This window comes from Amblyomma mixtum, chromosome 6, assembly GCF_055824585.1.
Source record: "Amblyomma mixtum isolate Tamu chromosome 6, ASM5582458v1, whole genome shotgun sequence".
Taxonomy (NCBI): Eukaryota; Metazoa; Arthropoda; class Arachnida; order Ixodida; family Ixodidae; genus Amblyomma; species Amblyomma mixtum.
The window spans coordinates 128,384,663-128,496,670 of NC_143017.1; the positions used below are offsets into that span (position 1 = coordinate 128,384,663).

The 112,008-nt window shown below is 47.3% G+C and overlaps 2 protein-coding genes and 1 non-coding gene across 3 annotated transcripts; all 3 read right to left on the minus strand.

Annotated features, from left to right (window-relative positions):
• Nucleotides 1–10,348: 10,348 nt before the first annotated feature.
• LOC149340362 (amine oxidase [flavin-containing] B-like) lies at nt 10,349–64,493 on the minus strand. The gene is made up of 14 exons (XM_089549137.1): nt 64,295–64,493; nt 37,349–37,443; nt 36,204–36,347; nt 35,353–35,460; nt 33,628–33,719; nt 32,138–32,279; nt 31,182–31,242; nt 29,219–29,307; nt 27,474–27,633; nt 25,099–25,198; nt 22,449–22,560; nt 14,771–14,868; nt 10,939–11,116; nt 10,349–10,565 (listed from the first exon to the last, which is right to left on the minus strand). The coding sequence occupies exons 1-14, from the start codon at nt 64,344–64,346 to the stop codon at nt 10,410–10,412; spliced, it is 1,587 nt and encodes a 528-aa protein (XP_089405263.1). The 5' UTR covers nt 64,347–64,493; the 3' UTR covers nt 10,349–10,409.
• A 16,171-nt stretch (nt 64,494–80,664) lies between these two features.
• On the minus strand, nt 80,665–80,737 carry TRNAR-CCG (transfer RNA arginine (anticodon CCG)). The gene has a single exon. It is a non-coding gene; the product is annotated as a tRNA-Arg (tRNA).
• A 4,676-nt stretch (nt 80,738–85,413) lies between these two features.
• On the minus strand, nt 85,414–107,356 carry LOC149340364 (putative phosphatidate phosphatase). Its single transcript, XM_089549138.1, has 6 exons — nt 107,057–107,356; nt 105,150–105,301; nt 103,310–103,411; nt 88,654–88,935; nt 87,911–88,093; nt 85,414–86,861 (listed from the first exon to the last, which is right to left on the minus strand). The coding sequence occupies exons 1-6, from the start codon at nt 107,115–107,117 to the stop codon at nt 86,736–86,738; spliced, it is 906 nt and encodes a 301-aa protein (XP_089405264.1). The 5' UTR covers nt 107,118–107,356; the 3' UTR covers nt 85,414–86,735.
• Between the last annotated feature and the right edge of the window lie 4,652 nt (nt 107,357–112,008).

Here is a 112,008-nt window from a genome sequence, read left to right on the forward strand (position 1 = left end):
CAACTAAGTCTCATCAGCTAAGCCAGTGCCTTCTCGAGTACAGTGCCTGCAGTGTCTGTGGTCTGACTCTGACCCTCTCCTGTTCTCTTTGCGAAATGGGGCAATAGTGTAGTGCTGCCTAATGTCCACTACGCCAAACTACCTCTAACAGATGATTCCGCCAGCTTTGCAGAGACCTTGTGAGCATTTCCTATTGATGCAAGTATTAAATTACCAGCATTATTAATATTTATAAATATTAATGCTAAAAAAAAATGGTGCATGAGGTGGGGTAACGCCATCACATGGTCCCTTACTGAAACACACTGATAATCGTAATACTGTGAGAACGAGCGCGACTCGGCAGGCATTGTATTAAAGGAGGCACTGTGGAACGTAAATGCACTCGCTAAGTCCTCATATCCTCAACAGATATGGTGTTGTGCCCCTAGCAGTGGCAATACAAGAAGTATCACAATGTCCTGAAGCACTGATTAGCACCAAGAAGTGTAAGTCCAGCCAAATCAACGGGAGCACATCTTGGTCGACAATTTGACAGTCTTTTCCCACACCGCCCTTCTGCCTCCACCGTCCTCATTTCTGCATCTGCAGACAGTTGCCTTGAATGTGATTGTGTCTTAGCAGGCATGTCTGTCTAATGCCTCTTGCTCAAATCAGAAGTCGACAGGACCACTGGAAACAGCACCTTTCTAAGTCAACACTCACTGGCTGTTTTGCCATAACACATAACACAGGTGCACACTGATGGCTCTTTTCCGTCAGCTTCACCGTTGGCATCCTTCCGTTTGGTGATGTTTCGTGGATGCGTCGCGAAAAAAGCTTTCTTCTTTGCTTTCCAGATTTCTTGCTGCGCCGCACTTGCACAGGGATACATCCCAAGCCTCCGAAGGGCTCTGCGTATAGTGAGCCTATACACACCGAACAACTCGCCAGCCTTCGACATCGAAAGGCTTGGGTTGGCTTCAAAAGCACCGGCAACAGCATACGCAAACTCGCCTGCACGGTTCAGCTTGTTGCCGACTCTTGCGACTCGTTTTTTGCGTTTGACTGAACCTTCTTCTAAGAATCGCTTCACCCAGCGAGCCATTGTGTTCCTGGGTGGTGGCCTTGCACGGAATTCTTTTCTATATTGGGTTGAGACGGCTGAAAAGCGCCGAGGATGGCTTTCCAAATACATGGTTACAACCCAGGTGCGCTGCTGCACGGTATAACTACGGCCCATCGTCTCGTTTCGGGGGAAGAATCGCTTTAGAATGGCAGTATAGGTATAGTACCTATTCCATTTTCACGCTTGATTCAGCTCTCCGACCACCATAGAGCTCCGACGACGCTGGGTGGCACTAGGAGCAGTCGAACAAGCTCACGTCGAGAGGTAGAAGGTGCTCCAGCCGCAGCAGCAGTCCAGAACTGTTCCAGACAACTGCAGTGCACACCAGCAGCAAGCAGCAAAATACAGGCAGCACAAGTTAAAAGCGCACCGCCGCAAACTTGAGATGGAAACGATGGAAACGCGAGCATAGACCTTTCTCTATGACGCGAGTTCTAACTTCTACATGCAGGTGAATGGATAAAGTTTATTGACTTTTCCTTGAATCGAGGTAACGGCGAGCGCCACTTTGCCTAAATTTTATTCAGTTTTTTTTACAATTACTTTTATATATCTTTCTAAATTTGCTCCAAGCACAATAGTATAATAGTGCCTATAATATACTGGCCTGTATATTCTAGGCATTATAACAATAGGGTGACTCTGAAGCTTGACGTATTCGGGCGGCAACTGGTGGCGACTCTCGTTTCGTTTTCGGTACGGAGATCAGGAAAGTAGGCGCACATTTTGTTCGCAAAATGCTTGTTTTACTACGTATGAAACAAGCTTTCATTCTACACATGTACTTTGTGCGTGATATGGGTGCGTGAATAGACTAGTGCTTTGCATGGAAGGATTTTAAAATGTTCTAGACAAAGATTGAAATCCATGTATGAACGGAAGCTGGACACGCACAGGAAAAAGAAATAAAATCACAATAAAATAAAAAGTTTAACTATAGTAGGATACAACTTAAAAAAACAGCAGTTGCTAACACTGGGCCACGGTCCGCGGCGTCTGGTATTGCTCCGCTGGGCTATCGCAACTGTAAACAAAATCAGCTTTTTAATTTTTTTTACTATTCCAAACAATCCACGCATCAAAACTCAGGAAGTCATAATGTTTTTCTTGTGATAAGCTTCTTGTTTACGTAACAAGAAACGTTTAAGCAGCGGACTACTTTTTTGTCGTGGAGGAATTCTGTGCGCGGAGGTTGAATGTGGGAGGAGCTTCACTGCAGACTTAAGTTGTATCCGACTATAGTTTAAAATTTCATATTCGCGCAATCTGCAGTATGTAAAACAGCTGAAATATCTATCTTACTACTCCTATGCCCCAATATATCGACCATCAATTTGTCCAGAAACTAAAAAAATGCCCATGTGATCATACGATATATATATATATATATATATATATATATATATATATATATATATATATATATATGCGGCAAATCTGTTTTTACATTGATCGCTTTCCCATTGAGTCTTTAAATTGATTTCATCGTCGCTTTTTTCGCTCAGCTGCTGCGTGAGCTTCCACCAGAAGCTTCTGGAAGGTGTATGGAGACTATGATGGGGTTCACACTGTGCGCAGCCGGCGAGGAAGACAAGCTTCCGCGCCAGTAACACACAGGCGTCACTTGCACGTAACCCGTGTCCCCCAACCCGTTGAGCAACTAGTTGCAGCCACGGAGGGTTCGGGCGAAATAGGCAGAGGCAGAGCTCGTTAGAAATTATTCATTAGAGTCAGCACAAAATAAAAGGCACTACGCGCCGGAAGAATGTTCAATCCGGGAACAAGGCAAAGACAGGAGGTCCCACAAGACTTGTAAGTGGGAGATGTGTTTTTACCGATGGGTATACCCAATGGAGGGTGCTCCGGAAGAAGCACCTTTCGGGGCCGGATACCTAAACTGCACACTGCCAGCCAGCTTACCTACGGTGCTGCTGAGGGCAGAGCTCTTTGATATTACCAGTTGCGAAACTTCCCGTAGCGTCATGATTGCATAGGAAGGACGGAATAAACATTTATTGAGGGAGAAGAAGGTGGTTGAAGTCCAGTTCAAGATCCCTGCAGTGGCTCTTGCCGACTCCGTGGAGATGGGGATAAGCGCCACCATGCAGGTCTTCCAGGGTGGCGCTGCTCAGCCGCACTCCAAAAGCGACTCAGGCTATGAGGGACGCCAAAGTGTCAAAAAACGGCGGCGAGGTGGCGAAAATTCGGGTGTTCACAGAATGCCGTGCCACTCGCGGTCAATAGCATAAGCCATGTTCAAGTTGAAAATTTCGAGATGGATGATAAACGCACGCCCACCTGGCAACAAAATCAGTGAAACAGATGAGCTCACACTTAGCAGCAATCAATTAGTATAACAGTGGGCGTTACACTCAGCTGAATTAAGCGGCGAAAAAAAAAGGTGGCGTATGGCAACAGCGTTTATTTGCCGCTTTTAGATGGCGCCACTATCCGTAAATAATTGTGAGCGGACTACTGGAACTAGTCTCTTTTTGAAGCTGAGTTTCTACCTGAAGTTATCCGCGACAAATACATACGAAGAAATGACTACGTACGTTAAACTGGAAGCCGGATTTTGCCAATCTAAAATCATTCACCCCCACCTGAGGGAGAACAGCCAACCTGCCAACCCGTATGCATCGTCTGCAACGGGGGCCACAACACAGGCAGCCGGAACTGCAAATTCCGGCTGATCAACAAGAACAAACAAGGAACGCCCCATGGCAACCAGACACCCAAGCAAGGGGGCATACTCTCTGACAGAGTATTGATGTCTGCCCTGAGTTTAGTAGGACGCAAAGTGGGTCAACACCGGGCAAAATCTTGGTGATCACTTCATCCTTAGCATCACCTTCCCCACAACAAAACTCAAAAACAAAGCAAAAGAAATACGAACCACGGATTGGGACAAGTTCAGGCAACTTCGCAACAAAACAGCTCCAAAGGAGATCTCTAACCTTAGCGACTGGGTTATCTCCCTGAATGAGGATGTCAGCTCCACTTGCGTTGTGGTGCCAGTTCAGAAGGAGGAGCAGATTGCAGACTCAAAACTCTTACACCTATGGCAGGCACAAAAAGGCCTCCAAAAACGCTGGAAGAAGCAAAAACACAACAAGCGACTACGCAAAAAGATCGCTGAAATCGAGAGGCGAATCGAGGAACATACACTTACTCTCCAAACAAAACAATGGAACCAAATATGTGAAAGCGTCAACGGACGGCTCGGAAATAAGAAGACATGGCATCTTCTAAGACACGTACCTGCTCGACCCAGAACAAACACGTCCTGTGCAACAAAGTCAACTGTACAGACTCATACATAAATATGAGGGTACAACTGACGACCTAATCAAAGAGCTAGCAGAACGTTATCTAAACACGGATGATGGTACCACACAACCAGACTACCGGGGGACTCCTAATCCAAATTTAGACGCAGATATCACAGACGCAGAGGTCTGGTACGCAATTGGAAAACTGCGGACAACATCCGAGGCAGGACCAGACAAAGTAACAAATAAGACTCTCAGGAACTTAGACGCAACGTCGATCGCGGCTGTTACAGATCTTATGAACAAATGCTGGCATGCAGGCAACATACCACAAGAGTGGAAACACGCGAAAATCACGTTTATTCCTAAAGGGGGTAAGAACCTCAGCACTGAGAATCTACGCCCAATTTCATTAACATCATGCCTAGGCAAACTCATGGAGCATGTCATCCTCAACAGGCTCCAAAACTATGCGGAGGACATGAACCTCCTACCTGAAACAATGTTAGGATTCAGGGCCCAACTATCTACCCAGGACATACTCTTGCAGCTTAACAAGGACATAATTGAAGCTGACGAGGGAACAGGAACGAAAGCAATATTGGGTTTAGACCTTATTAAAGCTTTCGACAACGTCACCCACAAAGCCATTTTGACAAACTTGTCAGAAATCAACCCCGGAGAAAGGACGCACAACTACATCCGATCCTTCCTCAGTAACAGAACAGCAGTGATAACGGTCGGAACAATAGAGTCTGCCCCAATCACACTAGGAAGTAAAGGAACGCCACAGGGCTCCGTCCTGTCCCCTTTCCTTTTTAACCTCTCCCTCATCGAAATTCCCCCCAAACTGGCACAAATACCAGACCTACATCACACGTTCTATGCAGATGACATCACACTTTGGGTAACCAAAGGATGCGAAGGCTACATAGAAGACACACTCCAAGAAGCAGTGGACATCATTGAGGCATGCGCATGGGAATCCGGCCTCACTTGTTCTGAGCAAAAATCTGAACTCTTCGTGATCTGTCGTAAACAAAGAGGTAGGCGTACCACGACTTCCCCCCCACCCGCAAATAAACGTTTATGTTAATGGACAATTTGTCAAAGAGGTACAAACCATGAGAATACTGGGGTTGTATTTACAAACAAATGGAAAGAATACTGACACACTCACTAAGCCAAAACGCACGGTAGAAGCGACGGCGCGATTAATCCGCCGCATAGCTAATCGCAGACAAGGGGTGAGGGAAAGAGATTTACGCCGACTAGTGCAGGCCTTTGCGCTAAGCAGGATACTCTATACCACCCCTTATCTCAAATTTGCGAAAGCAGAAATGGACAAATTGGATAGCATGATACGGCAGGCCTATAAGGCTGCGTTAGGACTCTCACTAAATGCCTCAACCGAAAGGCTTATGAGGTTAGGAATACATAACACCTACAATGAACTGAAAGAAGCCCATTTAATGGCTCAAACAGCGAGGTTAGCCAATTCCAGAACTGGCAGGAGTATTCTTGCCAGGCTCGGAATTAACTTTCAACCTACGAATAAAGATGCTAAAGTAGACTTACCCAGCGACTATAGGACGTCCCTACTAATCAAACCACTCCCCAAAAACATGCACCCCTTACACCATGAGGGTAGAAGACAAGCACGAGCCAAAGCCCTACATAATAAATACGGACAGCGCGCTGGAACACTTTATGTAGATGCGGCAGAATACAAACATACCAATGCCTTTGCAATTGTGGCTGTGAACGAGAATGGTGACCACATCGTCTCGGCAACAATCAAAACGAAATCCTCTGAAACTGCAGAAGAGGCGGATATAGCCCTCGCCATAGCGCATACCCAAGAGAGCATCATCCTCAGCGATTCCAAAATGGGTATCAATAATTTCGCAAAAGGGCGAATTACAAACCCCTCCCTTAGAATCCTTAACGCAACCAAATTCTCACCAAATTATTCTGAATTGATATCGGTCCCAGCCTATTCGGGGAATCTGGGGAACGAGGCAGCCCACAATAAAGCCCGAGGTTTCGTCGACCGGGAAGTGGATGAGTCAGGCTCCCTGAATTTCACGACGGACTCCATGATCACATATCATGATCTCACCAATCATTTTAAACTAGAGAGGAGAATTTTGCCCCCTCCGCACAAAAGCCCGACTAAAGAACAAGAGGTTACGTGGCGTCGTCTACAGACGAGATCGATACGCACCCCATCACTACTCGCGCACATTTATCCAGATCTTTACAACCCAAATTGTAAACACTGTGGCCAACGAGCCACCTATGATCACATCCTGTAGGACTGCAAAATAGAGCCACCTCCGGGTGATCTAGTTACTGCTCCTTCTCTCGAGCGGTGGGAGACCGTGCTGGCTAGCTCTAACCCCAGAACGCAAGTTTTGGCGGTGGAGTGGGCTGACAAAGTCGTCGAGGGCTGCGTACTCTCGACCATTTAACGCGACCTCTTACCAAGCTCTTTCCGGCGAATAAAATGTTTTACAATCAATTAAACTAGAAAGGAAAAAACGACAAAACACTGAACAGGGCACAGACAGCAGCCTGGAGGGGCTTACAGGCCGCCACCTACCCCCACTTAGCACGATACCATGCAGTTCAGCCAGAAAAATACGATAGCTTATGCCCGCAATGCGGAGAGGTGCCGAATATCTACCACGCAGTCTGGGCATGAACAGCAAACTCTACTGCTCAGAGGAGCAGCAGGTGGTGGAGCCAAAGTCGGCCGCAGATGGCGCGGCGCACAGCATGACGTCACAGCGCGCAGCTGAATTTCTGCTATTGCTACGGTTGATTCAAAATTTCGCATTAGAAGAAAGAAACTCAGGCCCGCCATCGTGATGTACAGCGTCGACGAAGAGTTCCTCCGAACACAAAGCTGATCGAAATGTGGAGTGCCACTCGTGGAAATGTGGAGTGCCACTCGTCCCAAGGAGGTGCGCTCTCTGGCTGAGCAGTTCACCAAGGGCTACAGAGGGATCAGGGTGTCCACGCTAAATTTAGCCACGGGTTAAAAAATAAAATATTCGAGGTACGCCAGGGAAACCACTTACATACATCTACCAACCGGCTTGCGCATCATAGGCAATTTTTTGTTTTGCAGTTAATTAATTAGTAATTAAGGTAATTTTTCTAGACGCGCAAATATTGACTTTAGACAGAAAATGGGAATAGCAAAGTTGGAGAGCACCTTCAGAAACCGCCATTCAATTTGTTTGCGATAAAGAAAACCTCACGTGTATCTTTTTTCCGAGCTCCAAAGAAAGCCCGCGAAATACAAAAAAGATCACGTGACTAGCGCATTCGCGCGCCACGATTGCGCTGCTCTCAACCGTGGCTTGAGTGAACGAAATCAGCGCCTGGCAAGGCACGACAACCTCAATGCGCCGGCAGGCCGATATGTCAACGGTGGTTGCAGCGAACGCGCGAGCCAGTCTGCAAGCGTGGCGGTGCAAGTTGCAGCGAACGCGCCGGGCATGGTGAGCTAGGAAATGGTCAAAGGTGACAAACACAAATTCGACGAGTTTTATTCGCCACTGAGAGGCAAAAGAAGATAAGCAAAGTACTTGCCTGTCTTCTTGTGCCTCTCAGTGGCGAATAAATCTCGCCACATTTGTTTTTGTCACCTTTGGCCATTGGGCGCATTTGTTTTTCAGTCCCGGACTGTCCGGGACTACTTGCGGACTCGAGTCCGGTATTTGTTTTTCTCGGGCAGCCCGAAAGCTCCGCCCACCTGCCTGCATCGCCATAGCAACGCGTTCGTTTTTAGCCTATGGCAGTCCGCGGGCTGCTTGGAGCTGCTGAGAAGGCAGCAGACGATAGCTGCGCGCCGCGCTGGCAGCAATATTGAGTTAGACTCCGTGTGCATTTCGAGTACTTTTCGTGTTCCTGGAGGTCGATATCATGCGTTAAACCTTCACATGAGCTCCGTAGCTGCTCTCTGAGACATCGCAAGACTTTTTGTTCTTGCATCTTCGTTTATTTTCTTGAAATCCACCGCACACGGACGTGCGTTCGGAGCTGCGAGCGCGTATTGTTTGCTCGTGTCGTCAAGCGGTTCTTGTTCGCTTGTTTTGCCACATGCTGTCTGTACGCTTACCTGAAAGCATCGCAGGTGAACCACTCGTATACTGGAGCAGCTATAGAGCTTGTTGTCAACATTTTTGCGAAGGCTTTCGTCTATCTGCCTATCCGCAACGAGTTGGGCTACTTTGTGCGAACTTCGCCGCAAGCAGTAGCGGCGAGCATACCTCCGAAGCTGAGTTCTGTAATGCACCTACGCTAAGCTGACAGTACAGTCTTGAAATCGACTCAGTATCATGATCGAGCGCACGGCGTTGCTTCGGCGTCGTGGTGGCCGTGGCTTGCGTCGTCTGCTAGCAGATGACAGCGTCCTTGTACGGTAACCGAGGGGGAGCCCGGCTCTGGCGCCGAGTTCGAAAGCAGCCTATGGCAAGTAGGTCATGTGACCATGACGTTGTTTCCTGTCAGAGCGGAAGCCGAGACCTGTCAGCAAGTAGTCCGGGACTGGAAAAACAAATGCAGCCAATAATGCCCGGCGCGTTCGCTGCAACTTGCCCCGTCACGCTTGCAGACTGGCTCGCGCGGGCGCCGCAACCACCATTGACACATCGGCCTGCCGGCGCATTGAGGTCGTCACGCCTTGCCAGCCGCTGATTTCGTTCACTCAAGCAACGGTAGAGAGCAGCACAATCGTGGTGCGCGAATGCGCTAGTCACGTGATTTTTTTTTGTATTTCGTGGGCTTTCTTTGGAGCTCGGAAAAAAGATACACGTGAGGTTTTCCTTATCGCAAATAAATGGAATGGCGGTTTTTGAAGGTGCTCTCCAACTTTGCTATTCACATCTTCTGTCTAAAGTCAATATTTGCGCGTTTACAAAAATTACCTTAATTGCTAATGAATTAACTGCGAAAAAATTGCTTATGATGCGCAAGCCGGTTGGTAGATGTATGTAAGTGGTTTCCCTGGCGTACCTCAAATATTGTATTTTTTAACCCTTGGCTAAAGTTAGCGTGGACACCCTGTATATCGCGACTATGCAGCTGTGTGCCAGCCACCACATCCTGCAGATAATCGATGTCTGCCAGAAGGCTGAGAAGGAATGCAAGCTCATGAAGTTGCACCAGGAAATTCTCAGCGAGCAGGAAAACAAGGCAGTAGTGTTTGCGGAAACCGGTTAGGCTTGGCACCGAGGATGGAAAAGGAGTTTTCCGGCTATTCTGTGGTCAGTAATGCTGTGTCTCGATATGCTTCTGCTGTTTGGTTGAAAAGGCAATTACCGCTAGAAGTCTAAAGTGTTATCGTCATGTACGCTTGAAAATGGGGGATGTGCTGGGGACCTCTCCACCACGGCCTCTCGACCTGCCTCCATACGTGCAGCATCGCGACAGATATATAGAAGGCGATCCGAGCTTCTTTCCTCGCTCGTGGCGAGCAGACTTTTGGTTGGTTTGATCTCGTCTCTCAAGCGAGCTCAGCGGACAACATGACGACGTCCGGGGAGCCCTTATTGGAAAGGTCTTCCAATGCAGGGAACCAGCCGGTGTGGCGTTCTATCACTTAGCACGTCGGAAATGTGGACAGCAGCAACTTGGTGATGGGAAGTTTCTTCGCGTTCTTTGCTTCACGCACGTGAGAAATGCTGCTGTCGGCGCAAGTTGAAACTTGCTCGAGGTTCTGCCTCCGTGAGCAATCAGCCACCTGTGCAAACTTTCAGATTAATGAATGTTAGAGAATGTAGTTTTGAACATGAATTCTCGGGAAGTGTCTCGATCTGTATCCACTGAAACTGAACCGTAAACTTATACTTTGAAATGTGGCAATGCTCCCCCCACCATTGGCTCTACGGGATTGTCACACCCTTGGCACTCCTTTGTAAGGATACGTGGTTGCGGCACAAAACACAGGACAAAGTTGAAAACGGAAAGCAGACTCCGTATATATATATATATATTTGGCACACAGCGACGGACGGTCAGTGTCTCAAGGAAGGCAAGCGATGCCCAAGAAAGGCCCAGCCTGCGGCAGCGCAGGCGGGCACTGCGAGGAATGCGACAAGCGACAGGAAGACGCCGACGGACGGTTGGTGCTTCTCCATGAACGTGTCCGTGAACGGGATCTCGGGGATGACCTGCGTGCGGGACGACATAGGTCACTTTGGGACAGTGCAATGGACAAAACGAAAACTTTATAGATTTCACTCAATTTTCGAAGGAAGTCGAAAGTGCGAACTGCTATGTCGCGGCAAAAGTGATAGCGTCTTATTAAATCCTGCAAGCGTGCGTGTTTCCGTCGTGTATACACGGAACAGTGGTTATACTACGCTCACTGCAGGGCAAAGGCCTCTCCCATGCCTCTCCAATTAACCCTGTAACGACCAGCTCATGCATACACCTCCAAGTAGCTCTCTTTTGAGAGCAATAAAAGTTTTTCACCATCACCACTACACCGCACCAGTTTGCGCTTTTATGAGCGTTGCCCATGAAGTTGGCAGGTGCACTCACGTCGTCGCAAGGCGGTTCGGGCTCCCATATGCGCTCCTTGGGGACGAGTCCCTGCGCGTTGAGAACCTCCTTAGCGGCCCGCTCACCCGCCTGGACGGCACCGTTGATGTAGCCGGACCACTGGCTCGCCGTCTCTGTGCCGGCGAAGAACAGCCTCCCCACGGGCTCCCTGATGCCGCTGCGTACAGGGAAGAGGGGGACGCCTGTGAGGGGGACGCCTGCAAGATTCGAATCTTGCAGGTTCATGCGGAAGGAACAGGTGAACATGTCCGGTCAGCAATCCACTAGACGCCGTGACACGAAGCTTCATGTATTCCCTACTTCAAAGCACAGGATTGTGGGCTGGCCACGGCGGCCGCACCTCGATGCGTGCACAATGCCTAAAATCCCGGGCAGTGAATTTTAGTTGGTCGAAACAGGCGAAACAGACTTGGTCAAAACAGTGGATGAAGTGCAAAAGCATCGACACTTTACAGCGGAGAGTAATACGATAATCGAGACTCCGACGAATCACTGATTACTGTCATGAGTGCGAACGCGTCTCCAAGTGCGGCTGCTGAACCGCTCTCTTCAACTCTCCCGCTCATTCGCGATGCACAGCAGTTTTGGAAAGATAGGTAGACGCCAGCGAAACTCAGTACTTCCATCGCATAAGAGTGTGAGGGTTTCTCGCTGTGGCTGCGTCCATTACCAGGAACTTATACGCTTTTCCTTTCTTCAAAACCAAGAAAGGGTTTAGACCGCGAATAAGGTCAGACAGGGAACTACGATAGGCTTACTTGCTTCGTGCATGCAAGCGGGCCCATCCAGAGAACGCAGTGAATGAGGTACTGGATACCTCGAGCGCCCTTAGCGCCTACAACGCCAGTGGCAAAAAGAGAAGTGTACAATTGTACGTCCACACATGTACCACTCACTTCAGGGCTTATTGGGAGATGTCAGAAAAAGAAGAGGTCACCGTTATTGGTCTTTCCGGGCCGCTTTGCGCGCACGTGTTCAATAATGCAAGCTCGACAAGCGAGGGAAAGGGTAGGAAACGTTGGTTAGCTCAGTGACCTGAAACCGCAAGGGAATAAAGTTCATAAAGGGACGATGCAAGTATACGGAAGAAAATTCTAGCCACGCCCGTCCGAACTGGGTTATGGTACACAGCACACGTAATTTTGCTAATGGAAGAGTGCTCTTTTTTGATGCGACATCCGTGTTCAACGCAACGTGGACGGGCGATTCGGTTAGTCCTAGTTTCCAACCAGACCATTATACAATAATAAACAACAAAGCCCGTAAATAAAAGAAGCTCGAATATGATCCTTATAACCAAACCAGGGATGTCGATTTCCGTGCACTTGCAACTATATCTCGCTGACTAGTTACGAGCAGGTGGCGTGGTGTGTATTTTCAGATGCAGCAATATGCAGTTCGAAATCCGCCTAGAGTAAAAGGGTGTTGAAAGCTGTGGTCAAAAGACATTAAAAATTTTGAACAAGATGGGTATTCATTTCGGGTGTGTCGCGTATTCGTCCGAACTTGAGACCCTCATTTACCTGCGAAAGTAGCGCGAAAAAACGGGAGGTATAATAAACGCGCAACAAACGAATTTCTGTACGTTCGACTGTTGCACTTAGTTTGTTGGCATGAAAAACCAACTGTAGCCCAAATTCATGCGCGCTGACGACCTTCATGCCCCTGTGATTTGCACCATATTCTGTAATTGATTAGGCCGACGAAGGCTGCTACGCTCGGCCGGCAGACGTGTTGCTAAGCGCAAAAGGCGTTCTTTTTTGCCCAATTATAGCAAAACATCGTTGTAGAGGTCACTGCCCACAATATAGTCACCGAAACAAAACGCTGATTGATATTCGAATGCTCACTGACTGCCACTACGGTGGTATATATATATATATATATATATATATATATATATATATATATATATATATATATATATATATATATATATATATATATATATATATATATATATATATATATATATATATATATATATATATATATATATATATATATATATATATATATATATATATATATATATATATATATATATATATATATATATATATATATATATATATATATATATATATATATATATATATGATTGGTTTATGGGGTTTAACGTCCCAAAGCAACTAAGGCTATGAGAGACGCCGTAGTGAAGGGCTCCGGAAATTTCGACCACGGGCCTCTAGAATTTCTCCTCCAAAGATATTCTGCCGCCGCGGCCGGGATCGAACCCGCGTCTTTTGGGTCAGCAGCCGAACACCATAACCACTGAGCCACCGCGGCGGCCTATATATATATATATATGCACACACACACAGCCAATAGCCACAGAAACCAAGGGACACAGGGGATTTTAATTAATTTATTTATTTCGCGGTGTTGATCAATTTAGAATATACTGAATATATATCGCGTGTCGATTGGTGTCTTCGTAGGGACCGACTTTGAAACTAAAATCGGGAAAATAGACGTCACTCGTTGGAGCCACGGCAGCCACGACGTCACGGGTACGCTTCCGGTAGCCGTGAAAATCGTCTGCTCGAGCCGCCATGCGACCACCTCGGGCAAGCGCGAGCCAGGGCATTGCCTTCACGCATATGTTTTCAATTTACCTCTGCCGCCTCTTTCTGTCGGGAGTTCGGGAACCACTCGCAGTGCTTTTGTCGCAGTGACAAGCAAAGAAATCCGACGTGCGCCGCGATCTAGCAAAGCCGATCTAGGAAGGCGGAGAGAGACCGGAGAGACGCTGCTGCGGGGGTGCTGGGTGCGACAACCGGAAGTCGCAAACCGACCGTCAGCGAATGACCTAATCATGGGCGGGGCCCTGTCCCAGAGCTGTTTTCTTTATTCTTTTCTTGGTGCTCCGCGCGTACGAGTTGAGGGGGGAGAGGAGGAACGTGATTTGTAATCGTCTATAACATCGCTGTTATTGATACTAGCTCAAAAATCCTTGCGCTGGGGTGACGAGTGATGGAATGCCTATATCTCGTTTGCTTTACGTAATCGCAATTAATTTATTGCATAGTCCCTTTAAAATTGGCGGTGCAAGATAGGCAGAACGAAGGAGCCTAATCTAGTACATTTTGTTCGGTTTTCTTGCAAAACGTAAATTGCGGTAGATCACTTTATCCAAGTTATATTTTGCCCTAAAGTGACCACCTGCGTACTTACTCCGACTGTACTGTCAATAGAACGTGAGCACACCTTTCCTAATCGCTCGAGCTGACGATATGCGACGTCAACACGTTAACGTGCATCAGGCTTGGACCTCTTTAATCATAAGGAGCAGGCATAGAAATGCGGAACAACTACGCGCTCGAACAAAACATAAATGAAAAATAATAAAATGAAGAAAAAAAGAGATTGGTTGGTTTGGTTGGTTTATGGGGTTTAACGTCCCAAAGCAACTGAGGCTATGAGAGACGCCGTAGTGGAGGGCTCCGGAAATTTCGACCACCTGGGGTTCTTTAACGTGCACTGACATCGCACAGTACACGGGCCTCGAATTTCTCCTCCAAAGAAATTCAACCGCCGCGGCCGGGATCGAACCCGCAGAAAAAAAGAGAATAACATCGTTGCACGGCGGCTGCCAGGACAGGTATGTACCCGGCCCACGTACTCTGGTTAAGTGCGCAGCAAAATGGAGTACCAGCTGCGTCATCCCGACGGGTGCGCGCGCGTGCATGTGCGAGCGTGCGCACATGCGTGTGCAACTATTCACAGGAACTGTTTGCGTCTCGTTCCGATCCGACAGTACCTGTACTGCATGCAGGATTGAAAAAGAGCAAATCAAAAGGCAGCTCACTTCCTGAACGTGGTGAGAAATCCCGGTGGCATCATGCACGTGTAGCAGCCTCCTGCGTACTGTTCGCCTGCCCAGTTGTACTCCTCGTAATGGATGGGCTGCATGGAACGAGTTGAATTTCCTTGTCACAAAATTCCAAACCTGACAAGTCAGTTTCTGCGCATTCTCTCCGAATGTGTACGCGCATAGACCTCCTTATACTACTTCATAAATACATGCACACTCTCGCCAAAGGAATCGCTCAATTATGGCTGTTTTTGCCGTCCGAAGGTGCAGTTTTTTTAGTTTGGTTCTGGTTTATTGGGGTTTAACGTCCCAAAGCAACTCAGGCTATGAGCGACGCCGTAGTGAAGGGCTCCGGAAATTTCGACCACCTGGCGTTCACTGAATCGCACAGTACACGGTTCTCCAGAGCTTAGCCTCCATAGAAGTTCGACCGCCGCGGCCGGGATCGAGCCCGCGTCTCTCGGGTTAGCAGTAGAGCGCCATAACCACTGAGCCACCATGGCAGTTTTTTTTCTAAATAATTCACTCTTGATGATGCACAGTTAAGGAGGCGCCTACTCTTTCAACGCATGCTGCAGATTTTCACCAGACTGCAAAAACAATTCGTGCCTTAGCCATCAAAAGAGGAGAAAAGTACAAGAAAGTCCACCACCGAGTTTCTAATTATTTACAAGGTCAGTTGTTGGGCGAGTTGGCTCCGATATTTCATGACTACAGCGCAACGAAGGGGACAAGAAGAAGGACACAGGCAGGGACGCAACACAGTGCTGTGTTGTGTCCCTGCCTGTGTCCTTCTTCTTGTCCCCTTCGTTGCGCTGTAGTCATGAAGTTATTTACTTTGAGGTTTCAGCGAGCGCCTTCAGGTTGTGATCAGACGCTAAATCGAAGTTGAAGCATGGAGTGCCTCTCCTACAGGCAGCCACTCGCTCTGCCATTCTTCTGCGGCAGGTGTAGCTATATTCCTTGAACTATTCACCTCGCACTGTACTGGATTGTAGGTTTAGAGTACAGGATAAGTGTAGTGTCATTTGTTGTCACACGGGCACAGGTATTCGGCCTACCATCAGGAGCCGTAAGGAGCTGCTCTAAAATCGTTTCGCGGCGTGACAAAAAAAAAAAAAAATCCCACCAGAAGGGAGATCGCTGAAATGCTTCGCATAAGTTATTGGGTTATTTTCTCAACTATTGCGTAGTTTATAGGGCGATTTTAGGTAGCCGCAATACGAAAACTCTGCAGGAAGATTTAAACGGCATTGCCGCATGATGCCAGTCTTGGGAGCTACAGCTGAATGCTAAGAAATGTTAGGTCACATTTTCGAGGAAAAAGGTTGTTAGCTTTCGTCCGTACGAATATGGGAAGAAATTCACAGAAAAAAAAAAACGCCTGAAAGAAAGTATACTTGGGTGTTACTTGCAAAAAAGGTCTTACATCCGATCAACACATTTATAGGATGACAATTAAACAAGCGGAATTCTTAACTTAGTAAACCGGACACTTCGTAACGCTCCCCACAAGTCCACAAGTTAAAACTTGCAGCTTATCAGACGCTGGTAAGGCCGCACTTAGAATGCGCTAGTATGACCCTCACCAACACTATATAACAGATAAATTAGAACATGTACAACACCGGGAGCCTCGTTCACATCCAAAGAATATTCCATAGAAGCTGTCGTCACTCATAAGAACAATACTATCGGACTAGAACTATTGGTGGAGAGGCGAAAAAAAAAATTGTGCTGAAGCTGATGCATGCAATATATTATAATTTGACAAATATTGAGAGACCTAAACATGTTCAACACCGCCACTACATGTCGGCCAGAAGGAACCACGTAAACAAGATTCGCGAAATTAAGTGCAAAACTAATTATACGAAATTCTCTTTTTTTTTCCCGAAAACAATCACTGAATGAAATGCGCTTCCAGCGCAAGTGGCAGGTGCCAGCAGCAGCACTTTTGATTCTTTCCTGAGCGAGATTTAATTGCACCGCTTTGGTTCTGTTTTTCTTTCTGCCCATAAAACCTGTTGGCACTTTTATTACTTTTATTTATTGCAAGTGTTTAACCCGATGTTATCCATTGCACTGTGAAGACCGCTCCCCTGCTGTAATGCCTTGACGCTGCAGGGTACAGTGCAAATAAAAAAAAAAGTAAATGTGCTCATAGAAAAAAATCTATCAGGTTCAGAAGCTGCAGCGGTCTCGAATGCTGCTCTAATTGCCATATGGCGCTGAAACAACCACGGATTTCCTGTCTGGATTTCTCTCAGATCGCCATGTTTCAAGCTATTGACTATCGCGATGGAAAGAAACGCGAACGCGGCGCTTACGCGTTGTCCGAGGGTTCACGAACCGGAGGGTGGGTTTGCCGGTCGAACCCTTCAGCACGCCAGAATCTTACGGGGAGGCAATGAAGGCGTTGTTGGGAGCGCGCAAGAAGTACTCGGCTCCGGCGGATATCCTCGACAGAGAGCAGGCCACCACGCTCAGACGACTACAAACAGACACCTACCCAAGCAGAGCCATGTATCACAAAATGTGGCCGAACAGATAAGCGAAAGAGTGCGTGTGGTGTGGGGGCTACGCCACAACGTACCACGCCACCTGGGGCTGCGAAAAAAGCCCTTTACTACCAAAGGTAAATAGCCCTAGTCTAGAGCAGTGGGAGGCCCTCCTGGCTGACTCCGACCCGAGCACACAGCTTATGCTGGTGACGAGGGCCAAGGCAGCGGCGGAGGCCAACGGGATCCTGGACTAGGGATGGTGGTGAAAACTTTTATATTGTAAAAAAGAGTTTGGGAGCCACAGAGTGGCCCCGCTACATGGTCGGCGTCCCTAGTCCGGGACACCGCACGACGAGGCCCCGTCTCTCGCCCGTTTCACCAGAGCCCTTTGGGACTCAAGCGAGGAGCAGTTGAGGAGGGCAGTCTCCCATGCCTCTCTGGAAGGGGTAGGGGAAGGGGGGAGGTGGGGATTTTGAGTACATGCCCACACCATGTGGAAGATATCACAGGTCTCCCCACAGTGTGGGCATCGCCCATCCGTGTTAGGATCGTAATGTTTTATTATTGCAGGACAGAGTAGAGTACCTGTCTGCAGGCGCCTTAAAGTTCGCTCCTCCGTCTTACTCAGCCCTTTTGCAGGGGCCGGGAAAAGGCGGTGGTTGTCGCTATAATGTGTTAATATTTCCCTGAATCGCAGCAGCGGCTGGTTAGTCTCCGAGCCAGAAGAGCTGGGATGAGGAGCCCGGTGAGTAAGCGCTCGGGCAGCCGCGTCAGCGGCCTCATTACCTCGTAAGCCCTGGTGGCCAGGAGCCCAAATGATTCGTTTGGGTGTTGGATCAGTGGCAGTCCGTCGTAGAATACAAGCAGCTAAGGGGGAGATCTCCCCTGCCAAGTAATGTTCACATGCTTTTCGGGAGTCCGTGATGATTATTCTCGAATTGGCGTGGGCGGCAGCAAGCGCTATCGCTACTTCCTCGGCCCGCATTGAATTCGGGGCTCGAAAGGAGAGTCCATCAACGTGCATTTCCTGGTGAACGACAGCGGCCGAGTAAAATCCCGTGGGCGATGGCCCTGCTACGTCTACATAATATACACCGGGTCGGGAGCCGTGTTGTCTCTCAAGAGCCCGAGCCCGCGCTTGTCGTCTGTTTTCATGCATGTCGGTGTCCATGTTACGGGGGAGCGGGGAGACCCAGAGCATATGGCGCCATAGTACTGGGATACGCTCCGCCTCCTCTGGAGTGCAGTCGTGTTGGATGTGTAAGCGGTTTAGCAGGCGGCGCCCAGGAGCCGTCTGCGTGAGCCGCGTGTATTGGTTCACGAGGTGGGCCTCCCGCAGCTCCTGGTAGGAGTTTAGCACCCCCAATGCCTTGAGTTTGGCATTAGAGGTAGCCACCGGGAGATCCAGGGCTCGCTTAGTTGCCTTGCGGATGATGGCGTCTATTCGCGCCTCGTCTTGCTTAGTATATAGTGCGGAGATATGGCACGGCGTAGAGGATCCGGCTAGTCACGAAGGCATAGACGAGCCGAAGCGCGTCCCTGCCCCGCAGACCACCCCGCTTGTAGGGAAGACCGACCACTGAAGCTCCACATCTATCTATCCCCATCCCCCTACTCCCTAACTCTTCCTTTTGAAAAAAAAAAAAATAAATGTTTTCACTACTACTACTACGCGCTCCACTGTTCGAATTTTAAGGCGAAAGCCTTTAATGCCTCATCGTTGTGGACAGAAGGCTGTCAGCAGAAGCTTGTCAGCAGAGGCGTCACGCTTTTGACGGGTGTCCACGGAGATAAGTGAGACAGTTACTGCGTAATTTCCTTTCCTCAAATGCAATTTTTATTTTCTTCATTACGGGCCCTCTTTCTTCTTTCACTCCCACTTCCTCCCTTCCTGCACGGTGCGGTTCAGGTGTCCACCGAGATGACAGTGCGCCATTTCCTTTCCTCAAAAAGCGTTGCGTTCAAAGGGCAAGGCAACGTTAATTCCATGAACGTTGGGGCAAGGCATCGCGCCGAATGGCTGGTGGCGTTCCGTGGACTCCATTGCAGCGCAAAACACGCTGTCGCGTTCCCCTCCTAAAGGCGAAGCTTAAGCGCCATTAATTAACAGTAAATTAGTATTATCTAATGATCAGTAATTAATTAGATGTGACGTCATCCACTAGTGACGTCACCAGTGCCACAGAGGCAAAGTGGTGCGGAAAACGCTTTCACCTCTACGCATTTTAGAAAGTCAAAGTGCCCCCTGAATTTTTCTTTTCATCGCGCTTTTTCCTGAGTGGTAAGAAAAAAAAATGGCTGAGGCTTAACTTGGTTAAGCCTGGAGAATGCGAAGCATACACCTACCCCAAAATACCTCAACCGAAAAACTCTTTCAACTAGGCCTGCACAATACGATAGGGGAGCTTATTGAGGCCCACCGACAGACACAATACATACGTCTCGCGAGAACCACCACCGGGAGACACATCCTACACACCCTCGGTATACGCCTACCAGTTACCGATCCCACACAGCTCCAGGTACCCCGCCTCATTCACCGCGATTTATTTATTAAACCTCCCCCCAAAAACATGCATCCCACCTACCACGAACCCCGCCGCAGAGCTCGCGCACGGGCACTCCACAAATACTATGGCACGGAACCGTATGCCGTTTGGGTGGATGCCGCATGCACGGGCGAGGACGCGGTTGTCGCCATCACGAACCCCTCCCTCCAACCCATTGCCACACTTCATATAACCCCTACTGCCACTTCGGAGGAGGCCGAAGAGGCCGCCATTGCCCTGGCCATCACCCGCACGGAGGCGCGATATATACTGTCAGATTCCAAAACTGCCATACTAAATTTTGCTCGCGGGAGAGTTCACGTCCCTGCATTTCGCATACTGGACTCCCTCGCCGCGCACCCGCCCCGCCATGTGGAGCTGATATGGGTGCCTGCCCACTCCGGGAATCCCGGAAACGAGGCCGCCAACGCTTTAGCCCGAGCTTCTCTCAACCGGGCACCGGCGGCCACCGACCTGGGGTTCTCGCGGGAGCGCATGCACTCATTCAGTGAAATGACGCAGGCCTACAAAGCCGAGCGTCGGCTCTACCCCCCACCTCATCCTTCCCTCGACAATTACCATCAGACACTTTGGAGGCGGCTCCAAACACGCACTTTGCCCTCCCCTTATATACGCTCGCGATATCACCCAGTCCACACGAACCCTTCCTGTACCCTCTGCCACCACCCCAAAGCCACCCTCGACCATATTCTTTTCCTCTGCCCGGCGGATCCTCCCCCGCGGGGCCTGGAGCACCTTACCTCATGGGAGGCTTGGGAGACCCTACTGCGCTCCGAGGACCCGGCCAAGCAAGCCATCGCCACCGGCCGGGCTGCCAGCGTCATGAGCCTCCGGGACATGAACGTTTGAGTGCAGTGGGGCCGTGCGGGGGCCCAAGGACCGACGTGTCCAAAACTCCCTTGTTATAAATAAAGTTTTCATCATCATCATCATCGTGTCGCGTAATTTGGAGGCGCACAACCACAGCGACGGCGCGAGTTGGGCCCCCGTTTCTCCACTGTCGTGACGTCATCGTGTCACGTGGTGTGACGTCATGTATCACGTGATTTGGAGGCGCACTACCACAGCGACGGCGCGAGGTGGGCCCCCGTTTCTGCACTGCCGTGACGTCATCGTGTCACGTGGTTTGACGTCATGTATCACGTGATTTGATTTGGAGGCGCACAACCACAGCGACGGCGCGAGGTGGGCCCCCGTTTCTCCACTGTCGTGACGTCATCGTGTCACGTGGTGTGACGTCATGTATCACGTGATTTGGAGGCGCACAACCACAGCGACGGCGCGAGGTGGGCCCCCGTTTCTCCACTGCCGTGACGTCATCGTGTCACGTGGTGTGACGCCATGTATCACGTGATTTGGAGGCGCACAACCACAGCGACGGCGCGAGGTGGGCCCCCGTTTCTCTACTGTCGTGACGTCATCGTGTCACGTGGTGTGACGTCATGTATCACGTGATTTGGAGGCGCATAACCACGGTGAAGGGCTGAAGTGGTAGCTAAAGTAGTATGCTTCGCATAAAAGACGTTAGAGTCATTGTAGAGGGCATTACGGACGACTCTAGGGTCTTTTTGCTACCACCTAAATAAAATGGTGATGAAAGAAATACGAACAGCGGAGCGCTTAGGCTCCGCACTGTAAGCATTTCCTTCTATCGTTCCTGTACATAAACGGCGGCAGATGGCAGTGCACATGATGTTCGGATATTCACGCAGTACACATCTCTTACTTTGAATTAAAAAGCTTTAGGTGCAATCAGTGACGCATAGTATAACTAGCGCACAATATAAAACATGCCTGCAGATAAGGCAATGGTATACTCCCATAAAGATGACACAAATGGTCAGAGCAGTTACCCACAAAGAAGAACGTTGGGGAGCAGCCAGAATGAACACAAGAACAACACACACAGCTGCCCCAGTTCGGGTCTCTACCGGTTCTATAACACGATTCTTTTTGGAGCATCCAGCAACTACACCGACAACATATACAACCGAAGACAAAAGCCTCCAGTACGCGCGAAAAGCAATCTAAGCGTATAGTTGCCATATAAATTCTCACGATCACGTAATTTCTCTATCAGGAAGTTCAACACGCGGCTCCGACTTGCACCTCCACAAATGTGGTCTCGGGCCCTCGGCTGAAAACAAAGCTACGGGTATCAGATACCATTCATGCGTCCTAGAGATTTTTATCTCTGATAGAACACTTCACTTATGCAGGAACCTGAAAGCGCCTTTAATGCTTCTTTAAACCTCAAATGTGAATATTTAGTAACTATAGCAACTAATAGTTACTACTGTGGCATTTTTTTGTCAGGTCGATTAATAATGTAGAGCAGCTTCTTACGGCTCCTGACGGTAGGCCGCGTACCTGTGCCCGTGTGAGAACAAATGGCACTACACGAATCCTGTAACTAAACTTATAACGAAGTGGAGTGAGAGGTAAACAGATTAAGCAGCTAATTACCTAGTGCGGTATCACCTGCTACAGTAGCTTCAGAGGCAGGCGGCCACGCAGTGGAATGGCACAGCAAGTTGTTTCGCACCGAAGCAACGATTTTCCCCGCTGATTGACGCAAAGCCAGGGCGAGATACTCACATGAAGCGCCTCGTCCGTCTTCAATGCAACCGCGTACGCTCTGATAATCATCTGTTTCCGCTCTTCGGGCGACAGGTTGACGAGACTCCGTGCTTTGTTGGCTGGCAGAAACCTGGAGGGGAAGGAAACGCGGATGCACGACAGCGCTGAGGAAGGCTGCTAATCGAGTGCGTTTCTTCCTGTTTTGATGCGAAAGCACTATACTTTCCGAGGTCAAACCGGATCACCGGTTTGTGTGAAGCTTGACCTTGAGGGTGACCTTGGGCAAACCTTAAATAAATAAAAAAATAAACACTGCCGTGACTGGGATTCGAACCCGCGGCGGCGCAAACAGATGTGCTTCGCTGGCGAGACCATGTAGGCTATCGCCACGCGTCGAGTTGGTTAGTTGGCGGGCCTCAAATAAAATGGCACATACCCACTACGGGGGAGTGGCCAAGACGCAGGCGGTGAACTGCTGGAAAGAGGGGCGTTTATAGAGGAGGAAAAGGAGTAGCAATAAATTGTAACGCTCTCTCGCGCTGAGCATTGGACATCGTCTTCTTCCTCAACTAATACTACTATTAAACTAATATCTGCGCTTTGAGTTATGTGCTGGTAGGGCTAGAGAAATGTGCGCTGCATGCGTTGGCATGGACAACGTTGTGGCAGAAACACGGCACTAGAGCAATACGCGTTGCCGCTGACAACATTGCTGCAGAAAGCGGCACTGGAGCATAGGCCGCCGGCGTACGTTGTTGGCATTGGCGGCGAAAAAGTTGAAGACGCGCATAACTGGCTCCCTGGGTTTCGATATCCAACCTTTGTGAGTCTTGTGGCGAAATTGAGTCTATAGAACATTTTTTCATCTCCTGCCGGCGGCTCGCTGCTCTCCGTAGAATTTACTTGGAGATCCCCCTCGCTCGGCTTGGGCTTCCTCTATCTATTACGATTCTCTTATCCATCGGGGCAAGCGCCAAGGGATATGCCCTGAAACCAGTGTGCGATTCTATTCACGATTATATAATTTCATCTGGTAGATTCCTCTGCTAGAATGTGAATTCACAACTTTTCCTTCTCCGTATTTTTTATTTTGTACAAATTCTAGCTCTGTGTCCCAAATTTTAAATATACTCCATTCCCTGTACATGAGTCCGTTTGTATCCGCTAAGCACCCTGGCCAATCCCCCGCCGTGGGTATGTGCCATACAGCCTGAGGACATCATCATCATCATCATCATCATCATCATCATCATCATCATCCCTGGGTCGGTGGGCACCTCAATCATGCTTTCAGGCACGTGGCAGTGGTGTTCACCTACAAAAAAATGTGTTTTCGCACAATATTTCGTGCTTAGCAATACGAAGTTGCCAGCCCATTAATATACCATGCTGAAAAGCTTATTTAATGATTATAAATTTGGGGACATAAAGAACGCCGACACAATATATGAAACAACAGAGCTGTTGGTATAAAGGACATTTATCAGTAAAGAAGCACAAGTGAACAAATTAGTGATGATGATGACGACGAAAAACCCGAATATCATTGTTACTATTGTACTTATTTTTGCTGCGAAACAGGGAAAATGAAGAGGAAAGGAAGGAGTCGAGTAAATAAGGGCCGTCCTGAATCGGGGGCATTGAAGGCGATAATGAAAGTATGCAGGAAAGGTGACACTGTGAAAAAGCACAAAAAGAAGAAAAGAGGACATTTATAAAAATAGCTACAAGAACATATATGTATAAGTTTTTAGGATTTTGGGGGTTTAACGTCCCAAAGCGACTCAGGCTATGAGGGACGCCGTAGTGAAGAGCTCCGGAAATTTGGACCATCCGGAGATCTTTAACGTGCACTGACATCGCACAGTACACGGGCCTCTAGAATTTCGCTCCCATCGAAATTGGAGCGCCGCAACCGTGAATTCCGATGGAGGCGAAATTCTAGAGGCCCGTGTACAAGTACATAAGCAGGATGTACTGAACGCACAACAAAGCATTAACAAAGCAAAGCATAATGCAAAGCGATAAGTCATTTTTGGAGCTGTCACAGTTTCACGTTGATTGCTACAGACGAGTGTCACCGCTGCAGGATCCCGATCACAAATTTGTCAGGCAAAAAAAAATATGTCTGAGAGAATAGTGTAGAAAGAGACAAAATGTGTGACATGTTTTCGACATCATAGCAAAACAGATTTGTAGTCGGAAATTCCTGTTCGGTATGACATGGTTTCCCGCGGCGCGGAACGGCCGGGTAATTACAGACTCAATTTTCCGAGCGAGAAAAATGGAAGAGCGCGTCCATCTCTCTCCATCTGTTAGTCTGGCACAGGCCGGAAGTGAAAACAGTAACGCATGGTACTAGAATAAAAAAAAAAAGCAAGTAAGCATGTTAACGAGAAGAGCATTCCGATGTACGGCCATGTGATAATCAATTGTTCACAACAGCGATCACAACGTGACCAATTGTTCTCAACAGTGAAGCAACATTTGTACTGCAAAAAATAACCCGGTCCTGTGCATAATGTGTGTCTGGCTCCTTCCTTACCCTCAACGTATTGTCTTTTCCTCTAAATTTTTATCTGTCTCTACGGTCTTACAAAATGCAATGGACGTCGTCGTACCGGACGTACCATAACTCACTTAAGACGCTTCAAGGAACCGCACTTACCCAATAATGGCCGGGTACTGTCCGTCTGGTTTGGTGTCGTCGATGGTGTAAACGACAGGACAGTCTTCTGACAGCGTGAACAGCATAGAACCGGAGTAACCTGCATGCAAAAAAAAAAAAAAAAAACATTATGAACGCAGTCTCGTACTCGTCGCACAAAAACTTTCCCGAAACATGCGTATGAAAATAATGATTACCACCTAAAACTATGCCCGCCTTGGTGGCTCAGCGGTTAGGGTGCTCGGCTGCTGAACACTAGGACGCAGGTTGAACCCGGAATTGTGACCGCGTTCCCGAGGAGGCGAAACGCATAAGGCGCCCGTCTGCTTGCACTGTAAGTGAACGTTGAAGATCACCAGTGGCCGAAATTATTCCGGAGCCCTTCGCTGAAGTCCCTCTTTTTCTCTTTCTCCTTTCAATCCCTCCCCCATCCTTTCACAGCCGGCGCAGTTCAGGTGTCCACCCAAAAGTGAGACAGTTACTGCGCTCTTTATTTTCCTCAGAACTGATTTTCAATTTTCTACGGCTATCTACACCGCAACTACGAGGCACGCCGTGGTGGTGGTGGTGAAAACATTTATTAATCATAGAGAGAGGTGTTGGGGGTCGTGACCTGAAAGGTCATGCCCTTACAACCACTAGGTGGGATGCCTAGTCAGGCACACCATTGGCGTTTGCCGCAGCCCGGGCGCGCTGCGTTAAGGCCCTTTGGGCCTCGAGGGTGCAGCAACCGGACAGGGTCGCCTCCCAGTCCTCTCGGGTGGGGTTCGGGATAGGGGGTAGGGATGGGTTTTGCTGGCAGGCCCACACTATGTGGTAGGTGTCAGACACCTCCCCACTGTGTGAGCACCGCCCGTCCAATTTAGGATCGAAATGCTGTAGAATTGCCGGGCACAACATCGTGTTGGTGAGCAGGCGCAGGAGTACCCGCTCGTTGACCTTCCCCAGCCCTTTGCATGGGGTGGGAAGAGTTTGGTGCGTGGATTTGTAATAATCGCATATTTCCTTAAAAGTGTAAATCGGATTGAAATGGAAGTCCTTGTCGGCGTTGGGTCCCGTGGGAAATGCCCGGAGAGAGAGCGCGCGGGCGGCGGCGTCGGCTGCCTCATTTCCGTGGACGCCTTGGTGACCTGGAGCCCAAACGATAGATAGGCACGCCGTAGCGGTAGCAATCCAGATTATTCTCTACCAAACACTTCCACCCAAATCTAAGTACACACAGGTGATTCGGCGCTTCGCCTATAGTGGTGAGAGTGAAAGTGGCCTAAGTTATTTTAGTGCCCTCTTGCAAACAAAAACCCTTCGAAAATCGTGCTCACGATGTACGACGTGCGTCATAACATAAAATGATAACTAAGATTGCAGCAAGTACCGAAATAGAATAATTACTGCCTGCAGGGCAGGCCTAGCAAGCCTGTCTTGGCATGTCAGATAAACCTTCAAGTGGAATTTGTGTGGGACCAACTTGATGTGCGACAACTAACTATACTAAATGGATTGTTTCCGTGTTAAACATCACGTTCGTCAAGACCCGACTCCTAAAATGAGGTGGGAAGACGTGAAGCTAAGTGGAACCATTTTTCCTTAACGTGCGCTCCGTTAATTGCCACGCACAGTAGTCCGTAGGCTACAACCTATGAATCGTAGCCTGAAGGAGGCATTGTTTTTCGATCTTAAGCACTCAAGGGATACTGCATTAGTTGAGACTAGTGAGTTATCGGGTTTTCACACTCCAAAGCAACACTTCGGGTTATCAGGTGCTCCACAGTGGAGGGCTTCAGATGGTTGTGGAGGGCCGGTTATCAAGCTGCAGGAGGGCTAATGGCGTCCTTTAATGAGCATCGAAATCTCAGCTACACGGGGGCTTATTCTCTCTTTCTCTCTCAAACACTCAAACACACCCTCTAAGCCGCGCATGCACATGTAAGTTTTGTGCGTATATTAAACCACGTTGGAAGAAAAAGGCTATCTGTGTGCTGCAACTCCAGACGACCAGAAATGAACGTAACAAGCATAAGTGAATTTGCGGATAAAAATAAATAGCATACTGTATGCGATTTTTGTCATTTCTTGCAATCTGCCTCTTGCCAGCAATTCAAATACGAACAAATCAGTCCCGTGCCACACGGACAAATTTAATGCCAAGTGAATACCGCCTTAAGTTTTATTATCATTCGAACGGTGTCACACACTAAAATTTAATGGCTGAAGCTCCAAATTTATCTCTCCTCCACCTCCTATGCCCTAACTGTTCTCTTCCGAAATAAATCTTTTTACTACTACTGCTTGAGCAACAGAAGGCTCGGGAAATATTTTGTCAAGGCTTCCGCGTTGTGATTGGCAGGTAATCTGAAAGAAGATGAAGTCGGGCTCACCAATCTTCCTCCAGAATGCTTCTTTGTAGTAGACGAGGCACTTCCAGACGGAGCCCATGGGCATTCGTTGCAAGAGCTGGTTCCGCTGCGGAGGCAGCGGGGGCGAGTAGTGCACCCTCATTTGCATAGGAGGGGCCATGGCCATGATGACGTGGCTCCCCTGTTGAAGAAACGACCGAAAAAAAAAATCCGGGTAAAGCCATGGCACGGAACCGACCGTGCATGGTAATATTAGTCTATAAGATGCGTCGGGTCTAGACGAGTAATACTCGAATGGCTGAGAGGTGGAAGAAAAAAGCGCCGCACTTCTTTCTAAAAGAAGATATTTTTATGAGGAATGCGAACGCATGTAGGCTACATTTATATGTTCATCTCGCGCATTAAGTAAACACTGACTGGAAAAGTTCTCAGCAGAAAATCAGCGCTTGCCTATGTCAGTCTTCCGTCGTTGGATTGCACGCTGCTCTATCTTGGGATCACAAAATAGTACAAGCCTGCGCTCAGTAAGTTTGTCAGATAGAAGAAACCGATTACCTTATGAACAAAGAAGATAAAGGGCACAGACGCTAGCGATTTATATAAAACCGCTACGCTCAGAACAAAGACGAGCATTAGTTATAAATGAATCTACGAGACGGCCCCCCGACAGCCCAGAGTTGGTTTCATCCCCCACAGAGGACCTCATTGCTAATAGCCGGGCAGTCCAAACATAAGTCCCCAAACATAAGTCGCTAACACTGGTGCAATGTACATTTTAAACACTAATTACACTAGAGGAGCAAAAATGGAGTAAACGGTCGTATAAAGCCCTTTCTAATAGGAACGGGGTACGCTGCCGCAGCCCCGAGGTAGATTTCCATGACTAAAAATACCTAATACTTACGGTTGACAATGAAAACAGGTGGCCTCTTCAAAACACGCGAAGTTCTTGTAGTTACCCGTTTAAAAGCAGTTTAAAAACAGTTTAGAAGCCTCCTTTCATAGCTAACTGCGTCAAGGTGAAACGTGGGGCTGGCTGGTGAATCTTGCGGCGAAAAAGGGCGCTTACACGGGATAGAGGAGAGTAAGGACGCGGGGACGTCGCATGATCATGCGTCAAGTTACTATGCTTTGCACTGAGAACAAGCCTTCGTTGCCAACAAAAGAATTCCGTTATTCGGTGATCGAAATTTGTCCCGGTTCTCGGGCAGCACAGCCTTCCCTTAAAAGAGAGTGCACTAGAGGACTTACCGGTACTCACCTATGGGGCAGAAACGTGGAGGCTAACAAAAAGGGTTCAACGTAAATTGAGGACAACGGGAAGAGCTATGAAAAGCAAAATGATAGGAGTAACGTTAAAAGACAGGAAGAGGGCAGAGGGGGTTAGGGCACAAACACGGGTTAATGACATCCCAGTTGAAATCAAGAGGGAGAAGTGGGCTTGGGCAGGGCATGTAATGCGAAGGCAAGATAACCGCTGGTCCTTAAGGGTAAAAGACTGGATTCCAAGGGGAGGAAAGCGTGGCAGAGGGCGGCAGTAAGTTATGTGGGCGGATGAGATCAAGAGGTTTGCGGGGATAGGGCGATCGCAGCTGGCACAAGGCAGGGTTATTTGGAGAGATACAGGGGAGGCCTTTGCCCTGCAGCGGGCACAGTCAGGCTGATTATGATGATGATAGAGGACTTATTACTCCATTTTTACTCGCATGTAGGGTAATTCGTGTTTAGAGGGCAGAAATAGGCATGCATGTCTGTAGCATGCAGACCTGATATTCCTGGCCGTCCAACGTCCTGACGACCACGCCCGAGCGACTCTGCGTGATACTTGTCACTGGTGAATTGAGTTTCACCCTGTCTGAAAAGGAAGGCGGAACAAAAACGAGTTATACTACAATTCAGGAGGTAGATACATGCAGTACAACAGCGGAAATTTCGCGTTCTGCGGCTGTGCGGTAATGTCACGCATGCCAAAGAGGAAAAGTACTGGTGTATTTGGCGACCGGGGTGAGAACGATTGTTATGCACGTCTAGTGTTCCGGGGCATTATATAGCTAATTATTTGCATCTGCACAGTTACTTCAAAGCATGCCCTGTCGTCAGTTTTACATTGTAAAGCACAACGCGACGGGGTTGAATTCGTACCACAGGTTGCCTCCATGCATGCAGCTCCGTCGGTGTCTCTGTTTTATATTTACGTAATCTGGTTTTACGGTTAGTTACGCTCGCGATGGATGAGACATTTCTAGTGCATTTATGATCTTTGTGTTAAATAAAAACGTTTCAACTCTTCTCTCTTCCTATGCCTTCATGTAATAGGAAGCGAAATGCTGAGCCGATACCTCAGGAAGACGTATTCTGCGGCGATAGCCTTTATTGGCGAGGGAACCCAGCAAACCTCATGTGTTCTCGTGACAACATCAGGCACTTGGGAAGGGTAGAGGCATGGAGAGGGATGGTAACAAATTGTCTGTGACCTTTGAGGTAAGGAAAGGCGTAGACATCTCACACTCTGTGGACGTACGCAACCCACCAACAACAACGTGAGAGAAGGGGCGGGGGAGGAAGTAAAAGAAGAGAGAAAAAAGAAATAGGCGCCATAGTGTCGGGATTCCTATTAATTGCGTCTACCGTAGGCTTTTTAACGAGCATTGACATCGCACAGCAAAATAGGCATCTTTTGCAATTCGCCTTCATCGAAGTGCGGCCGAGGTGGCAGAAATTTCACCCCGCGTCTTCGGGCTAACCTAAAGCCTTAGAAGGCGCTACCGCGGCGGTAGCGAGCTCCCACCGCACACGCAGAACACTGACACAGAACCAACCACCAACGATCTCACATTTTTGCACTTGGTGTTTAAAAAGTACTGTCATAATGCCGACTGTAAATTTAGCGCCGCGCTTCAACTGCATGTAATGGGCCTATCACGTGTGTGTTATGCCCGTAAGGCTGTGTGTAGTCTGTGTGCAGCACAGCCTACAGTATAGGTTGTAGGGTCCCGGCTGTTGTCGCTGTTGCTTGGCAGGAACCAGTAAGCAACCGATAATTTTTTGCTTTAAGCAGTCAGGTAGGGCAGCAAGAGCCAGAATGTACAAAAACCACCGTTCGCATTCATTGGCTACACAATACAGAAGGGAAAACCGTGGCTCAGCGCGAGTAATTTCTCAGCTTTATCCGAGCGCTGCTGCGGCAGGGACCGATCCTTTCACCTCTGCTTAAAGTTCTCTATCGATTAGACCTCGAAGTGTTTCGTGCCACTTTTGAGTCAGTCAGCGCACAAATGGGTAAGATGGCTTGAATATCTCAAAGGCATCAGGACAAGTGCGAATACAAAAGGTAAAAAGGAGAGGAAATAATAAAGGCGGAAAGTACAGAAAAGAGGGAGGAAGAAAGAAGGAAAATTGGGAGGAAGGGAGGCAGGGAGAGGCTTGAACTAGCTGCATTTTATTAATGGGAACACAACTTGCTTTTTTCATCTTCCGTGCAAACCTCATCCAATGCAGCAGAGAATGTGTTAACGAATGGGACTTTTTCCGAGACTTAAGGCCTCGTGCTGGATGTCGCCATGCACAATGAGAGAAGTTGCCAGCTTGAAAATGTGGCAGTCTGAAACGGTTATCTTGGCTTCAAATACCGAGTCGACCGATACATCCGAATTTCCCTGCATTTTCATGCAGCGCGGCTGTCCAACTAAGACGCGATGCACTTGTAGGGGCAAAAAAATATCAACCCACCTCCTAAGGACTCTGCCATCTTGAGGCTAATCTGCATCATTCCTCCCTTCATTTTTTTTTCCTGTAACAAAGAAACAATACATATACATATATTGAGGTGCAACTTGTCTGGTATGTTCCTGATTCCAAGGCTAATTTAAAAGCGATGCTAACAATGAAGGGATATTAGCGCAGCAGGAAATGCAAGAAAACAGCAAGGGAACTTAATTTGGGGCACATTTTTTTTTTGTGTAGATGCTACACCACAATTTATTTTTTTAGATTGTTCAGAAAGTACCCCTTAAGTAAATCAGTCGCAAAATTCTGGTTAAAAATCAGGAGATGTCATGTAAGAAGTTTGCGGTAGCTAACATGCGGAGGCGCCGCCAGTGGGCTTAAGTGTCAGTTATCGGCCGCACCATGCACTTTTGAGCAGCCTTTACTGAGCAGACTTTACTGACTCATTAGAAAACCAGCGCCGAACGGACGACGGAGCAAGTGGACAGGACCGGCGTCTACTTACTTCGTACTTCGTCCGTGCGCTGTTTTTGCTATAGAATAACGTACCAATTACCTCAAATTTCCGCTTTACTTTACTGCTATAGGTGACGCTACAATCTGCAGGTTTTAAAATTCAAGACGAACGAGCGTCGGATTGTGAAGTGTAGGGTACTAATACAATTCTCGTAAGAAGTATTACTGCAGAGCGGTTGTTCAAACCAAGTAAAGGTATCATCGCAACTGCGCTTCTAAACCGTTCCGCCCTCGAACCAACGTTCTTTACCGTTCCGGAGTGATGCTAAAGCGGAATCATACTACATTACGCGAGAGCAGGAAAAATATTGTACGTCTGTTTCAGGCATAATGTTTACTAGCACATTTTTGCTTGTCTTTCTACACTGAGCCACGCTGCTAACACGACTATATTGTTATCGACAACAGTAAAACAAGCAATCGAGAGATCATGGCTTCATCACCTGTCCGCCGTTCTTGATTGAAATGATCCGCTTGACGCCACCGCACTGCTTCACGTACCATAACAACCAAAGTAACGAGCCCTCGTAAGACTCTGACGTCACGTTGATGGCGATGAAGAACCTCGCCATTTCTTGGGCCACTCTGTAATGCACAGTGAAGAACTTTTATGAGACCTTGCATAGGGGCTGACGGAGTTACAAGTCACAAGGTACAAGTTATAAGAGCTACGAAGGAAGGAAAGGTAAGTCTACGAAGGATTAACTTGTAAGTAAAAAAAAAAAAATACACTGACTGCTTCTACAGTGAGGCTCACTAAGACGTGCAACATATGAGCTGTATTTAGAAGCCACTTAAATGGACACTGCGGAGAACTCCATCCAAATTTTGCTCTTAAAATAAATTCTGTGGTTTTTCCTGGGTACTTGCATGTTTGTCTTGAGCGCGGCTGCACAACAGTGACCTGTACTGCCAAGCTTAATTGAAACTCGCATAGGCATATGTTGTATTTTTCTACCGTGCAGCGAGACATTCCACTGTGACAGGTTTAAGAATGCGTACTTCGTTGGCTCTATTACACAAAAACATGAACCACAGTAGTCGTATACTATAGCTGAAAGGAGAAAGGCAAAATATTGTGTTTGGTTCATCGGTGATTTTCGCCCTTCATTACGGCCTGATAGTACAAACAAGACAACCATAAGCGGGAGCTGCGTGCGTTTCTTCCGACAGCACATAACATTTTAATATTCTTCGAAAACATGGACAGCGATATTCGGTGGTGCTAAAGCCTCGGCTTTCTTCGTTCGAGACTACTGCAAACAAAATTGACAAATATATAGTTAGGCATTACCTTTCTATACGATTTAAGGTGAACAGAACTACAAAAACCAGTGGCAACAAGACATGAATCAAAATGATTTTGGCCAGAAAAAGTAACTACGGTCATTCACCATAACCGCCGTAATTTATGTATGCTGTTGCTTTTTGTGATACAGTAAAAGCGTGAACAAAACAGGAGATGTCTGTTCTTGCGAAGCTATCAGAAATTTCAGTTTCTCTTTGGGTTTCGTCAATGAATTCGTGTCCGCGTTCAATCCATTGGCCTTAATCACTTAATACTGCTGTTTGAAGGTATAGGTTTAAGGTAATGAGACAATGGAGACACTCCGTTGTCTTTAGTACAACGGAGTGGATTCAAAGGGAAGGCAACCACAGCAGGGAGTGTCAGAATCAGTTGGGCGGATGAGCTTAGGAAGCTTTGCGGAGATGTGGCCGCAGCTAGCACAGCACAAGGTTAATTGCAGGAATATGGGAGAGGTCCGGCAGGGGACGTCGTGAAAAGCTGATCATAAAGATGATGAAAGGCCTAGCGATTACTAACATGAATTGGACTTCGTACGGGCAGAAATTCAACAATATTTAGGAACGCAGAAGCAATTACCCGACATGTTAATTGCATGCTATTAACAATGACTTTCACATCTCCCACCTTGTCCAGCAAGTGCGGTCGATGAAGTCCTGGAATGACATCCTGTCCCATTCCTCGGCGTGTGGTGCATCCCAAGGTGCGTCAGTGGGAATCTAAAAGGGTTGGAGAGCCCACGCACGAAGTGAGAAAACCCAGCACTGAATGAGACCAATTTTAAGACGGCATGCTCTAGAAGAAAACATTTTCGTTAATATTTGTGCCAGGTGGTTCACAGATCTTTTGAAAGTTTTTTTTTAAATAATCATTTTCGCTTATCTTGCTTTCTTCAATTTGGGCTTCAATTTCTGCAAGTCAAGCATTCGAAATATAGGGATGTTTTTGTGCACCTATGGGTAGCCAGTGTATATATCTGACAGCACTGAAAAACATCACATTTTTTCTCATTGTAATTGCTTTTACGCAGTGAGAAAAAAACGTGACACGTAAAGACCTTCAGAATATTAAAATAATTATTAATCTTTAGAATGTCTCTTTTTGATCCACAATCACAAATTGAATGCAGCTATAAAAATAAAGCTGCATTCTGCATATAGTAAAGCATATTCATACCAAATTTCATTGAGATGCGACAAGCGCAAGTGCAAGAATGCCGTCCACAAGCACTGAGGCTGCATGAGAATTATAAACGAAGAAAAATGCATACTAATTTATCCAAACAGACAGTAATGATGCAGGTTCTGGGTACGTGAAAACGGCAGTTTTGGATTTATTTTTCCAGCTGCAAATCTGCCGGAGTACGCGTCTGAAAGAAGAATGTTTGCTCTACCTACCTGAAGCGCCGAAGAGGTGGGAAAGGCCGCCATTCAAATTTGTTACCCTAGAGAAAGTAGGTAAATATTGCGCATTTTTTGGTCACTTACCGTGTTTTCATTGCAGTTTTAGTAATTTTGCGTATATATTCGACGCTGGTCTTGTTGGACATGAAAGAGGACGCCTAACATATAATAAATTAAGCAGAAACCAAAAATAACATTTTTAGACAAAACTCGCCGTTTTTTTTCACGCGCATATCCTCTTAAGGAGCTGAACACCAATCATCAATTTTCTGTTCCTTGACGGTGGTTTTTTGATTGTGGGAAGCTGTGCACCTTATGTGCTTCTAGACACGCTTGCGCTCTTTCGTGTCAAAGATGTTGTGAAAAGCATAGCTTTCGCTATGCCTAGTAAGCGATATATGACGTTGTTATCAGGTGCACTTTAGCTCACGGCTTGCCCAGAAACACACATCTCCAGAAGATCGATAAACTCCCATACTGGCTCTCAAAAGGAAGGTGTAAAAGTATTTAGGCAGAACGCAGCCGATGTAAAATTCGAATATCTGCGTTAGTTTGAAAAGTCGATTTAAAAGGTACTTTCGATGAGTTACAAAGAAGAAGGGCACACATCATTTCAATGACCTTTTTATCATGAATGTTGACGTGAACTGCTGAAATGAATAAGGTTAAAAAAATACGATGTATCAGACGTTAGAGTATGCGTGTTATGTTGTTTCTGGTGCGAGATTGAGCCCTTCTGAATCCATAACGCTTATTTTGGGGCAGCAATAATAAAAATTAAGGCTGAGTAAACAAAAAAATAGAATAGTGGACTCCTTGGGTGGCGGGACTTAAACAAGCCACGAAGAAAGCCTACTTCTCCATGGTCTCATCGGAAAGGGTGAATACATAACTGATTTAATATCGAGCTGCCTATACTGGACCCGCCAAGTAAACACCTGCGCCTCACCTCTTCTCCCATCTTGTCCAAGCTGCGGAAGAAGTTGTTGACGTCCATGTTGACTATCGGGTTCCAGAAGGTAGGGAAATCGCCGCCGGTGGTCACGTACCGCCGGCCCTGGTCACGTGGGCGGTAAAAAAAAAAGACATTCGCAAGTCAACAGCAAGACGGAACGAGAACACAAGACTGTGCCGTGCTCCTTGTCTTTAGTCCTCGTTCCTTTCGCGCTCTTGCGTTATAGGTAGTCAGTAAAGTTTGTGGAAAACTAGGTTTATCGACACTGCGCGCACCAGCGGCATATAGCGACCATGGCTACTACATCAAGCGTACACACCGTCAGTACCCGAGCTAACTGGCCACCAACCAGAACTTCAGTGACACTACATCATTCCTTCCGTAGCTCCCAAGCTGAGGTGTTCTTAAAAATAGTTTATAACTCCCGCCATTACGGACGACGTCTAAAAGCTCAATGGCAACCCTTCCGGTTGCCGTCGGGTTCTTCATACCACGCCACGGTCAGATCCACGTCATTCTGCACTCTCGACGTCAACTCAGCTGCATTGTGTCGCCTATAAAATTGCAAATTGTTGCCAGCAGTGAGGTGCCACCAAAGATAATTCAGTTCCTTCGAAATTTGATATGGTCGTGCTGCGCATAAATTATAGGCTACAGCTAAACAAAATTCAATGTCGCTTCTGTCCGAATAGCAGCCAACACCTGCGCCTCTGTAGTAACCAACGCGAACCACACCTGCCTTCGCCAACTTTTGGGATGTTTCAGACAAGCACCGCCGGATGGCGCTTTATTCCTGAAGCCATAACCGCCCCTCACAAAGAAGAGCGGGTGTGTCCGCGCCTTACCAGAATGGTGAAGACGGACCGGTCCTCGTAGTAGACGTAGTAGAGCTGCTTCTCGAGGCCCAGCTCCTTGAGCGTGCGCAGAAGGTGGCGTTGGGTGGCGCCGATGTACGCGCCCCCGATGTCCAGGTAGCCATAGTGCTCCCCCTGAGTGCAAGAGGACCCGCGCACTAAGCATGCGGGCTGGTCTGCGGGGCAGCAGTTGTGACTCAAGGGGTCAACTGACGAGCCTTGGGATCGGCAGATCTTACGAGGCGACTGGAGTTCCAGCCGGTACTATCTTACTTCTTTTCTTCGTAGCCTTTACATTATTGGAAGCTATACTTTCTTCTTTAATTTCAAAGATCGCACCGGTTTGTCAAAAAGTTACAGCCCTTGGTATTTACTCTACTCTTCCGCTCTATTCTTCCGCTCAATTCTTCGGTATCTTCTGTACTCCGTTACTATCACTCGTTTCCCGTGAAAGAAATGCGGTTTGCGGGATAGTTTATCGGGAATGGTAAATAAGTATAACACAGATACCTTCAGGGAATGCTTGCGTGTTAGGGGTGTCACTGGCAGTGAAAAGTGCAAGCATGCACACTTCATTTACAAGCAAAATAAGAAACAAAGCAGAAATGGTTATCTGGCAGAGTAATTTGTGAAAAGTAGCCTTTAAAGTTAAATAGTGTGGCGCTTGATCCCCACTGCCGGAGGTACCAGACAACCTTACTAAACACCGCGGGGCAACGCCAGGGACTGCGCTACCTTCGGTCTTGCGTAAAATATCTTCGTGGGCAATGCAGTGAACTATGAAATTATATGCTTTAGTGCCTATTTTCGATAAATCACTCTGAGTAGTAGTTAGCGCTTAAAGACAGCACTATAAGCAAAGAACGCACAAAAGTCCGCACCACGTCCGCTTGTAGCTAATACTTTTTCAACCAAAGTGTCATTTTCGCTGAATGGGCAAATTCACTGCGAATCAGGAGTTAAGATATGGGACCTTTTATTGAAGTCTTTCTCAGTTAGGTCACAGATAAGGACTCTGGAATAATTTCGACCACCCAAGGTTTTGTATTGCTCACCGATATATCAGCACTTGGGATGACTTTGCGTTTTAAGTACGTGAGTAAATTCCTGAGCGTAACAATATATCCTCTCCTTACCTGAACGGTGTACGTTCGTCCCCCGACGCGGTCCCTGGCTTCGAGCACCACCACCTCTGTGCCTTCCTTGCGCAGTTGCCGAGCAGCCGACAAGCCTGGGTGACGCATACAACAAAGAATTTCAGCCTACGTACGTAAGCCTGCAGTTCTGGAACTTCGGATAATATGTGCGACATCCTTAATAGACCTACTGTAGCATTGCACGTATTCATACACATGTCAACCGAGAGCAGATTTAATTTGCTGGCAATCTTACGTTGCGGTACCATCCACTCTTTTACACTGATTTGGAGGCTGGGCCGCAAAAGCTAAAGCTAGCTAAGCAACAGAAAGGGAAACGTGAAGGGCGATAGCATCTCGCTGAAGCAAAGTTCCAAGCTTTCCTTGTCGTCATTTAGTCGAACGTGACTGCCACTTCAGACATTGGTAGTTTAGTGTGTATTTAAAAGCGACTATGTTGAAGACCTTGGAAGCGAAGAGATGAAGAGATGAACTTGTGTGCGGTAATTGTACGCCGGAAACAACGATGGGGAACATAAAGAAGCCTTAAAATCGAGCCCGAACATCTGCGTGAAAACTACGTATTCTCATCGTTGCACCATGACGGAGATGTGCTGGCTGACTCTTGATATCGTGCCAGTAGCTTGCTACCGAACGCTTCCATCTGGCTTAAGTCCAATAAAATTCAAGGATGAAATTTAACGTGTGTGGTAGGCCTGTTTGCCGAAAAAGTTTAACTGAAACGTGGTAAAAAAAACTGAACGATGCCACCGCTCACTGATGATCATAGGAGTAAAGGTGACATTCGAATTCCATGGCTTCTTGCAATACTGCAAGATCGGAAAGGGAGGTGGTGTGTGCTTGGCCTCGCACAGCACAATGAAATGGGCAAATCCAGTGCAGTCTACGTCAAATTTGTCAGGACGAGCGATGGAGTTAGAGTTATTTTGGATATGGGGAAAGCTAGATGGGGGGTCCAGGGAGGTTGAAGGCAGTGGAAAAACTACGTTTTGAGGGTCATCTGCCTGTCTTTCCCACTTCCTGTGCTGAGTCCCACAACACAGGGTGGATGCGTTTCATGCAGCTGAAAAAGCGGCTATGCCTCGATGGTCGGTCGGAATAGCGTCATTTCGCAGCGAACTACTCCAAGTGGTGTTCACATCCGCAACAATTCCAATTTTTATGTGTTCAGAGATAACAAGCCTATCAGAGCAGTAGTGTGAAACAGTTAATTTCCATTAAATTCCCGAAAAACTCGTCTGCATGCACGGTATGAAGAGCCATTGGCAATGTGCTACGGCTTCTCCTGGTCAAGCGTGTCAAAGATGTGGTGTGCCGGCGTAAAGCATATTGGCCCCACTCTTGAAAAAAAAAAACAAAAAAAAAACAGGGGAGATGTTTACAACCAAGATTCTTGTTCAATCTAACTTTTGCCCAGCAAGGGGCGCTGACATGGAGCTAATTCCCACTGCATGCCAGGTTAGCGCATTCGGAGCAAAACGAATCGGACCCAAGAGCACGTTGATGCTTTCAGGAGTAGATGAGCGTTCCAGATGGAGCGATAAGGATGTGCACAAGTGTTTCGAAAAACGAGAGGTAGGCGTTGAACAGGTCTTCTATATACACACTTGTCGCTCGTGTCAGTGCTGTCCTCGCTCCGATCACGTCGCAGTATAACGCTAAGCAAACACGAGCTACGACTGATCAGTATCGGAAAGAACACTCTTGGACTCGTTATCGCCTCCTCCGAAGCATAGCTGTTTCTCCCTGTAGGGAAGCGAAAGCTACAGGAGCAATGCCTTCTCGAAGGCCCTCGATACCTTGACAACAAACAATACTTGACCCCGGCCGGACGCAAACATACATCAGCGAGCTTGGAAAAACACGGAATCATATGTGTATGCAGGAAACAATGGACCCGAAACCAGCAAGGTCATCGGCAGTGCGAACGATATGCACGCTTCAATAAGGCTGCAAATTGGCCCCTCCATGCAATTAAGCTATCGTAAGTGAAATGCGGATCATTTGCGTCACCAAGCGCCATCATGCGGTTGGTTTCCGAAACAAGCACTTGATGGCTTTGGTTCGCAAGAGACATGTGGCGCAAACGAGCCAAAGCTTTAGGACATTCATCCTACCGCACCCGAAGTACAAGCTTGTTTTTACGCTGATAACTTGCTGCCACTTGCTATTGATTGATCGAATTGTGTCAATTTCGGGAAGCGAAGCTTGCGGGCAATTTTACGTGCCACTTACTCAATAATGCAGAACTCATGAATATTGCAGCGTACTTTGGATAGCAAAATTAAGTTTGCTCATCGCTCTAAATAATGAATTCAGCTGCCTATGAATTCAGCTCCTTAATGAATTCACCTGCCTATGACGTAGTTTTTATTGCACACAAGCGGTTTCACGTACGTCTTAGTAAACGCATTTTAAAGTGAATGAGGGTTTCCAGGATGGCCTGATGCTTATATAGAGCGGCGCATTGTATATAGGTGTTCCGAGTTATGCAAATTGTGACAGGACGTGGAAATCCAAAACGCCGAATTCAATCAATCGGAATACAGTTGCTATGTAATGTGTGGTATTTTGTTAATATTCTCTTGCACACGTGTCACGATAGCTTGTTCTGGCTCCAAATCAATCGTTTTGCCATGCATGTTTTTTTTAATGTTTTCCTACTTTGTTTATTGTGCACTGCTGCTGTACAGAACATACGCAAACACGTGCTGCTAGTTGGGCACATAGCCAATGGCTTCTATTGTAGTAGTCTTTCAAGTAATATGTTTGTTCTGTATTTTTTCTGTACTATCCCCACTTCTGCAGGGTCCCGAGACCGGGATGCAGTATATGTAAATAAATAAAAACCGCGCATCACCGCAAAATCATGGAAATTAGCTCTGCGGTATAGTTTATCACAAAAATGTGTCCCAAGCAAGCACTTTTATGGGGTAGCATGGGAGCGCACGCAGCCTAAACGGCACAGTGGGAGCTTTCGACAACTTCACAAAAATTTCCGTGCCTGAAAACCAAATCAATTTTCTCAATCATTTATGAGAATGTGTTTGCTGAGTCTAAATATTGAGCCATGTAAGTGGAAAAGGTGGCACAATGGGGGAAAACAGATAAAGGAATGAGCAAATAATTAGAGAAAAGTGAACTGCAGCAATCTCGGTGCCAGTCTCGGACAGCAAGTTTTTCTCTGAGAAGTACGCGGGCTCTAACGTGCTTTATCTGAGGCCACTACATTATCACCTTGACGGCGGACGGAAAGGTACTCACGAGGTGATAATCGCGAGGGCAAGTACAAAAAAAAGAACAGTGGAGAAGGACCGTCAGTCTCTCAACGGAGTTCGCTGTTCCTCGATTCAGGAGATATATCTCCATGCCTGAGCGTGACCAGTTTATTAATTTTCAGTTAAATATACGCCGTTTCATGCGCGTCCTTGAAAGTGACATAGTAGCTTAGAACATGAGTTCATAGGGCCCTTCGATCTCGGGTTTTGTTATTTTCAAAATTCGAAGGATAAGATCGGCTTCTGTTTTTTGAATTCATATTCGGTTGAAATCTGGGCATGAAAAAATAAATGTACCATAATTAGGGATTTTTTGACTGGCTCAATCTTTCTCGAGACATTACGTGCCCCATTTTTTGCATATTACTTTCATACACAATCTAGAAATGACAGGTAACCCTAAGAAACTGTTTACGGAATCAGATGTTTCTTTTATTTGCATTTATTGCAGTTTGGTGTTTTGTCGTGTACTATAGACAGCAAAAGTTTACGGGACAATCGTTCTCAAAGAAAAAAAATATATTATAGCCCTGCCTCGCGGATAGGGCATACACGCCTACTCTTACCTTGAGACATTTCAAGCGGCTTGATTACGTGACTGCGCTGAAATAATTTTTTTTCCCCACACATCGTGTCCTGTAAACTTTTGCTGCCCGTAATACCTGGCATATCCCCACGTGCAGCACTTCCGCGTTTTTCTAGACCTGCCTACCTTTGTACAACGCGAAAGCTTTAATTTAACATCAAAGCAGCCATTTTAATCGCAAAATAGCCTTGCGGCAGAATGTTGTTGGTGTGGGTATTGTTATATAAAAAGACGCCAACAAGACGTCTGGTGAGTACCTTTGTTCTGACATCTCTCTTGTGAAAGTACTTTTCAAATTTATCTTCTAGTTACGTCACGCCATCATTAGGAAGCGTATAAGAGGTTTAAAATCAAAATTTAAATGCAAACTCCGCTCGAGAAAAAGTACATCAGCTATAGTGTCCGTGCTGTGCCTTCAGCATTGTGCACTACAAATGCCGTTTCTTGGGACACATTTTCGGGTAGAAATTCGATTTATAAGGCATCTTTTCGGGGTTGCACGAATGAGGTAAAGCCGCGTTTTAACCCAAAACTGAGGGCCCTGTGGTGTATATGAAGGAGTTAACATGCGGACATGTATAAATGGGCAGTATGGCTGGGCCATTAGGAAACATTCAAAAAATCTGGGTAGACCTTCATTTTTGGCTCGTTGTAGCATGCGTAGTATGAAGGCGCAGGAGCGCTCTTGCATTACACTGCTTTGGTCAAACCGTGCCAACAGCTTGATTCCAGTGTGCTTCATCAAAGATGGTGCTGAAGAACACAGTAACAAGACAATGCGCTTGAAAGTTTGTGAATCCTACTTAACAGAAACTTGATAAAATCGCGACTTAATTGTCGTCAAGTACGGCTAGATAAGGCTTCCTCCACTGAGTGCATGTTCTGATTCGTCGCTTCTATAATGCCGAGTAGGACCTACAGGTGTCACCACTGAGGTCAAACGAGCTCGCGCGAATGGCGCCATCAGTAAGAAACCGAGCAGCTCCAATTTTAACTAACGTCATACCGCACCTGTAGTCATGAAAAAATACCGGCACGCCACATTTTTCTAGATTTATTGCGGCAATTTTCATCACCACAATATTAACGTTAGGCTGCTAGCCATTGCTCAGCCGAATACGGATCATATTTCAGAGTGAAACGTATGAATTATTGCTTCCGGTCTAACTGACTTAGCGAATGAAGTTTACAAGTTGGCTGACTATAATACAATTGCCTTCATCCGTATACCGAGCTTATTGTACTCGTTGCGCATCATGCCGTCTGTAGTAGCGCATACAGGGTAGGAACCGCTGTTTTTGTTTTATCGCTGCGTTATTGCATGACTGAGTCACTGGTTCCTTGCTTGCACAGGGAACAGCAGTGCGGTGCAGGTCAGCTCCCCCTAGGGGCCCTAGGACAAGCACGTACGCAGACACAGCGCTGCAGAACCTCCCTCCAGAGCAAACACGGCACCTAGCGTCTGTAGCCTCGGGGGATCGACGCTTTCGCTTTCCGCGCCAACGAGCTTCCAAGACGGCGGCAGTTAATTTGGCGCCCCGCCGGTCCATTGTTTGTCCGCAGCAACGTCGCGACCCGGCCTTTTGTAACGAGCGCCGCTGCCATGCCTGTGCTTGTCACTCCACGTGGTGACCTTTCCTCTGGAGTTCCGATGCCCACAACGTCAGAGCGTTTGCGCTCGGCGCACAACCGCTGGGAGGTATTTTTTCCGTTTTTATTGGTAATAAAAAACGCACAACCTTTGCCCTCCCCGCAAAGAAAAAATAAAGGTGCAAATCTGTTTAGGTAGGTATTGTGAAGGACACTGATTTTCCTTTTTACTTGATCGATACAAAGCTATGTACAAAAAAGAGAGAGACATAAAGCCCGATTCGGAAAGGGCATAGATCGATGGCTTGGCGCGAAATTAAAGGAGCAAGCAATTTACAGGGAAACCTAATACCATTGTGTGTTGGCACTGCGATAGCATTAGCAGCTGTTGAGCCTCCACCGGAAGTGACGTCACCTAGGGTCTGGTGGCGCCACTTCCCTGCAGCTAATGGGTATGGTCCCGCCTGGTCACGTCACTTCTCTGCATCCAATGGGCGAATTTTATGACCAACGACGCATTTGGGCCCCATAAGGCTTTCAATACTCTTGCATTAAATATCAGCTGCAAACATTTAGTTGGGGCCATAGCCTGCAAAACGGCACATACTGCAAGCCACTCGCGAGGAATATACAACACAGCTATTTATTGACAGAAATTGGCTCTCCAATGTACCCAGGTATATAACTGTAACCGCGAATGTGTTTCCTCCCACTAGGCGACTAGGCGATAGGCTAGGTGGCCCACTTTCGTGGAGGTTGCCTTCTTTTTGTCTAACCTTGCACGAGGCTTCCTAGGTACAGGAGCATCCTAGTAAAACAGCGCGAACTACGACGGATAAGAACAAGAAAGACACGGGACGTGCGTGCCCTTGTTCTCGTCCGTCGTAGTTCGTAGTTTACCAGAATGCATCTGTACCAACTCGCCCAACTGAACGTTCTGCTTAGCGATACCTCTTATAGGTATGGTCTCTGTCAAAAATATACAGGCCAAGGCGTTTGCTTCCAAGCCGTGTAGCAGGGCTCTGAACCATATTTGACAGTCCTAAGATTGGGAGGGTTGAAGACTTAAACTCCTCCCGCCTTCGTGAGGTTAGGGTCCCTGAGTATGCAAGAGGAGCCGCACTGCGGGGCGTTCCTTCTTGTCCTCGTCCCATATGCGCCTTTTTTGTTTCAAGCACGGCTATGAACCAACTAGCCCAAACCAAGGTACTCCTAGAAAGATAAAAGCCGCAACATGATCCGAGTCCATTGAGAGGCATCCTTCCAAAGACTTCCAAAGAGGTATTAGCTGTCAGTAGCAGAGCGAACTCCTCTGTGGTTGTAGCTCAGCTGAGTGGCGCCAAACGAGAGTAAATTTTGTACTGACAGAGACACAGCCTCAAATTTTGGACAGCAATTTGTACCAGAAGTTCGCGGAGGGATGCAAATTGGCCACAGAAACGCAGGGAATTAATCAACGTTCCAGGTTCATTGCAACAAGAACATATGACTGATGCAGAGTACGCGAATCAATGATGGTAGAAGTTTAGGGGAGGAAATTTCATGCATGGAAAACTTGTCCGAGTCACCTCGCATTGACGAGAAATGCACTGATCCGCATTCCACGTGTATTTAAAATCTCTGAAATGATGAAACAAAAGTAATGACGACTTGGCGTCAGCGATAACTACTTCCTGAAGCGGGCCCACCGACAAGGGAAAACAAGAAAGATAAACGCATAACTGGCTCATTCAAGGAAGACCATAAGTGAAAGGTCACCGTTTTCTTCAGAGGAATCCCACTGTAGCCAGAGGCCCTCACAAGCCCGAATCGACGAACATGGAAGGGCTCTGGTGCTGACGCTGAAGAAGAGGTGGTAGTTATGAAGAAAGGACAGGCGTCCTTGCAGCTTTTATTAAAGGCAGCATAAAATGCAATCGGCTTTTCTCTTCATGTACCGGCGGTTAAAGCTTTCCTCTGTAGAAATTTGGGAGACAGTTACGGCTGGCTATGTCATTTATGCCGACAAGCCTGTTTTTATTCAAGTGCATGACAGATCGCAAGCGTAACAGGGGGCGGCGGAATGTTAGATGGGCAGATGAGATCAAGAAGTTTGCTGGGATACGGTGTCCGTAGCTGGCAAAAGACAAGGTTAATTAGAAAGACATGGGAAAGGCCTTTGCCCTGCAATGGTCGTAGTCAGGCCGATGATGATGATGACAGATGGTGTTAGCCTGCAGAGGAGGTGCTGGCTATTTCTCCCTTGCCATGCTTAATAGCGTAATGAACGGCAGCGGTTAGATCACCTTGACTGGTTGATCGAGTAAGTAAAGAACGAATAAGCAATCCATCAAACAATTGCCTAAGTAGGTGGCCTATGTATGTTAGTGCCTGGCTATACCTGTGAACCACGCCGGCCTTGAAGGCCACACTTTCAAGCTCAGGACGGCGCGAGCTCGTCGTCGCACGACAGACGGCCCGGCCACTTTGTCTCAGACCACAATTGATTTATCGACCGGCGCAGCAACCCGTCCCGGGCATCCCGGTGTGCAGACAACGGAACTGAAGGGGGTCTGACGTGCCTGGGATACCAGGTGCGCGCGGCGCTTCGTCCGCATCGGTATCCGCCCCCTACCTACCCCCCCCCCCCCCCCTCTCGGCCTCTCCCTCCACGCTTTGTTTATACTACAACGCATGAAGCCCCACGCCCGACGACGACATCGGGTCTGGCGCATCGCATTATACCTGCCGCGCGAAGCGCCTGGGGCTCGCCAGGAACGAGGTGTACGCTGTCGTCTATGAGAAAAACGAACCAGAAGAAGGACGCACACAAACAGGGGCAGGTGTTCATGCAGTGGTGGTGTCGCAAGATGAAATGAGCGGTTCGCTGTCGTCATTTTTTGACGTTGCCGCAAGAACAATGGCTCTCATGACGGAGATGTTTCAGTAAGGAACATCGTTCCGACTTTTCTCTCTTGTTTGTTCGTTTGTTCGATGAGAAAGAAAAGCAAAAATCAGATCAGAAAAAAAAAGTAATTTCAGTCTTATTTCTTCTTGGATATGAGTGTTTTCACGCATTTAGACCGCCCTGGAACATTCAGTGCTCACAGCGCCTACATACTGCATTGTGGCGGTCCTGTAGCGTTGGCTTCCTTGGATGTTTTTTTTTCTCTCTCTCTTTTTACAGCAACAGCTTCCGCCCGAAAGATGCGGTGCAGGCGGCGGGAGGTGGCATATGTAATGGAAGCTGGGAAGTTGACGGACTTAATGCTCTTAATCTAGAGGGATTTCCCTTTCTCTGAGGAACCGAAGCGGGCACTAATAATTAGCCACTTTTGCTAGTGATCCGAGACGAGGAGATAACTGCACCAACTCTTTTACCTCGTTCATACAGATTTCACTAAACGAATCGGAAACCGACGTTGCGTAATCGCGAAGCGGCTACCACCACATGATATCGTCATAACGAGCCGGTAACGGTCACCAACCCTGCATTCTGTGGGTTAACAGTTTAAAGGCGGTTACACCGCATCTGTGGCCTAGTGGTTTGGGCCTCTGCCTCGCAAGCGGGAGGTGCGAGGTTCGATCCCCTCTGCCACCGGGTACCCACCGGTGACGCAATGGGTACAGGCTTACCCGTGGCCTGATGCTCGGCTTATTTGGGGCGAAATGTTTGGGAAATTGGTCCGGGACCTCACCATGAGTAGGCGAAAGCACCTTTTGCCATGCGCTCTTTGGCCACAGATGCTCTTCCGCCATAAAAATTTAAATAATCACCCACGGAAAGAGGGTATACATGTCTTTTGCTGCGCATTATTGCGCTATATAAGGTAGCGGAATACACACTAATGCTATTACGTGTTTATGAAGGTTGGCTACAAACCTTAAGAAAGGAATTACGGGCACCATTTACTATTCCCCTTTCTGCCCTCTCTATTTCATTTTCTACCTTTCTTCTTTCGTTGGTTCATTTTCCCCTGTATTCTTTCTTTCTCTTCCTTATTTCTATCCATTTCTATTATTTCTATTATTATTATTATTCTTATTTCTATTTCATTTTCTACCTTTCTTCTTTCGTTGGTTCATTTTCCCCTGTATTCTTTCTTTCTCTTCCTTATTCCTATCCATTAATTTTCTTTCTTTCCTTTTCGTTCTTTTCATTCATTCATTCATTCATTCATTCATTCATTCATTCATTCATTCATTCATTCATTCATTTTCGTTCTTTTCATTCATTCATTCGTTCCTTTTTGTTCATTTCATTCATTCGTTCCTTTTCATTCATTCATTCGTTCCTTTTTGTTCATTTCATTCATTCGTTCCTTTTCATTCATTAATTCCTTCATTCGTTCCTTCTCGTTCTTTTCAATCATTCATTCACTCGTTCCTTTTCGTTCTTTTCATTCCTTCATTCCTTTTCATTCTTTTCACATTCATTCATTCATTCATTCATTCATTCATTCATTCATTCATTCATTCATTCATTCATTTTCGTTCTTTTCACATTCATTCATTCGTTCCTTTCGTTCTTTCTCATTCATTCATTCATTCATTCATTCATTCATTCATTCATTCATTCATTCATTCATTCATTCATTCGTGCCCTTTCGTTCGTTTCATTCATTCACTCCTTTCTTTCCTTTTCGTTCCTTTCATTCATTCGTTATGAAAAATGAAGTAAGCCGAAGTAACGGCTGCATACAAGCAGCATGAAGAGCCCTTAGTCTTTGCGAACAATTGCGAAAGATCACGCACGTGCAAGAATGTTCGACGCGTTCACATGGGAACAGGTCACAGCCAATCTTTTTAAAGTGCGCACACTTGCAAATTACAATGCAAGCTGTGACCTTTGTGCGGGATGTACGATTGCATAATGTACAACGAAACGTACGACAGTATGCACATTCGCGATTGTATGATCCTCAGCCACCGCTGTGCGCAGCAACAACTACATTTGCCATGCTGCCCATATCTTCGTGCGCATAGTAGGGCTTCAAATTCGTATCACCGCGATATCGACGTATCGCAGAGGAGTACCTCGTAGATTTCCCGCTGGAGAAGCCAAGGGTTTCCACTGAATGCGATTCTTCGCTCTCGTTTTCGGTCACCTTGCATCCAGTGCTTCCCTGATATTCTTTGCGATTTCAACGGGGCATGTCAAGGGCTGCACTCCGAGTGCGGCGTTTCTGCTGGCAGTGTCAAGAACCCAGTGTGACCAGCTTTGACCTGTTTTCTTCGTTGACCGCCAGCCAAATCTCTCTGGCTCTTCACGCTTTTTTGAGAATAGTGCTCTCATCCACCCCTTCCTTTTCGTGGAATCCCTCTACGTGGCCCTCAGCGGCACTGAGAGCAAATAGAAAGTGGGAACTATGCAAACAATCCGCTAGACTTCGAGGCAAACATCCCGCGACGAAGATACAGCGCGTGGAGTGTGACAATCCCCAGACTCAACGAGCCGCCGAGGACGTCTGGCCGTGGCGTGGATACGCGCTCAGCCCCGCGAGCGATAAAAAAAGACTCGTAGAGTGCCGAGAAACGTTGGCTCGGTTCCAAGGGCTCTCGCATTCAGCGTACCAGCAGCTCGCGGCGGCGTCCCTGCTGGCAGATAGAGGTGCTCCTTCTCGGATGGAGAGGCAGCAGCGTATGCAGCGTCGGCCATCTGTGCCATTCGCTGCCTGCCTGCTGACTGTTCATGACAGTCGTGCTCGAGTTATGCCACGCTTAGCTAATCTCATTATTCATGTGCTCCCCTGGAAGTTGTAACCGTGTTTCCTCGGTACGTTTTTATGGTTGCACGGCACTCGGTTACTGGACGACTTTACGCTTTACGCAATTCAGCTGGTGTATTTCTCTATTACAAATGTAGACGTGTGTAACTGGTCTCGAAGAGAACCAGTTAAGCGTGCGTCTGCATACCCAAGATCGAACGGCTAAAGCTATCCGTTGGCAATGGCCTAATGCGCTCTTCTCACACGGGATGTGTATCGTGAACCTGATCGGCAGAATCAGAAGCAGAGCTTGCAAGTGAGAACTTTCTGACACACCAGAAGAATCATTCTTGCTGCTTTGTGCTCTTTATAACTACTGGACGAGATACGTGATACATCGAGATAAGTGAAACGTCAGAAACCTCTTTCGTTCTCTGTTCACTCCTATCTAGGGTGAAGCCGCCTAGTTCTGTACCAGGAATTGAGATAAGAGAGTTGAGTGCTTGGTGCCATAACATGACGACCTTTATGAGTTCTTCGCGTACGAAGTTTAGGTGAAATTTATTTTAAGACTAACGCTTTATCGTTTTACTGCGTATATTTATTATTGCAGAGCTAATTTGCAACGTCACATGTCGTTGCTCCTAATGCACGTCCTTATAGCAAACCAAATTTGGACGTCGTTCCCTTTGTCCTTGTAAAAGCTAATTTTTCTGCATTATTTCTATCTTATCCCATGCATTTTTTATTGCACAGTTTCTCTCTCGCCACTGTTTTTCCTTCTTTTTGTTCTGGAAAGTGTTGCCAACCGTCCTTTTTTTGTACTGCTGCCCCAACAATAATCAACGGATCTCGGATTCGCACCGTCGATCGATTCCCTCATTACTGTACCCAGACACACAAAACAGTCTCGGCATCCGCTGTCAGCTGCTGATGTAGACCCGAAAAGCACAGATGTCCCGGCTGCAGACAGGCTGACAGGTCGAACGAGAGAGGGAAGGCAGACGCTGTCAAGATAAATTGGCCATACGGAACCGCGTGGCTGAGTGGGCAAATAGACTGAGAGTAGCGGGATCAGAAGAGAATGAGATAAAAGAGCTTTGGCAGGTCGAACAGCGCGCCTCTAGTTATCTCGGCGATAAGCGAAAGACAGCACGAAAACGTTATCTCAGCATTACAGGCATCAAGAAGAGTATTGGTGCCACTGCGATGCCGGATGACCTGAATACTTACAAGCTGGAATGCTCTGATAGTTTGAGTCGCCGCAAATCATACCGAAATACGGTCTAGGGCTCGCGGTACACATTCACCGTGTTGTGGTCGCAATGTTATACTAACGCATTTTCGAACCATTGCCCGTATTGGTTTGGGGCTGCAGACAGTTGGCCAAAAGCAAACAAGAAATAAAAGGCGGTCTGCAAGAGTATGACTACTGATACCAGTTCACTTGCTTTTAACTGTGGAGAAAAGATCGAATAGTGAGATCAGCGTTTGATTCGAGCTATGCTCAATTTGTCTGAGGATATACTACGCCTCACTCGGATATATTAAAATATATGATGTCACAGGCGATGAGGGTATACTAGGCCTTTAGATATCTCCCGCTGGCGACATCTTCGGTTAACCTCTCTGCCTTTCCTCTTATTCCTCCTCCTCCTCCTCCTGGCGACATCAGGCCCTTATTTCAAGGAGCGCAGGGTATCGTATATTCATAAAGTCTCATATCGACTACTCAGTGGTCCAACCTGAAGCTCGCTGATAGTTTCCAACGCCCGTTTGTAAAGTTGCTAAATCTTATATGGTGAACTACATAACATATAAAGAAAGAAAAATGAAACAAAAAGAAGCAGCCTCATCGTGCATCATGCATCAGTTTTTACGGCCACTTTTTTGAGAGAATTCACCTAACAATAATGCTACCGTAATAATTTTTCATTGCTGCTCGAAAGATCTGCCGGTTTTACGAAGCGCAGCAACTGATGTCAGCGGAGAAAAGTGGCAGCGATTTTGGGCTCCCGTTTTCTTCTTGTTCAATCCGCATAGCACAATGGAAGCCATTAGGGCTGCACACGAACGAAAATAAAAAAAACACCTGTATTTCAACCTTTCGCCTTATCGACCAGAGCTGCATCTGGCTTGACGCTGCAGCCAAAAACAGTACCTAACCACTTTCACACTGACTGTAGCTGGGCCCTTAAAAGGCAACTGCATATGTTTTAGAAATCGACGAGCTTAAAATGGTCGAATGAGTGAAACTTGCAGATAAAGCATGCGAAGTCCTTTTGGGTTAGCATTTGAAATGGTGACGTAATAGTCGATTAAAATCGCGACGGCCTTCAAGCTTCTCCGCAGCGCACAACGCAAAATGGGGGGCACCTGATGACGTCATCGAAGGTATCGGTATATTTCCAAAGCTTAAACGCCTACTTTGAAAAAAAAAAAAACCAACGCGACCGAAGGCAAAGCCCGCCGAACGTTGTTTGGCAGCATCCAACGAGGCACGGCAGGGTGTGGCTGACGGCAGCGCTAATTTAAAATTATACCTTCCGTGACGTCACACATAACTTCTCCGCACTCCTCGGGTGCTTTGAGGAGAAACGCAAAAATCAATTATCGGTTACGCCACTATTTTAATTGCTAGTGCAAAAACACTGGGCGTGCTTCATCTACAGCCTACATAGATTGGAATCCTTGAATATTGTGAAATTTTCAAAAAGTGATGCAGTTGCCCTTCAAGCAACATTCGGTCATTGCATTTGAAAAGAGTGCGCACACGTTATGCATTACAATAGCTCCGCATGCCCGGCTACTTCGCCTGCATGAACTGCCGTTTCTGTTAGGTGTGTTAGTATACCGGGGCTTTGCTGCTATCCACACAGTTATAGTGGGATACAACTTAAGAAGGCAGCGGCGTTTCCCCGTCAAGGGGCCCCTTCCAGCAAATAGCTTCGGACGATTCTCGTGACCCTGCTAGCGTGACAATGGCGGCGCCACAATGATGAGAGGGGTGTATCCCCGACCATAGAGGGAAGGGATTATCCCCTTTCGTCTACCCCTCCCTGCTTTGTCACACTAGCAGGGTCATGAGAACAGGCCGACGCCATTGGCTCGAAGGGGTACCTTTGACGGAGAAAAGCCGCTGCGTGCTTAAGTTCGCGACCCGAGTTTATTCATCTGCGAGCGCTCGTGTAGCTTTTGAAACGCAAAAGAGGCGCCGAGCGTCTTAGCTCTCCACAGGGATGGCTGCTGCGCGACCACCGCAACATGGCCGCTACCTTTAACATTCTAGCAACTGCAGTTGCAGTAATCAAGCGTCAAGCCTAGGCTGTTCTAAAACACATCCTTTGCTCCTCAAGCCTACTTAGGCGTCGGGCGTTTGCGAATAAACAACATTAGTGTAAGATGCGGTTATATATAGTGAGGCGGCTGGCAAGCTCCCAACGTTTTTGTGTACGGTTAGAAGTATCAAGGGCGAGACAACTCCTGGCTTTAGCGTTGGTTTGTAACGAACGCTTCCTGGGAAAGAGATTAGTGTAGTTATGCATAAAATTTCAGTTTGTGGAAACATAACTTTCATGAGACGAGGGTCTCTTCGCTCGTTTTATATGACGTGGTTATTGCCACCAGGTCCACAAAAAGGCTCTATTAGCAAAGTCCTTGCGACAAACGATATCTCATAAGCTTAGGCGACAAGTTCTTATTTATGACTTGTTCGACCCTGAGCTTCTACAACCTGGTCGTAATTGGTAAATACCGTACCAATGTTCTTTAAAGCCAAGGTACCCAATATAAAGTCAGCTAATTTAGATCAGTGACAGCTGCCTCTGGCTGCTGTGCTGTTCCGTTCGTGTCGTGAACACGTCATTGAAAAATGGTGTAACAACAGCAAGATGTAAAAATTCCAAGCTTCAGGGTGACTATGCTGCCTCGATCGCTCATACCGCAATCCTGTCGCTAAAAATGCTGCAATAATAACAGGCTACCAAACTTACATGCTTCAGGATGCTTTGAAATGACAGAGAGAAAAACAATAAAACTTTGTGCCATTGACTATCTACAAAAAAATGTAATTGCTGCTTGTAGCAGAATATTGACTCTGTATGCAGCTGGTCTGCGATGAACTACCGGCAAAGAAAGAGAGCAGAAAATTGAATGAGATAAGGATGCTTAAACGTAAAAGCTGCGCACTGCAAGGGTTCGACCTTGAGCTTGATTGTTGGGGAGGTTGCTGTGCCTCTCAGGTTATGACCGAGCCCGACTCTGAGCAAGATTGGCAGCTGTTTAATCTACGTAATTGCCTCGTGCCATTTCGATGCAGTAACGAGAACCGAGCGAAGTTAGGAGATTTATAAATTCATAAAGGGAGTAAACAAACAAAGAAAGCTATAGCCATCGCTATGCTTCACTTATACATTGCCGAAGCGAATTCGTCCGCCAAATGGCGTTCCCAATTTGCACAAAAGAGCAAAAAGTCACTTCAGGGCGAAAATTGAAAACTTTGATATCCCATTACTTTCATGCGTCCGGTGCAAAAAATTTTTGCCTCGTTATTCATTAATTTCATGTGCGCTATGGCGAGCGGATCACGGATGGTCATCGCGCTAGCAAACGTCGCAAACATGTGAAACGGAAGCACCTGTACAAGATCTCCGGATCATCCCGCACTGGTGCCAAAGCTGATAACAGGCTTTGCCCCAAGAAGATCAGCTAAAAACGTTGTTTGTTGGCGGCGTTTAATTTCCCATATGTATGTCATTCTAGACGCCCTGTGAAAAAAACGAGGGCTGAGCGCTACATTTATAAGGATAAACGCTTGTTTGAAATCCGATCTCTAAGCAATGAAACGTTCTTAAACTCCTCGCAACGCTTCTGAGAGCATAAAAATGCAATTAAGCGAAGGGTAGTACAAGCGCCTCCAATCGTTCAAGGATTTGTATCAAGCGCTTGTAGATAGATAGATACAGAGAGGGGGAAGAGGCACGTATGTTAACCAGAAAGGTTTTCGGTTGGCTACCCTGCACTGGGGAAGGGAATGAGGGGATTAAAGAGGGAAGCGCTTGTAAGTTTCTCAAGATTGTGACTATATCGGGGCTAACTGGTATAGATTCATCAAACATCCTCCTCCCACGGTCTTAGATGATCATGGCCTCCAATTTTGCTGTTTCAGTGAATACAAGTGAACCAGGAAAGGCCTTTGAAACAAGTTTGTGTTTCACTTGACTGTCCGTCCACTTATACATGACTTTGCTTCGGGTACTTCCAAATTACAACAGTACTTAATCTTCATTATGGGGATTGGTTCAATTTGATAAAACGCCCTGCTTTTAGAACTTCGCTGCAATCGCCTAAGGTCAGATTTAACGAGAAGGGACGCATCTAGGGCGCATCGCTCGAGATTCAATGGCACACTATGTAATTCGCAGACTGGGTGATGAAATGAAGTTTTTTTCGTTGTTACTGGGTTTCATCACCTAATAACTGCGGGTGCACGCCATTTGGGAAATGAGGACGCAGCAAGCGCTTGCTTTATTGATCTGCATTGCTTGGTGGCAGCTTTCAATGCAACCATATTGGAGGGACGAGACCACCTTCATCTCATACGCGACGCGTACGAACCCGAGCCGCTGCCGACAACCAGCGCATGTAGCTCAAACGGATCTTTGGTTCGAACCATCTCGGGGTCAGTCAAGAACACCCGTAAGAAAATATTGGAACGAAACCGAATCGTCGCTTGAAATTCATTTGTTAAAGCCATTACATCTTTGTGAGGCAGAGAAAGAAAGGCTCCTTGACAATAAGAACAGCAGCCTACAACGCAAATACCAGCCTTGCAAGACGAGAACAAGCAAGTAACTCGTCTATCTATCTGTTGCAAGGCCACTGACGCAACGGCGCCGACGCAGTCAGAAAAGTGAGCAGGCGCCAACCCCAGCTCCCCCCCCCCCCCTTCCAAAAAAAAAAAAAAGAAAACACCAGTAAAAGGAATGCGAATGCACGGAACGTTTGCTTCCTGATGGGCCATCTTGCACGTTCAACATCACGAAGTAGATAAGGGCTGCAGCACACAAATCATTGACTGATTTTCTGAAGGCATTCTAATTAGTGCTATTCCTTGAGGAAATTTGCGACAGAAAAGGAAAATAGCGCTGCAAAAAGACGTACACAAGAGAGACTGACACAGGACTTGCGCTAATCAGTCTCTCTTGTGTACGTCTTTTTGCAGCGCTATTTTCCTTTTCTGTCTCAAATAATGCACCATCTAGCCCAAATTGATGTTCTTCTAATCCTTGAGGAAACCATGAAAAAAAACGTAAGGAGTAGGTCGGATTGAAAAGTTCATAACTCTGCTGTTACAGAGACAAAGAGACAAATAGAAATATTTGTTCGACTTGATTTGAAGGGTTTAACGTCACAAAGCCACTCAGCCTTTGAGGGACGACGTAGTAGAGGACTACAAATAATTTCGACCACCTGGAGTTCTTTAACGTGCACTGACATCGCACAGTACACGGGTCTCTAGAATTTCGCCCACATCGAGATTTGATCGCCGCGGCCGGGATCGAACCCGCTTCTTTCGGGCCAGCAGCCGAACGCCATAACCACTGAGCCACCGCGGCGCTTCACAAATGTGCCTTAGCCTTGTTTTTATTGCTCATCCTGTCTCGAGCTGTACGCTGATATAAACATCGGGGAACAGTGGAAGTGCAAAAAAAAAATCAAGAAACAAAAAGCAAACCCGGGAGACTGAAGACCAGACACGTTGGACTTCCTTCCGAGCACGGCTTACACTTGCTGCTCATGTTCTCCTATATCCACTCATAAGACATCAGACACGTGTAGCCTATCCATCCGCTTTCGCACTCTTTTTGTCGGTAATGTGTTTGTCGGCTTGCCTGCTTGCTTGCGTGTTGAACCCGCTCGTTATACTTTTCTTTTGTGCCCACCCCATCCAACGGTCGTGTTCTTTTCATGTTTCAGCTTGTTATTCGCAAGCCCGGACTCTCTGGTTGCTAACGGGGCTTCCTGCTAACGAGGAAAAACTAGCTCATGGCCGTTGCGATGGAAGGGCTTTTGTAGATCCTGTATGTTCAGATAGGCCCCATCAGATCGTTTTCTTAGTGCTTACTTTGCTGCAGCTTGTGTGCCTTTTCTTTTTTTCTTTTTTATATGGACGCCACTGTAGCCTGACGGTTCGGCCAAGTATACAAATCCGGAACCGGGTGAGTCTCTATTCACGCGGTAAGACTTCCTTTCGACACTGCGATCTTTGCTGAAAGAATGGTTTCACTACGCCAGTGCGGTGCAAACACAGCGATGAACTTCTTGTGAAAGCACGCAGCATTCCTTTTAAGCCTCTCGTCAAAGGACGGAAATGGGAGAACGAGAAAAGCACGAAAGATTTATTTGCTGAGGAAAAAAAAATAAGCGAACGTACTCATTAACGCTTCTATGCGTGTTAAACACAACCCCTGGTAAGTAGATCAGTAGATCACGGGCTATCGCTGAGTACGGCAAACAGTACATTTGTAGGTGCGCCTTCGTTCCACCTTATCTTTGTTTTGCAAGCACGTAACTTATCTCCGGTTTTTTTATTGTTCTCCGTCGGCTACGGCCGTTCTGCGCTTCCCTTGACCTAATAGGGAAGTATGGTTTGCATAAACAACCACAGAAGAGTGCTATCCTTTCAATAACACTCTGACATGGTTGCTAAATCTGTACTGGCATTCGAACTTCAAGTAGCAGGTTTCTGTTTCATCTACGCTGGCAGTGGAGAATTATGTGTAACGATGCATTTTTCATTAAATTTACCCTGGCTACTTTTTATCGAGCATTAAGCAATGCGCACACCTCCGCTTGGTTAGCCTGATTGTAGGATGCCCTTTGACAACAGCAGACGCACGTATATGTACACTTTAATTCAGTAGCACAACTTAGTACGCGGACACCAGCATTTTAACAAAGAAAAGTATTAAGGTTCACAAACGCAACATTCTGTTGGAATGTGCTGCCTCGCTAGCGCTTCAGTGCTTTGACCCTTGGTCTACCTAGGGATGGATTATCGGCGGACTTGTGTATCCGCGCAGGGTTCCGTATGCAGCCACGGGTATCGAAAAACTTAAGTGGACGATGTGGATCGTGGAGTGCTCTAGATGTTTGTGCGGAGCCACTGCTTCGAAAGATGTGGCGTCGTCGGTCAGTGAAATCAGTTTTCATCTGTGCACCTTATTTCCAGAGAAAATAGCATTTGTTGGAACAGGAGACGCTGCATACCAAACAGCACAGAGTGGAGTCATCATTACTTGACTACGGAAGACGGTGACTCTTTGCTTAGGGAAAGCGAACCACGCGCCCCCTAGCGCAGTTGACTATGTTCTCAAAGCTCTTGCTTAAAAAAACAACAAAAGGAAATATCTTTCCCGAACTACTTATATTCGTGCAATTCAATGTAATGCTTTCACTGCTGATTAAAAGTTTACCAAGTCACAGTAGTCTTGCAGTGTTCGTTGCAGAAACGCACAGCCAACAGTATACCGCAAGCGTCAGGAACGGAGCTGTTGTGGCGGTGTGACAAGTTCGCGGCCGCCTCTATTTGGTTCTCGCAAAGCATGTGACATGATTGACGAGAACGTCGGTTTTGCTATTATAATAAGACTAACACGGACCTCACTCTGTCTATCACTCTTTCTTTAAGTATGGTTTCTTTCTTTCGTTTTTTTTTTTTATTTCCGGAACGATTGCAGAACTAGCCTTTAGCTAGTATAGCCTGTTGCAAGAATAGAGGCACAATGAAACTTGGTAACATTGTGGAGCGAAAGAGTTTTCTCTTCGTGCTTGTACCCTGTTTTGTTGTGTCAAGAGCCACCAACTATGCCAGCTGTGGGCTTTTAGTAAATGTAGTATTTTCTTGCTTTTTCACTGGCCCTGTTATTACCACAGCATTATTACATTCAGTTCCTGTCCTCCATTTTGCTCCACAGGGGGCCGTTGAGGCCACCTGTTGCTCAGCCCTCGACTCTAATGGGAATTTTTCTGTTTTCCTTCCTGAAATAAATAAAATGTAGTGCACTAAATATGACCTAGATTGAGTGCAAATATAGTGTAACAGTGTAGGGTAACATTCGGTGTGCTTTACGCAATTTTCCAACTTCACAAGACTGATATAATCAGTTCAGGAAGTTTTGTTTTTATGTCTGTAGTCGGAGGTATTATACATTACTGTGAATTTCTGTGCAGTTTGAAAAGCGCTTCCACTCAAGCTCTTGTAATCCCGGGTCCGTACACACCCATTTGTGCCTTTTAAAAGCCCACTATAGAACGGTAGTACAAGATATTACACAGCAACCTCGCGGTGTAATGAGGTGGATACCGGACGCAGCGTTGTTCAGAGCCCGCCAGAACTCAGTGAAGCGAGGACGTACGGGTATCGGGCTCCCTGCGACCGTTCTATTAACGTTTTGCTACTCGGTTGATTGCTGATAGCGGAACGAGAAGCCAGTAGTGCAGTGATCGCTTCGTGTGGGCTCTGAACACCGAATGCTCTTGATGTAGAGAGAACATCACGAATCCCCGTCGTTAACCTTGAATCTTAAAGCTACAAAGACAAAAACATAAAACCCATGGGCTTGCCTGCGCTCGCACATCTCGTTTTGTGGCAGACAAACATATACTGTGCCCTTGTTTATAAAGGGCGCCATCTGTGAAATTAGACCTATACCTGCACTCCAGATCCAGCGCAGGGAATGCTGCTGCACCAGGAAGCGTGTTCGAAATGCCCTTCTCTCTTGACCTGTTTTCCCTCTCTCTCGTCACCAGGCTTCAAATGAATATGTCGCATTTCTCGTCTTTTCTGTCGCTGTTGTACCGATCGCATTCTGAGCCATAGAGGGCCAAAACCATAAGCAGCTACGGGGCAGCGCCTCCCCTGTAAGAAATTTATGTCTTCTAAATTCGTACAGGTCCCTTCAATATGAAGGGGAATACAATTTTAGCATTCAATCAATGATTACTCCATAATCATGTGTAACAAGCGCAGTCTTTCCTGTTTTCTAACTAGTTGTCCTGTTTTCGTATAATATGAAAAAAGTAATTTCAACTGGGAAATAACCTAAAAATTCGTATTTTTGCTCAAACTGGTAGTTCGATTTCATATCGCAGGGAACTGTATGTAGAGTCGGGGTTAAAAGTCTGTGGGCCACGTGTTCCTCAAAGAAGCCGATTGCTCTCCTATTAGCCGGCGGCTATAGGCCACAGTTGTGGAGATGAAAGCTAAAATTCTGTTCTTTCATCCCACAAGTGTGGTCTCAAGCCGCCGCATAATAAAACAGCTTTCGGCTTCCTTTGAGGAACACGGGGCTCACAGACTTTTGTCTCTGGCTGTACGCCTATACCCCTCATCTGCCTAACGTGGGCGAACATTCACAAGAAAGCTCGAGTTGTGACGACGGGCTGCCATGATTCCTTGATATGAAGCATCGAAAGCGAGCAGCATGCATCGCGCTACGCGGCGAGTGGTCTATAGCTCTGCGTTGGCTCTTACGACTCTTCACCGATTCCCATAGCGACGTTTGGAAAATGAGGCATTACTCATGCGCCGACAGGAGCGAGGCAAATGCAAACTGCGCTCTGCGCACTTGGGTTTTCTCCAATTTCCGCGATATGCTAACGTTTATTTGTACGCTATGCCTCACATTTTCGCTTTGTGACCGTTCTGGGCGCCGCACGTAGTTGTTGGGAGTGGAATTTACAAAGAAGTTATTCCAACCACAAAAAGACTATTTGGTGGATGCAATACGAGCGCTACCCAGTAGCTATAGACAGCTCGGTAATGCCCGTATCACGATGCCCAACGGAAGCGGAGAAGGGGGGGGGGGGGGGGGGGGGGGCGTAAGAGAAATAATCATTTCTGAGGGCGCCCTAGTCTGGAGGATACTGGCTGATCAGAAACCGCATCATGCACGCGAAAACATTGGTCAGTCTTGTTATAACAAGAAAGGCCGCCGCGGTGGCTCAGTGGTTATGGTGCTCGGCTGCTGACCCGAAAGACGCGGGTTCGATCCCGGCCGTGGCGGTTGAATTTCTTTGGAGGAGAAATTCTAGATGCCCGTGTACTGTGCGATGTCAGTGAACGTTAAAGAACCCGAGGTGGTCAAAATTTCCGGAGCCCTCCACTACGGCGTCCCTCATAGCCTTAGTCGCTTTGGGACGTTAAACCCCATAAACCAAACCAAACCTATAAAAAGAAAGAAAAACTTGCTCGCTCATTGTCAACTTGTTTGAAAGAAAAGGTCAACACAAGCCAAGACACGCCACGCGGAAGTATTGCACAACCAAGGCGCGTTGTGTATGAAAAGTTTTGTTTTGTTTTGTTTGCGGAGAAGACGCATGATGTGAACTATGCACACTGCAAAGTTTCTCGCCTAACTCGATTCACCAGGACGGGTGCAGCTGACATGAATACTTCACCACGAGTAGGGAACCTTGTGCACACTCCTGCTATGTCTTGCGTATGAGACAGCAGTATTTGTGAATAAAATGAAGAACTTCCCGGTGCGTCGCTTGCAGGAAACTCGATTTGCAATCGTATCGTTCGATCGAAAACGTGCACACGATGAGCATACCGAACCTCGCTCTTTCCTCTCTTTCTTTGAGTTCAAAACTTCGTTTCTTCGTCTGAATCGACCTTCTCGCGCGCTCACTTTTACTTTTCCTCCCGTTTCGCTAACTTCGTCAGCGAGAAACAATGCTGCCGCATCACATCAAAGCACGGCGCTCTTATAGAGAAGGTAATCAGAACATGCTCGCCACTCGACTAGCCGTAGGAATACGGGCAATAATCTGGTCGTTGACCTGATAAAGAGGAGCGGAGACCCACGCTATAAAACAACCACTCTCCGTGTGCACGAGTGCTTCGCTATCGTACAACGGCGCTGATGAAGTGCTCAGCGCTGGCAGACACGTTCTAGTAGCGCTGAAGTACTCTCTGGCTGCACGTAGACCATCCTACAACCTTGCGGAGACGTGCTATCGTATTAACAGTGAACAGAATGAGAATTATAACTTTCGCATGAGTAGGTGCACTGCACGCTGCGAGTGGAGCTGCCTTAGTACTGCAGGCACATATCCTTGCTTGTGACGCTTTCCCGACACTGCGTTTTTGCACTCTGTAGTTAATTAGGGAGAAGGTATGGAGCTTAGAGCAGATGAACGGTGGAGACGCGGGCGCACGAAAGACGTGATACAAGGACGTAGATGTATCCACACAATGAAACGGTGGAAATGATGATGACGATAATCCTTTATTGAAAGGTCGACTCCTTGGCCTATAGGTGCATGTTGGGGTAAAAAGGTGCTAGAAGGTACGAGGCCAGCCACCATGGAGTGCTCCCGCACCCATTCGGAGAGTAAGACGACCACTCTGCCTCACAGGCGTTCGCTATGCCTCAACGGTAAATTTCCTTGAATCACTCGCTTGCATTTCACGTCATGCGGAGGATACCCAATTTCGCGTCAATAAATTCCCACCCACAGATAACCATGGAAATGACGTGCAAGACACAGGAGGGGGTCCAAACTCTGATTATATGCATTTTACCATATGAAAAATGTCAAAACTTTCTTTCGTTCTATTTAACCGTTTTCTTTCTTTCTTTCTTTTTTTCGAATAACATCTGACATCTCATTGATCACTAGATGACGCCGGTTTTCGGTTTCAACATGCCACGCAGATGCCTTTCACCGCGAAGAAAACCCCCAATTCTTTAGTTGCTCATCTCGGTTACCGGCATACTCCAGGAAATGGGTCAGGGTAAGGAGAAGCTGTTTGTGCTTAGCGGGATGACCAGTATATGAACTTAAAAAATCTATCGCTACGCTCAAGAGCCAGGCCCGGATGGGCAGCCCTGCTACGTCCGTACCAGTGGCGAGATTACCGGGAGCAAATCTGTTCTGGCAAACGACCCGAAAGATGTTCTGGTAAACGTACCAGAGACAGCATACGTCACGTTTTCGATGTCGGCAGAATGTCACGAAAGGGACTTGGCCACTGGCACTGATAGAGACGAGGCCTTTCGGTAGGACCGTAGCTCTTTTAAGGCAGTCGCGGAAGGGGGACTCGTTATAGGAGCTCACGGCTGATACAAAAATTAGAGGGACACTTGAGCTCCGCCTTGAGGGTATGACGCGACGGCGTTAATGGTTATTTGCTTCTTTCTTAATTAGTACCCACTAATTACAGAAACTCATTCGCACCTGGCCGGCTGCGGCGGTTGAATTTCTTTGGAGGCGAAATTCTAGAGGCCCGTGTACTGTGCGATGTCAGTGCACGTTAAAGAACCCCAGGTGGTCGAAATTTCCGGAGACCTTCGCTACGGCGTCCCTCATAGCCTGAGTCACTTTGGGACGTTAAACCTCAATAAACCAAACCAAACCATTCGCACCTGGCGTATTAGACCACACGATGCACCGCAAGACACACAAGGCCTCCCTTTAAGCAAGCCGAACGAAAATGTCCACGTAGTGTGCCTGACTTACAACTAAGTAAGTATCACAATTTTCTTTTCAACGTAATTAATTTACGTTCTTACACGTGATAATGACATTGCAGTCATGCTGCGACCTCATAATCAGATTTTCAATTCAAATTTTAATCATTTTCATTCCACAACTCAACGTGTGACGTGACGACCTTTTCGACTAATTAGGATTTTCCCGACATCCAAACGCCAACGCCCACAAGTACGGCGGTTCCTCCGCCGAACGGGAGCTTACCGCTGTCGCGCAGAACCGCGATTGTGCAAGTGAATAACGTGGTTACAGAGGCTATACTGTTTGATTTATTGACGCCAGATCGCTCTAGTGGAAATAGAGCAGGCACGCAAACCAAACAGAGGACGGGCGCTAATCCTGCGCACATCCCGTCTTCCCCACGTCCCTGCCCTTGGTTCGTGCTGCTACATGTTTACCTGACTTACCAACCAACAGGCTCAGAAGCTGGTACAAGTAAGCAAGTGTAGTAGAATAGCGCAGAAATATGCAGTGCAAAGGCAGCACACGCCGGCTCCATGGGAGGAAGCCACGTTGGAACCAAGGCAATGGCAGACCGCGCTATTTAGGGAAAATATGTCGCCGGGATTAGCGTGCCGATAGGCGTGGATGTGCTACATGGAACAAAGCAACAACAAAACATTGCTAGCGCTACACGTGAATCTGCCCATAATCGTTAGTATCGCAGCGCAGCTTTCTTTCCATTCACAAGTAAATTTACGACATCGCAAATGGAAGCGAGGGACACGGTCTCACCGCGATAAAAGCGACTTATAAAAACAGAAGCGTTCCCACAATGAAAAATATTACGACTTTACGACTTCACGGCCGCTTATTGGGGGGATAAGCTGTTCTGAGACGGGATAGTGTAATAGCCATGATAATATTTTGCGTACTTACATATGAAAAGATAATCTTCCCTACAGAGACGGAACTACATAGGGCAAGTGAAATATTGTGTTGCAAATCCCCGCAAGCCCTTTGAAAGACTAACTCAACGAATATGTCGATCTTGCGCTAATGTAATTCAATACCTCGTCCATCTCTGTACCCCGTGCATTTGGCGTATCAGGTAGAGGAAGTCTCTTGCACTTCGTTTACAACAAGCGTAGTGGTTGCAACATTTTCAAGCAGTCCTTTCTGACAAGGGATGTACAAGCTGTATTATTTTGCTGCTGTGAAGAGCTGTTGCATACAAGCAGCTGTTGTTATTGTTTTGAATGGTTCCCAGGCACAGCTGACGCGAACGCAACGGCTATAGTTGCCTTCGATCAGAAGTCCGCTTGCATCTGGTCTGTTGCATTTTGTAATGAGAATTATCAGCTGTACAGCTGCGCGACAGATTCACTTAGTGAGGTATTTTGCTATTTTGAGATGTAACATGCCCGCGCGCGCGCACATACACAAACACACACGCACGCACACAATAAATGCTTTCCAATTTTCAAAAAAAAAAAACCTGAAAAAAAAGTAGAGGGTACAGTAGATGGCAAAACATTACAACGTGTCGGACAAGCAGCCGCGGGTAGCTGCTTCGCCAGTACAACAGCTCAGGATACAACAAATCGAAAAGAGCCTCATTGCTTTATCTGCTCCGATAACACTATACAACTATTGGTAACTAGTAAATCCGTATGCGGCATACTTTCACTTTACCGTCGTACAAAATATTCGCATTTTCTTTCTTGCGACCTGCATGCTCTCACGCCAACCATGTGCTTCCTGCACTCATCTCCTCTGAAGGCACTACGAGCGGCGCCAGCGTGAGGAAGAGCGCATACTTCTCCGCGCTGACTTCTTCCGCAGGTATCTGAATCGCGCATATTCTTCGGCTTCGAGAAGTGCGCACTATCAGCACTGGAATTTGCCCGACGTGACAGAGCTCGACAATATTTGCAGCAGTTGACACACCTCCGCCTCATTCCTTGCATTTCTGCTGACTTTTTCCAACTAGTAACGAAGAAACACCTTATTTGCCCGAACGTAGCGCGACCACGAGTGAGAAGAGAATGTCGCTTGGGCGAGCATGGCATAGAAAAAAAAAAAAAAAGACATTTTTCAATAATTCAACGACACTTATCGTGTTATAACGTTAAGGACATGTTTTGTTTCTGTTACGAATTTAAAAGCTCGCGTTAAATTCGAGTAAATACGGGTGTACTTCCTCGATGCCCGTAAACACGCACCGATGAGTTCCCACAGCGTGCAGGCATCCGTGCCAAAGAAAAAGAACAGAACTCACCGCTTATTCCGGCACCTATGACGATTACAGGCTGGTTCCCGCTATCTGCCATGGCTCGTCGCTGCCGAGTGAGCGTCTGCTCGTCCGCAACGCTGCGAAAGCCACACGCGCACCGCACGACGCCGAGAGCGGCAGTGGTTCGCGGGAGCTACCGCCCGGCGTCGGGTACTCGCGGCCGCCGACCCTCCCCCGCGAACCCTCGCCTCGCCCTAGCGGAGTTCGGGAATCCGCGCCGGCTCCTCAAGCGGCGCCTGCCGGAGCTGGCACGAGTGATGGACTCGCATTGTGTCTCCCTCCGCATCCGCCTTTCATCGCTCAGCAACAACGACGACAACGTCGACCATAAACGGCAGCAGGGCACGTTTTTTTTTTTTTTTTTTTGCGTTTGGGAGCGTGGTTCGAAGGTGAGCTCTGTAGCGGAAGCGTACGAATCCGACTTGTCGTCGGGGGATTAACGAGCGCGCGCGGAAAAGAGCTGCTTCTAAAAAGAATAAGAATAAAAGAAAACTACACTTCGCACGCTTCATAGGTACCAAATAGAGAAACCGCCGCGAAGAGGCCGCGAAAGAAACAGATGTCTTTTCGCCATTCGAAATTAAAATAGAAACCAATTTGCCCCCGCTTAACCGTGACGTCTGTGATCGTTTTCTCGCAAATAATCATGCCTACTACGGCAAAAAAAAAAAAAAAAAACAGAAAAGGAGGCGTTCACAAGAGGGAGTAGTAGACTGGATGAAGCTGGAAATGCAACTGAATTTTACTCGGCGAAAATTGTCACAACAGAGCCGGGTGCACATGCGCGTAAGCAACGACGCCGACAATATAAACATTAAAAAAAAATGATAATGCAGGTCTGCTGTCTTGCATGTGACCAACTATGCCCATTCATGAAATGGCATTCTTCTGGAGTAAATCGGCCGAGCTGTCGCGTAATCATCCACCAACTGGCCCTTCGAGCTATGCTTCTTCAAATCATGCAGAAAAATGAGACGAAAAAGAAAGCAAAAATAGAGAAGGTATTCAAGACAACTACAAACGAGCAAGAACCAAGGCGACCGACGTCGCATAATAGTGTTTCTCGTAAGTGTTAGTGCGGATCGCCTTCCACTGGCTATATAAAATAGGGAACAAGTAGCTAACCGCACTCATTTAATCAGTTATAATACTACACGACGATTTTTTTAGATCTGGCTTATTGACAAACCGTCACAAACATTAATTGAGCGCATCGAGCCCGTTTCGTTCTTTCATTCGTTCCTCCGTAGCACGATACCTAGTAACATAGCGTTGAAGTACGCGAGAGGGAATGCACTTCGCAAACCTATGCGGTGCGCTCAGATGCCGCTATTCATGAGGGCAGCTGTGTATCCTATCTATGATATTAAGCTATTCCAAATGTTTTTGTTGCAAGCCATGTAAAGGCACGTTAACGAGGGTTCGTTAACCTTAACTATAGCGTGCTCGAACGGTGCGTCGCGCAGGAAACAGAGCAACACCTGGCCGTTTCACAGGCAATTTCTCGCAACTTGCCCGCCCCCCATACACTAGCAACTTACTACGAAAAGAGCAGATGGTGTCTAACTACCACATACCATGAACGAACGCTCTACACAAGGTCTACCAGCGCCGTACTCGTCGTGGTGTTCTTTGAGATCATATACGTTTGCGTGACGGACGTCACGTGAGTCTAATCTGTGCGGCATATCATGCAAAAACAACTAATACGTGCAGTGCCACATCGTTAACTTGACTTCTTCGTACTGCCGCGCACCAGTAGTTGTTCATGTGCGACCTACTGTAGGCTCAACGCCCTGCGCGTGTCTCCACAATCCTCATTCATTTAGTCTTTGATCCCTGGCGTACCACTGCTTTTTTTTCTTATTGGCTTTTACTTTTAAATTGCCCTTTGGGTAGTTCGCCCCACTCATTTATTCTTATAACTTAAGCTGTGCGTGCCTATGCTGGAGCAGGTATTTCCTGGCCTTTCTTTTGGCGCCCGACTCTCGCGGTCGCAAACATGTCTAGCCACCTCAATGTTCAGGACAAATGCAAACGCTGAAAGTGGATAATGTCAGCGGTGTCGGTCTCACCGAAGAGAAGGGCGAAAACTGACAGGCAGCTGACGGAATGGCAGCTTTCCCGACTACGGAGAACACATCGGATGTTCGGCGTTCATCCTTTGCTGCGAACGTCTGCGTTTGTAACTTATTGTTAAGCGAGGATTCCAGGTGGTAGCGGACCGCAAAGCTCAGTGACGGAATCGTGCCCCTGATGCCGATCGACGTCGAGGATTGGAAAAGGCCTTGTGTGTTCGGCGGGGGCGGTCACAGCGTGCTGCGTCCGCGTTTATTTTCCCGCAGGAGAGCTGGAATCAGCGTTTTTGTTCAAGGATGCAGTCTCAACATGTCTGCTACTGGTATTCGCAGTCATTCTTTGCGAATCGCTGTAAGCAAGGCTTATCAACTGAACCATATTGCAGGTAGTGCATGAACGTCCTGAGGACCCACGGCAGATTTTCTTCCGGCCCATTTGCACTTAGCTGAACTAAGATCTCGATTAGACAAATAGTGTAGAAATATTCAACTGGCTTCCTGCTCACGCAGTAAAAAAAAAAAAAAGAAGGAACACAAAGATTTCATGGAGGGAGTTGATTCTTTGATTTTGTCGGTTAAAATTAAATTTTGCACAACCACTGAACCTGATGGTTTCGCCCTATTTGCTAAAAAAAATTGATAAGACAGCAGTGGCAAGAAAGCTCAACGCTATACTAAAACACACAAGCAAGCAAGTACCAAACAGTGTCAAAGAAAGAAAGAAAGAAAAGTCGATGAGTTAGTTTAGTTTAGTTTATAGGGTTTAACGTCCCAAAGCAACTCAGGCTATGAGAGACGCCGTAGTGAAGGGCTCCGGAAATTTCGACCACCTGGGGTTCTCTAACGTGCACTGACATCGCACAGTACACGGGCCTCTAGAATTTCGCCTCCATCAAAATTCGACCGCCGCGGCCGATGAAGATCCCATAGTGGCGTTACGAGAAAAATGATAGCGGGTCTCAGCAACGCAGGTGAAGACAAATATACACAATATGTGGCCCACAAACCATTAAAGTTCTCAAGCCAGTCATAAAACAACAAAGCAAAATTTTATCTGACCTCTGCTAACTTGGGAGTAGCCGAATGTGTAAATGCAAAGAGTATCAATCATTGCAGCAGGGTAAGCTGTATATGTCAAGATATTACAAAAAATCGATGAACCAGTAAAATAGATATGAAAACTAAATTATGAAGTATTTACGCATGCTTTCAGTGGCGTCTCGCTCACACAGAAGTCGCTGGCACGGCATCTGATTGTCTTGCGCAAGAAATACGGTCACTCGTAATATCAGTGAGAGTTCCAAACGACGAGAATTCTGCAAGACGGCTGGTAGCCTACCGCTTCGCTTCGAGCACCTCCGCACCTTTCTACGGATACAAGGGGTCTATCCCGAGAGAAGGACACTCATATCTACCGTCGCACATCGACTCTGCTTGCACGCTGGTGCCGCATACACAAATCCTCTTAATTGAGCTGCGTCACTTATGTGCTTGAGCTGTGGGAGCTGTCTTTGTGGGTGCTCAAAAGTAATGCTAAAAACGAACTGCGCAGAAGAACAGTTTGGCAGGTATCATTCTGTCCCTACGGTAACCTCTGATAAACCAGTTAATCAGAAAATTGCGAACGTTTAGCGAATAATTGCGCCTATGTGCCGGTAATGTGTGGCGCCTGAGACCAATTTAAGAGAAAAGGGATCAATCAGAAAGAGATAGCAGCATAACTTTTTTTCTATTTGAGATAGCTTGCTATATAAAGAGCAGGTCATTCATTCCATCTAGGACGATATTTTTGGGCAATTTTTGGAAAATGTCCGTTATATCTTTGGCAGGAGACGTAATACACACATGCAAAAGCAGCCATTATTTGTGGAAACATTTAAATCGCTATGTTTGAGCCCGGAAGTGTGAAAAACAGTGTATCTTTAAAGATCTTCCAGCGTAGAAATTTTATATTCACTTCGAAAACTCAAACGTAAAGCAATTTGGACACTATAAAGACAAAGGGATATCTGTGGGTTTATCACTTAACTACCGAATCTCCCTGAGAGTAGAAAAGTAACAGCGCTTGAAAAATAGGTCGACACTCAAATAGCATACTAGCGCACGGGTCCGTTTTTTTTTTAACTTCATTTTCAATTTTTCGGTTTATCGGTCCAGGAGGGGCATTGCCTTGTCATTTTACTGTTCCGCCACTCACTAATTGTGGTCATTGATGAAGAAAAATTAAGGTATTTTCTCCTCGGTCATTACGTAAAAAATTAAGCATTATCCCACATTAAGCATTAAGATTTATCCCACAGCTAATGAAAGCTGTGGGATAAATCTTCTGTATCCAGCCTTTCGTCGCTGCGTGGCTTTACAAGGAGGAAATAGAAAAAAAAAGCTGTACATTTACCAACAAAGTTATTGTTTCTGTGTAATTATAATTAATATAGAAAGCTAGTTTCTGAGCGTCTAAGAGCGATAGAACTGTGAAAACATGCCCGGTCATATAAAATAAGTACAAATAAAAAACACTTTTGTTGCATCACCTGCTGCTGCAATAACAAGCCGGAAAGAAAATTTTTAAGGACGGGGAAGTTAACTTTTTCCTTGTTTTATCTTGAGCTTCCATTTTACGTCTCTGACAGCTGACACTATAAATTCGCTCCGAAAAAATGTTCGCAAATTCAGTTTATATAAGACTATGAGGTATTGATATTTTTTTTAGAGCAAAAAGACGGCGATTGGTGTTTGTAGAGTAGTTGTGCATCACACATTGAAAGGGTTAACAGTGCAGGGCTATCATCCGCAGTATTGTTACTGATGGCGTGCGAATATTCAAATAGCGCATCGAATACCGTGCTATTCGACTCGTCGAACGGATTAAATTGTGCGTGCTCAAGATTACTCGAAACCACTTGAATCCCTTCCCAATTTTTAGAATAATTGGCTGGATGCTCGAATAGGGCACGACGTAGCCTTTTCGGCGACTGATTCAAGAACAGGGCACATTCTGACAGCGCCACAGTATGCTGCCGTGATCGGTCTGTGCAGGAAGGGAGGTTCAGTGTGTGAGGCTGTGTTCATAATGCTCACACATGTGGGCTCCAAGATTGGGCGACGCGAAATGGTTCAGCTAGGTTAAGCAAACCCTGGCTTCTTGTCCAATATCGGAGGCCTTGGCTCAAACTCTCCCCTTATAAAAATGGTCTATAGATAGTCTATAGACTTCTTACGGCCTCTATTGCCGTCCTATAGATATTTATTTTTGTCTATTTATAGTCTATAGACTGTCTATAGACAAAAGCCTACTAAAAGTGTAAGGTCATAAACCTATAGATTCTCTATACACTGTTTATAGCATTTGTATTGCCTGTAGACTGTTCTGTCGGATTTGTCTATCGAGAGTCTATAGATTTTATATGCAGAAGTCTATGGACAGTCTGAAGACTGTCTAAAAAATGTTTTGTAAGGGTCGTCCCTCTCACCGATAAAAATTTGGGCGAGAGATTTCGCTGTCGTCATTGGCACAGAAGGCAATTTTCCTATGCTTGTGCCTTTACGGTCCTATATGCTTGTGCCATTACGGTCAGAGACTTAATATACTGACCTCGTGGTGCGTGTCCCATGATGGAGATAAGTGTTGCGCCTTTCTACACCTAGAGCTTTAACTCCGTGACCTAGAGCAGCGCTTGCCTGTTTCGCATGAATGCTCGCTTTGTACCAATATTCGAACAAGTTGCGAATAAGCCCACAGATATTCCACTCGAATTCGATACGGTTTTGAAAAAGTACTACTCGCACAATCCTACTTTTGACCGACGTAGGTAGAGAGCGTGCCTGTAGCCGCTCTGAGCCACTTGCGTTGTATATTTTTTTTCACTGCATCCCTTTTCTCTCAACAAAGCGCTCATGTTTGAACTCTCTCGTCTGCTTGACTTCCTGTATGCCTGCTTGCTGTCACCGCCACATGATAGTATGCTAGCTGTAAAAATTTTTTGCCGTCTCTTTTTATTGTACCTGAGCATACTACATCAGTAAGGGCTGTTACGGTCATCATGTCACGCTCTGGTTAATTGTTCCTGTGCTGTATTATGCCGCAACTGGTATGTCGTGGTATGGTATACCGATGTGTCGTGCCGCTTCACAACGTACTAATGCGATAACGCTGACGCTGCAGTTCTGCAGTAGATACGGCTTCGTCGGTGTCGTCGTCGTTGTGAACGGAAAAGCAGGCGGTCAACCTTCCACCTAGGTCGTGTGGCCTTGTGACGTCATCATAACCTGTCCACCGTAGCAGGTGGCAGTTAAATTAACGACTGATTGCGAGAGGTTGCTCGGGAAGAGTAACCCGGGTCTCACAAGCCGCACCGGTGGCTGTGTTCAAGGCAGGCACCTACCGGGGCAGTGGCGTATTTCTTAACCGTTGTACCACTGCTCCAGGGGTAGTATGAGGACTTCCTGTAAACTATGAATCTATAGAATGAGCAATTTGGAGTGCAGGCAGAACATGGATGACAGATAAGGTGTATTTGCGCTAGAAAGATCTCTAATGCTGTCGTATTGTACTGTTAAGGGTAGGTTAAGCGTTTTGCGATGGCGAAAGAAGGAACAGTATCCGTGTCTGCAAAGTTATACGCAAAGAGGACCCCAGGCAGCCGAAGGAACCCATTAGCGCCATCGCGTCATGCCTTTAATGCAGTGCTTAAAGGGGCTCTCAAGGAAGGTGCGGTATTCTTGGGACGTCAAAGGACGTCGCTTCACGAATCTCCTCAGGCAAACATTCTTTTTTTTTTTAAAATGCGTTTTGTAGAAGCTGAGTTCTTTGTAGTTAACATTTGAATTTCAACGTCTTACCACCTTTCTCAGTCTTCTCGTCACCTTTTGCACGCTGAAAGGTCGGTGCTCCTCCTCGGTTCCATGGCCCCGCCGACGCGCACTGGAATTCCCCGGGGGCGGGGAGGGGAGAGTTTCTTTGCCCGCCGGAGTGACGCTGCTGATTGGCTGCAGCCAATGGTAGCTGCGTGAAAGAATCTAATCTACCTGAAAGAATCTAACCTACAGCCATCTCTGAACAGAATTAAAGGGCAACTGAAGTGGTTTTAGAATTCGATGAGTTTAAAATGGCCGAATGTGTGAAGCATGCTGGTAAATCCCGTGAAATCGTATTGAGCTACCATTTCAGATGGTGGTGTAATCGCCGTATAAAGCGGCGTTAGCGTTCAGGCTTCTCTGCAGTGCACAGCGACAGACAGAGGCCCCGATAACAACGTCACGTACGACGACGCTACGTTACCAGCGAAGAAACAGTTGTTCCATGGAAAAAAATCAACACCATCGAAGGTGAAGCCCCCAAAGCATTGTTTGGCGGCATCGAACGACGCACAGCAGCATGCAGACAAAGGCAGCAGACATCTGAAGTTTCGGCGATTTCGACGTCACTACGAATTTCCTCGCACTTTCCCGACGCAGCGAGGAGAAGCCTGAATGTCATCGCTGTTTTAATCGATGATTACGTCTTTAATTTAAATGCTAGTGCCAAAACACTTTGCATGCTTTACCTACAGATACCCTAGATACGAATTCTTCAATAACCTCGAATTCACAAATAAACAGTTCAGCTTCCCTGAGCGTGAGACGGAGGAGGGCGCGAGCACGAAAAAATGACCTGAAATGGCTCGCCAACTTTCGCGCGCGATTGTGGGTTCTCTGCTGAGTGTAGAGGTGTATTATTTGGCTAAGGTTTTTATGGCGAGAAGCTTAGGGGTCGAGCGAGTTTATATACTCTGCTCAGAAGGTGTTTCAGAGCCCCCTTAATTTTGTACTGTTTGACAGCCCCTTTAAGTGTCACGTCACTTCATTGTTCCAGCGCGTGCTGTTTTGTAGTAATGCGCTGTTAGAGATGGAAGTAAGCGGGCACTGGTTGATCAAACAAACCTGCGGGTTGCACTGCCCTTTATCTCTTTTTCTTTACGGTGCCCCTTTTCCATGCTCTCTTGTTACTTTTCACTTCCATTTCCCTTGCGGTACCTGTTTAAGTTTACATTTGGTTCACACAAACGTAATAAATGGGTGCTTCTTTCACGGCACGAGTGACCTGGTAGGGATACCCGGTTGATTTAATCGATTTCAAGCAAAAGAATATGGTAGGTTCCAGCTTAGTATGCCTACTAGTATCAACTGTACAAGAATTGTATAGCAGGTGTGTGCACTTTTAATACTATTCTTGCTGAAGACTCTGTTAAGAATACTGTCAGAGTAACGATGCGTTTAATAAAATGGTTGCCTAACCGAAGTAATTCAACGTCGTCGCCTGCATGTACCTATATACTTGCAAACTGCTTTAAACAGCATATGCGTGTTCTGTTAGGGGGGTGAATGCAACGATATTTTGGATTGCGGTCTTGCAAAGTGCGAATGAGAAAACTGGCAGCGACATCACAATTCAGGGAAGTTTTATCAAACATGTTAATGCGGTGCGCATGTCCTTTTGTCGAATGTTTGAAGCATGCACCTGCTGAATTGCATAGGCACTACCACTAAGGCAGTGCTGCGTGTTTCCTCACACTAGGCACACAAACACGCATATTTTAACGGCTTCGGCGTTCGGCTTCTTAGCCCGTGGACGCGGAGGCGAACCGCAAAAAAGCTTGTGTACTGTTCGACGTCAGTACATCTTAAAGAACCCCAGGTAGTTCAAAGTAATTCGCAGCCCTCCACTAGGGCCTCTCATAGCCCGATGTGCAGAGTGGACATTACGTTAGGCGCACTGATAACCTCAGTAAGCACACATACTGCGTAGAGTGATGCTGAATGCATGGGACACATCAGATGGAATTACTGCAGCAGCAACATCATAGGTCAGAACTGCGTCAGTGCAAGAAAATAATTTTATCAGGTTACTTTGATTGAAAGGGAACACAAGCTCAAAGACGCACACATGTACGAAGTGCAAAAACTAGTTATGAACCTGCGAACTTATCAGTGACTCAGTTGTCACATGTGCATCATGAGCTTTTTAGAGAGCAAAAGCCCTACTTCACGACCAAGCAGCAAAAGCCGTTTCAGCGCTGAAGCATGACCTTGAATAAAGCAATTGAATAAATAAAATAAATATTGCCGCGACTAGGTTTCGAACCCGCGGCGGCGCGAACAGGTAATCTTCGCTGGCCTGTGCACAAGAGCGCTACGCTATCGTCGCATTTTTTAAAGCCGTGGTATTTATTACACTGAAATTATATTCTATGTACGCGAACTATTTACAAAAGCTGTCGTGGAATGCTACGAAAGACATGCAAAAAAGACAGAGCAACAGAGCTCTAGACATGATGTAAGGTTGAGCAAATCACTAAGAGAGAGTGCCACACCGGTTTCAAGTCGGTCTGTTCGTACACTTCCCTCAGTTGAATAATCATTTGGCAGAAATGGGATTTTGTCGAAACAACTGATTCACAGTGCGGGTCCACCATTCTAGTTTTCCATAAGCTGTGTAGTCCAATCAGAAAAAAAAAAAAAACATATTAAGAGGTCAATCAACATATTGCACTCCGGTGAGGTAGCCAATGGTATGAGAAGTAAAATAAATTCGTTTTTTTTTTCAAGCTTCGTTGCAAGACGTCCCAGAACAGAATTGCGTCCTTACAATAGATGAAGCAATGTTAAATTGTTTCAGGAACATCACAGAGCGGTAGTTCATAGATAACAAAGACATGCCCTTTTTCTGAAGCCAAGTCTTCATGTGAATGTAACTTGCATACGACAGAAGGAAATCTTAAGTGCACGGTGAAAGTAACATTTTTCGCACCCGTGTAAGGATATCCTGCCATCGCGATACAAAGTACATTGAACGGAAAACAACTGGAAGGAAGCATTGGAATCAAGTATTTGTAAAAATATTTGTTGAAAAACTAACTGCCAGAACACGCACAGCGAAATATACCTCATGCATAAATCCCCTTAAACAAGGACGGCCATAGCAGCCGATCACGCCTCGTGTTTAACTGCAACACACTCTCGCGCTGTGCATTGCACGTCGGCGTCTTCATCAACTAATACTACTATCGAACTAATACCGTCACCAGAAGTGCCGACGACCCAGCAAAGGAAAACCATGAACCAGGCTAAACACATGCTTTAGCACGTCTGTTCGGTTTAACTACGTTAAACCACTTCTAGTTTTCCTTTTTCTTTGTTCTGTAAAAGCGGTACAGGGGGGCGGTGTCGACCCCTGTTCGAGCTGGCTTATAGTCGCGTAGATGCGGTATCTCTTCTAAACCGGGCGCAGGCTGGGTGCCAGCGGATTTCGCCGTCTGTAAAGAACGCGCATCTACTGGGTTCTGGTCGGGTAACGGACGACATTGAAGCGTTGCCATGGCAGGCAAAAAAAGGCAAGGGAATCCGACCCTGTGCTGGGTGTACACATGTTGGGAACGCCTTAGACCCAAGGGCAACACATGCGGCGCAGCTGGTGACCGATGAAATGCTCTGCGCGACACTTGGTCGGTATGGTTCACTGCATTCCGCAATATGCGATGCTATCGTTGTTATTAAGAGCACGCCTTGATTTGCTGAAAAACAAGAATTTCGATCCGAAAGCAGTTGTGAATCCGGGCTTCTCAACTGCACATATGGGATCTTAGATAGCACTCGGCGCAAGAACATAGCATCTGTTAATTTGGGTTGCGTTTACCTAATAAGCGTTTGCTAGAATTCTACGCCGGAAACTTAACAGCTTAAACGCCTTCAGAGAAACCAGGCTACCAAATAACGTCAACATGGGCGCACGACGCGTACGTATATTGCAAGGTGCATTCACAGCAGAAACGTTCAAATGCACAACCAGTTTCACACATGCTCGTCCGTGTATGCCAGGGAAACAAGCGCAGCGGGGGTTCTGCAAATTCTCAAGAGCAAATATCTGAAAGCTTTGGCTTTTACAGAAGGGTTTTATTGTGTGAATTTCTTTATAAAACGCACACTTCAATCTAATCACAGAGGTCGTTCGCAAGACGAGCCCGGATGTTTTCTTCATAATTGGCATAGAAAGCTTTCGTCGACGAAGTGCCTGCAGCAGCGTGCACATGCCCGACCATCAGTGGCTCAAAAGCATCTGGTGGAGTCAAAAGACCGCACTATGTCGACCAATAGACAATGTCAGCAAAGAGTTTGCGATTGACGAGGAAAAAAACTGAACAATCGACTGCACAGGTAGGCGCTATGTAAAGCAAACAGTCTTATTCGATTACTTGATGGACAAAAATTTGTTCTTCATAAGCTCGTTCTTGTGGCGCACAGTGGAATGAGCTGCTTAGCTGCCACATTTATTATTGCTGATGCCGGGCCATGGACAAAGGCGGTGAGCCGAGCACCAACGAGCTTCAGAACATAGGAGCAGTTCGAGCTGAAAGCATATGGCTGATTGTTGTTTTTGGCCTCTGGAGGAATGGCACACACCCACAGTGGGGGATTGGTCAGGACGCCTTGCGCATTCTGTTGCTGTTAGCGCGTGCTTGATCATTACAGGGGTCAGCGGAAACGCTAACCAGCCCCACACAAAAGGCTTACCAAAGAGGACACGGTAGACTGGCGCAGACTAAAAACCGGTACCTACCCGCACCTGCACAAACTACACAAGATTTTCCCTACACAATATGCAGACGAATTCCGTGGTGTCAGGGTAAACCTACACTAGAGCATGTCACATGGACCTCTGCCCTAAGGCAGACTTGGAGCCAAGAATAAACCACCCGAGTGTGATGCAGTGGGAGCACTTGCTGGCCAGCGAGGACGAGGAAGCGCAACGATTTCTCGTACGCCGAGCCACGATGGCAGCAGTCAAGTGCGGCATCCTGGACCAAGGATCGACCACGGCGCCCAGTGACCCGTAAGGGTCAAGAACACTTTAAATTTATCAAAAATAAAGTTTTTCCATCCATCCATCCGCGTGTGCTCGCCGTTCTTCTACCTCCTAGCACGTTTAGAAGCGATGTCGCTACATTTTTAAACAAGCACCTCCTTGACGGCCTCACCGGAGTTTCACATAACAACAAAAGCAACAACAACAACAAAAATATTAACAAAATACGCTCAGCGCAGCCCATGCTAGACGAAAACCAAATTTTGCTGTGGATAAAGCTCGCAAATAAAGCTCGCAAAATTTGTGGAGAGCAGTGCCTTAAATAATCATTAATCGACTTGTCCAATTAACACAAGGCAAGCAACTTTCAGGCGTTCAGTTAGACTTTGTAAAGCCAGGTAACTAAAGCTCAGCGAACCCCGAATGGCCTGCGCATTAAGAGAGCAGTCATTCAGCCGGATAAGGGAGAAATTGTCCTGTAACTAAAAGACAGTCCATTTCACTCCAACTGGATCATTTTTGAGCATTTCCTTCTGTTACAATTTAACCTTCTTTTTTAGTTAATGAAGAAGTCGTTACATTATATCATAGGACCCTCCATTTTCAGGTAAAGCAAAGATTTTACTTCATTCTTGAACCCTGAACAGATTTCTTAAAAGTGGGGTTTCTAACTCGGTTTCTAACCGAAAATGTGCCACCTAAAAAAATTATTTCTAGTGCACAAAGCTGAAGACATTACATAAGATTTAGCCCATATCCAGCGCTTATTCCAGAGGGGCATTTTAAGTAATGTGCTAATTTTAAATCTCTTTTAACAATTGTTATTTATGACGCGGCTTAATTTAAGGAAAACTTAAGTGAGTACATTTTTGAAGTGGGAAGCCAAGAAACGGGTACTGAGCAAACGTCTTATCGGCATCATTGCATCAACTGCTATTGATGGCGACGGCGTCCCGTTCAAAGGCGTCTGTGCGTTTAAAATTCTCGCTGTGATGTTGAATGTTTTTTTTTTTTTTTGCAGTGTGCGAACAAACCCACGCAGGTTTTGAACGGATGCGGAAATGCTACGCAGGAAACGACAGTGTACACAGCGGTATAATGGCAATATGTAATAAAATGACGGAAGACTCTTATTTGGTAAACAGACTTTTAGTGAAAAATTGCATGGCGTATTATTTATGATATAATGATAAAAAAAGAGGCCACTGTATGTCCTGTACAGAACAAAAACGCTTGTAGAAAACTGAGCCTTGAAAACCAGAATATGGAAGTTTTCTCTGAAAAACCCGATTTTCTCCGGAACTTGAACTCTTCAAATACGGTCAGATTTTTATCTCTCGATATCTGAAAAAAAAAAAAAAACAGTAAAACCTTGAGAACGAAGGGCCCTAATTTATGCAGGCTGGTCAGCTCCTATATCTCTCCAAAGGAAAGGGTTAATTAGAGAGACATGGGAGAGGGCTTTGCCCTGCAGTGGGCGTAGTCAGGCTGATGATGATGAGGATAGCTAGCTAAACAGTATCTCCAGGCCGCTACGAAGTAGGAAACGAAGAAAGGTGTTTCCTCTGATACCAACCTTTACCTCCCAATTCTTGGCCGATCCCCCAGTGTGGGTATGTGCCATTCTGTCAAAGGCTACAACAACAACAACAACAAACCGCCACATCTGCACATATCTACGTGCTTGTGCTCCCTGGCTCACGTTCAGTACGTATTGACTAGCAATCGACCTCATAAGCACAGCCTTGCTACCGACCTGAAAAACCATCCCCGTTAAATTGAGGAATTCCAGGGTATTGGATACATTATGCCTGTACTCGTATGCCTAGCACACCTGTTTTGGATGGAAGGTAACAGCAAACTTCGTGGCGGCAGAAAACGAAGAAGACGGAGACTATGGAGCGGAGGTGGAGCCTGCTGGATATCTCTCCGCAAGACCTGTACTGGGACCCCCGGTACAAGCGGTACTTTTTCGCGGGCACCCTACCGCCGCTACCCGGAGACGCGCAGATCAGCGACGCCAGCGTCACCAGCATAGAGTCCACCGTCCAGCTGGCCACGACCAAGCGCACCCGCAAGCCTTCGATCCTCGTCACCGAAGACCGGCTGCCCGCGGTCAGGGAGAAGAGGCGGCGTCGTTGGAGACTGCCCCGCCACATCTCCTGGAAGACCTTCGCTCGGGACGGCGGTCGAGGCGTTGCTCAGGCAAGGCCGTTCAGCCAGGAGGAGACCGTCAGTCAGGGTAGGCCATCCAAGGGAGAGGGCGCCTCCGAGGAGCGGACCTCTTCAAGCACTCCGCTTGCCTTCGCCGTGACACTGTGTGCATTCTCGTTTCTCCTTGTCCTGCCCGTGACGATGTGGCTGTCAGGCGCCTTCGACAACAGGCGACGTGAATGGCACGCAGACTGGACAACGGACGCTGCCGAAGCCAAGCACTTCGAATCCGTGTTTTATTCGGTGAACCCCACGAACGCGAGCACGCAACTGACCCTGCCCGCTTCGTCGGAGTACGATGACGACTTGTTGACGGCGAACACGACTGCGCTTTTGGACGACTCGAACTAGAGCACCAATGCTGAGGGCACAAGCGGTGTCTGACCAGTGCGGTGCCTGGACGAATATCTTGATGGGCGGGTACCCTGCTAACTGAAAACAAGTGTCGTCGACGTTAGGATAGGGTACGGAGTAGTAGGTAACGTCTGGGAAATTTGAGCAAGCCCGTCACGTTTCATACGATTTACCTATGAAGGGCAAAAACAAAATGAGCTAATTAAAGCTCCCGTCCTTCGAAAGCTCGCACAACGACGCTGCTAGCTGTCATGCTCTTGTATTTTTCTACGGAATGCAGGTGAAGTGGCTTGTGCTGGACAATATTTTTGTGGTGGTGCATGGATTTCAGTTAGCACTGTTCCGGCAAACAGATCAAACAATTTATATGTTCCTTACTGTGAGTTTTTCTGATAATTTGACCATTTTGGACTGTTGAGCTCCGCTACCTTCGTTTAAGGCGCATAGTGCTTTTCTGAGGCCGTTATGAAGGCCATGTGAACAATGCATTTATTCTGGGCTTTGCACAGGTACTGCCGTTCCAGCACAATACACCCCAAGTCGAGTCTACCAAATGACGTTCATACTCATTTGTGATTAAAACACTGGTGGTTTTCTTACTGGGGGAAAAGATGATTTTAGTATTACCACAGACCATTTCAGTATTTCTAACTTCATTGTAAGCCATAAAGCCTGTTTCGGAAAGCATGTTCGCGAGCGTGCCGCACACATTAAATTCAACAAATGTACAGAAATTGTGGCTTTCACATTTACAGCTTTAGCTGTTATTGTTAGACCACAATGTGTCCTTTGACTAATTCATGGTCACATGATTATGATTCTCTTACACACATATGAGCTACATGACCATTTTAAACATGACCCACATGACCAACTGCGTTCCCACCGTGCCAAGTGGGAACATAAAGCGCTAGGAAGACGAACGACGAGATATCAGCTCTATTGAGGTGCACCACAACAGCGACTACAATTACCTCCCCGCCCCGATGTGCTGCCCCGATATGGAGAAATTTTTACTCATTTACGGTCGTCGCCGTCTGCGAACGAGTGCAACTTCCCTTAGGGTCACGTGGTGAAGGGGCACGCGGAAGGCACGTATTCTGGCTACGCTCGGGTGGATTTTAATGAGTGATTACTCCCTTATTACAAATTCTGCTCCACCTGGGGGAATTCCCCCAAACATTGGAGCAACACCGTTCCCGCCCCGAGTTCTTGATCAGTTCGCTCTCGCTATACCATAAGCCAGCCTTCCTGGTTAGCTTCTAATGCGCAATCCATAATGACAGCTGTGAGATTATCATTGTTTATTTGGGGCTCGCAACACGAAGCCAGTGGGTTAACTTTATCGTTGTCATGTTATGCGTATAGGAAAAGTACTTTTTGTTGTTGATAACTCAACAGGCGAAAATTTCTTCAGAGTGATTACGGAGCGTTATTTTGGGGCAATGTTTAGAAGCAGTGCTAACGCTGCCTAGCCCGAGCAGATGAGCGAGTGCTGCTGTGTGTGACCCCACGTGGCAAGGACATTGACGAAGAAGTCGCCTTCTTGCATGGGGAAAGTACGTGCGGTGACAGCATGTGCAGGTTTGTGCACACGCTGTCACTTTGCACATGCTGTCAACTACGTCAATTTGTCCCCACTAGTGTGGCGGACATCAAGACACCCTAGTCGCCGCAGTCATGCAGCGCCACCTAAGTGTAAGAGCATCCGTAGTGCAAGAAAGCCGACTTTAAGTTTTTTTCAACCCTTCGCGCAGTGCGCCAAAAAAAATTATCCTGCTGACAAAAAAAAAGTTCCTCAGGGAGTGGGATGAGTATCCATTCTACCTAATTAAAACAAAACACGCAAAGCAAAAAAAAAAAGAGGAGTACGTCCACGACAGGACTCGAACCTGCAATCTTCTGATCCGGAATCAGACGCCTTATCCATTAGGCCACGCGGACAGAACGACAACGCCGATCTCACCAGATGTAATCACGATACAAAAAGTTAAAGTACTACAGTGAAGTATAATTCTAGGTAACTGTACTATTACCAAACAACGGCTATCAGCAAAACAGTATACTTCCTCACGTTTGGCTTGCGCAATTGCGTGAAGGACGGCGGGAATCCACAAAGACGTTCGCTGGTATTTGCGCTTCCCATAATTTCCTTGCTTTCTGAAAACAACACTGCATTTTTGTGCAGTGTGGTAAGGTACAGCTTAAATCCGCAGTGCAGCTCCACCCGTATTGATGATCACCGCAAACAGTACCTCGGCCACAAGGAAATAATCAATTCTTAAATCTTGTCTTCTAGCATAAACAGAGAGGTAATCGCAATAGGAAGCTATAAGCACAAGAACTCTGAAGCCTTGACTTGTTTAATGAGGTTTAATACTGAAACATATACTTTCTTTACTGCTGTGCTTGATTGGCGGAGTAATACAGCCCCCCGTGGACCATAGAGTGTAGTTGCCAACTGCTGTTTCTTCATGTCGTACTCTGCTGTAGAAGAGACCTTTCTAAAACAGTAGTTGGCAACAACAGCCAATGGTTGGGTTGAAAATTGCTTGTGAGTTGTTTTTTCTTCAGTAACAAGAAAGTGTTAACTACATCCAGGGGCCGACTTATGGGTTGCTGTTGGAGGGGCTATGTAGAGGGGAAGGGGGGTGGGGGGGGAGGGGCGGTCTCATTTGATCCGTGTATTTGTTGAACTCCTTTCCGCCAAAAAATGGCGTCCAGCATCGTTTTCCACCGTAAAATTTCTCGCTTGAGAGAGGGGGAGGCCGTCTTCACCCCTCCCTCAGAAATCCGACCCTGACTACGGCCTATTTCCTTCACGCGGAGGAATAGTCTATGGCGGTCATTAATGTGGGCAGAGTTTAACTGAAGGTGTCTGACTATAGTACATTCTAATCAGATTTCCCTCTGTTATTGTGGTAAAAAAAAATTGAGTCAAGCCCAACACGTGGGCAGAGTGGACAAAGAAAGCCAGTCCCTTTCTTAAGACGCACGAATATTTCTTCGCATTGTAGTAGGCCATCAATGTCTAAGATCATGCTTTAATGCCAGCATTTGGCTAATTCTATGAGTGCGACAGAATTTGACAGCATTATCATAAAAATGATGAAAACAATTTGTAGGACACGACAAATCTCGATGAAAAATTTGAATTTGAGGTGCGGTTTAGAAGAACTTATGGTGGCGGGGTTGTTTACAATGTAAACAAAAAATGGAAGGAAAAGACATGCCAGTGGCAGCAGACTGCTTTCTACTCTCATTTTCACCCGAGCTGCAGCCTGCGGAAATAAAATGTACGTGGGAGAGGATACGGAGGCAGAACACAGAAAAGAGGGATAGCAAGGCAGGATAGGCAACGCCATCTGTTATTAGACACCCATTGTTGGTTCTGGTTTCCACTCTCTGTCTTTAGCAGATGTTTCACCCTCCCGCCGATAGGTGGCCCTGTCGCTCTTTGGTCCAGACTTCTTGTGCCTGCCCGTTACAAAGGGGACAGCCGTATGTCGTCACCATCATCAATCGGGCCAGTGTCGCCTTGAGTTACTGCAACTCAAGGGCACACATATCAAGTTTAGGTGACGGGCACTGCGCCCAGCTCTCCCTGCACAAATGCCTGCAGAGCCAGACCTGTTACTTTGGCCTCAACATACTCATTATCATGCGCTGCTGCGCTATGAGGTGAGCCCTCCGCTCGCCCTGTATACCTTAGTGAATCGTCGCAGCGTAACTTCCCCCTCCCCCCCGCCCCCCTTCCTAACATGGCTCCGCATCCCGACTAGACCGCATTTTCGGTGGCCAGTAGCTTGGTGTATGCAAGCTTAAGTCAAAGTTCAATTCAAAGCTTATTTAACAATTGTGGTGCATGCACAATAATAAATTTTGATCTTTGTGCTTGTTGGCTGATCAGCCAGCAGCAATAAAAAATAAAGTTATGTATAGGTATATTTGGCTGCGTCAGTCTGACAGCTCAAAGCAACATATACAGAAAAACCACTCAAACTATATACCAGGCGCTCCGATATCTTACGTCAATCGTCATTTCACTCTTGTTACTTGTAAGGCACAAGCTACCGGCAGTTTCATTAAATGTAGCGGTACGTAATAATTTCACATCATTGTAGCATAATTGCATAAAAACATGATTTAACACCTTATTTTATGGCGGTTTTATATTCATTTCAACAGTAGTCGCAACAATAAATTTTGTTTGGCTGCAAAGTACAGCGTCATGGAGGTCGGCGGCTAGTCGGAACTGGGCCAGTGACCTGCGGTATATGGTAAATGTGTTTACCGTCACAAAGCGCCATGAACTATGCGTGACGCCGTATTGAAGGGCTCCGGACTAATTTTGAACCACGTGGGGTTCTTTAACGTGCACTGACATCGTGCATTACACGGGCGCTTTAACTTTCGCTTCAGCCGAATCGTGGCCGTCACGGCTGGGATCGAACCCGCATCCTCAGGCTCAGCAGCGGAGTGCCTTAACAGCTGAGCCACCGCGGCAGGTTATTCATCTAAATAAGATAACCGTGCGTCACCACAATAAACTAAAGAGGTTCACGAATTTGGAGGATACATAACTCGCCTTATTTCCCTTTCATGTCAACCGACTGTAATTTGGTGCCGTTGTTACACTGTTCGCTGTTATTTTAGTATAACATCTCCAGCTTACTTCTTATAATCTGAACAGTTACCATATAAAGTAATGCCCATACACAGAAATTCTGGACAAACACATTTTGTCATATATCGTAAGGTTGTACTATAATAATCAATATATGCGGGTATATCCCTTCGGCAGCATTGCATTTTTTGCTACTAACTTTTTTGCTATCACCAAAAACGTTCCTTATTGGTTTTCTGTGGCAGTCGTAACTACTCGATGTAAGCGATAGACAAACTTTAAAAGAAAGATTTTGCTACTGAATGGAAGAATGGATTATTGCCTTCAATATTTTCATAACAGTACCTAACAATATTTCGCGGCTGCTTGGCAATTAAAATTGATGTCCAAGAATCCTGGACTTTGTTTTCAAACAGTTTAGACTAATGCTGTGTAAATCACATGAGCTGAAGTGGAGTTTCCCGCGAAGGTGAAACATCTCTGCCGCAATGGCCCTATCTTTTTAAAGAGGCAGACGATGTGGTCGCTTCAAATGAGGTGACGGTCAAAGTGGATGCCCATATATTCAACGGCTCTTTCTACTTACAGGATTTCGCGGTCACATGGGTGTAAGATGAGATACTGTAAGTACAGTGGTTGATGCAAAGGAACCAGCTTAACACACTGCAATTTGTCTGTAAAATAATTAACAACAACTTATTAAAATGACGACGAAAATTAAGTGAGCTCACTTTTTCCAGCAGTAACGTGTGGTCTAACGTACTAAATATCCTGGTTTAAGTCTAGAAACATGACTAGGACAAGATGGCTATTTTATATTGCATTTAGAACATAATGGGAGAATTGTTCCAGATGGCTAGTAGTTCTATCCTTTGTAAAGCCAAAATGCACAGCACTGTTCAAAGAGTATTTGTCACAGAATGATTGCAGTATTGAGAAGGGCCCGTAAATTTTGAAGCCACTTTTATTACAGGGTTCGTAGACAGGCCTGACAATAGATATATGAAGTTCTTTAGGTATATAACCATTTTCAAACGGGCTTAGAAATTTCGAACGAACAACTTTCAAAACGTCAAAGTTTCTGTGCAGATCTCTGATACGAATGCCATCGTATCTAGGCGAGTTATAAATTTTCATTTTGCACATAATGCTCCACAGATTGTCTACCGATATTAATGGCAGATACACAGTGTGTGCGTGCACTCGCTTCGGTTGATATGGTTCAAGATTATTGACTGCTGTGCTTCGCAACTTTTTTCTTGTATCTATGAAAACATCACTAATTGATCACATAACGCGGCCACGTTTACCGGTGGAAAATTCTTTGCTGCTTCATCAACGAGCTGATTTTATAGCGTGCGAGAATGTTTTCTTCAGGCTAATTGGTGCATACTGAAAGGGGTTTACAGCGCAGACAGACAAAACAGCGCTCTGTTCCGTCACTTCGTTTCTTCCTGTGTTTGCCTGTCTGTGCTGTAAACCCCTTCCAGATTTTGTAGCCTACCCATTGGTTCATTCACCATTTTTCATGTTTCCGTCCCGTTGTGTTTGTTCAGTGAAAACTGTGGTATTCCAAGAAAACTATCGCAGGTGTTTTTGGTTACAATATATTACACCTAAAAAGACATTGGCGACACTATACGAGTGGAAAAAAAAGGAATCATACGACTGTCATTCTAAAATGACAGGATCTTTGACTAAATTCCATAAACGTGGAAAAGCAGAATTGCATGAACGATAACGACGACGACGACGGAGATAGAGAATTCCTTGTCTGTGCTTTCGGGTCGCAGATGGCCGCTGATGAAGACGACGATAGACAGTTCTCAGCGCGAGAGTGCGTTGCAGTTTTTTTTTTTTTAACCCGGGTATGTGCCATGCCACCAAGGCAACAATAACAACAACCCGAGGTATGCCCGGCGGTGTGCTCTTGCGCAGTGTCCACCGAAGCTGATCTGTTCGCGCCGCTGCGGGCTCGAATCACAGTCCCGAGTATTTATTTCATTTATTTTTATTTATTTGTTTAACATGGCACAAGCCCACAAACATTGCAAGATCTTGCTCGGGGTTTACCCTTCGGAATAGTGCTTTCGCACTAAAATGATCATGTTTTGTATTTTTTAAGGTCGAGGTTGTCTGTGGTGGCGGTAATGAAGTAGAATTTATTAGCGCAGCAGATCTCACAAAGCTATCACAAAAAAATTGTCGCCATGATTACGGCACAGAAACGCGAAATCCAGTGGCAGCTGGTGCGCAGCTGGAGTGTAGGGAGATTGACAGTCTACAAGGCCACCTCAAACAAAAGCCATGCGAGGAGTGGGCCTCCCTTATTAGACGAAATAGGAGAGGCCGGTATGCCTCCAAAAATAAGATACTGTTGTCGCTGACAGCCTCCCACGCACACTTGAAGAACATTTTTGCTGAACAGCTGGTTAACGCTGAAATTTACCGTTGCGACATATTGTACAGAGAGAGAGAGAGAGAGAGCTTTTTTTATGCGCTTTCCACGTCCCGATCGCTGGTTGAGATGGCTGGGTTGAGGCTGCTGCTCTGCCCGGTGTGATGGTTACCCAACAAGCGTGTGACGGGGCCCAGCAGAAGCGGCCACAGTGTTGGACGTAGTGTAGCGGAAGGAGCGGCCCAGCCTTCCTAGGAATAGGGCAAGTGGGGGGTAGGAATTTACACTAGAAGTAGTGCGGTGACTCAGTGGCGCATGGACAGGACGAGTATGTATGTGTATTATCACCGCAGGCGCCGCGTATACCTCACAAGAATGCGGCAAAGCGGTTGACTTGTGTGGTGGTTGTAGAGGTCACAAGGCAGGGAACTAGAACTTGTTTGATGCAAGTAGGTTTGTGATGAGTGAGGTGTGGAGAAGGGGCAGGAACAAGGAGGCTTGTGTGAGGTAGTTCTTTGAGCCTCTTAGCAAATGTGGTGCACTGCCCGCTAGTCCTTGGGGATGTAACCTCCCGACCTACGGAAAGAGTTGATCGCAAACATACCGCCAGCGAGGGCTTGAGCCCGCTCGTTCCCCTCTGTTCCCTGGTGACCACGGGTACACTTCAGGAGCATGTGTAAGTGTTGGGGCTGGTGCAGGTAGTTGTGCGTGGTTATTTCCTGGGAGCGTATAGGAGGGCGTTCAAGCTGTCCGTGCGCACTGAGCAGCGAGTCAGTTTCGTCGACAGTCAAGCACAGCGAGTTCAAGAAACGTCACGCGCTGCGGACGGAGGCGCGGTAACACCACCCTGCAAAACCGCTGATATTGCCCCGTCTTGTTGTTGCCACGACCAATGCGGACCAAATACGACGCCACTATCAGACGGTGCTAGCAGCAGTAGAAAATGCGGAGTACGGTGCGTCCTGGACGCCATTTTCACCACGCAGCACGACAGGTGGGTGAACTCGTGCATAGTTCTTCTTCATAGGCGAAAGGTACGCCAACTGGGACGAAAAAGAATGCAGGACGAAATCAACTTTGACGTGATACAAAAAGGGTACAGAAATGTGAACTTTTGATGAACGACACTTTAAATGCAAAGTTAAGACAAAAGTAATGTAAGGAACAAACTTTTTGTGTGTTGCTGTCTTATGTATTGCTGTCTAAAGTGAGCTCGCTGGTCGTTGTGCGTTACTCCCGTTTCACTCAGGCTGATAATAAAGCGCATGAGCTGCCCAGCATCACTTCGTGGCAACTGATTGGCATAAATGCTCACGATGTCGCTGATGAACGTCTCTTGCCAAGAAACAAGGATGCCATGGTCACAAAGAGCTATGCCCCAGCCCCTTCGTGCAAGCGGGAAAGACGCATTTCCTTCCCAACGAAAGTCTGAAAACTCTCAATGGCAGCCATTGACTTGATGGACTACTTGGCGGAAAAGAAAAGAAGAGTAGGACATGAGGAATGAGTGATGGTAAGTGCCGATCCAGAGATGTGGCTTTCTTTTAGGCTAGAAGGTTATATTACCCCAGTTTCTTACAGCAATTGTTTAGGCTATTTGGGATGCATGCCGAATTGCTGGAATCAGTAGCTGTAGCAATTTCAGATTTATGAAAGGAGGCCGTTGGCATAACTGCGCTCATTTAAATGCAACGCTGTTACTTTTTGTGATAAGTAAAATGCATGCAAAAAAAGGAAAGCATTTCGGGAAGCCTGTCTGGATTTTTTCATATAGCTCCTCTGGTAGTTGTAAACGCTGCGTTAAAATCAATTTTATGTAAAAAAAAAATTATATAGCCATTGAAACAATGCTGGATCACATTTCGGTTAGGCTACAGAATTGAATGAACTGAACATTTTAAACTACTTCTAATCGAAGTTCCCTTAAGAGCTGTCATCTAATTCTTCAAACTATGATCCTTAACTTCGCATTTTCTGCTAGGAAAGAACTGAGGGCTGCTGTAGCAAGTTCGTAATGCCGCAGTAGCGTATTCTTAAGCGCCTTGATGCGCCGTATCTTCTCACGCATAAATTTTCACTAGAATAATCATACCACGAAGGCGGCGACGAGGCAGCCCAAGGCAAAGCCCACGAACACGTCCACCCAGAAGTGCTCGAAGTCCGAGACGCGGCTGAGCCCAATGTACCAGGCGAATGTCACCAGGAGGACCTGCAGCGAGCACCGAAGTGCTGTGGCACCGGACCCTCTCCAAGGAACGCGCACCTGCAGGTAAACCTGCGGAAACAGACCGTGGTCGAGTAACACGAAGAAACGGCGTCGTATAATACCTACATGGGTTCCTTCAAAAAATTTTTTCTAGCAAGTAGACTCCTGAATCACAACGATATAAATATTCCACCCATATACGCAAGATGTCTGGGTTGAGTCATGTGCTGTATTTAAAGCGACAATGTTCTGCTTACTTCCCCTTCATTGTTAATAAGGCTCCCTCGTGAGAGCCTAGACGTCGACTCAACTTTCTTGTGGTCGGCGCCGTTTAATTTTTCGTTGTGTACCATACCGACCGGACGGGCTTCTGTCGAACTGTTGACTTAAAATGTACTAATATATTTCATCTTAGACGTGAAAGAGCAAGAGCCCTTTCACTTCAAACGAAAAGAAAGCTACCGCGGACTCAGAAGAGTGGCTGTACGGACATAGAACTGATCGCCGTCCTTACTATAAAAACCGCCATACACTGTAAGGTGAGAGGAGCGCCATGTTGGCAAACCTTCATGACGCCGTCCAGGAGTGTATAAATCACCAAAATCGACCCAACGGACGACGCGTCTCACCACCGTGTAGGACATGGCGTAGGCGGCCAGCGAGGCGTGTCCTGACACGAAGCCGAGTCGCATGTCCACCAGCTGCTCGGCGGCAGTGGTCGTCGGGCACACGAACCAGCTCCGGTACAAGTTCTGAGGCTTGTCCGGCGAGCAGAATTCGGTGAACACCTCGTAGCCGCAGCGGGTCAGGAAGTTCGGCCGCAGCTTTCCGACGCTGTACTTGCCCACCACAGTGAGCAGACGCGTCACGGCGGCGCCGAACAGGAACGGGGCAAGCAACCCATAAAGGACCTGTAGGCATGGAGCACGAAAAACGCGGTTGAAGACCGCCCGCAGCGTTTGCTTAGTGGATTAGCAAGCGTACGAAAGAAGCTTCGAACAACTAAAAAAAGGCTGAGGCTTAACTTGGTTAAGCCTGGAGAATGCGAAGCATCATCGTGTAGCGTAATTTGGAGGCGCACAACCACAGCGACGGCGCGAGGTGGGCCCCCGTTTCTCCACTGTCGTGACGTCATCGTGTCACGTGGTGTGACGTCATGTATCACGTGATTTGGAGGCGCACAACCACAGCGACGGCGCGAGTTTGGCCCCCGTTTCTCCACTTCCGTGACGTCATCGTGTCACGTGGTGTGGCATCATCGTGTAGCGTAATTTGGAGGCGCACAACCACAGCGACGGCGCGAGGTGGGCCCCCGTTTCTCTACTGTCGTGACGTCATCGTGTCACGTAGTGTGACGTCATGTATCACGTGATTTGGAGGCGCATAACCACGGTGAAGGGCTGAAGTGGTAGCTAAAGTAGTATGCTTCGCATAAAAAAAAAACGAGACAACAGCGAGGGATTTTAACCTGCATGACATTAACCTGTCATAAATAACACAACTTGCCCTACTACAGGGCGCTAGATCTAACATTCTAGATTTATTATTAGTAATCATTTACACTATCACGAAGTTAATGCAGGCACACTAGATGACCTCTCTGACCAGAGGTTAATAATGTGCTCTCTTCCGCTTCATGATATTTCACCATATTCGGGATCAATAATAACGTATTACGTATAGAGCAGTGTTGATGAAAATTGCATATTCGATGCTGTGTCTTATGAACTGTCTCCATCTCATGAACTGTCTACATTCCAACAACTGTCAGATGATTTAAAAACAGACATTAGAAGTTTGTGGTCCAGGTGTAATGCAGTTTCGTCGTATTTCGTTAACAATTACGTACTTAACGAGACTAAAAATCGCATAACTATTTGTCGTGTCCGGTCGCTGTGTTGAATGCAGCGAAAGACGCACACGGTACTTTAAGACTTCGTTTATTTAAAGCCGATGAGGGTGCGACCAGCGTCGACCGAGGCAGGAGCCGAACTGGCCGCCCGAAGAAAGGAGGGAGCGGAGAAGCGTCCACGGGAGGGAGTGGCTTCCCAAAACAGGAGGAGGGTGCGGGGGCGCACCATGGGGGGGCATCTGGCGACAGCGTGCGACGAGGGGCAAGTGGTCGTTAGGAGGAGGACGCGAGTGGTCGTTAGGAGGAGGATGCGAGTGGTCGTTACACACACAAAAGCAATAAGGGGACACAACACTTCCTTCCCCCTTAGAAAGTTGCCTGGTATCGTGCAGGGGGTCGGCGCTCACGCGTGGAGGCGCGCTGGCTTTGTGCGCTCGGGGGAGAAACACTTGTAGGCTGGCTGTTGTTCGCTGTGTCTCCTAGGTCTGTCCTGGGCGAAGTCTCTTCTTCCGGGAAGAGGTGCCAGGCTATGTGGGAAGATGGTGCACGTGTTCTCTCCGCTGGCGGACAGCTCTCAGACGGCGTCGTAAATCTACGCAGCTGGTTGAGATGTCGGCGTGCTACTGTGCCATGTATGTTGACGAGCCAAGAGCGCAGGCCTATGCGTCTGACAATTGTAGCTTCCTCCCAGCGTGGCTTTTTCAGAAACTGTCGGGCGAGGACGCGCTGCCCCTCATTAAGCGTGCCGCAGCGCGGAATTGCTTTTTCTTCCCGGAACGTCTCTGCCTTTGGCTCGGGGAGGATGGCTGTGAGCTGGGTTCGCATTTCACGCTCGAACATCATTTTCGAGGGGGTCTCGCCTGTTGTGCTCTGAACCGTCGTGTGCTGCTTGAAGAGAAAGCGCGCAAGGCGGCGCTGCAGCGAGCCTGTCTGATCTCTTTCAAGGGCGCGTTTTAGCTCGGCTACGTAGCGCTCGGCTTGTCCGTTTGTCGCTGGGTGGTAGGGGGCCGATGTAACTGATGAGATCCCGTTGTCGTGATAAAACTTGAGGATCTCCGCAGACACAAACGGTGTTCCGTTGTCCGACACTACCTTGCGCGGCAGGCCGAACGTTGCAAATAGTGATCGGAGGTTGTCAATGACTGCTGCCGAAGTCGTCTGTCCCATTTGCCTTATCTCAAGCCACTTTGTGTAGGCATCTACGACCACAAGGAAAGTGCAGCCCTCAATTGGTCCTGCAAAATCAATGTGCAGTGTGTGCCATGGTGTGTCTGGCTTTTCCCATTCTGGGACAGGAGCTTTCGGCGGGGCGCTCCGGCTGCTCTGGCAAGGCTTGCATTCTCGCACCACTGTTTCGATGTCGTTGTCAATGCCAGGCCACCACATGTAGCTTCTGGCACACTTTTTCATTGCAACGATGCCCCGATGTCCGGCGTGGATGAGAGACATAGCTTGTGCGCGTAGTTCTCTCGGCATCACAACTCGGGACCCAAATATGATGCAGCCGCGATGGGTGCTGTTACGGTCGAGGTAGCATGGACGTGCTCCGGAGAGCGAATGAGGGACGCCTGTGACGAGGCTGCTGGGAAAAGACAATGAAGAGGAATTTATACATGAATATTTACAAGTGAGCTGCAGGAACGCTGCATCGTGACAGCTCAACACAAGACCATCATGACAAAGAGCTCTTCTGCCGTGCCGCTGCCGGCTTTTTAAGAGTTCTCTTCCCTAGGGTCCCTAGATGGGGGCCGGGTTTCACTGGCACCAATCACCGACACGCACGCACTCACTCACTCCCGAGAGATCACGCCGTCGTCACGCGCTGGGAGAGGGGAACGATGCCAACCACGTAGCGCAGACGCCGAAATGTCCATGAGCGGCGTTCTCGCGCATTTCGAACGCGCGTTCCCACTCGGTGTACGGGAAACGCTCGCTCAACCGGGCAGACGGACGCGGCTCCCGTGGCCATCCAGGCGTTCACCCAACGCGCGTCTCGGGGTTTGTCGGCGTTTCGCTGCTGCCATGTCGTCGTCTTCCCCCCCGACGAAGGCGAGTCGTAACAGACTGCCCCGCCGGGGGAAGGAGATCCCGATGGACAGGGGACAGCATCCGCTGTCCGGAGGGATGTCGCTTGAGGCTGGTCTCAACCGCAGTCGGTTCTCTCTCGGCGGTTCTGGAGCTCAGCGCACCCTGAAGTCTTCCTTTGCAGGTGCAGGTTCCCAAAGGGCACTGCAAAGTGACTCGTGCTCTGCTAGCGTTAGAACCACGCCGAAAACCCAACCGCTCAGTCCGCAAGCACGACACAATCCCCACTAAGCGATGCCAGGCTCTTTCCTCCTTACAAAGCCAATTAATCCCTGGGAGTAGTTTAGCAGCACTCAGAAAACTCCCACAGATCGGCACATTACACCACAAAGCGCATCTCAAATTTAAAACAATAAACACAATCAATTGGTTCAAAATCCTACATCAGGAAGAAAAAGATCATTAAACCGCAACTATGATGCTGATTCTTGCGCTAGGGACCTCAACTTAAGCCATCGGCATTACCTTTGAGACTCCCCTTTTTGTGATGTATTCCGATTCGTAATGACCCCGACATTATTTCATTCTGCATAGCAGCATACTGCCTTCACCTTGCATATCCCCGCAAAGATTCGCTCAACATCGGAGCCAAAGTCACATTAATTTCCCCAATTCCAAAAAAAATCAAGCGACTCCAGGCGCTTATGCTAGTCGCTTACAATGGCCCGTCTGGCTAGTACTTCCGCGTGTCAGCGGACGCTGCTACACATAGGCACCACTAGTGCATGTTTCAAAACAATTTCAAAAGAAACGCTTTCAATGTAAACAACGCGTCGGGAACCTATTCCTGCTCAAAACTTTTTTTTCACTTTTTTTTTATTCTGCAAAACGCTTTTTCTGCAAAACGCTTTTTCTGCAGGAATGGTTTAAAACAAGAAAAAGCAAACAGCAGAGACATCCTCGGAATCCGCTGCTAGCGAGCCGCGCCGCGGCTCAAAGGGGTCGCCTATTCTTCAACCGCGCCCTGCGCGGACGCACACCAACAGTGGCTTTAGCAGCCGACAATTCACAAAATTCGAAGGGCTTAACTGCGCTTCGACACCTGCGAGCCTCAGACGCCACGCGACATTGATTTGTTTCGCACACCGGCCGCGTGTCTCCAACACCCAAGTAGCGTCTGAACATTTGAATGCGAGGGGTTGACGGACGCGCATGAAAGAAACGCCTACGAGAACTCCTTTCTCGATTCAACAGTGTCCTTCGACTGGAACGCGTTCTGCGGCGTTCTTTCATGCGGTAGCTGGGCGTCCTCTGCGACCCGCTGTGAGGTTCCACCGTCCTGCAAGAACTACCGCGGGGTCGCCGCGATGGGTCAGGTGGCTTTCGTTTTTTCTGAACGCGCCCACTCAGTCTGGCCCTTTTTCGGCGCCTGTCGCGTCTGGAGTACTCGGTTGACTCGCGGTCAATCTCTTTAAAGCAAAACGACGTCTCCAAATTTGGGCTGCTATTGTTCGCCGGCCGCATCGAAGAAATGTCTCCCTTGATTCCCGCATTGCGCCGGCCGGTGAGCACACTATTCTCTTCCTGAGAGAAAACGCCAGCCTCACTTTTCAAAATAGCCTCGGCCTCAAAGTTAGAGACGGCCGCTTCTTTATTAGCACTGACAGTGCTCTCGAACAAAGCAGGTCGCTCGGCTTTGTTTTCGATGGGATTCCTGCAACTCACAGTTTGCTTTTGGTTCCCATTACTCTCTGCTGAGAGCAACAACTTGCCCTCCTGAGGCTTGCTGTTCGATCCTATTACCCTAACGCTCTTGCCCGGAACTTGAACTATGAGACGCTGTTCGGCTAACGTAGCGTTATTGTCCTGGGTACTACCTTCTCGATCGCAGCAATCAGCCTCCTTCCCGGAAAGTGCATGCTTCTCTGGGCTCAAAACAAACGCATTGCCCCTTTCCTTATTTTTAGCAGTGCCTACATTATCGCCCGAGCCCTCATGGCTGGCGGTTCTGCACTCTTCCTCATTGCTAGCCATAGTGCCTACATTATCCCCCAAGCCCTCACGGCTTGTGGATCTGCACTCTTCGCTAGCTTTTCGACCGAACTCGTCGGTCCTCGCTGCCGAAGTGGCCTTTCTTTCCTGGACCAAACCTGTCCTATACCGCCACTTCTGCACAGCCTTCGTGTCATCCGGCGACTGAGCGGAGCTCCTAACTCGGTCCCTGACACTCTCACGGTGTAGCTTACCACCGTCAATTTGGCCTTCCAAATCTACCTCCGCGGGAATTCGAAAGTATCGGAGGAGCGCACTTTTGGTTATCGCATAGTTGTGGGCATCCTCGTCAGACAACCTCGCCCAGACATTACAAGGTTCACATGGGAGGAATCCCATCAACACAAGTGGCCAATAATCCTCGTCTAGCTGCTCCTCCATGCAAATTCTTTCAAAATTTTCCAGAAAAGTTCTGAAATTTTCGCCTTTTCTGAAAACACTTAAGCGAGATCGCGTTCTAATACTTCTGAGCGTGTTAAGTTCACGCGTGAGTTCCCGCATCTCTCTTTCGTATTCCTGTTGCCGCTGCTCTCTTTCGCGTTCCTGTTCGCGCAGCTCTCTTTCGCGTTCCTGTTCGCGTTCCTCTTGCTTTTCTTTACGTTCGCGTTCCTCTTTTTCTCTTTTTGCCAATTCCCTCTCCTCAATGGTCTCAAGGCATTCCGCAAGCTCGTCATCTTCAGCCTCCAACGCAAGAATAGCCTTCAGCAGTTCTGGTTTTCTGAGTTTGTCTGATACCTCCAGACCCAACTCTTTCGCAAGCTCCAGTAACTTTGGTTTGCGCAGCGTCTTCAAATCCATGGCTGCTCCGAGTGCTGCTTCTCTACTGCCCGCTATTGTCTTGCTGCAACTAACCCAGCAGCAACGACAACCCAATCACCAGCTCTGTTCCCGACACTAACAAAAGCCTGGCAAAACTCAGCAGAAGAAAGTCCCGCACTCACCAAACCTCGCAGCCAAGAATCCAGCGCAGTCGGTCCGCTGCAGGCAACCAGTCAACACACAGGGCTGTTGCACTGCCCCCGACTCGCCGTTCTGCTGCTCAGCGTCCCGTTGTCCGCAACTCTCCGCCGGCGTCCGATGTTTCGCGTCCCACCGCTGCCAACCAGTTTGTTACGGTCGAGGTAGCATGGACGTGCTCCGGAGAGCGAATGAGGGACGCCTGTGACGAGGCTGCTGGGAAAAGACAATGAAGAGGAATTTATACATGAATATTTACAAGTGAGCTGCAGGAACGCTGCATCGTGACAGCTCAACACAAGACCATCATGACAAAGAGCTCTTCTGCCGTGCCGCTGCCGGCTTTTTAAGAGTTCTCTTCCCTAGGGTCCCTAGATGGGGGCCGGGTTTCACTGGCACCAATCACCGACACGCACGCACTCACTCACTCCCGAGAGATCACGCCGTCGTCACGCGCTGGGAGAGGGGAACGATGCCAACCACGTAGCGCAGACGCCGAAATGTCCATGAGCGGCGTTCTCGCGCATTTCGAACGCGCGTTCCCACTCGGTGTACGGGAAACGCTCGCTCAACCGGGCAGACGGACGCGGCTCCCGTGGCCATCCAGGCGTTCACCCAACGCGCGTCTCGGGGTTTGTCGGCGTTTCGCTGCTGCCATGTCGTCGTCTTCCCCCCCGACGAAGGCGAGTCGTAACAGTGCTCAACTCTGTAGCTCGCCTGCGGTAAGCGTCGAAGTTGTCCCCTTTGAGTTTATGCACGTTGCCTTGTTGAACAGCTGTGTAAACTAGCCGGAGAGCTGCGCACTTCTGCGTAGATGCTGCAACTGTGCCTGCTGTAAGCGGAGGTTCTGGCAGTGCTTCGAACATCAGAACGTCTCCTGGTGGAAATGGTTCGTCAACAGTTGCGTCTAGTGGCAGACGGCTTAGCGCATCGGCGTTTTGGTGTTTGCCGCATATCATCACGCCTAGTGGAGAAAACCAGTTTCTCCCTAGAAGGCTTGATCCTGTGCCCTTCACAACAAGCAGAGGTAGCGTATGGGTCTGGCCGTTGTAGTTAACCTGCACGTTGGCAGAGCCCAATAGTGGCAGATTCTGTCCTGACCACGTTCGCAGGTGCGTGTCGTCTTGTTGCAGGGCGGGTGCGTCAGATGGCCATGAAGTTCGGAACGTGTCCTCACTGATCAGAGTACAGGCTGCGCCGGAGTCCACCTCGAACTTAATCAGCTGGTGATGTACGCTTACTTCTGTAAAAATCTTCGGTCGCGTGCCGAGATTCATGGTGTTCAGGTCGTACAACACAGATGGTGTTGCTGATGTTCCATGGAGATCAGATAGCGGCGTATTCTCTGAGGCGTTGACGCTGTGATTAGGCTGGGAAGGGACTTTATCTTGGCAAGTCTCCGTTTCGTAATGCATGCTCTTTCGATATGCCCTCGCTTGTGGCAAAAATTACACGTGGCTGACTGGAATCGACATCCCTGGGGGTTGTGTTGGTCGTCACACCGCGAGCAGCGTTGTGCCTTTTTGACCGATTTTACAACAACAGAAGGCTTGCGCACCTGGTTGCTTGTCTGGTGTACCGGCTCGGTGTTCCGGCGAATCCCTCTCTGCTGGTGACCGGCGCTCTCCGCTCGAACGGCGATGTCGTAAGCTTTGCTGAATGTGAGGTCCTTCTCAGCGAACAGGCGCTGCTGCAGTGACTCGTCACTCAGTCCGCACACAAATCTGTCGCGTAACATCACGTCCAAGGGAAGCATGGTGGTGTTAGCAGAAGAAGCTGCGTCTCCCTCCTGCCCGGTAGCTGTTGTCGACAGCGTTCCAAAATTGCAGTCGGCAGCGAGCTTCTTGAGCGCGGCTACGTAGGCGCTCACAGTTTCTCCTCCCAGTTGATCTCGTCGTTGGAAGCGAGCCCGGCTGTAGACCTCGGATGGCCTTGGGTCGTAGTGCTTTTGCAGCGCTTTTACGATGTCGTCGTAAGACACTGCCGCTGGTGTGCTTGGCTGAATAAGGGCGCAGACAGTATCGTAGGTCTGCTCCCCGCACAGCGTCAGCAGGTTGGCCCTCTTCAAGGCTGGGTCTGTGATGTTGTTAGCTTCAAAGTAGAACTGAAGGCGTCCAACCCACGATGACCACGATGAGCCGTTGAACTCTGGTATCTGATTGGGAAACCCTCGCGTAGCCATGGCTTGTCAATAGCGTTGCGTAGCGCGGGTCGAATCCACTTTCTCGTCGCCACTGTCGTGTCCGGTCGCTGTGTTGAATGCAGCGAAAGACGCACACGGTACTTTAAGACTTCGTTTATTTAAAGCCGATGAGGGTGCGACCAGCGTCGACCGAGGCAGGAGCCGAACTGGCCGCCCGAAGAAAGGAGGGAGCGGAGAAGCGTCCACGGGAGGGAGTGGCTTCCCAAAACAGGAGGAGGGTGCGGGGGCGCACCATGGGGGGGCATCTGGCGACAGCGTGCGACGAGGGGCAAGTGGTCGTTAGGAGGAGGATGCGAGTGGTCGTTAGGAGGAGGATGCGAGTGGTCGTTACACACAGAAAAGCAATAAGGGGACACAACACTATTATTGATGTGTAACCCAAGCCTTAATTCATGCTGAGCGAAAGGTTCGACAACGACTAAGAAAAGCGCAAAACTTCCATCTGTCGCAAAGAATAGTTGACAAACTAATCTTAGCAAACAATGATTTGAAATCCAAGATTAGAAGAATTAAACGCATTACAAATTCACTCGCTAATTTCCTCTCAAGGACCATACCCAACCATTCAGGACAAAAGTATTTTGAACGGGAAACCATTCATGAACGCATTTTTTTTTTCATATAACGGACGATTTCACGGTTAGAGCGCAACAGAACTGCGCGAAGACGACGGGACAAAAGAAGGCACGAATACACTCACACAAAGTGCAGACTTCCAACTGACTTTATTTAGCAAAAGCAGGGTGCTTATAAAGGCAATCACAGCAAACAAGGAGACAAGCAGAACCAAAGGCAACGTGTGTACGGCAATGACAGTGTCAACAAGACCACGTGTGGTTACGACCCATGAAAAGCTCGGATGTGTCCATCTCAGAAATTGATTTCTTGCCTTGAAAGAGATAAAGAAGGAGCGCTAACACACTTTTCGCCCCTTTTGTAAATGAAATAAGCCTGGATAACTTCTCTTTCGGTTTTTGTTTTGGCCTTAGAAAGGAACTTTGTTTTTTCCAGGTAAGGAGAACAGTTTTTGGTGTCGCAGCTCTTGCAATGCAAGGGCAGATTGCTGCCAGTGCCGCTGCTAAGGGATTGCCTGTGTTCCAAAGCGCGCTCATTAAAACAACGGCCAGTCTGGCCTATGTAGGAACGACCGCATGACAGAGGTATTTCGTAAACAACTTCGGAAACACATTTTGTGAACTTGTTCCGGTGGTTCTTCTTGCAAGTGGTGGGTTCCTTTCTTGTTCCAGTCAGTAGAGGGCACACCTTTTTCAGTTTGCAGGGAGCCGAAAAAACAACGCGAATCCCATACCTTTCCACTACCTTCTTGATGTTATGGGAAAGGCAATGAAAATGCGGCATGATAAAAGGTGGCTTGGGTTCCGAGCATCTTTTTCATGTGAACATTTTAGCCCTTGAAGCAGGCTTTCGCAGGTGCCAAGAAGTAGATGACGGGGATAGCCAGCGGAAAGAAGGCGCTCAACTTGACAGTGAAAACTGGATGACATGGTGTGGGTACAGGATTTCTGCAGGGCAGAGAGGCAGGCAGACATGATGATGCCACGTTTGACTAGCTTAGAATGAGCGCTTTTATAGGGTAGTAGACTTTTGTTCGACCTTGGGCTATACGACCAGCAAACGTGGGCATCAGTGAAGTGCAGATTTAAGTCCAAAAACTGTATGCGGTTGTCCCTTGTCAGTTCATGAGTAAAAAGCAAGCCTTGCCCCTCCGAGGAGAGGGCGTATTTTCATTGCCTTTCCCATAACATCAAGAAGGTAGTGGAAAGGTATGGGATTCGCGTTGTTTTTTCGGCTCCCTGCAAACTGAAAAAAGTGTGCCCTCTACTGACTGGAACAAGAAAGGAACCCACCACTTGCAAGAAGAACCACCGGAACAAGTTCACAAAATGTGTTTCCGAAGTTGTTTACGAAATACCTCTGTCATGCGGTCGTTCCTACATAGGCCAGACTGGCCGTTGTTTTAATGAGCGCGCTTTGGAACACAGGCGATCCCTTAGCAGCGCCACTGGCGGCAATCTGCCCTTGCATTGCAAGAGCTGCGACACCAAAAACTGTTCTCCTTACCTGGAAAAAACAAAGTTCCTTTCTAAGGCCAAAACAAAAACCGAACGAGAAGTTATTCAGGCTTATTCCATTTACAAAAGGGGCGAAAAGTGTGTTAGCGCGCCTTCTTTTTCTCTTTCAAGGCAAGAAATCAATTTCTTAGATGGACACATCCGAGCTTTTCATGGATCGTAACCACACGTGGTCTTGTTGACACTGTCGTTGCCGTGCACACGTTGCCTTTGGTTCTGCTTGTCTCCTTGTTTGCTGTGATTGCCTTTATAAGCACCCTGCTTTTGCTAAATAAAGTCAGTTGGAAGTCTGCGCTTTGTGTGTGTGTATTCGTGCCTTCTTTTGTCCCGTCATCTTCGCGCAGTTCTGTTTCGCTCTAACCATGAACCGACTAGCCCAACATCATGTCTTACTACGATTTCACTATAACAATCAATATTTCCGCATATCACCCAATGGCAGTCTAGCTTTTTTTTTATTAACTTCTATGCTACCGTCTAAAACTTTCCCCGTTGGTTTTCTAAGACAGCCTTTACTGTTTGATGGAAACAGTTTAAAAGAACGATTTTACTACATGCCGGAAGGATGGACCATTACCTTAAATATTTCCAGAACAGTATATCTTAAAATTTCCAATTTTAAACATTTTTGTCCTAGAATGTTGGACACGAAGTTTATGGCATTCCCTGAGCCTCAAAATGCAAAATGAAAGACAAGTGTCTCCAGATGATAACAGAAATACTGCGACCACGCTGATTTACTACTTCTGTTTTCATTGTGGACGACGGAAATCTACCTCTATAAGCCCCTGCACAGGATAGCAACTCGGACGTCTTACCGCAACAGAAGCGGGAGCCTTAAACCTTTCTTTTTTTGACTCTGATAAAAGACCTGGTAAGATACTTAAAATATTTCTGCGCAGATATGCAGAATAAGCACAAACATTATTGGCGATACTCTTCAAGTCCTAATCGCCCTGCACCCTTCATAAATAATGAAAAACAACTAACATCACACCGAAATAAAAGTCGGGAAGTAAGTTAGATCCCTCGAACTTCAGACCAGCCTCAATAACTAGCACAGTATGCAAGCCACTAGAGCGCATAATCTTAAATCAAATAGAGACCATCTAGGAAAAAACAAACTAATAACACCTTGTCAGCACGGCTTTTTAAAAACATTTTCTATATCGCCGTAAACTTGCTCGCTTAACCCTTTTCCATAAGCTTTATCCCCACCGATCCCTTCACAGTGATTTGTTTCAGTCACCTGATGCTATCTTTCCACGCCGTGATCATTCTTTCAAAGTTAAACGCGTAAACTGTCATTCATCGTCTTATGCCAATTCATTCATTCCCCGTACTATCACTGAATGGAATAGTTTGCCATCGTCATCGCCACAGAAACTGACAATAAAAAATTCCAAGAGCTTCTTCGCTGTGACGGAAATGTGTAAAAGTTTGCTGTTTTTGTTAGTGTTCATTTTTTCTTTGTGTGATGCCTTATGTTTAAATTAACGTTTTCTGTTACACTTATTTGTTAAAATGTATCGCGATTACTTATGATTGTACCCCCCCCCCCCCCCTATGTAATGCCCTCTTCTGGGGGGCCTTTAGGGGTAACTTGAATAAATAAATAAATAAGCTAGCACCTGATATATTCCTCGGTATGGATAACCAAAATCAAATGCACTTCATATTCTTGGACTTTTCGAGAGCCTTCGACCACGTATCGCATACTAAACTTGTCACAAAACTTGAACTAATAACATGAACTGGTCCTGTTTTAGATTGGCTTGGGTACTACCTAAAGGACCGCACTCAGTTCGTCGAAATTAACAATTCGAAATCCGAGAGAGCTAAAGCCAGTCGGCGCCATTGCCTGGAGGGTCTCCTCTGAGGGACATTCAGCGCTGCGTTGCTATTCACCGCCGTCGCAACAGCCGCCATTTTGTTGCCCGTCGCCCACTGCGAAAGGCCGCCAGCTTTCTCGTCTCCCGCTCCGGCCTGCACTGCTGAAGGTACGCGCTTGACACCAGCATGACGTCCGTGACGTCACGTGAATACCTCTATATGCTATGCTCAAATTTTCTAATGATTTTGTCCGTAATAAACGCATACGGCTCTGTATGTCGCAAGCAGAATGTGTCCCGCTGCATCATGAAACCGTTATGCAGGTGTGCCGGGATGTGGACGTTGTGGGAATGTACTCCGCCTAGGTGTGAGCAAGGTGGGCGTGGCCTCTGCTGGCCTTGCAGTACACCTTACTTTAAGATCAGTTAGTGGGAAAAGAGGGGCTTGGGGATTTCCGCCGGCGAAGAGCGAGAGGTCTAGAAACATTTAGAGAAAATGCACTAGTGGTCTCAAAACCTGGAAAATGCGGGTATGTTGTTGTATCGGCGCAGCGCTTATCAAGTGTGCTGCACTTTGCTACTGTGCGCCGCGTATCTGATGTTCGCGATTGCTGTTCACGTGTGCAGCTGTATCGCTGGCCAATGGCATGCCTCGGCTGCACCCAGGCTGTCTTTATAAGGCGAAGCCACTGAATTGTTTCTGTCTGTTGTGTAGTGTTGCTGCCCGAATAAATACTTGACTTCACGGCGTCTGAGTCCACGGCGTCACGGCGTCTGAAGCCTCTGAAGTTAGTCACGTGATGCGGGACGTTGGCGATAATAAACGAGCCTTTGAATGAGAGTGACCTTGGCCAACCTAGAGAAATAAAATAAGCATTTCGTGGCTGGGTTTTAAACCTGCGGCGGCACGAAGAGATCAGCTTCTCTGGCCACTGCGCTATGCTATCGTCACATTTTTTAAAAGCATGGTATTCATTTCACTGAAAATATCTTATATTTACATGAACTGTTTAGAAAGGTTTTAGGAAACGCCACGAAAGATATCTCAAAAAGACACAGCAACAGAGCACTAGAGGAGAGGTGAGGCTGTGCAAAAACTAAGAGAGAGTGCCACGTCCGGTTCAAAGTCGGTCTGTTCACACACTTCCCTCAGTTCAACAATCATTTGGCAGAAATGATATTTCGGCGAAACAACTGATTCACCATGCCGGTCCGTCATTCTAGTCTTCGATAAGCTGTGCATTCCAATCAGAAAACAACATATCAGGAGGTTCACCAACATATTGCACTGCGGTGAGGTATCGAATGGTATGAGAAGTTAAATTCGCTTTTTCAAGGTCCGTTGGAAGACATCCAAAAACAGAACTGCGTTCTTACAACCGATGAATCATTGTTCACTTGTTTCAGGAACATCGCAGAGGCGGCAGTTCACAGATGACACGGAGATGCCCTTTTTCTGAAGCCAAGTCTTCATGTAACTTGTAGAAGAAAGTCTTAGTGCAAAGAATAAAGCAACATTTTTCGCACCCGTGTAAGGACATCATGTCCTGACAATCCAAAGTCTATTGAGCAGTAAATATGAGGAGCGAAAACCAACGAAATCTAGTCTTTGTGCAAGCTTTTTCGCGGCACTGAAAATAAAAACTCTATTGAAAAACGGACTGCCTGAAAGCGCACAGCAAAATACACCTCTTGCAGAAACCCCCATCAACAAGGACAGCCAGTGAAGTTAGATGACAAAATCTTTGTGGAAAACGCAGTTGCTAAATCCCATAAATGTTTTTGCAGACATTTATGCTATCGCCGCAGCCAATCACGCCTCGTGTTAAACTGCAACACACTCTCGCGCTGTGCATTGCACGTCGTCGTCTTCATCAACCCATCTGTGCGCAAGTCATGAAAGGAACGGAAACGTGCTTTAAATCGCGCTTGCAGGTACGTGGCCTTAGTGTGTACCTGGAAAAACCTGCTTTCGCACAGTACTGCGTGGTTAGCAATACTAAACCAAGAGCAATTTTTTTTTAAACTTTTATCTGAAGCTCACAATTACACCAAACGCATCCCCTTACAGAGGCAGACCTTGTGCGAAGAAATAGTTTTTTTTTTCCTTCTACATTTTGCTACAAGAACTACCTTTCGCTCGCGCTTGCCTTGTTTAGTAATTGCGCTCTTCCTTTTTTCTTCCGGTACGCTCGAGGCGCATGGTCGGCTACGTGCAGTAAGGCCCTCTTTGACGCCGCCGTTCTTGCATACCGTTCTCCGTTTGCTCACCTGAAGTGTCGCCGGCACCTGCCATGAAAAGAGTCTCCCGTCTCTCCCGCTGATTGGCTCGGGCACTCGGCTCAAGATCCGCACCACCTCCACCACGAAGATCTGGCACGGCACAAGAACGCAACGCAAGAGTCTCACGGTCATACCGGCACGATTAATGACAGGTGTCCACCGAGATATGTGAGACAGATACGGCGCCATTTCCTTCCCTCAAAAACCAATTTACCAATTCTACCTCACGGTAGTGCCTGCGAAAACCTTGCTAGCCGCTTCCGCTTTCTTCTCTTGTGCAAGTTGTGAAACGGTCCTAGAAAAGGTGCGCACGTTTTGTTTATTGTCACGTAATAGTGACGGCAGTCCGAAAGACAGCGTAAAGAGCTCCTAAAAGAAACTGTTTATTGGCAGACCTACGCCCACAGAAAACTGAGTGATTCGGCGGCGGCGTCACAAGCGTGCTCGGCGGTCGTCGAACTGAATCTTGCCGTTCTCGGCCGCGCTCAGTTTAAAGCAAGCTAGAAACATTCGAGATAAGGAGTCAAAATCAACTACAACAATCTGAAAAACGTGGAAGCAGTTGCGATTGGCTGCGATCAATCAAGAAAAGTCCGGTCGCAGCTCGCGTCACAAATAAAACGGTAACGCCGCGTGCAGGCGGCTTTGAGCTTCAACGGACAAACAGTACACATATTGGCGGCATTATTAATAATCTGGGCCGCTGTAAGATGATTTTAGCAACATGTGAACATTACTGCCTGCCCACCTAATTCACTTCAATTCGGTATGCTGCCCAGGCTGGGCTGGGAAGGTGGGATTATTTCGTGGAATAGGGGAGAAGGTCGCGCTTAGCGCAGTTCGAGATTATTTGGAAAGCTTTTTGTCCTCCAGTGAATTTAACTTGACTAATTGTGGTCATTGATGAAGAAAAATTAAGGTATTTCCTCCTCGGTCATTACGTAAAAAATTAAGCATAATGCCGTTTGCTCGGATTGACCAACAAGTATATATGAGGCACCAATATATCATTGTTGCCTTCGTCGTAAGGCATGCCCGCAGACTTGCTTAGATAGGTCAACGCATTGTGCTTCGGCTCGCAGTACGGAATATTGTGAACTCAGTGCCACAGACGTCTGCGGTCGACAAAAAAAAGAAAAAAATATGAGTGCAATGCCCACCCTTTTGTCGATATAAATATGATAAAATACTTTTTTGTTAAGAGGCCTGGGTGATATGTTGGTCATGGCGGGTTATAAGGCTTCATAATGTTTCGTAGCGTTTGGCAAAGAATTCCCACGTGCCTAAGAAAACAGAACGAATTAGCATTGACGTTTCGGCGCCCTTGTGGGTTCACGGACTACACGTAAGTATACATTCGGTCTCTGCGAGCTATGTATCAGGTGCGGACAATGCAATAATCTTTTTTAACCAAGAATTGAGCTCTGCGCACTTTCACACACCGGGCGCACACTAGTCAGGAAATTACAGTGCTCACTAAAATTTGCGTGGTCGAAATTGATGTAGGGACTTCCTTGACGGCGTATGTCGCAGAAAATTATTTTTTTTTCTTTTTTGCTTTGCTCATATATTTTATTCTCACGTATATTCACTCGTACATTTTGCCCCACTTATCGCTTTCTTCATGGCAATAGGTAACTAGCAGAGCCGTTACTTTGTGGTTTACATAGCGAGTCGAAAATTCAATTCGAGATCGACAGTCGACCATTTTTCGTTAGCAATTTCTTGCATTTTTTGCTTCAGATGCCAACCAGCCCTCAGCAACTGCTCGCTCAGCGCAAGAACAAGCTACTGAGTGTCGAGAGTTCGGCCGTCTTCAGTCGCTCACCAGCACGACGGGCACCGCGAAACAGACCGCATAGAGCGTCGGAGGCGGTATCTGGGAGCGGCGCGCCGGATGCGCCAGAGACAGGTCATCGCAGGCGAAGCCCTGGTTGTACGGGGTCACCGTGGCCTGCACCACCAGCGAGGGCACGCACACTGCAACGCGACCAGCGCGGCCATTAGTACCACCAGAAAGGTCTGACAGCTTTCGAGCAGTATGGGCGCTGATCTATCATACTACTCATGCGGGTTAGTTGGCCATACGTAGTTAACAGCGTAAAGCACGAAACAAGACACAAAGACTGGCATATCACAAGCACTGACCAGCGCTTGTGTGGTGTCGCTACTTGTGACATGTTTTGTTTAGCGCTGCAGGATTTGGCAGGGCTTTTTACCCGACTGCAGCGCGCATGAGGATCAAGGGCAGAACCAATAATACTAACGCTAACTTCTCTCAAGATAACTGCTTAGCTGACAATGCTAATATTTTCTTGGAATCTGCAGCGCCTGTATCGTCTCCTTGCTATCTGTCCTTTGCTCACGATACTGCGCTACAGTCATCGCAAGATGTTCTGCTATCACTCCGAAATGTCGCCTATGCTTGTGACTAAATTTGTTTTTCTTATTATCACCGCCATTAGTAGTAGTAGTAATAGTAGTACTAGTAGTAGCGATATTAATGGTCGCAGTAGCATGCATAAAAAGAATCAGGAGTAGCCCTAGTAGCTGCTCTATCATCCGGCCGATAGGGCGCTTTTCAAAGGGACTTCTGACACACTGAAAACTTTTAGCCTCAGCGGCTGAGCATTAGGTTTGGGTTGGTTTGGTTTGGTTTGGTTTATGGCGTTTTGACGTTCCAAAGCGACTGAAGCTATGAGGGACACCGGAGTAGCGGGCACCGGATTATTTCGGCCACGTAGGTTCTTGGGTGTGCGCTGACATTGCACAGCACACGGGCCTCGAGAATTTCGCCTCCATCAAAATGCGGCCGCCACGGCCGGTATCGAACCCGCGTCCTTCGGGTCAGCAGCCAACCGCCATAACCACTGAGGCACCGTGGCGGCTCCGGTACGTTGATATCGCGCGGACCTTGTGTTGACAGCGGACGGAAACTGCATCGAGAACGCAGCCAGACATCGTTCAATAGGGTTGACAGTCTGCACCGTGTCCGGCGCAGATATGCTGCATGCGAGGCTCACACACTCGCTGAAGTTCCTTAGAGCTGCGAAACGTCCCCTACAATAGTGCTCGTCAAGAAGAACTTGCGGAACCTAGGACAGTTTCAAGTGCTCGACCATGACACTCGAACTATAGCTACCACTGCTATCACTAACCAAAGCATGTGATATTTCCTCACCTAGTTGGTTGATTGTTACACGAAGTTCAAACTGCGCAGTATGGAATCCGGGTGAAGAAACACGTACACGACTCAGAGAGGCACATATTTCTGGTGGATAAGTTGAATTCTTCATCCTTAGCTTTTGCGCCGTTTGTTAGGCACCACGCTAAAAAACGATTACACATCAAGAGCCGCAAAAACACCGTTCTGGATGCAACTTCGCCTTCAACGAAACGGATGATCAAAGATCCTGCGTTCTTGTTAAGCGAGTAAAATGCTCGAACCAAGGCAAATACGTACACAATAAAGGGCGACAGCATAAGCGCTTTTGTTGTCAACTTTTGTTCCCCCTTGTTTTAGTTAGTTCGCACTTCGCCTGAATAATAATAATGGATTAACTCTGGACAACTTACGCAGATAGGCGCCTTTGTAGTTCTCATTTTTCCTGCCGCGCGCCGAGTTAGCACTATTCACCACAACTCTGGCGAAGCTATTCGCTTAACAACATGCGCTATTAAACTACTCCCGGTTTCCTTGTCGCTGGCCAGTAGGTGCATGGTCGGTATACCTACCTATGGTGACGGCGGCCAGATGAGACGCAAGGACGGTGGCTAAGTTGTCGTGCCACGCCATTTCTGTCGGTTTTCGCGCGTCTTGTAACTCCTTGGGCTCGCAGCCGAACACACGCTCGCCCCGAGACGCAAAACACACGCCTCTCACCGTTCGACGCGCACTCGGCCTCGCATATCGCTCGAAGAGGAACCCCGGTGGCTGCGGCGAAGACGCGCTCTGATAAGGGCGCGCCGCCGCCGCCACTGCAGTCCGCGAAGAGAGGTGAAATCGGCGAGCGTGTTCAGTACTTGGGCCTGACTTCGAAATGGAGAGGGCAGCCAGCAGCTGAAAGCTCTAACACTCTCGCTGACTAGATAAGGACTGCTTCGCGTTGTTTGTATTGGCTCGGTGCGCGGAATCGGGCAATCAGCTGGTGCCAAGACGACGGCATCGAGCGGAGAAAAGGCTGCAGCGGGAAAACAGGCAAACTTTTCGCCCTTCCCAGAGTTACAGATGAGAGCGAGAGCTCTTACGCGGATCCCTCTTCATTTCAGAGCACCACCCACCAAGGCTCAAAATGGACCAAGCAGAGCATGTTCACATGACCACATAGAGTACGTACATACTCGAGCGCATTAACTACTCGGCTGGCCTGTTGAACTCTCACGAGCCAGCAAGTGAACATGGGAGCTTTGCGCTATGACATACTATGATGTCAACGCCAATTACCCCACTGATAGATGTAAAGCGATAGAAAGCGAACATTCTTATCTACTGGTGTCTGCGGTAATGTTTCGCAGGCCATAATCCCGCTTTTTATGCTCTATCCCTGCGAACCTTTGTGCCATTGTTAAAACAAAAAAAAAATTCTTACCGTTATTGAAGTTAAATGAGCAAAACGAACACTGACAGGGATCTGCTTCGGGTGTTGGAAACGCGCTTGGGGTGTGCGTTGGCATATTGAGCACGATTAATACACACGTGTTGCACCTTCACTGCGGTCATAGCTCGAGCAGCGGCGAGTAGAAACGGTGCTCTTGCGTTTGTGTAGAGGAGGTCTCCTGGTGTGAAGCACAGGGCCTCGGGGTTGACAGCCAATGTCAGGCAGGCTTGGCTAGGCTTGGATATGTGTTCATACCGAACACATATCTCGTCACTGGTGAGCGCTCGAACAATCAAATATGGATACCTTGCAGTGCCGGAAGAGCTGCCACGAATAGGCTGTCGTCACTCGTCGTTGCGTGTTGGCATCCGACAGTACGGTACGGGGGGAAAGGGGGGGGGGGGGGGGGGGTTGAGGGGGTATCCACTTGCTCAACTCGAACGCCTTCCCGATGCATTACAGGCGCAGTCTGATGGGTTAATCGTTAATCTGGCAGCGTATGGCAAGTTCACCGTATGTTTGGCTGCTGCCCTCGTCTATTGCCACCTTCAAGATATCTACCAACATGTGTGTCCGGCGACTGTGGGGTGCATAACAAAAAGGCAGACCTCCAAAGATAAAGTTTCGGAATAAGTGCTTGGTAGTGCATTCAATCACATTAATATTGCTGAAGGTTTGACGTATTCCGCGACTTGATCCGGCTGCTTACAAGTCCATATTAGTCAAAGAACAGACAACCCTGAATGAGCTATTTACAACTTGAACATTTCTGCAGCACGTGAGGAAGTCATTTCCGTATCAGAGTTCGCTTGTTCCATGCGACGTCAAAAGCGATAAGATCTTTTTCGTTTACCTTCTAAACAAGCTCGAGAACATACAACTCAAGTCTATTGCGCTCACATATTACACTCTTTTCTTCAGTGCATCGATTTTGAAGGCGTGTGATATGACGACATAGAAACTGAATGTGGAAATCTTGGGATCAAAATGACTGACGCCATCGAACAATCTACTCCTGAATATATACTAGACGTAATTAGTACCTAGGTCTTAATGGACAAGAGCTGTGACAAAAGCTGGATGACAGAAGCTACACATGACAAAAGTCTTGAAGAAAGCAGACTCGCACAACCACAAAGGCGAAACGCAAGCCCGTGTGCTGTGCGATGTAGGTGCCGAGGTGGTAGAAATTATTTCGGAACTTTCTGGCACGGCACCTCTTTGTCTTTTTTCACGCCTCCTTCCTCCGTTCTCTCGCGGCGTGGTTGACGTGTCCACCGTTTTTGTGTATTTGTTAACCGGAATATAGATGTTCAATAAAAAACACTATATATACAATGTAAACCACTCGTTCTGCATTTTCGCTGAGCGTGTGTTTTCTGCGCTGAATGCCTTATGCTCCTCTATGGAAGAAAGAAGGGGGAAGAGAAAAAAATTAATATATCGTTGCTGAAATTATCTGAGAGGAATTAGCTAACAAGTTGAATAATTATTTTACTGATCGCAGAGCGAATTCCCTCCAGCAAGGCCTGTGTGAACACACCACAGCAACCTACAATAGAGGAGAAAACCGAGAAGGAATGAGGTCAGTAAATAAAAGCATGCAAGAAAGCAAAGCTTCTAGTTGCGACGGAATACCCACCAATATATTAAGAGACAATGTTGACATTCTGTGCGTCGCTTTATGCAACACATTTAACCACGAAATACCTAATTGCAAGTATCAATGAAGCTTGAAGATTGTGAAGGTTGCGCCTGTCCAGAATTCTGGAGCGACCAATGACTCCGGAGTTACAGATCCATTTCTCTGCGCTAAGTGTAATTAATACACCTTTCAAAAATTGGTAGCGCCGACATTGAACAAGTTTCTGTTCTAAATAACGTAATTTGTGCTGAGCACTATGGTTTAGCTTCAGCCAAATCCACATCTACCGCCGCTACGTCACTTTTTCAATATACAGTCGAGCCCGCAACCAGCGGGCGCAGTTATAACAAACGCTCGCTTATTACAAACGAGGGTGGTGCTAACGTAAAATACGTATTGAGCAAAGACACTACGTCTCAGGTACAACGAACGACAGCAACAGCACAAGTCGGTTAAAGCGAACCAGGAGAGGCCTTTAATTCAGCCTCGCAGTCGGAAAACGCGCGCTTCCTGCCAGCGTGGAGACCGATAACCGTTTCGACCCCCATAAAAGCGCGCACCGACGGGTTGCAATGTCAACAGGTGTATGCACGTGTACCGGTTTGTCTAAAGTGGAATCACCTTAGCTGAACCCCCCCCCCCCCCCCCCCCCCCACCCCCTTTTTTTTTCTGGTCGTCTTTGATGTGCAATGCGATTCTGTTTTGATACGATTCATTGTTTTTGTTTGTAAATCACGGCTATTATTAAGTTGTTCCTTCACTTGTGTTCTTCCGAACGGTTTTTGTTTACTCGCTTGTTCTCATTACAGCGGTCTGATGAAATCTATTTTTCCATGGACCGTTTACAGCTACACGGCTTTGAGGTCAAATATTTTGTATGTTCACTTGTACTTTCAAAATAAAGATTGTTCTTGATTTCATTTCATTTGATTTGAAAGGCGCACTTCGTTCGATTATACAAACGTTATCGGCGTTCCTGGGTGGTCTTGCTGGTCTATTTCTTGCCGCGTACTTCCCGCAGTAGTTCCCGGTATATCATGCGCCTAGTGTGAAGGCCGGGAGACCAGAAATCAACAAAAGGGTTGCCGTCGGCTGTGAAAGTTTGTGAAACGCGGAAGCCTCGAAAAAAAGCTTGCTCTCCATAGTGGCGCAGTGGCTATGGCAGTGTGCCTTCGACCGCGCATTCGCGAGATTTGAAACCTGTGCCAGGCCGGTTGCAGGCGAAATGCGAAACCCTGTGGTTAAAGAGATTTCGGTGCACGTGAAGTAAACTTAAGTGGCCTCTCTAAATTTTCGCGTGCCTCATAGCTGAAGGTTATATATGTTCGATCCTCTCGGAATTAGCCGATGAACTGTGCAGAAAAGAGATTGGCATCAATTATACCACGTCAGTTCAGCCGAAAAGTGTTCGCTATCACTTCCTACTGGGCCGTGAACTACTTCGTGGGAATCGTGCGAGATCTGCGGGGCGTTTACGGAGGACAGCTTTCAAGAAATTATTCAAAAGACAAAAGAACTTAAGGGACGATTACCTCTGTGGTAAGGGGCATGATCAGCACTGGCTTATCCTCATAATGCTTTTGAGATTGCTGCCTTTGCATTGAATGCTGTGACCATGAATGAATCAACGACAATTGTGTTTCTCCTTTAGGGGGATTACAACTGATGAGTGCTTTATGGTGCGAAGAATATGTCAGCTCGGACTTGAGTGTTTTGTCGTGCAACACATTTGCAGGCAGCGTCTCAGGAGCATTCGTCCTATGTTCGACCCGCCGCACACTCGTGGTTCTGGCCTTCCGCATACGTGCAGCGTCTATCCGCATCGGCAGTGTCCATGCCCCTTCCGCAAAGCAGATGGCGGCTGCATCTGCTACAGTGCGGGTGAGCGGGATGCCGCGCCATCCAGTCATTTCAGGATATTTTATTTTCCTTTAGTGGCGTTCCGAGGCGTTCGGCGGCTGCTTGTAGCGAGCGCGCACTAAACCTGATGACGATGAAGTTATCGTGAGGCGCGTGGCACGAATTTTGCGCACGGGGTGGTCACGTAAACGCGTATGCTCGATGTTGACGGTGTTCCCACTACACATAGGCGGGCAACTTCGCTACGGCAGTTTACAACGAAGGTACTGCCAGACTTCACACGCACCTTCCTTCGCGGGAACGAAGCGACACGTTTGAAACAACGCCTCTATGACATGACAGTAGTTGTCCCCAACCGAAATACGGCCATAAAAACTTCCGCTGGTCATGGCCTCCATTCTGTAAGCGCACCCTCGATCATACACGGGCAGCATCCTCACCATCTCGAGCAGTACACGTTGTCGCACGTACACACTTCCGCCGCCGCTACACGACGACCTGGTTAAACTGACAAAAAATAATGTCGTATAAACAGCTTCTCTCGCCTTTCCTGCCACCCAGAGCTGGCAGGCTAAGCAGCAGAG

Excerpts from the sequence above, each read along its gene's own strand:
- LOC149340362 (XM_089549137.1), bottom strand. The coding sequence starts at position 64,346 with ATGGCAGATAGCGGGAACCAGCCTGTAATCGTCATAGGTGCCGGAATA. Across the intron at positions 35,461-36,203 it reads GGTCCGTCTTCACCATTCTG|GGCCGGCGGTACGTGACCAC; the intron begins GTAAGGCGCGGA and ends CCACGTGACCAG. Across the intron at positions 33,720-35,352 it reads TGGACAAGATGGGAGAAGAG|ATTCCCACTGACGCACCTTG; the intron begins GTGAGGCGCAGG and ends CAACCCTTTTAG.
- LOC149340364 (XM_089549138.1), bottom strand. The coding sequence starts at position 107,117 with ATGGCGTGGCACGACAACTTAGCCACCGTCCTTGCGTCTCATCTGGCC. Across the intron at positions 88,936-103,309 it reads AGGTGCCGGCGACACTTCAG|GTCCTTTATGGGTTGCTTGC; the intron begins GTGAGCAAACGG and ends CCATGCCTACAG. Across the intron at positions 86,862-87,910 it reads GCCTCGTCGCCGCCTTCGTG|TTGGCGTACCTTTCGCCTAT; the intron begins GTATGATTATTC and ends TTTTCGTCCCAG.